This window comes from Haemorhous mexicanus, chromosome 14 (genome assembly GCF_027477595.1).
Source record: "Haemorhous mexicanus isolate bHaeMex1 chromosome 14, bHaeMex1.pri, whole genome shotgun sequence".
Classification (NCBI taxonomy): domain Eukaryota; kingdom Metazoa; phylum Chordata; class Aves; order Passeriformes; family Fringillidae; genus Haemorhous; species Haemorhous mexicanus.
Genome location: NC_082354.1, coordinates 14490994 through 14611105, shown reverse-complemented (window position 1 = coordinate 14611105; position 120112 = coordinate 14490994). Strand labels below are relative to the sequence as shown.

General features: G+C 47.6%; 5 protein-coding genes and 1 long non-coding RNA gene across 13 annotated transcripts; 3 read left to right on the top strand and 3 right to left on the bottom strand.

Moving 5' to 3' along the window:
- Positions 1 to 23433: 23433 nt before the first annotated feature.
- LOC132333915 (G-protein coupled receptor 83-like) lies at positions 23434 to 31456 on the bottom strand. Its single transcript, XM_059859472.1, has 4 exons — positions 30491 to 31456; positions 28784 to 28909; positions 27048 to 27181; positions 23434 to 26540 (listed from the first exon to the last, which is right to left on the bottom strand). Exons 1-4 carry the CDS (start codon positions 30866 to 30868, stop codon positions 25916 to 25918), a joined length of 1263 nt encoding a protein of 420 aa, XP_059715455.1. The 5' UTR covers positions 30869 to 31456; the 3' UTR covers positions 23434 to 25915.
- A 13150-nt stretch (positions 31457 to 44606) lies between these two features.
- HEPH (hephaestin) lies at positions 44607 to 69322 on the bottom strand. 3 transcript variants are annotated; one of them, XM_059859570.1, is made up of 21 exons: positions 69211 to 69322; positions 66046 to 66242; positions 63707 to 63951; positions 63014 to 63226; positions 62255 to 62434; positions 61663 to 61917; positions 60910 to 61078; positions 59616 to 59755; positions 58689 to 58820; positions 58316 to 58527; positions 56518 to 56668; positions 55997 to 56209; positions 55466 to 55670; positions 55076 to 55215; positions 54035 to 54166; positions 53041 to 53147; positions 52065 to 52290; positions 50633 to 50772; positions 50115 to 50277; positions 49377 to 49409; positions 44607 to 47863 (listed from the first exon to the last, which is right to left on the bottom strand). In XM_059859570.1, exons 2-21 carry the CDS (start codon positions 66204 to 66206, stop codon positions 47619 to 47621), a joined length of 3462 nt encoding a protein of 1153 aa, XP_059715553.1. In that variant the 5' UTR covers positions 66207 to 66242; positions 69211 to 69322; the 3' UTR covers positions 44607 to 47618. The 3 variants fall into 3 exon arrangements, with proteins under 3 accessions (XP_059715553.1, XP_059715552.1, XP_059715554.1); XM_059859569.1 differs by lacking the exon at positions 69211 to 69322 and adding an exon at positions 68874 to 69025; XM_059859571.1 differs by lacking the exons at positions 66046 to 66242; positions 69211 to 69322 and having other exon boundaries at positions 63014 to 63197; positions 63707 to 63888.
- Positions 69323 to 69467: 145 nt separating this feature from the next.
- LOC132333961 (heat shock factor protein 3-like) lies at positions 69468 to 85026 on the top strand. Its single transcript, XM_059859572.1, has 13 exons — positions 69468 to 69627; positions 70723 to 70831; positions 72372 to 72499; positions 75356 to 75480; positions 76334 to 76409; positions 77076 to 77137; positions 77568 to 77649; positions 77933 to 78066; positions 78850 to 79095; positions 80303 to 80408; positions 80962 to 81027; positions 81863 to 81929; positions 82505 to 85026. Exons 1-13 carry the CDS (start codon positions 69490 to 69492, stop codon positions 82834 to 82836), a joined length of 1671 nt encoding a protein of 556 aa, XP_059715555.1. The 5' UTR covers positions 69468 to 69489; the 3' UTR covers positions 82837 to 85026.
- Positions 85027 to 88395: 3369 nt separating this feature from the next.
- On the top strand, positions 88396 to 96366 carry LOC132333887 (V-set and immunoglobulin domain-containing protein 4-like). Of its 3 annotated transcripts, XM_059859432.1 has the most exons (9): positions 88396 to 88563; positions 89236 to 89592; positions 90150 to 90431; positions 91292 to 91366; positions 92021 to 92098; positions 92391 to 92459; positions 93171 to 93284; positions 94462 to 94483; positions 95553 to 96366. In XM_059859432.1, the coding sequence occupies exons 1-9, from the start codon at positions 88404 to 88406 to the stop codon at positions 95734 to 95736; spliced, it is 1341 nt and encodes a 446-aa protein (XP_059715415.1). In that variant the 5' UTR covers positions 88396 to 88403; the 3' UTR covers positions 95737 to 96366. The 3 variants fall into 3 exon arrangements, with proteins under 3 accessions (XP_059715415.1, XP_059715417.1, XP_059715416.1); XM_059859434.1 differs by lacking the exons at positions 94462 to 94483; positions 95553 to 96366 and adding an exon at positions 93871 to 94439; XM_059859433.1 differs by lacking the exon at positions 91292 to 91366 and having other exon boundaries at positions 88397 to 88563.
- Positions 96367 to 99396: 3030 nt separating this feature from the next.
- On the top strand, positions 99397 to 107863 carry LOC132333724 (V-set and immunoglobulin domain-containing protein 4-like). 4 transcript variants are annotated; one of them, XR_009488241.1, is made up of 8 exons: positions 99397 to 99549; positions 100881 to 101237; positions 101847 to 102128; positions 102989 to 103096; positions 103726 to 103791; positions 104309 to 104431; positions 104699 to 104892; positions 105522 to 105658. XR_009488241.1 is itself a non-coding variant. In XM_059859106.1 (8 exons), the coding sequence occupies exons 1-8, from the start codon at positions 99495 to 99497 to the stop codon at positions 105697 to 105699; spliced, it is 1191 nt and encodes a 396-aa protein (XP_059715089.1). In that variant the 5' UTR covers positions 99397 to 99494; the 3' UTR covers positions 105700 to 107863. The 4 variants fall into 4 exon arrangements, 3 of the variants coding, with proteins under 3 accessions (XP_059715089.1, XP_059715090.1, XP_059715091.1); XM_059859106.1 differs by having other exon boundaries at positions 104699 to 104720; positions 105522 to 107863; XM_059859107.1 differs by lacking the exon at positions 104309 to 104431 and having other exon boundaries at positions 104699 to 104720; positions 105522 to 107863.
- Positions 107864 to 108778: 915 nt separating this feature from the next.
- On the bottom strand, positions 108779 to 113210 carry LOC132333725 (uncharacterized). The gene is made up of 2 exons (XR_009488242.1): positions 113112 to 113210; positions 108779 to 109824 (listed from the first exon to the last, which is right to left on the bottom strand). It is a non-coding gene; the product is annotated as an uncharacterized LOC132333725 (long non-coding RNA).
- Between the last annotated feature and the right edge of the window lie 6902 nt (positions 113211 to 120112).

Here is a 120112-nt window from a genome sequence, read left to right as displayed (position 1 = left end):
GCTTGCAGGGTCCCCGGCGCTGCCTTAACGGGAAAAGGGAAAAACCATCCTCACAAACCTCTCCCGGCCCGAATCTTTGCGGAAAGGCTCCTGATGGAGTTTCAAAGCTTGTTTTTTGATAAGTGTTGTTCTCACGGCTAGGTCACTCTTGACAGGTGCTGACATAAAAGACAATTTAGGTTTCAAAGACTTTAGGCAACATATTTTGAAACGAGATAGTATCATATTTTTCATTTTGCATTCCATATGTGTCATTTATTCCTTATATAAATTTATCTAAAGGGGTTTTTTTCCCTGTCCATTTCCAGTCACCTGCATGGTCTCCTTCCTCTGTCCATGTCCATGCTGTGGCCAGGCCATGCAAGGACTAAGGCAGGGGAGTAGCTACAGGATGGGGAACACATGGGAGGGACATGGGACACGGGACATAGAGAATGTGCCTCTTGCCAGACTCCAAATTCTGCTTCTGAGTAAAAAGGTCCCATGCTGGCATGAGGAGCCAAGAATTCACTTTCATTGTCAGTCTGGGGTTTAACAGCCCAGTGCAGTTCAATAAACAGCTATGGTCATCTGTGTTCCAATAATAAGAACACTTATATTTTCCAAATTATCTAATTTTTCCTAGTTCTAATTATTAATGCATTTTAAAATGTTGTTCACAAGCCTGATGTCTGTCCTGGTACCTGGCATTTGTAACTATCAGGGCATATAAACCATGATGACAGGTATAATGTTAGATTTTTCCTAGATTTGGGGGCTATTTGCCATGGAGCAAACTGGGCATCCCAGCTTGCACTGTGTCAGCCAAATGCTCTTGGAGAGACTAATGAAGAACTTCCTGGCAAATAGCAGAAAAAGAGTCCAGATGAAGAGAGGAAGAAAGATTTGTATGTTTGGTGTGTATTTCCAAGGAACTGGTTCTTTGCTCAGAATTTTGTATTTATGGATTCACAGGTGTGAGAGATGCACCAGTTCCTGGCTGTGTCAGAGCTCCAGCTGCTTTCAGCAGAAGCAGAATGAGCTTCGCAGTTGCTCTCTGGAGTTTCTTGCCTGAGGGCTACAGAAAAGACACACTGGATGTTTATTACCACTATAGCATGATGATCTGAGAGGTTTCTGTTTTTTTTTTAGCGCGCTTGAAGCCATTCTCACTGTGGCTGTGAGATTCTTGTGCATCCAAAGAGCTGTTTCATTATCCTCCCATGCTGTTCTTGCTGGCACACATTGTCACTGGCTTTAGAGCTGCCAGCTCAGTAGAGGAGAGCTATGAGTTTAGTCTAATCATATTTCCAGCAAAATCCCAGGCATGTTAGATTTTTCCAGGTGCAAATTATCAAACTACAGTATGTGCTAGAACCTCCTGAAACACTCAGGCCCTCACTGGCTAAGGAGTTATGACTTGATCCCTTACAGAGCAATAATCACAACCAACCTCTCCTGCCTTGGACCCCTGATGGAGCTGCCAGCCCCATGTGTTCCATGTCATTAGACAAGTCTCTGGTTGATGCTCCTCTGGTTCTTATCTGTCAGAAAACACTTCAGGAGCAGGAATGGTTGTGTTGTGGAATAAAATTGTTAGAGTTTTCTCCCTGTCCTTCTTGAGCAAAATTCCAGTTACCTGCCTGTCTCTGAGGAGACTGAATGCAGGAGGTATTAAAGGCATTCAGTGCCTTTTGTTCTTGTGTATTACTCTTAAATGTCAGAAGGTTCTTTTGTTTTGTGGAGGGCTGGCTTCCCTCTGGACAGAAGAATTAATAAAAGTGCAGATACACAGGCACCAGAGGCTTTGGAACTGAGGAGCTGCAGAACTCCTCATTTTGCCCTCAGACATTGACGTCTGTTAGATTTTAGGGCACAGAAAGTGTAGCTGAGCCCCTGAAATATTAAATACCAAGCTTTACATTGCATGTGCTACTAATCTGCACAGCCCAGACACGTGTTAGAACCCAGCTTGGGCTTGCCTGAGGTGGCAGCAGGATGAGAGCTTTGGGACCAGGCACTTCCACCTGAGCCTGGCTCTCTGAGAGCTTCTGGAACCTTCCTCCTACCTGAGCTTTCAGCAGCCCGACAGAGGCTTTCAGACTTCTCTCACCTGGCATGAACACACCAAACTTCTAAACAATGGACATTGCACATCTAAAACAGAAATTTTAAACTCATATTCCAACTTAAATCAAATTAAAATTCAGGAGGCAGGAACTGGGAAGTGCAAATAGTCGTCCATGATAACCAAAGCTCAGTTTCCCCAGGGTCAGAGTATGATCTGGCATCAGTTGCCACTGACATGGGAACACTGATTCCATGTGCATTAGGTCAGGCCAGAGCCTGCCTTTATCATGTGCTCTGACTGGCTCTGAGATTCAGCACAAGTGAGTGGGTGGAGGGGCACCTTCTACAAAATGGGTTTCAAAAGGAGAAATAAGAAAAGAGCAACAATGCCATAGCAATGGAAGTTGATGTCCTCTGAACAGTTACAATTTAGAATTCATTATTCAAAATACAAATGGCAATTACATAATAGCTACTAATAATGCAGCTTCAGGGTAGTTGGAAAAGAAAAGCTTTATAATGGATTTGATAGTCCTTGAGGTTCAGCTGTAAGGTTTGGGTGACAGAACAAAGAGAACTACCATTGTATCTATCTATTACAATCTACCATTGTAACTGTGCCCCCTCCCCACTCTGATGGCCTTTGTCTAGTGGCCCACTGGGGCTGGATCTTCAGACTTCTTTTTTTTTTCTTCTCCTTGGAAAAAAGTCATACTGAATGACTGACAGCACACCCAATTCCTGTCTGATTGCTGGCCCCCTGATTTTCAATGGGATGGGAAACCCTATCAGCAGCAGTAACAGCCAGTTCCTACCCGTGCTGTTCTACCAGTTCTGAGTGCTCCAGCCTGGCCATGGCTTGGGCCATCAAAGTCTGCCCTTTGGTTTGCTGCAGGCCATCTGTGTGGGAGTTCAACCCATCAATTTCATTGTCCTTTGCTGGGGTCAACTCTCAGCTTCAGAAGCCTCTGAGTCTTGAACACTCCTTATGGTGTTTTCTTTTCTTCTCCCCCCTCTGTGTGGTAGACAAGACAGAAAAACAAACAAACACACCCCCAAAAAATCCTGTTTTCTTTAACAGAAAACTCTTTGCTTATGAAAGCAAGTTGGAAGGGCAAAGAGTGGAAGGGGTAAGTCACTTCCTGTGTGTGGTGTGCATGGGGGCTGTTATCAGGGACATTAATTCCCTCATCCCTGCCTGCAGCTCGCTCTGCAGGGGCACCAGCCAGAGCTTCTTTGAGTCCTCCTGCACAGGCACAGGAACAGTGAGCAGAGACACCCCAACATCCAGGTAGGACCATGTGCCACCCACACTCACACCCCCACTGCACTGGGCTCACAAGGAGCCTTCTCACTTTGTTGAGCAGTTCACAACTCACACACCTCTCCCAGGGTCTGAGCCCAGCCCCTGTGCGAGCACATCGCTGGTTTGAGGCCAGAGAGCTGCAGCTCTGCAAGCAGGGCTTCAGAGCAGCTTCCCTTCAGAGGTGTCTGGAGTGGAGGCCAGCAGCTGCCAGACACTGCACAGACCCTGTCACAAGCGCAGGAAAGAGGTGGATATGTTTGACAAGGTGAGGAAGACTCAGGCAGCACTCTCCTTTGTGCTGTACATTCCCTGGCTTTTAAGAAATGCCATCCTGGAATGGCTCATTATCTCTGTCCTCTTCCAAGACCCAATTAATTTAAAGCATGATAGGTTTGCTGGGATGACTCACACACCAAAGGAAGGGAGGAATGAAGACAGGACTTTGAAAGTATTGGTACAATATACATTTACTTCAAAACTCTGTCCTTTGTACAGCTCTGACCAATGGAAGAGATGTGACCAAGGCTGAAGTTTCCTGAGCCAGCAAGGGACAGTCATGCAGAGGCTGATGGCAGCTGTACCATCCTGCTGAGCTCTGTCTGGGGACAAGTCACCCCCAGGGCCCTTATTCAGGGACCTCACTGTGTGGCAAATATCTGTGTGTAGCTGTTGAGGGATGTGTCAGCTCAGAAAGCCCCTGAGCTGTGGAGCTCTGGTGAAAGCTCTCTCCCTCAGCTGGAAGGATCCCTCATGGATCCCAGGAAGGATCCCCCAGGATCCATGTGTTTGCCCACTTTCTGGGTTTGGGAGGAATGGTTCAGCCACCAGCAGCATTGGTGACACTTCCTGTGTCACCCCTGGCAGTGACCCCTGGGCCTGGGTGCCCCAGCCAGGGGTGCAGCTCTGCCACACAGCCCAGGGCAGCCAGGGCTCGGGAGCAGCTCGGCCAGAGGATGGAGGGTGCTGAGGCTCTGCCAGATTCCTGAGCAGGAGAACAACCACAGGCACCAGCAGCTGAGGGTGAGGGGCACTGGGGGCAGGAGCCTCTGCAAAGCTGAGCTGCAGCAGGGGATGCAGGGTCCCAGCAGGCTGCCAAAGTCCATCATTCTGGGTTTGCAAATGCATGGAAGCAGGAGCACAAACAGCCAGGAAAGGAGGGGCAGTTCTGACAGACACTTGTGCTGAAGCATTTAAAACTTAATTTTCAGCTCATTCAGTTCAAAGAGGTTGTGAAATTACAGCAATAAAATCTGAAGAGCATAATCCAATTGGCAATTTCCAGGGAGGTCTAAAGGGCTCAGACACAAAAGTAGTGATTATCTTGCTCTTAAATTATAACTTAAACTACTTTACCACCAAGGGAACAAAAGATGGCCAGTAGGGCATCCTTCTTGAAAGGGGCTCCAGGAGCAGTCCTGGTTATTTTACATCCAAATTCCCTTCCAAGCAGCCTGGAAAAAAAAGGATGAATACATACTGGAGAAATCTGATTTATTGGAGCATGCAGACACATAAATGTCAGAGAAATGACCCCCTTGCTGGAAGGAGGCACCATGGATAAAGAGGACCTCTCCTTTTGGATCCCTAGGAGGATTTCCACTGATTTCCCCTGCAAAAGCTCTTGAAGAGGCTGATGTGGATGAGATGGTGGGCACAGGGCAGCCTTGAGGATGGACAGACCTGGCAGAGAGTGATTGGCTGCCTCTCTGCCTGTACAGGACACAGGGACGGCCACAGGACAACTTCAGGGAACTGCAACAAAGAGGAATGGCTGAACAGGTTTAGAATGAAAGGGGCATTTCTCACTGCTGTGCAAAACTGGAGAGTGCTGGGATTGCTCAGGCAGCTCCCCATGCAGCCCCAGGCTGCCCCTCTGCCCCTGGAGCAGCCAGGCAGCACTGGGGTGACTCACCAAAGTGCACTACTGGAGATAATTGGAGCCTCCAAAGCTCAGTGTCGGGTACTAAACAAGAGCACTGAGGAGTGAGCTCTGGCCCTAGGATCAAGCAGCACAAACATTTCCAGGGCCACTTGGAGACTTAGATTTCTGTAACAACTGTAGACAAGGCAGTAATTTTCCATTTCTTTACTTACTGGTGCAGAATTCTAAACAACCCAGGCAAGAAATCAACACACAAACCACCCAGCCAGCATATGGCTGCAGAACATTGCCAGCCAGCATCTCTGCTCCCAGCTGCAATTATCCAGCAAAACACGTTACCTGTGCCAGCTCTGGCTGGTTTATCTGCAGAATTTTGATCAACTTAAATGGAAACAGGCCCACAAGGTGAAGTCAAGGCCCATCAATGTACATTTCACTGCTGGGTAAAGTCGAGCCAGGTTTTTTCCACTTCACAACAGTAATACACTATTTCTATCAAAAACTTTTGTATTAAATCCTCTGGAACTGTGACTGCAGAACAAGTTCAGGAATCAGCAGAACCAGAAAATACATACCTGAAGGTATGTGTCTTCTTCTTACCAGTTCCTTTGGTTTCCAGCCACCAGCATCACTTGGCCCTCAGCCACTGAAACCTCTCCTGCAGCAGAGACCAGGCAAGCAGTGATGGGTGGGCATCTGCAGGGAGCCAGCCCAGCTCAGGGAAAAAACATGTTAGTTATTAAACCAGAGGATTAAGTTTTCACAAAAACAAACAACAAACAAACAAACAAACAAACAAACACAAAAATAACTAATTTACTATCAGAAAACTCAGTTAATAAAGCCTCCCAGGCTGTGACCCTGAGAGTGAGGTCACATCCTGGCCCCTCAGCTGGTGCTGGGCAGGAGCTGCTTACTGCAGCCCAGTTACTGCCCCTTGGATTTGGATTCTGCAGGGGCTGGGCCCCTCCCCCGCCATGGCAGGAAATATTTTCTTTGCCAAAACAAAGCTTAGAAATTCCTGGGCTTCTCCTGGATTCAGGGAGCTCTGCTCAGGGTTCAACACCTGTCAGAACAGAGGAGGGATTGTTCCTCTGCTCCAGAGCTAAGGTACCTCAGGTATCAGGAGAGGTTTCAGAAATGCTGATTTCTTGCTTCTGCTCAGCTTTCTTGCTCCAGGGACTGATCTAAATCACAGTCTTGTGGGGTTCCTCCCTTTCCAGGTGTAAGAGGAATAATTACAAAACCTCTCCTTGCTTTTGAGAAGTTCAGCAAGGATAGGAGGCCCAAACCCCTCTGGGCTGCTGCTGGGGCAGGGAGCACTGCGCCAGGGCTGGAAGGAGCAGGGATGGGGAGAGAATGCTGGCAGGGGCTGCCCATCCTTCCTGCCTGCCCTCCCCAGCACCTGCACAGTGCCCAGCAAATCTCCAAATCCTTGAAACCCTGACCACGAGGCTGCAGAGCCTTTGGTGGCAAAAAGAGACCCACACATGGCAGGGGGCTCCTGCTGGGCAAAAGTGGGAGACCACGGGAAATGTTGTTGCTGCTGCTGCTGCTGCTGCTGCTGCTGCTGCTGCTGCTGCTGCTGCGGCAGAGACTTTTCCCAGGAGGAAACACAGAGAAGGAGCTCAAAGCCTTTGCTTGGTTCAATGCCATGCCCCTTGGTGCTGGGACCTCCAGCAAACCTGCCTGGATCCTCCCTGGATTTCTCCGGTTCACAAAGCTTAATTACACTGGGTGATTGATTAATTTCTGTATTTGGGGCTTATGAAATCTGGGATTCAGGTCCTCTCATTTTTGCTTCCAGTTTCTTCCTGCCCTAGATGATAACTCATTCAGGAAGCTTCACCTCAAAGAAGCCCCTTCTGTTAGATTTTCCCAGCCGAGGCCCTCGAGGCCATGGGCATCAGGTGGATGTATCTGCCAAATATTTTTTCTATTTTCTTAAGAATTTAGAGTGCCTGGGATTTAAATGCACTAATGTTCTGGGTTTTCTGTTTCCTTGACTAGTCTGGCAAGCACAGAAGCTAAACCTTTCCCAGAGGCACATGAATGGCTGCAAAGAAGGAGAACCAGGAGCCTGTCTTTGTTCACTTAAGAATTTGTGAACAAAAAACTGAAAGGAAACTCAGGAGACAGGCATTTCCTTTTTGTATAGAGAATTCAATGCCAAATGCTGGGCTCAAAGAGGCATTTTCCACTTTCTATTCAGCTCATTTGTGCTAATCAACAGGGGTATAATCTAAGTGAAACTAGTAAGTGCAGGTCAGCGGCCCTGATGTGGCTTGCTGGGATGGAGGGACAGCTGGCTTAGACCAGCCTAAACTGATTTGTGGGCTTGAACCCTAAAATATTCCTGTGAAGAAAACAACCTGTTGTCAGCACTGAAGACTTCATTTGAGAGCAGAGGTACCACATGTCTTGGGCTGTCTCCTTATTTTGGCAGTCTAAGTCCTCCCATTCTGATTCAGGAGAAAATCCTGAATTCCCTGGGAAGAGGGAAAGAACAGAACTCAGTGTTGCAGTTGTGTGGCAGCTGTAAACAAAGATGAGCTGATGTGATTCTGCTTTGCTTGTAGCTCAGGTGACAATAAAATGACAGATTCCCCAGAAGCTCATTGATGTGGTAAAACTCAGTGTGGCTTTGGAGACAGCTACAATGCCACATCCCTGACCACCAGCCTGTGTTTTGTACTCCAGTCAATCAGCACTGACACAGAGCACTGGAAGGCCCCAGCCTTTGTTGCTGTGACAAGGAGGGACCTTCAACAGTGAGGTTCTTTGCCAGGCTGCTCAGTGGGCAATCTTCTCTCTTCCTCCTTAGGATGTGATTGGGCTCAAACACACCAACAGCTTAAAGAAAGGCTTAAAACAGAAAACTCTGTTGTGTGTATGTGTGGGGAAATAGGAACAGCAAAATAATAGTACCCTGTAACATAAACCATGCCCTAGGTCCAGAGGGTTCCAGCTGTAGTTGTTGCAGGAGCAGGGGCAGCTCAGGCTCCTGCAGCACAGCAAACAGGTACCACAGGCTCAGAGCATCCTCTCCCAGCTCAGGATTGTTCCAGACTCACCTGCAATTGCAGCCATGGGCAGGTGCCTCAGCAGAGCCCTCACTAAGGCTCAGAGCCAGAGCAGCACTAATGGATACAACCAGAGTGAAGATCCCTTGAGCAACATGAACCCTGATTGACCACATGTCTATTTGATGAAAGTCTGCTTTTGCAGTTCTCCTTCAGGACTTCCGTTTCTTCTCCAGGACTGAATAATTCTTATTCAATGAGCACTTCATCAATATGCAGCTACATTCTGAAGATGAGCTGCCAGGACATGACAGACACTTTCTGCTGGATGATATTCAAATTTCTTGCACAGGAGTTTTGATACAAATGAATCCAATTCTCTAAAAAAAGCTTTGAATCAACCTGTAGCTCTCATACTTGAAACACTGGAGTGGTCTGGAGATGAACAATGAATATTCAGAACTCCATATCTAGATACAACAATGGTTTTTTCTCCACATTTGCTCCCACCTCTTTTCTAGGGGTCAGTGCATTAAAGGAAAAGGTGTGAAGTGTAATTGTCCTCCTAGTGCCTCTCTCTGTGCTGTCCATCACCTGTTGGGGCTGCTGGGGTCACCAGTCAAGCAGGTTCATGTTCTCCAGTAACATGATGGCCTTCAGCAGTCTGCTCCCTCTCTCAAAAGCTGCCTGCTACACCAGGAGAGCCAAACACGGGCTTTGATGCTGTTATCTGCCTTTGCTCCCCTGTTTATCAAACACTTTGAAATATGTGACACTCCTTCTGCAGGCACTCCAAACCATCCAAGCACTCCCTTTCCACAGGGTTCAGCAATTAACAATAATCTCTGGCAATAACACCATAAGAGGAACCAGAAGACAAGGGGTAGTTCTTCACAGACTGGGAACGTGCCTTTAGAGTTTCCTCAAGAAAACTCTTCCTGGGTACTCAGGCAGTTTATCCCTGGGAAAGGACAGAGATTTCCTAGAACATCTTTAGATAGTTTGTAGGATTTGCTTCATTAAGATGCCAGGAAACAGCATCCCCACTCCTATGCCCTTTTGCACTGGGTTTCTTCCCCAACCAGGAAAGACAGAGAAAACTTTTCTTGATAAATTTATTAAGATGCAAAAGTTTGCAAGGATGGTCAGGGGGGACAGCTCCTGGTGCCGAGCTCCTGAGCAGAGTGACTCAGAGAGGGAGGAGGCAGCTCTCTGGGGATGGTTGTGCTGCTCCTTCCATCCCCTCTGCCCAGCACAGCCTCATTCTCTTTGTGATCTTTAACACCCTCTGGCCTCCATGGGTTTGTTTTTCCATATCTGAGCACATGTCTGGCTTAATGCTCCCTTAGCATGAAAAACTGCACACAGACAGGGAAGACCATGATCTCAGAAACAAAAAGTGAAGGTAACTGCAGCTGGGCTAATCCTTCATCAAGATGCTGTTCAAAGTGCAAAAGGACTGGGGGGCAAACTCTCAGGAGTTCTGAATTTTCAGGAGTTCTGAACTGGCATTTCCAAGCTTCACAAAATTGTGTCTTTCCTGCATCTTTCCTGCAGATCATTTGGACTATGAGAAGCAAAATGGGCAGAATAATCAGATGCCATTGAACCCTCACAGGAGTGCAGTGACACTCAGGGCAAGGAGTGCTGTGGAACAGCCTGACCAGCAGCACAGGAGAGAGAGAGAGAGATATAGAAGGATTTCCTGGAGGGAAAAATCACTTCACAACTCTGAAAAGCAGACAAGAATAGGCAATTATACTGCTATGGCAGCAAATCAGGCTTTTAGGTGCAAAGTGAAGCCTAAACTTCTCCTGAAATCCCTAAGTACTTCAAAATCAGGCAACTGGAACTTCAACCACATCCCTGTGAGGAGCAGAGCCCCTGCCCAGTGTGGGAACCAAGCTGGAGGAGGCCAGATACAATCAGAGCAGATACAATCAGACCCTGATGGGCCCCCCAGCTCCCCACAGCCCAGAGAAATCAGCTCTGGACACAGACCCACCAGACCCCTGCACTCACCAAGCCAGGACCTTCACAAACCTCCTGGGCCTCAGCCCTTCACAAACCTGCTGGGCTTGGGTGCCAAACCAAGGGCAATTCTGCAGGTTTATTAAATACCCAACAGCTCATGCACAAACCCCAGCACAGACAGTGCAGCCAGAAGCACAAAAGGATTCGCTGCCTCTCAGACATTATTTTCCAGTGGTACAAATAAGATCCACTGAGCTCCAGGCTTCTTCATTTATGCTTCTCCTGAAGCTGGAGCTTACTGAAGATGTGGATGAATCTCTAGTCTACACCATATTATGCAGCACAAACCTGCTCACAGATTCTAAGGCAGTGAAGAATTATCTGACCCTCAGAAAATGCTGTACAGTCTGTCCTATCCTGATTTTCTTGCTCCTCTAGCAAATCACTCTGCAATTTCCTGCTGTACAGTGCTAAAATAGAAGGGAAATTGTTTCCTTATGAATCAGCACAAACCAGCATTTTTTGCTTGTTTTATCTGGCTGAGCAATTTTGTCTTAGGAGAGAGAAAATAGTGCCCATGATCCTGTGAAACACCCATGGTCAAACACCTGTATATCCAAGGGAAAGCGAGTGACTCTGGACATGGGAGCCAAATATTGAGAGGCTATATTTATTTTTCCATCTGCCATTGAGGGGACCCTGTGGGCTGTGCTGGGGTGCACAGGCAGCATCTCCCTGGTCCCAGGGGAGTGAAGCAGAGAGCATCACTGAGGCAGCCCCGTGCCAGATTGCCACCCAGGCTGTTCTGCGTGCTCCCACTCTGGGAAGGGGGGCAGTGGGTGACACAGCCAGGACAGCCCAAGAGTTCATGCATTGCAGACACACCATCACTGCTCTGCTCTGTGTTTGGGAAGTTTGGAGTTGCTGTGGAGACACAGAACAGGATGTGACATGACAACTCCTATGCCTACGACCTTAAAAAAGACTTATTTTTATTAACAAGGAATGCACACAGACAAATATTCCTCTGCTGCTGGCAGCCATCTGTGTGGCTTGGCAGGAGTCACATCCCAGGGAGTGGGAGGGCAGGGGGATGGGGGACAGAGCTCAGCTGGGTCACAGCTCCCCCCCGATACAGGGCACAGACACTCTTGCCCCTGTGCCAGCGGGAGGTCGGTGGAGCTGCCTTGGGAGGGAGCCCCAAGGGGACCCTCCTCTGTGGGGCTGGGTGCCCTCCTGGTGTCAGAGCCAGGTTCTCCCCCTGCAGCAACTTCCCCAAAAGAGTCCTCAGGGTGTGATGGAGGATCCCACGGATCCCTGCTCAGGACAAAGCTTTTCCTCTTGTTCTCTGCACAGCAGCTCAGTGTTATAAAGCCTGAGATGGAGCATCCTCAGCCCTGATGAGGACCCACCTGCACCTGTCCCTTCAGAGCCAGGTTTGGAGTTCTGTGCCAGTCTCACACCGGGCACTTTGCCTCTGAAATTGAGTCTCTTGCAGTTGCAGCAATCCACAAGGAATTGTGAGTTCCACAGGAGTGATTGATAACTCCTCTTTCTGAGCAAACACAACTTGACACAAGCTTAAAGGGCTTTTAAAACGCTGATCAAGAAGAAGCTGTAATTCATTACTGGAAGCTGGAATTAATTACTGCTGATAATCACATTAACCACAGAATGCACATTCTTTGCAGGGAGTGATGAGGAGTGCTGACAGGTAAAACAGTTAAGCCCAAGAGAGTGGAATTACCCTTTTCTTCAGGAAGGCCAGAGACAGAGAAGGAGAAACAGATTCATCTGAAGCTGCTCATGCCCTTTAGTTTTCTGTCCCCCCACCCAGGACATCCCCAGTTTCTTTCCTCTCTCCAAAGCTGGCCATGCTGAACCATGCTGTCACTCTCACCTGGATCCCTGGGATCCCATCCAAATGAGCTCAGGCTCTCTGCAGTGCTATTTGAAAGGTCAGGATCTGAGTCATGACTCCAGTATGGTGATATTTTTGGCACTGCTTTAATCATTTTCTCCTGTATGTCTCATGCACCGCCTGCCAAAACCCCTTGTCCTCCCAATTATGGTGAAAATAGATAATTAGTACTAGCCTAATTCAGGAACTACTTGGAATTACTGAGGAACAGACTCTAGTCCAACAATATGAATTCTTCATTTATCTTTTCCACTTCAGTGCTGGCATAGGGATAAATGCTGGACCAGGCTTTCCAAGGGAGACGCTTGTCAGCTGCTGGGAATGTTTATGTTAGAATCCTGACGTGTAATGCTAACATGCTGGTGCAAAAAGGGAGATGAAGCCCGTCACTAGGATCCCTGTTGTTCCCTTGAAGTCTCCTCTGGACTCCCAGTGACAGAACTCTTTTCTGTGCTCTGCAGAAAACCAGTACCCTGCTCCCCAAATCTTGTGCTCTCACCACACCAGCCACAGGCATTCCAGATCACATGAACTCACAAATATTTCTGACATTAATTTGTGTTCCTCAGTCTAGACTCATCATGTCCAGCTATTTCATTCCTGAGATCCCAAAAATTTCAAAACTGCATTTCCTCTGCTGAACTTTCATTCCACATAAATATTGTTTTTAATGTCTCAAATTATTTGACAAATATTAATTCATACCAGCCCTCCTGTGAAGCAGAGAAATTGGTATCATTAACCTCACTTTATGGAAAGGAAAGAGAAGATAATTTATTTGCTGATGGCAAAGAGGGAAAACTGGTATTAATGTGGGAGTGAGAGCTCAAAGGCTCCATCTCCGAGCCACCCTTCTCCTCAGCAGAGCAGTGCCAGGCATCCTTTTTTGGGTGGCCATCAGAGACGTGCATGGCTTCTTCATTTATGCTTCATTCACATCTGCTCTTCTGTTTCATTCCACACAACCTGCTCAATAAACACCAGGGTTGCCCAGGCACTAGATCAACAAGTGAAGCTACCCTGCCTTCCCTCCCCTGCCTGCCCTGCAGCAGCATCCCTTCAGAGTCCCTGCACTCAGTGCCCCTTTTCCTCAGCCTGAAGATGACACCAAGGCCCTGCAGAGGGAGAAGACCCCTGGCCCTCACCTGGGGCTGGTCACTGGGCTTTGTCCTCACACTGGCTGCCACTGCAGGGGTAGCTGGGGCAGATTTGACAGCCTGGGCACCAACACATTTACCACAGGCACCATGAGCACTGGCACACACCATGGACACACTGCTGTGTGCCGTGGGCACTCCTGCACACCCCCTGGGCATCACAGGGGCTCTGCCACGTCTCTGGGAACACACTGGCACAAACCCTGCACATCTCACCAGGGTGAAACTCTAACACTGCCCCTGACAGCATCCTGGCTGTGACAGGGGAGCAGACCTGGCTGAGCCCTGAAGGCAGGGCTTTCTCAGCTGGTTTTATTTTTACCAAGGGACACATCTGACCCACAAAGGGGTGATCTAGTCCCAGCTGTTGCATGTCTGAGCCACAGCAAACATGCCAACAGCACTTGACACTGGCACAAAACAACCTTCCCCCTTTTAAATGGTACATGTACTGGAAACTCCTATCTCAGCTAGCAGAATCCCAGACTGCCCAACACTCCATCTCAGCATGGGGAGGTGTTAGGAAAGATATTTTTGAAGTTCTGGACAAGCTCAGTCAGTGAAGTACAATTACTACGAAAAGCTCTTTGTGTAGAAGATAAATTTTGCTGTGCACACAGGATCCTGCACTCCCCAGACAGAACCAAGTGATAAATCAGACCACACATTCAGGAGACACGCTTTCCTGATACTAGTGCCTCAGATATTTACTGAGGCTGGGAGAAGGGACAGTTATCTGACTGAGACTATATTTTCCTTTTCTCTTTCTCTTCCTTGCAAAATGCATGCGTTTTATGGAAAAACAGGAAAGTGGCATTATTTGAAGTCGCCACAGAGGCACCTTTGATGGCTGGAGATTTTTATTTTGGAGGAGATTATTTCTCTACTGCAGTTTTCCTGGTCTTCTGAATATGTGTTGAATTTTCCAATAAATGTGTCCATTAAAATAATTATTTTGTCTGTAGCACAAAGTATGACTTTATCACCAAAAATTCCTCTGCCAAAAGCCCTTGTCAGCTGCCTGACTGATTGCTGAAGGCTAAGCACAATTCATGAGACTGCCAATATTCAGGATTCCTGCATGACCAGGGCAAGAGGAAGTATTCAAGACATAAAATGCTTTTTCCACTCAAGAGGTGAAAGTTAAAATAGCATTAATAATAATAGCAGAATGGGGTTGCAGCAGTCTTCCATTCCTGGGCTACCGAGAAACCCAAACATATAATTCATAGCAGTTTTGGGATCATTTTAAAACACTTTAATTTGTGTCAAGCAATTTGCAGAAAATTGGGTAAGACTCCAAGAAAGACAGGCTTTCCTGACTGTTCTTTGACTGTTTTAAGATATTTCCATGTTTGAACAACAGCACACAGAAGCACTCAGGCTGTTGGTGGTCCTGGGAACACTTGGCTGGAGCACAGCGAGGGGACACAGGGCAGGGTGCCAGCACAGGCTGAAGAGCATTGCCCTGCATGGGAACCCTGCTCCTCCACCTGTTTTCCCTGCAGGTGGCTCTGCCTGGAGACAGCAAAGGCTGAACACGGGATGCAGGGCAGAGTCCAGGCTCCCATTTTACCAAACATAAACTGTGTCGCTTCCAAACCTGCCAGATGTCCCTCTCCCTGGATAAGTGCCCGTGAAGCTGGGACAAGCAGGAGAGGAACTCTGGAGCTGGGCTTAGAAAAGCAAGTGTTGATCCTTGCCAAGGTCTCAGACATGTGGTACCATGTGAAAGACTGCATTTCTCAGTGTTTCCTGTGTCCCTCAGTGCCTCCTGTGGGGTTGTGAGTGCCTGCTCAGCCCCACTTGCAGCTGATGCATCTCCCCCTACTTTGGTGATGGTGGTGAAGAGAGCTGAGCCGTTCCCTGCTGAACTGCAGAGGAACTAATTATTGTTTTAGATGATTTTTAACTTACACACACCACTGAAGTAGAACAGCTTTTGCAGGAAGGCCTGTGCTTCAAACAGTCTTTCCATGTGGGTGACTGCTGGAGGCAAGGGTGTTCTTGGAGAATGGAGGTACACTGGCCAAAGTCCCCAGCTCAGGAGGAGTCTTTCCCATCAAGGAGTAAGCCTTCCACTTGCTGGGCAAGGATTTAATTGCATGGTTTGAAGACATGCATAGCTGTGAGGATCATTCCAGTTCTGTGTCTGGCATTATGTCTGAGAGTCTGCCTGACCAAGTCCCTCAAACCCACTGGTGGGAGAATCTGTTTTCTGTGTCCTATCAAGTTACTGGCTTCCCAAGCACACTGCCTCTTTCCAAAGCACATGGCTACTTATGTGAAAACAGAGGGGGTTATTGGGAGCAATTGGAGAGGCAGCTTTTTGTGGCTGGAGCTTTTAAAGATTGCTCCTGTGGTTGTAATGTTCCCTCAAACTGGATGGTGACACATACCTAAGGGTATCAGCCAGCCCTGCTCCTGGCCCTTTAAGCCCTGGTCTGAAATGCAACACTTTAGAAATATGATGGTTTAGACAACTTTAGTCAGTGAGTCAGTTCTGGATTATCAGCCCACAGAGGGAGGATACTGACTATCCCTCAAAAATTAGCAACCAGCAGGCTCTTTCCTTTGATGAATGTTATTTTAAAGAGTCAGCTCACTTCTTTGCTCCAAGAACACTTCCCATTAATCACTGCACAGGAACATTGTGACCTCCTCTCTCAATGGCTTTATGCCCAGGATGACTAGTTCAGCATCATCAGAAAAGAAGAAAGGGCAGAGGAGCTGGAGAAAATTTGGTCCCACCAAAGATGTGGGGAAGTAGATGCCTCTATGGGAAAGTCACTTCAAGGGATGGAATAGATGGGAAGCAAGTGCTCACAAGACTTCCAGATGTAAAAGTATTAGAAAACAACTAAACCTTTGCCTGCCTCAGGGAAAAAAAAAAAAATAGAGAGTGGGAAAGGACTGCCAAGACATGAGCAGTTCAGAGCCTGGGCTGAGCAGGCTCCTGTTGCCTCATCTGACAGATCTCCCTGGCTGCCACACACCCTCCCAATTTCCAATGAGCTGTGCTTACTGCTATGACCACTGCTGTCTCACCAGTACCCAACCCCTGCAGTGCTGCAGCGAGTGCCTCAGTTCAGTGCCTCTGCTGTTCTCCACCAGCTGGGATTTACCCAGGATGAGTTAAACAGATCACAACAGCAGATAAAGCTGCTGAGGAACAAGTTCCTTCATATGGCTTGGACTTCACATCTTAGTTTCTAGAAACTGAGAGAATCTGTGATTACTCTTAACATAAAGCTCGTGATACCAGAGAAGAGCCTCTGGGTATGACTGAGCAGGGAAAAATGCCCAGAAGCATCATTTCAGTGAATATTTACTCTAATTTGCAAGGCCCCATGAAAGGGTGGTACCTACAAGCCCTGATCAGCCCAGAGCTGATTGCAATTTGCTCCAATAGTCTTTAAAACCACAGAACACAGAATCAAGTACTAAAAGGCTGTGGGGACCCTCCCATTGAACTTCCAGGCCTGGCAGAAGCCCACGACTAGTTTTAGAATTCTTTCTTCCCATTGTATTTATGGGAAGAAAGAATTGATGAAAGAAAGAAAATATGAAAATATATTTCACATTCCAGACCTTTCTGTGGCTTACACTGTATTACCAAGTGCTTCCTGAGCAATTAAGAGGAGACTCACTCACACTCTTACACGTTATCAGGATCATTAGTGAAGGCATTAAAACCAAGCTTGAATGTCTTAAAACTACCAAAGTTGTGATACATCCAACACCTTTAACACTGTCCAGGCTATGGGGAGAGGATGGGGAAAGCTCATCTCCTCCTCTGTGGAGCAGGAACACGGACTGGTCATTACCAGGCACAGGGAAGGGTCTTTCTCCAGGGACTCATCAAAGGTTTCCTCATCAATGAGGAAACCTTTGAACCAAAGTCAGTGGGGTTGGTGATGTGAGCCTGCAGAGGGGTCCAAACCACAGGGCCCTGGGCAGCAGCCTGAGCACACACAGTTGGAATGGAAACAAAGAAAATACTGGCTCATTTTTGTTCCCCTGCTTTGATGTCCATGTCCCAGTGACAGAAATGAACCAGCCAGCCCTGTGCCAGCAACAGGAGGAGATTTCTATACAAAAACATGCAAACACAAAATTGTCTGCAATAGGAAAATATTGCAAAAAGTATACTTCTTAATTTGCTACCGGAAATATATTTTTCACCCAAGATTCTTACAATTTCAGATTGATAGTGCTAGCTTGTATTTTAAGCTAAAACATTTTGATATTCCAATGGCAAATCCAATTGGCAAATCCTTTTGCTGGCTGGATCTCCTGTGAAATTGGCCTTTTCCATAAAACACTTTGGAAGCCTTGCATGACTGACAGCTGTCATACTGGCATCACAGACTCTCTTCTTTTATCCTTGTCATCTCCTTTCTTGTGTCTGAATTATCTCAGGGATTTTGAGAAACTGGTTAAAAGGCCCCAGCAGAGGAACAGCAGAACCCCTGGGATCCCTTCCTTCACCCCACAGAGTGGTTTTAGACCATGATCATCTCCAGCAGACAGTGCTGAAATAACAGCCTGCTGAAAGGAACAGGTTCTCCTTTTCAACCAGGGCCTCTGGGGGCTCTTCTCTGTGATGTGTTTGCTTGGGTTTCAGGAAGGTAAAGAATTCACAAAAAATTTACAGTTGGAATCTTTCTTTATCCAGAGGCAGAAGTTTATGTTTTCCATTTAATGTTTCTAGAAATACCAGGAACAGCTGCTAAAGAAAACTGTTTTCAGAAAATGAGAGGAACCCTTAATTTCAGATTTGAAGTGATTTTTGCTTTGTTTAAACACACCTGCCAAGTTCTAGCTTTTCTTTCTTTTCTACTTCATTTAAAAAATTGTCATACAGGGAACGAAAAACAGAGCTCTTTCCATTTTGAATGCCAGACTTTTGAAGTCTCCAGCAGTTCAGGGTGAAAATTGCCAAGGAAAAGAGGGCAAAAAATGTTTTAACAGGCAGATAGACATTTGCTATCACAGGAAAGAATGAGGTAATTTAGCTGATCTAAAACACCTAGATTGCCCAGAAAATTGAGCTGACATTTATTCACACACACTAATTACTGAGACATAGCACATCAGAGGAGTTCCTGAGGCTGAAGATGTCACAAACTGCCTGTCCTGGGTATCTGACTTTGGGCACTGCTGCCCAAGAGATCTATTAAAGAAAAGCTGTGTTTCAGCATAAGGGTGACTGAGGGCACAGCCAGGACTTCAACAGCAAAAGCTAAAACAGACTGAAAATAACTCCCAGGAAATAAATATTCTGGGGCAAGACTGAAGGGGGATTCTGCTCAAAAGAAGCATGACAATTTGACAATTGAAGCAAAATTATCAGGTTACCTTCCAGCCTCAGCAGCAGGCCCTGGGATGGCAGCCAGCTTTCCTCAGCTGGAAGCAAAACACCAAAACACATCCGTAATCCCATGAAGAGGCTCCCAGAACACGGCCAAGCCCAGATCTAGAGGACATGGGGAAAAGCAAATGGTCCTTGAACTTCACTTAGCCAGTTGTACCTGGATTCACACTTTGTAGTGTCTGGGTAACATACAGTTACTAAAGGTTATTTATTGGCAGTAACACAGCCAATAAATAACCTTTAGTTCACAGCCAGGGCTACTCAGTGCACGATGCTCTACAGGATTAGGTTAAAACTGTCTCAGACTGAGTGACACTTGCTGCTCTGTCTGGGTCCACAGGTGTCTGATCCCTGCAGGCTGACCTGCTGTGCGAGGCTCTGAGGCATCTCCAGAAAACGTGTGCTTGGCTGCAGTACCACTGGCTCAGTTACACAGCCAAGGAAAGGGTTTTATTGCTTCCCTGAAAGCCATGGAAACAAGTAATGATTTATAGTGGTTTATTGATGGGCTAATTCTGCTACCTCAGGAGAAGAGTGAGCAAAAGACAGGATGCTGACTCATGAGCAGAAATGGAGAAAAAAGATGACATATTGTTCAAACCAGCCTTCAGAGCAGTGATGATATTCTGGAAGATGTCAATGACTGGGACAAGTATCTGTGGGACTCATCTGTTTGTTTTAATTTTCCCAGGGCAAGTGGTTTTTAGCTGTGGGCTTTCATGTATATTAGGTGCAATATTATTATTCACAAATCATCAGCTGGAAAGGAGAGACATTATGTCAGAGGACAAAAAGTGACACCCCCAACATCTGGTTCAGCTTCACCGGAAATCTGTCACCTCTCTGGTCTTGTTTGGAAGAGTCTGAAGATTTAAGTTCAATGTATCAGAGGTATTTGGCTACTCTGCTCTGGCTGACCACTGCAAGGCGTCAAGACCTATTTTTAGACACACGAATAACGAAGGATTTTGGAGTGGATCCTGAAATGTCCTGAGCCTCAATAGGAATGTGGCAGTGGCACTCAAAGGGGCTTGTTTGCAAGTGTTTTATTTGTTCATTAGCTCTGAGCTCTCCATCCCAGTGTGTGCTGTGAGTCACATCTCCTCTGCCCACAGCCTCTCTGTGGAAGTGGTTCCAACTGGGGGGGGGTCTGGGCTTACTTGGGGCTCAGCCAGGGTCGGGCAGTTCCACCTTCTACTGATGTGGCTGAGAGTCACAGCCCTGGCACAGTCCCTCTGCATCCCCCCAGCCCCCTGCTAGGCTGGCAGCTCGGGTCTGTCAGGGAGGTGTTGGGGACACAACTGCTGCCCTTCCTTGGCCGGTCTGTGCTGCCATTCTCGACAGCCCAGCCTCAGGGCAGGGACTGGAGCTTCAGCTCAGGCTGCCTTGTCTCATTTGTTTGACTGTGTCCTGTCAGCTTAGACATCAAACTCCTCAGCCATGGCTGTGTCCGAGGCTCGAGGGGTCCCTGCCAAGGCAGCAGCACAGCTTCTGACCACCGGCATCAGTATGAGCAGTGTCTCTGTGCCACATCGCAAATGAGCAGGGTGCACTGTCACTGTGCCACATCCCAAACAAGCAGGGTGCACTGTCACTGCGCCACATCCTGCAGTGTCCCTGCGGCACATCCCAAACGAGCAGGGTGCACTGTCCCTGTGGCACATCCCAAACGAGCAGGGTGCACTGTCCCTGTGGCACATCCCAAACGAGCAGGGTGCCTGGTTTATGGCACCTGGGGCCTCTGGAATAGCAGGTGAACCCCCAGGGACAGGTGGGCACATGCACACACTTTTTATCACATATCACATTCTTCTCTCCTGCAGCAGATGACTGGGAAGCTCAGACGGGTGCCCAAATCTGTACGATGTTTCTCAAACCCTGAATTACATTTTGATTTGATTTTTCAAATTCTCAGAGAAACCCCCGTTCACTCGGAGCACGCCAGCACTGCCGAGCTCGGCAGTCAGTGAGGCCTGGGTGCTCACTGGGTGAGCGGCTGAGGACGAACTTGGAGGCCCACCCCGGGTCACGGACACCCCTCGCGGGCCCTCCCCCGGTCACGGGCACCCCTCGCGGGCCCTCCCCCGGTCACGGGCACCCCTCGCGGGCCCTCCCCCGGTCACGGGCACCCCTCGCGCGGGCCCTCCCCCAACGGTCTCGGGGCCTTTTCCCCCTCGCGGCACCGCGGCCGTGCAGAGTGGGAACCGCGGGCCGCCAGGGGGCGCTGCGGGACCGTGTGGCCGCCCTGACGGCGGGGCGGTGACACAGCGCCCCCTGCTGGCTCCCGCCGCCGTTCCCGAGCTCCCGGTGCTCTCTCCCAGCTCCCGCCGTTCCCGAGCTCCCGGTGCCCTCTCTCGGCTTCAGCCGCCGTTCCCGATCTCCCGGTGCCCTCTCCCGGGTCATTTTCCCCGTTTAACGTCGCTGCTGTGGCCCTTCCCGCTGGCTCTCGGCCGGCGCCGGTCATTAGGTAGCGGCACCTCAGCCCTGGGCTTCCCGGACCCCTGTGGCCATGAGACCCGTGCGGATTTTCCTGCTCATTGAACTCAAACCTTCCTTTGGCACAGGAGCAGCCGAGCGAGCTGGGATCTGCAGGGGAAAAGCCACACGATATGTCCCGGTTACGGTGTTTGAGTGGACAGAGGTGGGGGCACTTTCTCCTGGGAAAAGTCGGCTCCACACCTCACATTCTGGAACACAGCAAAGCAAACCTCCAGGAATAAAATAAAAATAAAAATTGGTGTCACTGGTGTCACTTCAGCAATGACAGGAGCTCAGTGTGAGATTCTAGCTGAGAAATACTCTGCTCTTCCTGGCCTTTGGATTTACAGTGGGTGAGAGATGGGACGGGACAGAGCCTGTGTCATGTGCCACCCCCTGGGTCCTCAGCCTTCCCAAAAGCTGCCAGCAGCTCGGTCACTCCAGGCTCCATCCTGCTCCTGCAGTGTCCCTGTGCTTGAAGGCTCTCTCCCATCCTTGTGGCAGTCACCCATGCCCAGCCCCGTGCCCACACACATCCTGGGAGACACTTTACACCAGGTTTCTGTGAGGTGAATGTCAAGACAAACCCCACTTACTCTTGTCTGCACAGTGACAGAGAAATATTAAAAATTAATTCAGGATCATTTAAGGGTCAGTGCAGATGCCACAGAAGAGGATTTTACTCTTAAGAAAGCTGAATTTTGTCCTCCTGTGAAAAAAAAAAAAGAGTGGCTTCTCATTTTGATGTGTATGAGACCAGGCCCATTCTTCTTCACCCGAGGTAGCAGTCTCTGTGCAATGCACTGTGTGAGTTAACACTTCTCTTGTATAGAAAAATCATCAAGAAGAAGCAATTCCTGTACCTGAGTCAGGCATAAAAATTTTTTTTAAATGACCAAAGTCCACTGTAGCAGTAAAGTGTCAGACCAAGTAACTTGGTTTTACCAGCTTAATAGTTATTCAGTTAGCTAATAATTACTTCACTGGTAAGCTTAACTTCTGTGCAATGAGCACTGGGCTCTTTGACAATAGCAACAACCCCAAATTGAGTATCAGCTCAGGTGACCCCTCTGGTGCATTCAGCACTTCATTTTGGGGGGCAGAGCACCCAATGAGAAGACTCCCAGGTGTCTTCTTACCACAGTTAAAGCCAAAGAGAGAGGAACCCTCCATGGAGGGATGTCTTTCCCATTCCTCTGACTTACCCATTCCTATTCCTGCATCTCCCTGTTTTCCAAGCTAAAGCCATTTGGTCTGGATTTGGAGGGTGGTGCAGTGCTTTGGGCGATGTTGAAGTGAGCTCAGTTAACAGCTTCCATTTTAATCACTCAGAAGTAACTCAAAAATCCTGTGAGCCCTCTGTGGCGCTGCACAAAGCTCATCAGGGCTGGTTAAATGATTCACAGCTGCAGGTTCATTATTCTGCTTGGAAAGTTTCTTCAAAAGGAGAGATAAGAAACAGCTCTTCAGAGAGGGCAATAAAATATTCTCTTTTGGTGAAGTCACCTGATTTTAACACTTTGAATGCTGAAGGGTTATTTTAATGTAGCTGCAGGGCTCTGTATTTGGCATATTGCTGGTTTTCAGTAGATGTGTAGTTGGAAATTGATGTATTGTCTTTGGTGACCAGTTACCTGCCTGAGCTCTTGCTGCCCTACTTGTAGCTTTCCCAGCGAGCCTGGGTCTGGCAGAATCATAGTCCACATGTTGTTACTGAGCAGACTTGCTGTGCAGGGTTCCTGCCCTGTTTGCTTGCAGTCATGTGAGGGAGAGCACAAGCTCCTCAGCAAGGGGAGGGGAGCCAGGGGATGGCTGAGCATCCCAGCAGTAGCACTGGGGAGAAATGCACAAGGTATTGATCAGGCTGTGCTTCTCTTCATGAAGGTGTTTATTGGAGAATAACAATTAAATTCAAGGAGATCTCAAAGTATCCCATGCTCCTGCCTGGACCAACATGCCAGGCAAAAAGTGCTGGTGGGAGCAACCACTGAGTGCGTGAGCTGCAGGGAAGCCCATGGCAATGAAACAGCATTTGCAGTCAGGGCACATCCATGGCTGACTCCTCACCTGGGTAACCACAGCACGTCTTTGTGCAAAGGGCTTTTCATGCTAAAAGAAGTCAAGACACATGGAGACAAAAGTTTTGGTCATGGGTTTGTCTGCCACAAGCAGCAGTCTGTGCTTTTTTGCTAATCCTCTTGTAAGAGGGAATATCATCTCCATTTCATAACTCGAAAGTTGCACAAAACCCAGGGGAGAGAGAGGGTGCTGAACCAGTATTTTATTTGACTGTTAGCCCCCAAAGAACATTGGTGGATCAAATCTTACTGTATTACAACCACACAGATATTTTAACAGAGCGCATATTAAAGCAAGAGCATCCGGTGGGAGGTTGTGTGTAATCAGAAGGAAGTTTGCCAGACTTTTACAGAAACAATCACCTCAAAGAAATGATGTTTTTTAGGGCAGCTCAACACTGCCAGACTGCACACTCCTTCTGAGGAAAGCACAGCTGTGCAAGGACCAGCATGGGATGTGCTCTAAGGAAACAATGTCAGCTTTTGGTCTGGGAGCAAACCATCCCTTGGAGAGCTGTTGCCAGGTGAGGGATGATGTCTGCCTGCTGCCATGGTCAGATGGGCAGCCTGTGGCTTTGACCTTGGCCTGCACCATCCTTCCATTCACACAAGGCTAAGGGATGCTGAGCCAGCATGCTGTCCTGCTGAAGGATGAGGGGCAAAAACAGACTGATTTATTTAGCCCAGAGTAAGGAGTTTGACAGTTCTCTAGGATTGGGTTGGGATATACATGCAAACTGTATTATTTATTCTCATTGATTTTTTCCTATGTAAAGAGAAGAGCATTTGAATAAGTTTTACTAAGTTACAGTAACAATGTTTATTTGCATTTGAGATTGGTTTGTTTTTTTAAGAAGAGACATCTTGTTTCTAGAAACCTCCAGATAGTAATAGTAGAGAAATGCCATTTGCAGTGTCATGGAGTCCCAGTTTTCCAGACAGTAAAACACCCAGTTAGGAGTGATGTCTGGTTAATGCTGTAATTTACTTGTAACACAGAATTAAAGGTTTTGGTACAACCTCTGTGGTGCCAGCTCCAGGCAGGACTCCACTCCAGTGCAACCAAATCAAAGGTTCACCTGGTCAGAGCCAATACCTGAGCCCTGGGTATTTGCTCTCTGAGGACGTGTTTCTAATTCCATTTCCTCCCCATAGCATATCCTCTGCAAAGTAATTCCTGCAGATGTGAAGGAAAAGAGATCACTGTGCCTCAGATGGGAGCACAGACCTGAAGCCTTAGTACTGTCGATGCCACGGAGATTTGCAGCGTCCCAAGCCATGCCAAGTCCCTGTCCCAGCTGTAGCTGTCCTCCTCCTTCCCACAATAACTTAGGAAAAGGCAAGATTAGTGTTACTCTTACTCTTTTCTCCCCTTCACAGTTTCTTTTTGAAATACAAATACATTCTCAGGTCACATATTTTTGTACCCATCAAAGCATCTTGATTTCCAAATTGAAGCGGCCTTTCACGCAGGCCTGCAGCTGTGACATGCTGCCAGTCTGGGTGGAAATGCTCAGCTATAGAGGTGTAATTTAGAGTATTTTGCATGGGAAGACTGAAGCTCATTTCCTTTTCACTGTCTTTAGAAGCTCAACCCTTTACCAGCACAAGGGCTACACCAGAGCAGAATGGACACAAAGAAACTGGTTATTCTTTCTGAGAAAGAGGAAAACACAACTTTGGTGGCTTTTCATTGCCATAGGCTGAAGTTGGCCATGTGCTCCCATCTCTCTCTAGTGACCCAAACCCAGCTCTGAAACGTGGTGGCTGGCTCCACTGAGCCCCCAGAGCAGCAGCTGCTGGTGCCAGCTGTCAGGCACACACATCCCCAGGAATCTCAGCTATCTCTTGAATTTCAGAGGCACTGTTTGGACCAGGACCAGCACTGCTGGTGTGCCCTGCCACCGGCAATGTAGCTGGAACACAAGGATCTGTGCTTGAGGTGAATGTTGTGGCACAGTCAGATGCTGAGTTTAACTGAGCAGGGAATACATGACTCTTTACATGTAACAGGTTAAACTTCTTCCATCTCTCTGCCTTTTGGGTTGAAAACCTGCAGGTCTGGTTTGCTGGTTCCATCTCAGACAAAGGCAGAACCCTCAATTCCACAGCTGCTTAAAGGTTGCTGCTGCTGCTGCCCACAGGATAACTACAGGACAGGGAGACAGGCTGACCCAGTGGGAAAGGGCTGCCAGGCTGGCAGGGAAGCTACAAAGAACACAGTTCTTGAGGACTGGTAAAAAATAAAATATTATTGAAAGTGAAAATAATTTAGATTTTGTGCCAAAGAAATGTCAGTTCTTGAAGTTAAAGCCCTGACAGCTTTACATCAAACCACAGTGGGCAGCTGGTGTGTGTTTAACCAGTGTAGCTTCCCCATGTTTGCTTTGACCATGAAAGGCTTTGTGTGCTGTTAAATAATTCTTTTCATTTTTGCTGACTGTTCCAATGAAAAATTCACTCAACACCCCTCATTCTGGAGCCCACAAGTGGGCAACTCATCCCTAGAGAATTTTGATTCCTGAGAGAACAAGGTCCTGAATGACCCAGTCAAAGGCTGAAGTTTGCATACTGTTGGTTGACTTGATGGTCTCCAGAGCCCTTTCCAAACCCATTTTCCCATGATTTTGCAATCCCTGTGTGATGCTGCCCAGCTGTCAGATGAAAGGTTCAGCTTTCTGCCACGATCGGCTGCACGCTGGATATGTCCGTCCTTGCAGAGTTCCTCTGGGAGGGTGTCTGTGCCTTCTGGCACGTGCTGCTTCTTTTGCAGGGGCAGTTCTCAGCCTTGGCCCGGTGGAACAGGGGGGAGATGGGCTGCAGAGCGTGGCCCTGAGCCGTGCTCCTGCGGCGGCACACGCACAGCAGGCACCGCAGCTCCGCGCGGAAGCTCTCGTTCAGCCAGCAGTAGATGAAGGGGTTGTAGCAGGTGCTGCTCATGGCAAACCAGTGGAAAGCAAAGTACAGAGCGTTGCTGCTGTGGATGGCCCTGCAGGAGATCAGCACCAGGTAGCAGTTCAGGGGGAACCAGCACACGGCAAACACAACCACCACCACCATCAGCATCTTTAGCGTCATCTTCTTCTTCCTCTGATGAGCGTAGTATTGCTCCATGGTGAGGTCCCCGATGGCGTTCCTCAACCAGAGCTTTTTGGCCACTATGGTGTATGTGATGGAGATCACAAGCAAGGGCAGAACGTACAAGAGAACAAACGTAGTCAGGTCCAAGTACTTCCAGAAAAGATCAGCAGGAGGAGGGAAGCTGGGGAGGCAGACCATTCGGATGGTTCTGTCTCTGAAGATCAAAGAGAAAGAGCTCTCAATTCCACTACCAGCTGCACACATCTGAGGACAAACAACTCAGACATTCAGACAAGTTTCAGTACAGGTACAGGTAGCAGAACTCATTTGGTGTCATAGGAAGGTGTCACTTTCAATGGAAAATTTTACTCTAGGTTTGACCTTTGGCTCTAATGATGGTTATCTTAAACAAATCCCCAGGAAAAGAAAGAAATCATTCATATTGGCATCTGTGTCCTGTGCTGATGAGGAGGCCCTCTCCCTTGTGCCCGCCCCAAATTACATGAAACCTCTGAGCCCAAAATAGCTATGAACCAGCCTGGAAGCAATTCCATCAATTGTCATTGTCCCTTTGTGACCGACACAGCATCCATGTGAGGGGAACGAAAACTTCTCTGTTTCACCACTCTTTCTGCTCTGATAACGTGGATGGAGGTGTGTGGCCTTGGCTTCTCTGGGGCTTTGCAAATATCATACAACAAAAAATATGTAAATGTCTTACCCAATATAAAACCTTGTCAGAGTCTGATAAATGGCGTGGGGCAGTGAGAAGCAGCTGGCCATAACCCAGATGATGATGATGCAAATTCCTCCTTTCACCATGGACATGCGTGGCTTGAGAGGGTGCATGATCACCTGCAGAGAACAAAAACTCCTGAGGATTTACAGCATCTTGGTCACTCTTAAAGCCCTTTGTTGCATGTGACATGCAGCAGCAGCTCCACATCTCTTCAATACTAAAAGGCAGATAGATTCACTTTACAGGACTTCAGGGAGCACAAGGGCTGGGAAATGCATGGAGTTGTGCATGTATTGGATGTTACTTCTGGCTCAGAGCCTGAGCAGAGAAACACATTCTGTGTGACCCATCAGCAGGACGCCAGAGACCATGGAAGTGAGATCTCTGAGCTATATGCACTGTGAAGGATTACCTTAGGCAATGAAACAATAAATAAAAATAGACCTATCATGCCATCCAGATGATCTCTTGGCTGATGAGGTCTTCGGTATTTTATGCATGTCGTTTCTAGTCCCATTATAAATACCTACTTAATCAAGTTGTACAGCTCCCCCGGAGTATCTGTCTGCTGTGGTATTTCTCAGCATTAGCAATATTTATAGAGGCAAGTGTTGGTTTCTCTTTAGTCTAGGACATCTCCTCGGGCCATACTAGTTCATTCCAGCCCTGAGGAAGCCCCTCCACTGAATTTAAGGGCATGTATTCTTTGCCCTTAATTAAACACTTCTTGATACCTAGCCATGCCTTGCAATCAACCCAGAATCTACTGATTAAAATGAATCACTGTCAAAGTGCTTTGATTTCAGGAGCTGTAATATTGCACATGAAATGGGCAGACTGTCAAACTCTTTGCGGTAAAAGGACAGAAGAGGCTAATTTATGCTTCGGCAGTCCCCGCGAATCTCTGACACCAGGTGGAGCCAGTTCCTGGTTTGAAGTTCATCCAGCCACGGCATTTATCACCTGAAGTTGCTTTTCTGTAGCGACTGTTTCAGTCACTCCAGCACTGCAAGAAATCCAGCCTGCCTGAGAGCTCACCTGCTGGATCTGGCCTCCCAGCACTCAGCATTCATCAGCTAAAGAACAAATTACAAACTCTGTATCACTTTAGGAAACCCTTCAATCTGTACTGATTGCTTGACTTGAAAGGTTTTCCTGGCTGGTAAGTATCAGGGCTGGAGGAGGAGAGAATTTCTTAGCTTGAACTGGATAAGTTAACATAATTTCTTAGCTTGAACTGGATAAGTTAACATAGTTCTTACTGTTTCCAGCCTAAGGCAAGGAATGGGCAAGTGTCAGAACAGACAGACTCTCATAAATCTTTGTGGAGAGGTCGTGTGGGCTGGCTGATGTTTGAATTCAGCACTCATCCCCACCCTGCTTGTGGGGCTGTGCTCTAAGGCAGGGCTGAGGAGGGCAGGGAGCCCACGAGCCCAATGGCCCAGGCAGAGCAGGGCTGGACCAGGCTGTCTGGCACTGATCTCCTGAGGTTTTCAGTATCTCCAAGGACAGAGACTCCCACTAACCACAACTTCTCTGGACAACTCACTGCAGAATTTCATCACCCTCACTGTAAAAAACAGGGGTGTTTTGTCCACTGCCACAAAAGCTGGAGTTCTCCCCTCTGTTCCCTGAGTCTCAAAACAGTGCAGGTTTCAGGTACTGGGATTTGAGGACATTATATTCTAGCAAACACAAGAGTGGTGTCTTCAACATACCTGGTGCCGGTCCAGTGCAATGGCAGCGAGGGTGAGCACAGACACGTGGACAGAGCAGTACTGAACAAACCGGCTGATGTGACACATCAGCTTTCCAAAAACCCAGGTGCTGCTCACAAACCTCACCTGAAGAAGAGACAATGTCAGATTAAGAGGAGCAGTACCTGAAGAGAAGCAAACTGGCTTCCCAGGTACTTTATAACAGCTTCCTGAGGCTTTGGAGGTGCTTTATCCTCATTTCTTCCTAGAGAAACAGTGACTGTGCAAGAGGGTCTCAAAGTGAGGTGAGACTTACTGCACTGTGGGAGCCAATGCTTGAGCAGTGATGTGTGTATGTTGTGTACACTTGTAAATTTACCATGGCCCTTCTGGAACACATAAAGAAATCTCAGCTCTGCTCCTCAACAAGGCTCTGCAGGGCACACTAGGTGCTTCCCAGAAAACATTAAATCTTTGGACATGTGGATGCTGAAAGCTGCATGGTCTCCAAACTTAGTGAGAGAAATCCATGGAATCCATCTCACCTGTTCCCAGAGAGGTCTTACTGATGATGGCTTTTCTGCAGAGGAGAATGTGCCAAATTGCCTCATTCCCTTGTTATTCCTGACTGTGTAATATTAATTACAAATTAATGTCACTCATTTTGCTGCAGATTAAGCTAATTTGAAGTAAAGTATATTTACTATAAAGCATCTGTCCACAGAAAATTAGACTAGCTAATCTGTTTTCAATTAGTCTAATTAATTTCCCTGTCGGGGTGACTCTTGCAGCACTGACTGTCACTGAACTAGAGCAGTGTGCTGGATCTCTGGAGCTGGTGTAAAGCTCGTTCCTAAGAGAGCTGATAGAAATTTAATTACACGTGCCCAGTGTGTGGCTGTTTGTGTGCGAACACACAAGAGGGCACCAGGCTCTCCCTGAACAAATTACAGAATGCAAATCCCATCAGAGCAAGGCAGGGAAGTCCCACCAAATGAACAGCATCAGTTTAAGAAAGGGTGAATTCCAATAACTAATTCAAAACCTGCTTTTGGAAGGCTGAAGAGTGCTCTGGGCAGGGATGAAGCAGGAGGATTTTGAACAGGAGATCTGGGTTAAATCCAGGAGCAGAGTCCTGTGTACATGGCATGTATAGTCTGTGACAGTGCGGCAAGAAATTAATCTTTAATTTTTCCCACCTAATTCATTTAATAGTCTTTTATATATTTTTAGTCACTGAAAATTTAAAAAGGATTGTTAGCCCCAGAAAGCACCATCTGTAGTGGCTGAAGGAGAGACATGCCATCGAAACTGTTCAGTGCAGCCTGAGCACTTCCCTGAGATGTTGCACAGGGACTGACCTGGTTCATGTTGTTTCCATAGGAAACCAGCCATTAGTTGAATTTTCTTATGTCAAACTTGTCCCCACTTCCTTCCCCATCTAAAGGCAAAAAGGGCTCCCAGATCTGTGCCTTGCCCAGGCAGAGAGGGAAAGCTGCAGCAGAGTGACCCCTGCAATGGACTGCGAGGAGGGGGTGTGAGCCCTCAGCTCCACTTGCTCAGAGGGTGTTTGGGACGGGGGCCATGACTGCAGCCTCTCCAGAAGGCAGAAGGGGAAGGGGGACAAAAGTAAGTCTGGATCCCAGCCTGGTCCCAGCCCTTCAATCCCAGTGCACACAGCTGACAGGCACACACAGACACCGGCAGGCACGGCTGGACGGGGCTCACCAGTGTGAAGGGGGTGTTCAGGGTGGTGATCATCACATCAGCAACAGCCAGATTTACGATGAAGAGGTTGGTGGCAGAGTGCATCCTCTTGTTCTTGATGACCACGTGGCACACCAGGATGTTGCCAAAGAGAGAGATGCAGATGATCACAGAGTAGGCAACAATCAGCAGCGCCTTCACTGTCCGGCTCTGGGACTCGCCCTCATACTTGGCTCCGCTATCAAAGTCCCCCAGGTCCTCCAGGTTCAGGTCACTGTGGAACAAGGACCGGTTAGGGAAGCCGTACAGTGCAGAGAAGAAGCTGGTCGTGTTGTGGTTCTCTGCTCTCCAGAAGGGCTTGGGCATGTACTGCAAGGGGAACCAGGTGTGCTGTCTCATGGCTGGGGCAGCAGAGCCCTGGTCCAGCCACACTTGTCAGCGCCTTCTGCCAGCTCAGCTGCTAAAGCCAGTGGTTGCAGGAGGGAACACAAACACTTGCCTTTTAAAAATCTGCCCCATGGTTGTAAACTAGAGAAAAGGGTTGATAAATGGGTCCTTCTGCTTGTGCTGGGGACACATCAGCTTCACCTCAGAGGCTCCCTGTCAGCTGTTCTTAAGTCCCATATGTCCCCCTCAGAGATGCTGGTTCAGAAGCTGAAATATCAGAGATCCCCAAACACTTTCTCTCTCCACCAAGGAAGAAATCTTAATGAATAATTCCTTTTGGGCACTGTTCTTCTTCAATCTGCAACTTATCCTTGTAAATCTGCTTTACTGGTTCTCCACACAGTCCTTAATCCATCACGTTTCTGTTTCCCAAGAGTTTTCAGAGCTTGGCAGAAAGAAAAAATCAAGGGCTGTCTTTCGCTTTGCTTTTCCCTCTCCAAGTATCTCTGACTATTCAGTGAAGCAGCTTTGCTCAGCAGCAGAATGGTCCCTGTGTTCCCTGTGATATACACAGCTGCCAGATGACACACTGCACAGGAAGGAGCCAATGGCAGATCTCTTCCCAGTTTTTCCTGAGGTGTATCACAACCCACACGTGGGCAACAGCACAGCCTGACATGTGCAGATCCAGAGAGCAGCAAAACACAGATCTAGGGTGGATGTGCTATGATCTCCCCTGTCTGCTCTCTGCTCCTCTCTGGACACCCAGGACAACTGCTATGGGGATCTTCATACTTTGCATATGCATCTTCACTACTTTGTGGCACCTCTCTTTCTCTTCATCCCAGAGTTTTAGCAGAGAACATTTGAGGGCCTTGTGCTTGGCCCCAGCCCCTTCCTGCTCTCATGTGGTGCATGGGATAGAGTGAAAAGTGAAATGTAATGTGACAATAGGAGCATTAGCCCAGCATGCATGGGGGGCACCCAGGTTGGCCAGCTGCACTTTCTGCATCCTGGCTGGGCTGGGGTCTGTGCTGAACCCTGGGGCACTCAGGCACCTACTGGCATCTCTGCAGCAGCCTGGCAGAGACTGCAGGAACACACAGAGCTCCATCCCCTGGCTCCTTTGCTGTACAGCCCCGAGAGACCCCTTTGCCTGTTCCCTGCCATTTCCCTGCTGTGCATCAGGAAGGTGAGGGGGGACAGCAGCACTTGTGTTTTGTCCACTGCCACAAAAGCTGGAGTTCTCCCCTCTGTTCCCTGAGTCTCAAAATAGTGCAGGTTTCAGGTACTGGGATTTGAGGAGGAAACATGTACATGCATGAACCCAACAGCAGTGAGATGTCCCGGGTGCCAGAGGGAGTGACTCTCATCCCATATTCCTGCAGAACAGATTTATTCTCTTGCAGGTACAGACGCTTCAGCAATCACATGCTGGTTTGCTGTAGTTATTATTCACTTGCAAACATTCTGAGCTGCTCAAAGCAGGATTTGGGGTTCATCATGCATTGGTGCTGGCTCCTCTCAGTCAGACAGACAAAGCAAGGAAGAAATGTAGTTTTGCCAAGCCATCCAGGTGATTGTGCCACCCTTTGTTTCTGTAGAAGATTTTTTGCATTCACATGTTGACACTACTTGAGACACAAATTATTGGAAATTTTCATTTTTGTGATATTATTTAGCATTCTCCTTGTTAGTGCTCTTTTGAAAAGAAATGTCAGATTGCTGAAATGTCAGTTGAGATGCATATCCACCTTCTGAACAGATCTAATGTGATCTAATGTAATCTCATCAGCAGATCAATGTTGATGGGGACCAGAGAAATCAGAGCTGCACTATAAAAATTCACACCCTTGGGAACATCAAAACACCAGATTTCAAACATTTTCACAGGACATTGCCATGGCTCATTGCCCTTGCTCATGGAGGCCAAGGGGCCTGTTGGGAACAAGTCCCTGAGCTCAGTGGGTTCATGGAATCTTTCCTGTACTTCCCTCCAGGGACTTTTTCCTGCCTGACAATGAGAAGTGAGATAATTCAGCAGGCACACTCATTGTACAGCATGTAAAAACATCCAGGGTTGAGGCTGCTTGCACTTGCACCTGAATTTAAGCTAATTTTAAGAAAATGAATTCTAAAGACGTGATTCATCTCCACTACTGGACAAAATTTAATGATGAGGCAAATCGTAATAGCAATGGAGATTTTCTCTGCAGGCTGTTACTATAGGCTCAGTGGGTACACGCACTCAAATTCTTGTCCCTGTCTGCTCCCACGAAGATGTACAGAAAATGCTTTCATGACTGGAGTATTGAGCTCAAAAACTGAATAAAATTGTCCCCACAGGTCCCTGCAGATTGTTATGTTTCATATTTATGAGGTATGTAAAGACTTCACAAGAAGGCAAATGAGAAATCCTGTGAACCTGAGAGCACTGTGTTAAAACTTTTCCTAATGCAGATATTCCCATCATGTTCCAGCTGTGGATTTTTTTGGTTTTTTTGCCTTGGTCTTCTCCATCCAGCCTTCCCTGTGCTCCACTCCTGATGCTGAGTGTGGGCTTCCCATGTCATCAGGAAAGGAGGTGAGAGCTGCTGGAGATAAAGTGCTACTCTGCTTTGGGTCTGCACTCAGGACTCCCAGAGCTGATGCCCAGAGCACCCACCAGGAGTGTCCAGCCTCCAAGAGAATCCCCTTCCTGCCAGCTGGGAGCTGGGCTACAGGAGGTAGGGAGCAGGGATCCTGGCAAAACCTAAACCAAGGTCTGCTGGTGCAATAATCAGATTTCTGGATTGAAAAAGAAAGTGTCTCTGCTCTGCCATTCCGAGCTGAAAGCAGCTGGAAGCAGACAGGAAGTTTCAGTGCCTGAGCCTCGTCCAAAGGGAGAAAATTCAACAGATGAAATTGTCAAATCCAAATGAGGAAAGTTCAATTCAATGTGTTTGTTGCACCATGCAGCTTCTTGCAAGATTTCTCTGCCATAGAGAGTTTCATAGTTTACTCTTTTCTACATGAAATAAAAGTTTGATAAATAACAGAAACAACAAAAGCTATAGAACAACCCCTGAAGTTTTATTTCACTCAAAAGGTGTGTTAGAAATAAGAGTCTGGACATTTCTCATATACCATGAATCTGCAACCTTTTCTTTTTTCATATGTGCTTTATTGCACTTGGGACACTGTATTCTTCTTCATTTGCAATGATTAGTCCTGCTTTTGTGACTCAGAACATGTGGGACGAGCAGGCACAGGAATTTTCCAGGACATTTCATGGACTTGATCCTAATAAATAACCCACATTTGGTGATGACAGAGTGAATGGCCCAGTAATACATTAAAAAAAGCAGCTCTGTAATTCAGACAGGTGCTAACCATTCAAAACCACACTACACATGATGCCTTTTTGTGCAGGTGAGCCAAGATTTGGCTCCTGGGGGGAAAGATCTGCTCAGCTCACACCAACACAAGGATCACCTGTGTGTTCCTCCATCCCATTCACATCATTCACTGTGTGCTCCCTCTTGATGAGAGCCATTGCAGCTATAATCCAGCTTTTACAAAACATTTTCACTTACTGAGGGCAGACTATTGGGCGAAATCATAACATTTACCACTCTTAATGAGGTAAATTTACAAGTCTCAATGGCTTTTGTTTTTTCCCAGAGAAAAATCCCACTGTGGGAAAAATGTGGAAGGAAGGCAGTGGGCACAAACTGTCTCTACCAGATACTGAATTACATCCCCTTGAAAGAGCATTTGAGCTTTTATTCTCAGAGCTTTCTCGGAGGCAATGTAATTGGATTCTCATGCTGCAGACAGACAGAGGGAACAAAAAATGGAGGACATGTGTGGGTTACCAGGGTGCTGATGCTTGACTTTGGAGCTGGAAATGACTTCTTCAAATACACTAGACCAGCCTTTCTGCAGTGAAGCCTGACATCTGAATTATTCACAGTGAACTGGAACATTGGGGAGGAGCTGCATGGCCTTGGAGCCAACTGCTGCACTGTAAGGGACCATGTCCTTTCCTAGAGAGCAGCCTGGGTTAACTGAGTATCCCTCAGCTGGCGAGGAAGAACTACCCAGAGCCAGAGGAAGAGTCAGCCCTAGCTCCATACAATGTACCTGACAGGTTTACCATGACTTCTCTGCTGTAGCTGCAATTATTTCTAATTCCATGTGCCAGACACCCAGAGAGGAGCAGCACACACAGCAAAGCACTTGAGGAGGGCAGAGGCACATTGTTCTCAGCTGAAAGGACAGAGTTCTATTCTAAAACTTCAAGTTATTCCCTCTGACTATCAAATGGCTGTGAAGTAGAGCCAAGGGATCCTCTGTTGGCTCAGGACATGGAATTTGACCTGCACTAATGCAGAAGATTGGCTCTTGGCAAAGAAGGCTCAGCAGATACAGAGGAGACAGGATGTACAGGGGAGTTGACATGGCAACTGTCACTCATGGTCCCTCAGGAGACAGAAGTGAGCACTGCCAGGTTCAGGCAATGTTGGAGGTTTTTCACTTTCTAGAGGATTCAATACCAGGAGGAAAAGCCAGGTGGGTTGTTCCAGAGCCAGCTGACACTGGCAAAGGGTGGGGAGTTGCTCCTGAAACTTCTGTCAAGCCTTTTTTCTCTAGTTTGAAGGGAACTCCACTGGAAGCAAAACTACTTTGAAATTTTTGAAAAATAACAACCAAAAGAAAAGAAAAAAACCCAGTCTGACTATACTGGCAGCTACAAATGTTCAGACAGAAATCAAGAGCTGGGGTCCTTGAATAAGTGATGCAGAAGATAAAGTATGATTTGAAAGGAAACATTTCTGAAGACAGGCATGCCATGAGCCCAGAACATGCAGTCCCAAAACCCACCCGTGAGCAGCAGCTTTCTTTTTCAGAGAGTGACTGGAGAATAGGTGGCGTTCTGCAGGTTGTATTCTGAAAATGCTGGTTTTTCACTGAAAATCTGAATAAAAGCCAGGACAAATGCCACCACCAACAGTCTGAAGTTTAGCTATGAACAATACATTTTACCTCATTCAATTAAAAGAAAATTAAAAATACCTTGCTGTACTTCAGAAGCAAGAGTTTGGGGTCTTGGTAGAGAGCTGGAGGAGGCAAATGCCTCCAGGGGACGTGGCCCTTTGCAAGGGGTCCTCAGGGAGGGCAGTGGTGGTTGATGACAGTGAGAAGCAGAAAATGCCCTTGTCTCAGGTGTGGGGAGGTTGGCTCTGGAAGCAGCTCAACCAAGAGATCACCCCTCACTCCCACCAGCACTCATCTACTCCACAGTGCCCTTCACATCCTTGACAGTCTGGACATCTCCCACTGGGATTCTTTTGCCCTTAAAGCATTCACAGCCTTTTTCAGGGTCTCTTATTCCTTTTTGGATTTCGTTTTTTCTTTTTTATTTCTTCAGATATTTCAGGGGCTAAGTTTTGGAAACACTGATGACGACTCCAGCTTGGGTTAGTTTGCATTCCTAGTATGAAAAACATTTCTTGCATTCATTCCCTTCTCTCTTTTCAACTGCCCTTTATCTGACTGCTCCAGGAAAAGCAGAATTATCCACTGCTGTTTTCTCTCCTTACAGCCCCAGCTGCACTCAGTACAATTCCTGGCTTGCAGGGGGAAAAAAAATTAACATGTAATTTTTCCTTTAGATGCCAGATGCCACATTCCCAGATGATCAGTGAATGCCCAAATCTCTTTTCAACATGCAAAACTTCAGGGACAGAGGCACCACAGAACCCAAAGACAAACCTCTCTCTGGCACACCGACACATCGGCGCCCCTCCTGAGAGCCCTCCTGACTCCCTGGGCTCCCAAAGGCTCCTTGGCAAGCTGCAGGAGTGATGTCAGTGCTCACAAGTGAGCTCCAAACAAGGGCTGAGCAGGAGGAAAGCTTGGCAGGATCCTGCTAAGTGCTGCTTGGCGTGCAGCAGGGGCACAGCTGGTGTTAAAGGGGCTTTGACCATTTCCCAGCTAGACCCTGCCACCCCGTGCCTCAGCACCTCTTCACAGAGATGGAAACCAAGGGCAGGACTCAGAGTGAAATGCAGAGCTCCACTGGTGCCCTGAAGGAAAGGTGAGGGCCCTCACAGCTCGTTCCTCTCACTGACCCATTTCTGAGCACAGACCAACTGCAGCTCCCTCAGGTGCACAAAACCAGCTGCTATTATGATACAATCAGCTGAAACCTCCCAAAAATTGTACTGTTATGTAAAATTACACAGCTGCTACCCTTTCTCCACAACATCCCAGCCTTTCTTCTCTTTGCCTGTTTCCTGGTGCTGAGGAAAGCCAGGTGGGTGGTATTAGCATTCAGCTCAGGTTAAACAGAGAGCCTTGGGAGGAGCACAAATCAGAGCCCAAACTGCAGTGCCTTGGGTTTGGCTTTGGGTAATGTAGCAGGAGGTGGTCTCAGAGCAGTTCTTCCCAGCTGAGAGCAGAAGTTGGGGACAGGTGCCAGAAACCACCCACCAGTCCTGCTGTGGCACCAGGTGGTCCCATAGCTCCCACCTGGCAGCTCCATCCTGAAGTGAGGGGGCTGATCTGGAGCTGCTGCTCCAGCACAGTGCAGGTGGCAGCAGCTTGGTCTTGAGGGACTCCATGTAACACTTGGATTTGAAGGAAAGCTGGAAAGAAAAGAAGCTGAATGTGTATCTAGGAAGAGATGTTTGTTCTAGCTGGTCCTAAAGAGATATTAGAAAAACCACAAAATCCTTTGGAAGTGTCCTTTTTCCTGTTCAGTCTCAGGCTTCTGGTCTCAGTGTGTCTCCTGCTGTAGAGGTCTGATGCTGGCACCAGGATACAGGGCTGGGACACCACCCCCTGCCCAGGCACAGCCCCCTGTATGGGGGGACTGCACTTTTTTCAAAGTACCACCAGTAATTTGATGAGGTGACTCGGCAAAGGTATGGGGGATTACAGGGGGTGTTTATAAAAATTACTGTGTAGAAGGATTTTTAAGACAGAAGAGTGAACATCCAGGTTGAACCCTGCTCTCTTGCCCACCACTTGTCCAGGGCAGCCAGGGGAGCTTGGGGCACCATAGCCTGAACTGCCCACTCCTCACCTGAGCATCTGGGAGATGTGGGCACCATGATACTTCCAAGGAATAGGGTGCACTGACCACTCCTACAGCTCAGCCTGAGCACATGGCCAGCACCTGTCCTCCCTGCTGCTGCCCCCAGCATGGACCCCAGCACTGCTCTGCTGACCCTCAGGCCAGTGACAGCACCAGGCACCTCTGCAGTCCCAACACCATCACCCATCACTCTCAAACTCTTCTCCAGTAAATCACTTTTGCCTTTAAAACCTTTCCTGAAACTTTTTTAATTTCCAAGTTACGGTATTTTAAAGTTCTTGTCCATGCTGTAAATTGGCAGTGATCAGCAGAGTAGAAATTATTTGGTCTTGTTTTCTCCCCAGCACACAACATTCTATGTTACAGAAACACAAACACATTCCAGATGAATTACTTGGCAGTGAAAGTGTAATGAGACAGCCTTTATAGTTCTTTATTTCTCTGCAACATGAGTGACAGGAGTGGGAAAAAAAAAAAGAAAAAAGAAGGAAAAGAAAAAAGGAAAAAAGTCAACCTCACCCAGCTAAAATAAGCAAGAGACAAGAACATCTTTGTGTGTTCCCTGTTAAGCAGAAGGAACACAGCTCAGCCAGACCCACTGGCAAGTGCTGAACCTTTCACTGTCCTGGAAGTAACAATAAAGGAAAAAAATGTTCTGAAGGAGAGATAAAGCCATTCCAAAGGACTGAATCACTGAGAATGGGAGTTCCTTGGTGCAGGGAAGTATGTGCCAGGGAAAGAAAAAAGTGTCTGAGTCAAACTACCCTAAAGGCTTTGCTTGATGAATCAGCCTGATGAGACCTCACCTTCTTTCAGAATGTTTTTTTTTACGGTAATGTCATTCATTTCTTTCATACTGGCGAAGGTCAAGGAGGAACAATGTCACCGGGGCTGTAGTCATCATCATAACTATTTTCCTTCAGAAACTACCGTTGTATCTGGGCTCTCAGCTTAGAAGAAATGCCTGAAAGGAGGTAACTGAAAAAGAGAAAGAAAAGAAGTTTGAGACTCTATTACCTCTTTCCTAACAGTCAGAATTTGAAAAGAAATACAGAAGTCGATGAGAGATTTCCTGTGTGAGAGGTTTTCAACACAGACTACAAATTCCTACTTTTTTTTAATTTTCTTCTGCTGTTTACTTAAGTTAAGGACCTTCTCCTTAGGCTGGACAGACTTGGGCATCAATCAAACACAGGCAGCTTCTCTGAGGACTTCCATCTCCTCTGGTCATCAATAGATCATGGCTGCAATTGCATCTGTCCCGAAAGCAGTTGTGGGGGAAGAGGGGGAAGATGCAATTTGGGAGCCAAATAGTCTAATTTAGAAATGTTTTTCTCCAATCACTTCTTAGTGATTTGGTTAGGGTGATTACACATCACTCTGGAATGGGTACACTGCGTAACAAGGGAGAAATACAGGAGGAAAAAAAAGAAACAAGGGAGAAAAAAAACCCTTACATCCCAGCAGCTCCAAAGATGCTGAGGACTGACCCAAAACACAAAGAAATGCACTTAATTTTATGAAAGTAGCTTAGAAGTTTACACAGCTATTCCTGTGTTTAGCTCTAATCCTGATCCCTTTGAAATGAATTCTTATTGTTTGTGTTTTCCTAAAATTTCCCAGAACTTAGCCCCATGAATGTTCAAAAATAATAAGCTCTTTGGGAACAGGCTGTCTCCTTTCAGCACCTCTAACATTGGCCAAAAAGGTTTTATGAACCTGTGTACCTGATTTGCACATAAATCTGACCTCCAGAAGGTATTATGAAATTTTAATTATAGTCCATCTGAAGCAAAGTGGCCCTGAATTACATCCAAACTTCTCCCATGCTGAGCAGAGGATTTTGTGCCTGGCAGTCTTACAAACCTCTTCTGCTGCCAACTTAACAGGATAACACTCAAAAACGTTGAGAGCCCTGAGTGGAAGTGGTTATTAATTACAAAGGTTCAATTATCAACAACAGCACCTGAATTGCTGAAGCTCAGACCCAGCACAGCAGGTCTCCATAACCAAATATTGTCTCTTTCTGAATCACTGGAACATTTGCATGAGTCAACCTGAAGCAAAACAAGCAGCCCTGCACACAAAGGATGCCTTTCTGTGCTCTGATCCATAGTGCTGCTTTGACCCATGCTGGGCAGGGACTTCTGGAGCCACTGCTGAGCAGCTGGAGCTGCTGGAGGGTGAAGCAGTTGTAAGCATAAGCAGCCAGCCAAATTTGCAAGAACACTGAAAACATCCCCGTGTGTGTGAAACAAAAATCAAAGTAACTACTTCTGCACAAGCATTTGGTTTAGGATGTTTTGTTTGTTGTAGTGCCTTTTTTGCCACAGAAAAGCAGGCAAAAGCAGCCCTGAACCTCTGGCCACCACCTTGCTCCATCTGTTACTAATCAGGATCTAGGACAATATGACTTTTTTCCTGTTTTCTGTGCAGCCAAATTCCAAGAGCTTACACGCAGGACATGGGAGGTGTGCTAATGTCTGTGATAAATGCTCTGACAGCAATGAAAACATCTCAGGCTTTTGTGAGGAGCATCAGCACAAACACAGATGTTTTGAGAGTGCATTGGCAAGGGCTGGGGATGGTGACCCAGGCCTGGAATCCACAGTCCTGGGCTGGGGCCACTGGCCACAAACCCCAGATGAACAGAGGAGGTTGATGCTGCCGGAGCAGCGGCCACGCACACAAACTGCAATTCACATTTCTGACTGAGGCTCCTTTGGGACCCTCCTTCCTTGCAAAGCTCTGATTTCCCTCAATCAATTCTCACATTCCTTCTCTGTGCTGTGCTCCGCAGTCTGGGCTGATCACGTTTGCCACAGCCAATATCACTGTGACACACACCCAGGAGCCAGCGAGGGGCTCACTCAGCAGGAACAGAACAAATTACTTCTGTCTTCACAGAGGTTTGGCATCAAAATTTCTAATGGAACAGGTAGACAACCTGCTGAAAAGATTCTTTCTTATCACACCAAACAAACCAGAATGTCAGAGAAGCCCAGCTGAGTTCCCTCGTGTGGGATTGTGCCCTGCAGTCAGGAATTTGTTGTGCTAGGTATGAATCCAGTTAAGGTTTGTTGCCCTTCCAGTCCACACTGTGACATTTATTTGCCATCACCTTAAGACAAGATATCCAGGGGTTCATTGAATCTCCTCCATTTGGTTTAGTAATTTATGTATCTTTAGCCTACAGAAAGCTGGGTTATGACTGTCAGCTGGCAGGACAAGGAGAGACCCAGAAAGGTGCAGGACATGTTCAGAATGAGCTTTACAACTTGCTGCCATTCCATCAAAAATCCTCATCTGCTCCCTGATCCCAGACTCTCAGTTACAGGGTGTACCTGTACAGACCAGGTACAAACAGGAACAAGATCCAGATGTGGCATTGCCATGGCAACACACTTGTAAAATGAATTTGCTTTTCTTCTGAGACTCACCATCCAGGGGGAAGCAGCAGTAAAGCTGGATGCTGCAGGAGACCCAAAAACTGCTCAATGGAGTGTGCAGAGCAGCACCAGGAAACCCTGGGAGAGGTGGTCAGCGGGACAAATCCTGGTGAGTAGGCAGGGATGGAACCCATAAAGCAGCTGCTGTCATGAAGCACTACTGAGGAGTGAGGTTATGGAAGGACAGATAAATAAAGCAGCACAAAGCAGCCTAGGGAAAAGGATCCACAGGAAAGCCCTAACAGGGCATGACTGGGTAGCTAAAGAGCTGTCAGATGTCACAGATAAGTGCAGGAGCCACATGGCTCAGGACTCAAGAATTGGATGATATTGATTAAATATGGGCAAAGTCTGAGGAGGTGTTTGGTTTGACTGGGCAATATTTGGGCAAACCGAAATGAGAGGAATTTTAAATCTTGGTTCCATTTTACTTGACTATTAAAACCCCACAAATTAGAATGTAGTTTGTGTTTCAGCAATACAGATATCCCCCTGGGTAAAGAATGAAATTGCTGTCTGAAACATGGGGTGAAATACCAACATCACCTACTGCTATTCAAATTCTTAGAAAATTAAGGAGCAGCAGCAATTTACTCCCAAAGCCTTTTGAGATGCCAGTTGCTTCCTAACAGACCCTGAGGTCACAGCATGTAGGCATCAACCATTATGCTAAGTGATGCCCCTGGGCATTTCAAGCACTGTGTTAGTGTGGCTCAGCTTGATTCCAGATCCTTCCCCACAGCCTCCCCACTTGTAACCTGTCTTCAGGCTCCCAACTTGACTGAAGATGATAACTTACCCTGACAGTGATTTATCTGAGTTTCTCAAAGCATTAAAAGCTGTGGCCTAGTCTCCCATCCTCTCTCACTGCAGACTGTAATTTGATGCTCTGCTGGATGATCAGCCTTTTGGGAATTTGCTGGCTAATGAAACACTGCTACCAGTTTTATCAAATCTTTGTAGAGCTTCACCCAAGGGAAATCACATAACTCACCCACAGCACCAGCAATCAATTTCCCAGGAGGGTCCTCATAAAGCAACTGTGAAACCTGGTATTTTTACACCTAAAATGTGCAGTTCTGCCTTAAGTCTACGGGTTTCACTCACTGAGGATCAGAACAGGACCCAAGAGGATCCATTTCTGAGCTGTGCGTCTGGAATATAAACAAATGCATAAAAGCCATGGTTCTTCACCCACTGGGCTTCTCAGACTGGCAATTAGCAATGCCAAGGCATCCTGGTCAGTTCTTCCAGGCTAACCTGCAAAACACCCCCAAGCTAAAAATCTCTAAAGGCTGCAGAGAGAGAACCATGAGGCACAATCCCTTCTGCCACAAGACTTGCAGCCAGACCTTCAGAGGGAGCAAAGATGGGCAGGGAGGTGCAGGGAGGAGCTCAGAAGGAAAAGGCAGCTTGGACTTGGGTGGCAGCTTCACTTAAGGACCATCTTTGGCCCTTCCCAGGCAGCTGCCTTGTGTCTGTGCCAATGACTGAAGAAAAGGAAGAACTCAAACTTCAGTTACTATAGGCTCTAGTCCCAGCCTAAAAGGATGATTATTTTTTTTTAATACTTTCAGTCATACCTTGTGAAAATCAAATAAATCATTCTGGTCACATCAACACAGCTTTGTGAACTGAAAGGATAATTTCCATTTTCCATTGTGAAGACTTTTTGAAAGAAAGGGGGGTATAAATCTCCCTCAGATATTCAGAAAGTAGAGCTGGAATGCCTGTTGAAGCTTTATTGAAGCAAAATCTTTCAGTCAGGAAATGTGCATTGACTTTTTTGTGAAACAAGAGATTACAATTTAAAGGCATGACATGCCTTCAGCAGTGGGAAATGGTTTTAAATGCTCAGCTTTGCAAAGAGCTACATGTTTAAGAGTGTGGCCAGGCCCTGGTACAAGACAGGAGGCAGCCACTGGCTCCAGGGCTGGCAGTGGGCAACAGGGCCCTCCTGTGCAGCTGTACAACCTATGAGGCACCTCCCTTGTGGCTGTACAGCCCTTGGAATAAGGTATTGCACACTGGGCTGGTGCAAAAATCCAGGTGCATGTATCCAGGAACATCTGTAGGCAGGTTTATAGCAGCATGATCTCAAACATCTGGGCCATTGAGCAGATAAACAGCAGCTCTTCCCAAGAAAAATTATTTCTTTTGCATTGAGAAAATGAAGCAGAAGGGAAGTTTGCTGGGGTCACATGCCAGCTGTAACCTACTGAGTTGTATATTCACAGGGCATTGATAAAAGGAGGTTGAGGATTGTTTCAGCACTAACAAGCTCTTCTGGCTCTGCTGGAGCACTGCAGCACTCACCAGCTGCACAGCCACCTCCTCATAGCCATGCTGCTCTCCTCCTTGGGTTCTTTTGATGTTTAACAAACTGAGTCTGCAAATTGGACTAGTCACAATTCTCGTGTTCAGCCTTGTACCAGAGGCTCAGTTTTGATAAACCCATCCAAATCTGGCTGTACATCCCTCACCCCACTGGCTCCAAAGCACAACAACCTGGAAGTTTTCAAAAGGACAGGAGGAAACACCAAACCCGGAGGCACTGACATTACAGAAGCACCCACACCAGTGGCCTCTCCCACATGTCATGTTTTGCTGAAGACCTTCCTGCATTTGGCAGTGACATAGGGAATAGAAATGTCTCACTGCCAACCCCATTCCCTCACACAGCCACTGCTGTCCCAGCACAGGCTCCAGCAGCAGGAGCCCACGGGCAGGCAGGGACTCCCAGTGCTCACTACCATCCTCAGCTTTGCTTTGGGCTTGTTTGCTTCTCACAAAGCAGGTCAGCCTGACCCAAAGAAGATGGCTGCTCTTTACTTGCCTCTAAAAATGAAACATTTCCTTGGAAGAAAAAAAAACCCTAAATATGAAAAATAAGGATCCAGTAAGAAGGTCCTACAGGCTGAATTTCTGTCAGCTCCTTCCAGTGACAGACTGCAAAGCTTCCCATTTTGATATACACAAAGTAAGGCAACTTCTTTGTTATACTTGATGACACTGAATAAGAATTTCTCTCTCCTCTGTCTACCAGACATGCAGAGCATGCATTGAACTGTCTCTTGCACAGCAAGTTCCCTGCCCACATCTTCTCCCAACTGCCTGAACTCCTCCTTTACTGTTTCCTTGTGTCTCCTCAGGGATAGGGGACTGTTTCATCTCACCCATCCTTCCCACAGTTAAAGAATGCACAATGAAGCCTGTCTCCCAATAACACCAAAGGTTAGGTTTATAAAGCACCTGGTGAGCAACATATTTACTGCCACAAAATAAGAGCAAATTAACAAACAAATTGATTTCCAAGACAGGCTTTGATTTTTAACACCATAAATGCTAATTTCAGCAACAGCTGTTTGATCAATCACATGCCCAGTCCTGCTGTTCTCACATCCCAGAACAGTCTGTGACTGAATTTATTGATTGTTTCCAAGACAAGTGCTGCAGCAGGTCTGGTACCTCGTGTGAGCTCATGGCCTTATTCCTACATCCCATATCCCAGACTCCAAACATAAATACACCAGATGCAGCTTTCTCTTCTGCTCAGATCCATCCTCTGATTTTACCTTGCAGATGCCCTTGTTTTGGCAGCTGTTGTGCCAAAATTCCTCTCCCCAGGCAGTCTGTGAGCACACCACTCCAGACTTGCCATCACTCCTATAATTTGCTATGCCAACAAAATTGCAGACAGGCTGCATGGCCAGTCTGGATCACCAAGCAATTTAGTTCAGAAATAGAAGCTGCACAACAGCTGAGAGCCCAGCAAATCCTTTTGCTGACAATTACCAGTCTCAGTTGTTTCATGGAGTGACACGGGTTAATTCCACATTAACTTTTGTGTTTCAAGAAAAAAGTAAAAGACAGAACTTTGTATTTCCATGTGCACAGCCAAAAGGTTTTTGACTCACACATCTCCCATGCACAGTCAGAGGGGGGGTCATCAGGAGGATGAGCCACATTGAGGCCATGGCTGAGGGCATGGCTGCCTGCCCATCACTGAGCAGGGTGACAGCACAGGGATCCCAGCCCAGCCCTGCTGCAAACAGCCAGCTGCTGTAGTGCAACAAGGAACTCTACTTTGCACTTACCTGAGATAGCCTGGAAGGCTTCAAAGAGGTGGGTGAGCATCTGGGTCAACTTTGGAAAATATCATTGCAGCTAAGGGGGTCTAGGAAGGACAAGGTTAAAACTGCAGACAGAAAGCACTACCTAAAGCAACTACAACAGGCAGTAGGAACTGCTCCTTACATTTATCCTATACAAAAGCTGAAACACCCCCTTTTCCAGGCAGTGACCTGCTCTGAACTCATCCTGGAAGTATGGCTTAAACTGAAGTGGGTTTATGGTGGTTCATTGGACCAGCTCAGATGGTTAAAGCATGGTGGTAATAATGCCAGGGTTGAGGGGTCAGTCCCTGTATGGGCCATTCACCTAAGGACCAGACTCTATGATCCATGTACTTGCTGATAAACTGTGCTTTGTCAGTTTGCTGCAACAGAAGATTCTAGAAAAATGATCTCTGTTTTGTCCAAAGCTTTCCCTTGAGTTTTCTCAGTTTGAGGAGGAATTGGTGCTCACAGGACACAGCCCTCACATCACAGGCTTCTCCAGAGCCTGCCCCCAGTGTTCCTCACAACCCCTGCTGGAGAGGAGACCTCTGCCTCTGATGCTCCACTTGGCCCAAAAAAAATTACATTGGAAGAATTTTGGCAGCCTGCTGTTTATGGAATGTGCAAAATCCAGCTCCTAACCCTCTGCTGCCCAGTCTGAGACCAGGCTGCAGAGCTGCAGGAAGGGCAAGTTCCCTGTTCTGCTGCCCTAAAGCAAGGGAATACATTTAAACTCACTCCTTTACCTCAGTGCAGGACCAAAACAGTTTTGATCTATTTTTTAACAAGTCAAGGGGGAAAAAAGAAAATAAAGACTTCTTTCTTCATTTTTATTTCTCATGTCTTAGCTTCTAAAATTCCCTGCAACTGATGGGTTTGGAAATCTCTGGTTTGCAGTAGGAACTGAACCAGCCTTGAATCTGAGCAAAGTTCATCCATATTCAGAGTATTCAACAGCCCTCCAGCCCCTCACCAGACTTAATGAAGTGTAATGAAAGAAAAAGAATGAGCTTTGTCCTCACTGCCAAAGGAAAAGGCAGCTGGAAATATGCAGGGGCTTGATATGAATTGAACATGATTATGTATGTGATAACCACTGTTCTGAAGAAAATGGTGCTGTTATACCTAAGGAGCCCGCAGCAGGCCCTCGTAATTAGAGCCACTTAGCTGCTTTAATTGCCTCTGAAAGCCACCCAGAACAGATTGCTTTTATGCTCTTTCCATTTTAAAACCAGGCACAGAAATATGGAGGCACTAACCTGCATCCATTTGGGTAATGGAGATTCAGGGGAAGGAGCTGGGTAATTCAGGGCATTTCAGGAAATTCAGGGTATTTCACAGGGAAGGACTCAGTACTGGAGCCACAGGGAGATGGGACTGTGGATGTGTGGGCACACACAGGAGGATGTTATGGTGATGTGTGGGCACACTGATGCTGGAAGGTGGCTACCACAGCCCACAGGTGAGCTACAGAACTCTGGTCCCACCACCCACCCCCAGCAAAGAACAAAAGGATGTGTCACAGCAAGGCAGTGAGGCACAGCTCATCATGGTCCTTGTGGGGTTCTCACAGCAGTATGCAGGCCCTGAGTCTGTGTCTGCCCACTTACTCATCAAAAACAGCAATCCAACTCTAAATTAACAATCTTTTTTCTGTATTCTTCATTGATTCACAAAACTGGAAAGATTATCTTTCTCTCCTTTAAAATAATTACATTAATGGTTCACAGTTTCTTGGGAGACAATTCCCAACTCGGTTCTGGCAATGGAGCAAGACTGGAATCTGGCCTAAGCTATTCTGCTAAGAAAGACCAATTGGAGCTGTTTTGGAGAGAAGAAAATGTCCCCTCTCTTCCGTGGGGAAGGAGAGTATTCCAGAAGAACCTTTTTAAACATTATTTGTCTTCAGTCAGTTCACAGAGTCCTTGGATCTCTCCTGGATTTTCCTTACAGAGAGCTGAGGAGAATATATGAAGAGGTCAGGGCTCCAGCTTTCCCTCCTCAGCTCCTAGAAGTACAGTGCACAATTGAAATGATGCCCCAAAATCTTTGCTGTGGACAAGGATCCAGCCCCTGCTCCAAGCACACAGCCCAGTGTTTGTACATGGCTTTCAGAGACCAGAATTCTTTTGAGACATGAGTTTGAATCCATCATCCAGGATGGATCTCCGATTGCGCCGTAACCTCCTCTGCCTCTCGAGATGGATGACTGCTCCCAGGAGCACACCAGCAGCCAGGAGCAGCAGCACTCCTACAACAGCCAGAGAGATGACTGTGGCCTCTATCTGCTCTTGGGTCACCTTAGATCCAAACAGCATCACCTTCTGGTAATCGTCCTCATCCTCAAGCAGCAACCCTGAGAGACAAACAGAAAGGTATTTGCAACAACAGCCAGCAATACCTGAACTGAAGGGTTGCAAGAAATGCAACAAATTAGGAAAAACGTGATGCAAAGGAGTGGAATCACCAGCCCTGGAAATGTTCTAAAGATGTGTAGATATGGAGCTTATAGATGTTTCAGTGGTAGAGATGACAGTGCTGAGTTCATGGCTGTACTCAATGATTTTGGAGGTCTTGTCCAATCTTAATGATTCAATGATTCAAAGGAGCCCCCAGTGCCATCCATCTGTCAGACCCTCATCCCTGAGGGGATGGATGGCTCCTTCCCTAACCTGCTCCACCCCAGAACCTGACAGTGTCTCAGAGGTGTCCAGGCCCAGTCAGCCACTGCTGTGCCCAGCCCAGAGATGAGAGCATGTGTCCAGGCTGGGGCTGCTGCAAGCTGCCCCAGTGCACACTCCCTGTGCCCATGGCTGCTGTCCTACACACCACTGAGGGCACTCACTCAGCCATGCCCATGGTGAGTCATCTGAGCTTGCTTGTGCCTCCACACAGAGGCAGCAGCCACCTCCTGAGAAATGGGCTGTCTGCTCAGGCAGCAACTGTTGGCAAAGGTTTCTGCCTGGTGAGCACACACAAGCTGATATCTGCATATGGTATGAAACCAAATTATTTAATATTGACACTACTGCTCTCATGTATTTCCTACTCCTCTTTTGGTTTTCCATTTTGAGTAAGAAAAATGTTGGGGAGAAAATGACTGAAATAACAGTGGAGAAAGTCTGCTGAGTTGTAGGTAGGTGGCCACATTTGCAGCTGGCCTGAACTGGCTCTCAAATCAGCTCAACTGAATTTCCTCACAGCAGTTGAAAAATGGAGTTGTGAAGAAAGATGAAAAAGCAGGAAAATAAACTACCAGTGAAGATTGCTCAGACTTCTACCAGAAAGTTTCAAGGGGATCATATCTACTACTCCCCTTCTCCCTGTGCTGCTCAACCAAATGCCTTTCACATATGTTCTTTACAACACCCAGAAAACTCCAGGCACATGCTTGGGCTCTTTTCTCAGGGGAACATCAGAGAAGAAGGCAGATGTGCTTGTTTGCATGCTGACTCCATCCCTTCAGCTTGTAGAGATGATTGTGAAACTTCCCTAAACCACAGGGTTATTGAGAGTCCAAAGAGGGAAGACAACCCAAATCTCTGCCAGTACCTAAGCTCAGACTCTGAATCTGAATCCATACATAGCAGGCACAACAGGGTGTGAGGTCACCAATCTTTTCCACCTAACACAGGCAAACAAACCTAACCAGCCCAACTTCCTTATTTCTATCACCAGAGGACAGACTGGTGCCCACCCTGTTCTGTACTGAAGCAAGACCTCACACCAAGGAACTGCCAGGCTGGCAGAGGCTGTGGGTGCTGTGTGTTCCTCCCTCCCCTTACACAGATCCAAACCTCTGTGTTGCTCAGGGATCTGCCCTCTCCCCTTCCCACATACAGGGTTTGGCAGTGCTGTACACACCATACCTGGGGTGGCAGTCAAGTCTTCCAGCTCTGACTCTGAAAGGAAACAAAAGGAGGGTGAGAAGGTGTTGGGCTGAGCAGGCAAAGCCCAGAACAAGGCACATCTGGCAAGGGTCAGATCCAGAGGCAGCATGGTATTCCAGTACTAGCAGGCTGTCCTTCATCCTGTCCATGTTTTCTCTCTCTACATGACATGTGAATTTTTGTATCACCTGCTTCAGAGGCAGCCCCAGTTCCAGTGCACAACCCTTTCCGTCCTTCAGAAGAAAAAGTGCTAAGGGAGAAACAGAGATGGCCCTGACACTGGGCAAGCACTGGTCACCCACAGCTGAAACACTGGGGCATTCACTCTTTTGGTAATTCATCTAAAACCACATCTCCATGTGGGCTCCATTGCAGCCAAACCCAGTACTGAGAGTCACTCACCTCTGAGCACCTTCCAGTTCTCAGTAAGAGCAGTTACTGGCTGAGAGCTGAACACAGCAATTCAGACACAAGCTAAAAATCAAACTCAGAATAACAACACAGGTAATGCAAACTCCAGAAAACAATTTGTTTTTAACTCCAGCTCCAGGTATTACCATATTTAAAGGGAACATCATAATTTAATAACACTTAAGTAATTATCTGCTTCATTAACTGGCTTTTTATAGTATGTGAGCGAGCTGAGATCCAAACACTCAGAATTTCACAGCAGTAGCAGGAAGTGCTGCTGGATGTTTTACAGTGACAGCTCCCTACCTCCTCTAGGCAGGACAGTGAAGAGGATCTCCATGCCAGCATGGATATGGTCAGACACATGACAGTGAAGCAGCCACGTCCCAGGGTTCCCAACCAGCATCTCCACCATTTCAAAGGTCCCAGGGAACAGATCCACAACATCTGCTCTGTAGCTTTTGCCATTCTGTCAGAAAAGGGAGGCCATTAGCTGCAGTGCTCAATGCATCTTCTCAGGAAGAAAATTCTGCCAGTGTTGCTGGGGACTTCAGCTTTTTAATGCTCAAAAAACCCCAAAGCTTCCAAAAAGCAGCTCCAGGCCTGCAGCAAACAGTCTGGTAATGCCTAACAAAGATTAAACTGGACATCTCAGCACAACACAGGCTCAAGGAGTCAGACTGGGATATGTAAAACACATTCTTTTCCTAGCTGGGTGAAGCTTCTGCAGAGTCATTAAAAACAGAGTCATTCAAACACAGAGTCAAGTAGAAGTGCTGGTATCAGTGGTCAGTATCTGCTTTACCATCAGCAGACATTCTTACCTTGTATAGGAAGGTCTCAGCATGAAAATGGACTGTGTGGACATCAACCTCGTGACCCATTCCCAGCAGGTACCAGTTCACCCTCTCTCCCTCATACATGGTCAGCCCAGGCAAGGTGGCATAGAGCCTGCCATTGATTGCTGTGAGGGGATGACACAGAGGGGAAAAGCTGTCAGCTGTCAGAAATTGTATGGGTGCTGCACCTCCACAGAGGAAGGCAGAAAATTAGAGGCTACAAAGCTCATAGAGCACCCAGTGTGTATCAGCAGTTAGTGTCCCCCAGCTCAGCTACTTATCCTCTCTGCTCACAGACAAGTCACTTGCACTCAAGGCCATGCTATAGCTCAGCTCAAATAAATCTCAAGAACTACCTTTGCTGAAAACCTGTAGTCAGCCAGTAGAAGTGGTTGCTTATAGAAGTCAAAATGCATAAAAATGCCATTTCCAGCCCACTGATGGAGAAACATGTATATACCTACATGTACAATGTCTGAGCAATTTCCTTGATGAGCATTGAAAAGGGTAAATCCTGCCAGTGGGTAGGATTTACCTACTTTCTTCGGTAGCACATCTGGAAGGAATCCTGCTGTGACTGTACACACAGGAAAGGGATCAAAACAGTGAGTGAGCTGACTGCTATGGCACACACATGGAGACTTTTGTGCTCAGATGACAACAGAGGGAATAAGATGGAAAGAGGCAGGATCTGAGGGCAGAGCACCAGGTTTTTACTCCCAGGTCTGCCTTGGGCAATTTGTGTAGCCTAAAACAATATCTAACTTCAGCATGGTGGTTCTGCAGATGTAATACAGGGTTAACAATTAGACCTTAATGGATGTGTATTTGGAGAGTCTTTAGCTCCCATACAAAACCAGCAGTAATGACAGTACACAAAATGCAACTCCTCAGTACTCCTACCTCCACAACTGTCAAGGGATCTGTTTTGCTGAGACTATCTTAGATATAATATGGAGAGAAACTAACATAAACAACATACTAATTTAAACACAAATATGTTCATCCTTCTATGGTAGGAAAAACCTAAGACAGCTAAAACAACTGAGCCACATCTTGCAGCCACACAGCTCAGAAAATTAATTTGAAGCCTAACATACTCTGATGGTCCCTGAGACAAATAGAATTAAATTTGTCTGACAAGTTAATTTCATGTTTGATTTTATTTCCTATTCTGAGTCACTCAGACACATCAGAGATTAACCTCTCTGGCTTGGATGTTGCTATTCTCCTTACAGGGACAGCCACAATGATCAGCCTTCACTGCAGATCAAAGATTAGGGCTGTAGGTGTGCTGCAATATTGAGAACAGACAGTTTAGTTCTGTCTGTGCCACTGATAATGGGAAAGGATGAGGACATTCACCACAAGTCAGGCTCCCTACTTAGAGAGGTTGCAGAATCAACACCAACATTACCGTGCATTTTGTTGCTTTCCACAAATTTCTCATCCAGCAGGTTGATCTCCTTGTGATTTCCCTTACTGAAACGTTCCACATTCTCCTCCAAGTACCAGGACTGATTTTCATCAAAAACCAGGAAGAGCAGAGCAAACTCCCTCTTTACATCCTTCCTGCTCCCACTGGACCGCAGGGCCCCTCTCCGGCAGACCTTCAGGGGCCCGATCAGCCCACTGTACATATCCTGATCAGAAGGAAGGAGAGCTCTGAGGCAGGGACCTTCTCACCCTCTTTTATGCAGTTCTTTGCCTTTCAGCAATTGTTTTCTACTCCCCCATCACCCCACTTAAAAAAAAACAGTGCTGCTGTACAAGTATTCTTGTTGGAGAGCATCAGCCACTGAAGCACAGGAACAGGAACTGTATGTGCTCTTATAAATGCAAATCCAAAAGTCATAAATATGGATGGTATCCAAGTATTTTCCACTTAGTGACTGCAAAAACATCTGCAACTTGAGATAAAAAGGCCATTATTTCCAGGTTGAATGTGACAGTTTACTGCAGGATCATCCAGGTTGTTGCCCTGTGAAATTAGTGCTATGACACTTCTAGCAATGGTCAAATCTGCCTGCTTTATTAATGAGGTTTATTTTGGACAATTTCTGCCTTTTATAGATTAGCTCTATGGCTCTCACCAGTACAAACCATGATCAACTGGAAGATGTTCTAAAAGCCTACAAATAACTGGAGGAAGGTTAGTAGCAAAGAGAGATGGTAGGATTGTTTTATGAAGGCTTGTTAGGAAAAAATAAGGACAGACATCAGGACAAACTCATATGATTTCCCCTCCATGGAGAAGGCTGGACATATTACCAGGTGATTCTTCCACCTCTTAGCTGGGCCAATCTCCAAATAGTACCCAACTCACATTGTTTTCTGAACGGGGTAAAACATTAGGTCTAATTAGACCTTTCTGGTCATAAGTTTTATTTTACCTTTACTGGGTCCACTGCAGAGTAGTAGATCCAAGGAACACAGGCTGAGTCATTTGGCCCCGGACCAGCTCTCTCAGGAACTTCCCACCGGTATGTCACAATGTCACCTGAGGGACAGAGCAGCACCACACACCACGTGACACACTAAGCAGCAGCAAAACCAAACGGAAAAAGAAAATCCTGTCTCCAAAGCCCAAATTCAATTCTGTATTTGCCAGATATTGCATCTGCCTCACCCAAACACAAAGCAGGGTGGAAGCTCCCCTCTCAGAGCAAGACTGAGGGGTCACAGGATGTAAATACACTGGCACCAGCATAATGCAGCTTTATCTGCTGCTTTTGAGACTGGACCTGACCATGGAAATGAACATGAAAGCTCATTCAGATAGAGTTTAAGATAATCTTTCTTCTCTTTGACGATGCTGATTCAAATTGGGGTTTAAAACCAGCCTTTTTTCATATTAGCAGCCCATTTCACAAAGATGGGATCTGGCTGACAGCCTGACTGTGGCTTGGACAGTCTAGGCAAGCTGGAGGGGAACAAAAATTAAATACACTGCTATCTGAAGCATGAGACAAAGTGGCCATTTCAGTCAAATCCCAGCAAGCAATTGTGCATTTCTCCCATTTCATACCATTTTCATACTTTTGCGCTCACGCATTCTAAAGAAGAGACTCCCCCATCCCAGGACTGGTTGAGCTGTCACCTGCCATCACCCTCCCCTTCCCACAGACAGACCATACTCAGTGTGGGGGGGATAAGGCTGCACACAGAAGAATGTCCTACACATGTCCCAGAGGGTTGCCATCCCCACACAAATGGTACCACTGAAACTGTGCTGGACCTGAAAAACCAGTTACTGTCCAGTCCCAGCACTCTACTGTAACAAAACCAGGACATCTGAGGCTGCTTAGGGAAACCAGCCTGGCTCTGGGATAAAATCAGCTGTGTGAGTGAATCCAGCCAGGAATGCAGCTAGAGACAGGGACGTACCAGGGTTTGCCACCTGGGGCTGTCCAGCCTGCTGCTCCAGCACCCCGTGGGCATGGACGGAGTAGGGTCGTGAGGCGTTGTTCTTGAACACGACGTTGAGAATATCACCCACCTCCGCCCACAGAAAAGGGCCTTGAGACAGGAAGAGTGAGCTCTGAGACCAGCAAAATCCATCAGCACATCTCCTGGGATATTCCCACCCCTCTCTCAACACCTTCTCCCCAGAAATATTACCTTACAATATTTAGGATGTTCCCCTTCCTCTTCGCTACCTCCCACAAAGAAAACTGGATGTCAGTCCCAATCCAAGTCTTAGGAAACCAGAATGATTTTCACAATGAGGACAATGAAGGTGGTTACACATCTTAGCTGGGCCCAGCACAGCTAAGGCTTGATTTCTGAATACTACTATGCTAAATGTCACATGTTGATCACCCCTTGCAATCAGTTTCAAAAAATGTGGTAATATTTAACTAAGCCTGACAGTGTCACAAATCAGAGCTGCCTATTTTGAGAGCAGCCTATTTTGAGTGGCAGATGCTGCCTCAGCCTGGCTGCCCTGACACCACTTACAGCCCTGGGTTCATAACACAGAGTTCTGTCTCCACAGAGCTCCACTAGTCAGTGCAAAATGCCCCTCCACGTCCCAAGGCTGCCTGCTCTTGCCCCAGAAGCATTTCTCACAGCTACAGATTTCCCCCTCTATTTCTCAGACCCCTCTCCAGAAGTTAGAGGTTGTTTCTGTCCCATAGTCAGAGAAATACAGCTCTGAAACATGCTTTGCCCAAGCCATGACAAAACAGTGGTGCAAAGGCAGGAAAAGCCCAGGCTCTCCTAACAAGCTGTGCACAGGACTCTTCCAACTGCTGTCTCCAACATGGCAAATGTGAGTAGGAGACAGTCCCAATTTCTCTGCACTGACACAGGAGATGCCTAAATATCCAGTGAGCCTTCAGATTACAGCTGTGAGCCACTGCAGCTTTAGAGCCTCAGACCCATTTCTGTGTGAGAGGAAGGTGAACCCTGTGCACACATCCTTACCCAGTATCCCTAGGTGCTCGTCACCACTTATCCTGGCCTTGGGGGTTTGGAAAGTGCCATCTGTGTACTCCCTGTAAACTGCTTTCTTGTACCTGGAGCCGAGCAGTCCATTCTCGTTGCTCAGAAACACATCAGCATAGCTGGGAAATGCAGAATGAGTGCTGAGATAAACCAAAACCTCATGGGGAACAAACAACTAACTTGTGTCAGGGGGTTCACAAGCTGAAGGGGCTTCCCAGAGCCAGCCCGGGCTGCAAAGGAGAATAGAACAACGCGGAGGGCTGCGCTCCCACCAGCAGCACCACGTCACAGGGTGGCCAAGACACCCAACAGGCTCCACCAGGGTCTGCTGGGCCACTGGCAGAGGCTTCCCCAGAGGGTGGGCTCTACCTCTGTGCAGAGTGGTTGTGGCGCTCCCTCTCCCAGCTGCGGTCGGGCGCGTAGTCCCAGAGCAGCTCCTCCGCCGCGATGTAGAACGTCCGCACGCCCCTGTAGTGATGGGCAGAGCCCGTCCTGCCACACCTGGAAACGCTGTACTGCTGCCTCATCCCAGACTGGTAGTGATTGCTCGTCTGGCAGTAGATCTCAAAAGTCCCTGAGGGAGGCAGGATGAACAAGGAAATCAGTTGCTTTTGAAGATTCCAGGAGACCGGTGTCAGTATGTGCTTGGAGTATCTCTGTGCTGCTTAGGGAGCTTGGTTGCCACAGGCCAAGGTTAAAAGGAGTCATTGGAGAAATCAAGCAGGAATGGCACAACAAAGTCCTACACATAAATAATCTCAGGAAGCTTTCTTACACAAGAAGCACCTGTAGCAGAGCTCACCCTGTAAGAGTTCATACCAGACTAGAGAATCTGTCACAGGAGCAAATACCACAATGGGAGACTCCTCCATCCACCCAGTCAGCTGTGCAGGCACTCACCACTGTTATCAGGCTGCATGAAAGCAGTGGCAAATGTGTGGGGGAACAGATTGGCTGAATCTCTCCGCATGCCGTTGATCTGCATGGTGTTTCCCTGAAACACAGCTCCGTGGACATCTGCTTCGCTGCCCAAGCCCAGGAGGTGCCAGGACACTCTGTCTCCTTCACACACGTCCAGCCCAGGCAAGTTACCAAACATAAGTCCATTGATGGCTGGAAAGGAGAAAGCAATTAACTCTCTGCAGGCAGGTGTCAGCCAGGAGATTTTGAGCATACACCTTGTAGGACAGGCGTGCCAGTCAGAAGGGTAACTTGTTTGTAATTCACCCCTGGGTACACTGAGAGCACACTTCTCCAGACAGCTGTGCTGCTTGTCCATGTCTCTCCTGGTGCCTCCAGCCTGGCTTGATTCCAGGCCAATACCACACAGCCCTTCCAGCCCCCAGCTCAGCCTTTAGGTGAACATCAGCCCATGCTTTGCAGGTTCATCCCTGCTGTCAGAGAGCAGCATCCAACCATACCATGCATCCTGTTGGATTCCTCAAAGTCATCATCCTTTTCCACAGATGTCTCTTCCATCCTCAGGTAGTACTTTATGTTGGCATTTAAATACCAGCTGAGGTTCTCGTCAAACACGTTGAAGAGAAGATAAAATTCTTTGTCGATCCCTTTCTAAAATTACAATGATGATTGTTAACTTTTAAAATGCAACAATTAAGTATATTTAGAGTTCAATCTCTTTTACTTGGGTCTTGTATTCCCCTTTATTTTAAAACATGGCTTATTAAGGGACAGGACTCTGTCCCTTTACTCATGTTGAACATTCCTCTTTTATTTCATAAAAGGTACCACTTGTGCATTTTCCATTATATTTCACATGAATAAAGCAAACAAAACTCAGCCAAGGCCATGAAGTCAGTGCCCCCTTCCTCCCCTACACCTAAGGTGTCTGAACAAACCAGACCCAAGACCAGAGCCCAGACAATGCAGGGTGACCTGCACCACACCACACCCCTCCTGCCTCCTATCACAGGTCTGGATTGGGGATTTTTTAATTGCCCTAAATACTTCAAAGTGTTAATTCTCCAAAGAAATGCACTCCAAATCATGGTGTTTCCCCACTAAAAGAACACTGTGATGGTGTCCAGACTCTCCTGCTGGTGTCATTGCCCTCAGCAGCACAAGGACAGCCTGCTGAGAAGGTGAGCCATTCCCTGGCTGCAGCACATGGGTACACCAGAATGGCCATGCACCTTCCACAATTAAGCATTCATTAAAGGTTTGCACGAGACTGTGGAGCCAGAATTGCCACTCCAGGTGATTTCTCCTGGCTTTACACTCACAAAGGTCTGTCTCTTCTGCTTACACACTTGCAATACCTGCCCATGTTTATCATTATCACAGCTCCTTCACATCAAGGATTTATGTATTCCCAATGCTCTTTGCTCAGCAGATCCACATTTCCACCCTGGGTGGCACACTGATTTCTTCTGCACTCCTGATTTAGTCACATAGTGCCCCCACTGACTGTGAGCTCCCCCAGGAAGGCTCTGAGGACAGCAGTCCCCAGATCTGTCACCATTCCCTGAGCCACACTGCAGGACAGCAGTTGGGGTTTGATTTGCCATCTGCTGTCTTTTACAACAAGGCTCTACTCCTCTGTCTGGTACCTCCCCAGGGATATCAATTTACTGTCTTCCCTAGATTTACTGCCAGGAATAGACTACTTCTGAGTGAAATTCCAAGAAGAAGTTCTGGCTACCCTTCAAGGTTTCACGTCTCCATCGAAAGTGTAAGACAGACATGGATTTTCACATGCTTTTTTGTAGCCATCTCTGCTTGAAAATTAACTTCTCTGGCAGAATAAATGAGGCTCACCCAAACCTCAAAGCATTGTATCACCCAAGCAGAACACCTGTAAGCAAAAATGTCTTTTCAGTATCTCTGGGACTACAAGGACTATTCCATGTGCCTCTCTGAAAGCAGCCTGCTACACAAGCCTCAGGACAAGAGTTACCTATAAGGTGACTGTTCAGAGACACAGTTGTTTAGCCAAGTTTATCTGTGAATTAAAAGCAGAGCTCAAGAACTGTTTTGAGGGTAGCTCTTGAGAGCCCAGAACACTACTGGCCTCTCCCAGGAGAGACCTGGGCACCAGCTGTACCAGCATTAACTTGGCCAACAACAAGGCTTTGATTTGACTCTCTTGGACTCACACTACTGCACATTTGTTTTTAATATGCTAATGTTTTCCTGATGCTTTCATGTAGAGAAAGGAAGCAAAGACCTGGTCAAAACAGGGCAGGAAAACCCTTTTACCTGCTTGTTGTTGTCATCCAGAGTGCCTGCCTTGCAGATGAGCAGAGGCCCCACTAAGCCTGAGCTGGAGTCTTTGACAGGATTTGCAGCTGAGCTGTACAGCCAGGTGAGGCAGGGAGGGTCACTGGACGTGGGCCCCACGTGCTTTGGCACGGTCCAGCGGTAGGTGAAGTTGTGCAGTGGTGCCACAGAAACCCCACTCTGAGACAGGCCTTTAAAACAGGGATTACAGGGTTATTCCTGAGGCCCTGCAAAAATTCAGTTACACCTTCTCACCAGCTACTTTCAGAGCAGGCTCTGCTTTATTCCTGTCAACCAAACATCCAGCACCTGAAGGGTGAAGGGGGGTACTCAAGAAAAGGGATCCACCAACCATCGTGGTACCGCATCCCTTCTGATGCCTTCCCATAGGAAACTCCATGTGGCTGGATGCTGAAGGGCCACGAGGCTTTGTTAAAAAATGTCACCAGGATGGTGTCTCCAACTTCAGCTTTGATCACTGGACCTAGAATATAGCAGGGAGAGCACATCAGCAACATAGCAGTTCCCCAGGCTGTCAGGCAAACCAAAGCAGACAGGGCACCTTCCTCCAAGCTGCAGGGCCAAAAATGTGAGGTAGCAGATAGTCTGGCTTTGTTGCTGTTGAAGGGAGCTCAGTGGGAGCAGGGGCTGGCAAGGATTGCCTGAAAGCAGTTTGGGTGCACAGGAGAACTCAGAGAGGCATCACACCTCCATACAGGGAAGTAACAGAACAGGAAGATGTGCTGGAATGCCCTCAGGATAGGCCCATGTCTCTCCCCCACCTATATAAAGCACCCTCAGCCATCCATAACATGTACCTCAGAGGTGTGAGATGCTCCAAGCCCACCAGAGTCTGTAAGCCCACAACCCAGCCAGCCAGAAAGGAGCTCATAGCTCCCATTTACCATATTTACCATGCCTGTCCCCGAGCACCCATTCAGGAGAGAAAGCTCTCTGTGAGAACATGGGGTTTGCAGCATGCCTTGAAGGGGGCTCAGTCAAAAACATAACCAGGAGCTATTCCTGTGACCTGTTTAGCTCTAGTCACACCTATTGCAGTGTATCCCTCACTCTCACCTCGAGAATGACCCCTGAAGTGATTCTGTCCATTGTACCACCCTGCACCTTGGCCTGTTCAGATGTGACTGCTGTGAAGCAGCTCTTGCGCCCTTCCCTGCCACTCAAAATGAGCACGCAGGTACAGCCACCTGGCACTCCCAGCATCAGCACCCTTCTCACAGACACTGACAGAGGATTTGTGTTCCTGGATGATCCTCACCAAGTATTCCAAGGTGTTTCTCTTCTTCTGACTGCTGCTTTTCCTCACGAAAGCTCTCATCAGTGTATTCCACATACTTTGCCTTCCAATAGACACCCCCAATGCGGTAGAGGCTACGCTTGAAATACTGCTCAGCAGGACTAAATGCAGAAACAAATGTCAGGTCATGTCACAGAAAAATGAGCCCTGTTCTCCTGTTCCCACAGGCAAGGCCATCAGCATCTCCAAATCAAGCAGTATTTCAGACAAGGACAGCATCTCTAGTTGGGAACAAGCACAGCTTTGACTCTGCAAAGCTTTCTTGCCCTTACAGACTCACCACCTGTGTGTGTGCTCAGGGAGCACCTGTAGCACACGGCCCCCTCCCAGGTGAGCCTGGCAGGTGTGATCAGCATCCCTACACAAGATGTGTGAAGGAATGAACAAAACTGCAGTGTAGTCAGTGGGAAGGTAGTGCTAGAACTCCAACCTCTTCAGAAGCTGGGGACAGCCCCGTTCCCAACTAAAATAAACAGCTGTAAAGGTATTTATTTCCTCCACTACCACCCTCACCAAATATGAGTAACAAGCCTTGCAGGAGAGGCAGTGCATTACAAGGCCAGCTCACAGGTCTAAGGTCTGCAAGGTTTGCTGCATGGCATTGGGTAAATAATTAACTATATTTCCTCTTCTCCAGCTGAATAAGGTACATCCTCTCCGACAGATTACTAGGGAAGGGATGTAATCTCTATGGAAGGAGAAGAACCTCTTTCAGTTAGCCAAAGACTGAACAGGAAGTCTCTCAACTGTTATCCCTGACCATGGGATGGAGGGCTGCCACCCAAGTGCTGGCATCTGATTTCCTAGAAATTGCATCCTGCAGCAACACCAGCCTGAGGCCCATCTGCAGGCCAGCAATGCCACCCTGTGTCTGCTGCACCAGGGGTTTTTTGAATCATTTCTCAAATAGATCAAATCTGTTCCTAGGTTAGACACAGCCAGCAGAAATGAAGCCCAGAGACAAATGTGGCAGCTACGCTGTACATCTGCTGGGACTTCTGCTGCTTGTGGGTACAGCTGTGCCACACAGCCCTCTCATGGGAAGGCTCCAAGGTACCTGCACTGCTCACAGTGCAGTCCAGCTACAGCAGCCTCCTTTTCTAAATGGACTGATTGGCCCTCCCAGGAAATGCACCCCATGCGAGCAGCAGGCATGTATTTTAAAAAGACAGAAATTCCACATTTTCCTGAGCAGCGTTCCTGATACAGGCCAAACTCCCCAAACCCTGCCCAAGCCCAGCAGCCTCTCACTCACCTGTCAGGGTCAGTGAGCTGCTTCCCAGTGAGCTGGTCAATGGCTGAGGGGCCATAGTCCCACTGCACCTCCTTGGCAGCTATGAAGTATCTCCGAACTCTCCCTCCCAGGCTGGGGGCTGCAGCTTGCCGAGAGCAGGGCCGGACCTCATAGAGTGCCCCCATCCCAGCTGCCCAAAACACGAAGGTGGACACTCACTTAGCCCCTCCAGCCAGCCTGATGGGCAGTCCCACCTCCCCTCTGCTGTCCCAAAAGGCACATGGATGGGAGAATGTGAGTAACTCCACAGCAAGGAGGGCTGTGAGCAGAACTTCCATCCTTAGATATTGGATGCTATGGAAGTATGGACCAAGAGTGACTGGAGTCTTCTGCTGTGCTCAGATCTCTCATGCAAGTTCCTCTTACAGGGACCAGAGCTTTTAAGGCACTGCCTCATCTCAGCTTTCAGCTGTACCCAACATCAAACATCACACCATGGTACAAGTCACCCTCACCAAAGCTGCCCTGCACATTAGTAACCAACCCACTCCAATTTTACAGGACAGAATCACAGAATCACACAGAATAATGAGGTTGGAAGAGACCTCTAAGATCATCAAGCCCAAGGCATCACTCACTCATTTGTGGGTGATAGGGAAAAATCTCATAGGGACATTTTTCCACACCCAAGAACCGTTCCCTACCACACTGTACATCACGTACATCAAAACCAGAGGACACAGAGTCCACAACATATTCCACCCCCTGCCTTACCTTTTATGTGATCATTGACCTGGCAGCTCAGCAGCCATCTCCCAGGGTTCCTGGGGATCATATCTGCTGTAACAAAAGTGGCTGGGAAGAGGCTGGCCACGTCTGTCCTGTGGCCCCGGATTTTGAGTGTCTCTCCATGGAAGTAGGCTGTGTGAACATCAATTTCATTGCCCATCCCAAAGAGGTACCATGAAACAGAATCCCCAGCACACATCTTCAGCTCAGGGAGGTTGCCAAACACATAACCATTAATAGCTGCAAAAACAAGCAAGGCAAAATTAGAGAGCAGAAAAGGGGCCTTCAGATCTCCTGACAGTGGGTGACAGCACAGACACAATAAGAGGATGGACCTAAGCAGAACTCCTCCTCCTCTCCTGCTTTGGAGAGCCCAGCTCCACAGCTCATTCCTAAAACAAAGGGTATAAAAGCTCACTCAAGCCAAAGATAAAACCAAAACAATACTTCCATTTTCTGGAGTCATTGCCCTGTCCCTGAGATACTTGCTAAGCACACGGTCTCAGAGCAGATCCTGGAGCTCTGACACTCCTGAGTGTCTCAGCAGACACAGTGGCCTCACAGAGGTGACACTGACCGTGCATTTTGTTGCTTTCCTGAAATTCTTCATCTTCTTTGTCCACAGAGCCAGGATCTGTGCAGAATGATGCAATGTTCTCATCCAGGTACCAGCTTAGGTTCTCATCCACCACACTGAACATCAGAAAAAAATCAACATCCACATCCCAACGTCTTTGAGAGCTGCCAGTCAGCGTTCCTGAGGTGAGAGGAGAGAGGAATGAATGCAGAAAATCACTCATGCAGAAAATCACACATCAGGCAAGAGATGAGAACCACAGCAGCAGAGAAAGTCTTGTCACATGAGTTGGGAGACAGATGCTTTCCCACCATCCTCACAGCTCGCCACAGAGCAGTAAGCTCACCCTTTTCCAATATATCCCTGCCAATACAGCTCTGTCTCCCAAGCAGCTCTGCCACTGCACACATCAACTACAGCACCTTCAGTCTTCTCACTCCTGCTGGAACCAACCAGTCACCATGATTTTCATACACAAACTAGATCTTGGAAAAGAGCCTTGCTTTTAACGTGAATTCAAGCAGCTCTCTTGGATCAGGAGTCCTGCAAGCTCACCTGCCCAACCACTATGGGATAAGGAGAATGCAATGACCAGAATCCAGCTAGAGCCCAGGTACTGTCCTCTAATCAAGCTGCATTTCCCCCTGAAGCTGGGAGCTGCACACCAGAGTATCTTCACATCCCATCCTTATTCCTGTCACCACAGACCTTTATATTATGGAACTGCAGGCCTCAGCTGCTTTTTCTTGGTGCTTTTACCTGTTTTACATGTAAGTAAAGGCCCAATTAATCCAGATGCAATGTCCCTTGGTGCATCAATATGAGAGTGGTAGATCCAGGTCAAGCAGTTTGGGTCATCATCAGTTGGACTGTGATCTTCAGGGACAGTCCAAGTATAGGTGTAATTCCTTCCTGGGAAAACAGCATCATCCTTCTTCTGATCCTGGGGGGACATATCAGGATACAGGGATCCTAGAACAATTAAGCAATCACAACATCCATTCAAGAAGAGCCAAGATGCCCACACATGTAACCTTATACTGAGCTGAGACTCACCATCCCAAGGCTGAAATAGTGTTTAATCATCACTTCCTCAAAGAGGCACTGAGGCACAGAGCCACTGTAGGGCAACTTGCCCAGTAAACAGGTCAGCAGGATTATTTCCATTCTGCCTAGTGCTGCTTTGCCTTCAATTCTGCACTGTGCCCCCACAGTCAGTCTCTCTACAATCTCTAGAGCTGATCAATATTTTAGAGGTTCTAAAATTAGAAAACCTGGGCCCAGATCAGGACTCCAGCCCCATGACCCTGCTAACCCAACACCTGGTGTCTTCACCAAACACCCAAATGCAGTTGCCTTCCAGCTGGAGCTTTATGAACAGTTCTCTTCCATGCATACTCCTAAATTCCCAGTGAGAAAAATCTGTCTCCATGATGGCAATAGCTCATTTACCTTCAGAGTCCTTTTTGTAGAAAACACCATGAGGATGGATTGTATATGGCCGAGTAGCAAAATTTTTTAGGTGTACTTGAATGGTATCCCCCACTTCTGCTCGGATGACAGGCCCAAGGAACCCCAGCCAGACAGGCTTGGGGATCTCAGTGGTGTACGTGGAGTCTGTGTACTGCTTATAGACAGCTTTCTTGTAGGTGCTTCCCACCCTGTCTTTGCCAGACTGCAGGAATGCTGAGGCCTGGCTGTTGAATTCAAAGGGAAAGGCACAATGAGTCATCATTATACACAACAGCTGGTCAATACTGCAGCAGAGTGATGGTGACACTCCACTCTCTGGGGTACACCTGAAAGCTTTGGCATTAGAGGACCCTGGGACACTCTAAGCCACCCATGCATGGCCACAACCTCAATGCCAGCTCTTCACCAACAGACACAAAGTGCTCCCTGAACTGTGCCCTGCAAACAAGACATGGGAAGGACAGGGCTTCCCAGACAATCCCATGTGGGTGTCACTTGGAGAACCCCTCTCATGCCTCCTTCAGCCTTCACTGGGCTCTTCAAAACTCACTTTGATTCCTTTGTGGCACTTCCAGCTAAATCACAAGGCAGGTAGAGTCCAGAGCTCTCTGGCCAAAATTTGAAGTCTAAAAGATGATTTTCTACTTAACAGTTTCCAAATTCCTTCCAGAGTGGCAGAAGAGTCAGGCATGTACATACCCAGCACGTAACCAGCTTCCAGAGTTAAAACCTCAAACAGGTACTAAAGTTTAACTCACAAGCATATTTGCTCATTATGGGTAATTCTTAATAGATAAGAGATGAATCACACTCCAGGCATTACTGGAACCAGCCTAAATGAGAGACAAGGTCACTCCCCTCACTTCCCCCATTGGATTGATCACCCCCAGCACCAGAGCAGCCCTGGAAGGGAGGTAAACCCTAATGCACATCTCAGAGAATGAACAGTGGGGACCCAAATACTAAACACTGGCCTCATCATTCAGAAACAGGCAGGGCTTTGCTCTGGCTATGCAAGCCAGAGTTCAGCCCTTTCAGCCCTTTGCCAAGTCATCCCTGCAGTCATTATCCACAAAGAGTTTAAGATGTTTTACAGATGTGCCTCTTTCTCCACACAGTCCATTTATTCCCAACATAAAAAACCTCCTTGAAATAATTTGCTACTTCTATCAATCATATCAACATCTCATCCCTTTCTAAATGCCAGTTTCATTTCTGCAATCATTGTACAAATAGGTCCCATTAACTAATTGTTTGCAGTGACAAGAGTTTTTAAATTGCTTTTAAGTTCAATGACCCTGAATTTCATTTCCTTCTCTTCATGTATTATGAGAAACCAAATAAAATCCATTGCATTCACTACCACTTTAGGAGTCAACAGTAACATCTTTATTAACCCTGAATTTTGGGGTATTTCCTGTGAACTTATTTACATCTACACGGCATCTCCATAGAACAGACTTTTCCATGCTAAACTGACAGACCTCGATGTTTCTGCTCATCTTTCCTGTTCTTACTGTGCTGTTTGTGAAGAAGGTGTCTGAACCTGAGCATTAGTTATTTTGGAGGGATAAAGGACTGAGAGTAGGTCAAAAAATACCAGCTATTTGCCATAGAAAATGAGAGCAAGGAAAAAAAGTACAAATGCCTTTAAAATACTATGGAAACCTTCAAAAAACAAAACAAACCATGCACACAAAAAAACACCAACCAAAGAAAAAGGCTTGATGTTTTGAAAGCTAAACCCAAAGCACTGTTTGTGTAGTAACTGGAACCAATTATTGCAGTTTCCAGATTTACTCTTGCAAGAGAAACAAAAATGTTTTTCAAACAGCCCCTAAAATCCCATGCAGGAAGTCCCATTAAGTCTAAGGCTCGAAATTCCACTGAAACAAAACAAGCTGGCTCTGTGAAGTCATTTATATAAAGATGAAAAGTCATCATGCTTCAGGATAAACAAACTGACCACCAGCTGGAACTAAGCAAAATGAAACTTCAGGGTAGAGCATTGCAAAATCTGGGTGATTTTAGAACAATCTGTTCTGCATCTGCTCCATTTTCTGTTCCATGTTTGTTTTCCATACACTTCTCTCTAGTGTATGGGCTCTGGACTCTCCAGACTAACCATCCCTTTTCCCACTGACACAGGTTTTACCACAGGAGCATAAAACAAGTTAAACATTAAGCTCATAAAGATCAGAATCTACGGGAGTGTGTCTCTTGCTTGCTCAGATGCCCCATAATACTTGCATTAAATTACACATCAAAAGACAGCTCAAAGCCAGCCCCAGACTAAATTCTGCTCGAAGAGAACATACCTGTTACGTGCAATACTCTGGTTAGCAAGCACATTCCTCCCTGTTGGAGCATAGTTCCAGTCCACCTCGTGGATCCCCAGGTAATAAACTCGGATCACACCCCCAGCAGATGTGGGTGACAGCATGGGGATGCAGAACAGCAGCCACCAGACTGATCCCATCTCAGCCTGAAGGGAAGATGTTTTTGGAAGCTACACCTGTTTGGGAAAGACAAAAAGAATGAAACAGGATATGACCATTTGGTTTGAAGGCTCTGGACATTTTGAGAGGGTATGAAGAAATCAGGTGTAAGTATTATTGGGATCATTACTCAAATATTGAAGAAGGAAATCACTCTGTAACAAAATTGACACACAAGGTGGATGGAGATCATGCCTTTGTAATGAGTCCCCAATACCAAATGTGCTGCTCTCATAATAGTTTAATTAACCCTTTTTTCACTACTGCTCACATTCCAAATCATCTTACAGGTCCACCTTCAAAGCTCAACAAAATAGTCCTGATATATGTATATTTTAAATGGTCACCAAGATCTCTCTATTTTAAATCACCTGAGGAAGTATAGTTTAGTCACTATGAAGTAATTTTAAATTTTAACTTCTTTAAACATGAGTCTTAGGGAGCAGCTATCTGTAATCCAGGAGTATATCTCAAATAGGCTGCACAAAGTTTTTCCTTTCTGTTCCATTCTTTTCCCCATGATTTTGACCAGCAAACAGCTTACTCATAAAACTTCCAATTGCTTGTTGGCACTAAGCATCAGAAATACTCTAAACAGAGTTGGGAAAAGTGTCTGAAATCATCAAAATACAGTTGAATAAAGGCTCAAAGAACCGCCTGTATGAAAGGAGAACCTGATGCAATATGGGCAGTAGAATTACACCAGAAGATAAGGAAGGATTAAACTGCATTTAAAAATCACATGAAAATTACTACAAAAATTCTCACATGATACCCTTAACAAAGCTGGAGGTAGCCAGCAAACAAACCCCACCTAAATGAGCTGTTGAGACACAGCTCCTGAGACATGCAACAGCAACTCAGAATAGCAGAGAGAAACAGAAAGCAAGAGAATGAGGAACATGACCTAGCAAGAAAACTCAGAAGAATCAGTTTTCCTTTTCATACAGAAATGGACGGTGACACAGCACTGTGGCAAAGGTTTTTTCATAAAGAGACTGTCATTACTTATTCTTACTGTCTTTGTAACAGCAACATGAACGTAAAAGATTTGTCTGCAGCAAAGCTGGATATTCTGTAAGCTTTCAATCAGCACAGCATCACACAGAGCTGCTTTGAAACCTCTTCTAACATCTGATACCTAACAGACACGATTCAACCCCAGCACATGGCAATGGACTAAACACCTTCAAGGCTTCACTTCTTGATTTTCAGACATGCTGTGCTATTCTCAGAAGCTAATGATAATCAAGTATTGCTGTTTCCAAATAGCCAATAAATTGGACAAAGTTCAGAGACATCTTCTTTCCCTCCTTTCTCAGAAGGGAGCTGTAGGGATCTCTAAATTTGAGATGCTTTGGGTCCATCAACACAATATAGCTCTGCTCCAGTGGCTCCACCAGCCAGTGCCCTTCAGAAGCTCCTGGTCATACACCTGATAAAACTCAGACACAGAACAGCCCCTTCAGAGCAGCTTCAGCAGTGTGGGAACAGCAGCAGCACAGCGGCTCATGCCCACCCTACACACCACTCAGCCAGACTTATTCCCTGCTGCTGTTCACAGGGAGGTAAAACACCTTTTTTTACTCACTCTTTGCCAACATGGACTCAAAGGAAGGAGTCTGGAAAACTATACATGTGCTGTTTCACACCGCAGACCACCAAAAGGCAATGGTGACAACAATACGGAAAGAAACAGCAGCACCAGCCCTCAGCCTGCCACCCTGCCAACACCCAGCCCGAGGGAAGGGCAGCGGGATGCTCCTGACTCAGCCCAAGCTGCGGCCTTCGTGTCAACTCAGGGCAAAGTTCGCGGGAGCTCCCGGCGCCCAGGGCGGCCTCCTCAAGGCCTGCGGAGCCCGGGCAGCCGGGGCAGGCTGGTGGCCCGGGCAGGCAGCACCACGGCACGGCAGAGCAGCGGCTCTCCAGGCTGGCTGGGAAAACTGCCCACGGAGACAAACCCGCCGTGCCAGAGCCCTGCTCACCGCCCCGAACCGGCGTCACACACAGCCACCAGTCTGTCCCGAGCGCTCCGTGCTGTGCCCTGCCATGGATGAGCCAAGGACGGGTCTTTGGCACAGCCTTCCCGAGGCTTTACAAGAGTCCCACCTGGGCTCTGTTGTGGCGTTTGACCACAACATCGCACACACTTCTGGGGTAATTCCAGGGAACAGCAAAAAATATCCCTGAAGGGAGATGCAGCAGATGTCACAAAGTCGGTGCTCACATACCCTTCACAGTAACTAATCATCATTTATTTACTTGAGTAGTGCAATGTCAAAGTAACTAAATTAGTTTTAAAAGTTTTTGCATTCAATTTTTCATTTATATTAATCTTTGCCTTGATTAAGGAAAGAAAAAGAAAGAAAACCAAAACCAACTTAAGTTTTATATTCCATCCATCCCTGAATCTAATACTTTACAGCAGAATCCTCCCCCAGGACTGCCCTTTACCGGGGCCCCGACAGCACAGGAATCACGAATGCAAGGAAATCAGATTTCAGGCGGGTTGGTGGAATCCAACTCCTATCTGACCGAGGCGGACGATGCAGGGATACTCCCCGACACCTGATTGCGGGGAAACCACAGCCCGAGAGAGAGAGGAAAGCACAGAAGGAAGGCAGGAGGACGGACGGCTCGTCCCTTACGTGCGGAGCAGGAGGCGGCGCGGCGGGGCTGCGGAGCGGGACGCGGGAGCGCCGGCGGGGACCAGCCCGGGAGGGACAAAGGGGCTCTGCCTCCGCGGGCTGACCGAGCCCGGCAGCCCCGCAGCGCCGACCGCGCCCGCTCCCGCCCACAGGGCGGACCGGGCTGCTCCGCCCCGCACCTGCGGGAGCGCCTCCGCCCAGCCGCGCCTTGGCCGTGTACGCGGAGCCCGGTCCGCGGCATGCACCTGCCCGCCCCGCCCAGGGCTCGGCCCCCGGTGCGGGGAACCCCGGGAAGGCGGGCGGGGGCGCAGGCGGAGCTGAGGCCGGCAGCACCCACCTGCTGGGCAGGACCGGCGGCGACACCGGGCGAGCGCTCCCCGGGGACCTCCCGGGGCGGCGGCGCCTGCGGCCCCTTTAAATGCCTGCGGTGACGTCACGCGGCCGCGCGCTCCCCCGGGAGCACAACAAGAGTCACGCTCGCGGCCGCCGGGGCGAGGGGCGGTGCGTGGTGCATTCCGCCAATCAGCGGCTGCTCCGCGCGCCGGCCCCGCCCCTCGCTGCGTCGCGCGGCGCCGCGCGGCCCGTCCCCGCTCGCGCGGCCCGTCGCGGTCCGAGGATGCGGGAGGCGCCCGCGCTGCCCCGCGGCCCCGCCGCCCCCGGCGCGCCCGGCCCCGGGACCGTGCCCGGCTTCCTGGCCAAGCTCTGGGCCTTGCTGGAGGATCCGGACAGCGACGACGTCATCTGCTGGAGCAGGGTGAGGTGGCCGCTCGGGCCCGGCCCGGGGAGGCCCGCGCGAAGGACTCGAGGGTGATGGGGGCGCCGGGCCGGGGTTGTGGAGCCTGGCGGGCGGACGGCGGCGGAGCGTCCCCGGCTGCCCGGAGCGTGCCCAGCCCGCCTTCCCGCCCCGCTTGCGGGGGTGCGGGCGGACCGGCATGCCTGGGGCCGTGCCCGGGCCCTCCCCCGTTGCCCGGCCCCCCCCGCGGGCGGCCCGCGGCGGGGCTGGCGCAGCGGGACATCCCCGGGGACAGTCCCAAATCCCCGCTCAGCGGCTCCGAGCGGTGCAAGGACGCTCTCAGGAGTCATTAACTGTCCGTTTTCCTTCCGGAGCGGGAACGGATGTGCCCCGCGGGCATTGGGCACGGACACACTGACTAGACACGCACTGTGTTTGGTTTTGTTCCCTGTCTTTTTTTAATCCGTAGGATTTTTCTCCACTTTTTTCCCAGCCGCTTGCCCTTTAAAAAACAAAGATGAAAAGAAAGGCAGTATTTTTGTCCTCTTCATGAACAATATAAAAGTGATGCAAAAAGCTCTTCCTGTTTCCAGGAAGTTTGGTCTTGGTCTTGGGTGTCTGGTAAATCTGGCACTGCTGGTGTCACACTTACCCCTGGTCACCGCTGGGTTGTGTTGTCTGAACTTTCGGTAACTGAGCAACGTTACGTAGTTATTTTTAGTGATGACATAGCACATACAATGGAAGAATCTTGTCAGGAGCTGGGCAGGCTGATGAAAGGAGATGCAATCTCTTTAGTGGCATGAATTCCTTTGGGCTTGTGCAATGCTTATGTTTACTGGGGACAAAGGGAGGAGGTTTTTAGAAAAATTTTGCTTTGGAATAAGATCAGTGTGTCAGGACTTTAAGAAAATTCCTAGTTCAGTAGAAGTGTTCTATGTAATTGTGTCTTTGAACTCACTTTTTAGTGCAGTCGCAAGTGTTCCCACAGACAGTTCACTTGGTGAAGTCTTTTGCCTTTCTCTGCTGTCTTGCTGATTTATGATCTTCACTTAAGAGCAACACCTTAGAAAAGCTGTGCTTATTCACTGACTGTTACTTCTGCTTGTTTCCTAGAATGGCGAGAATTTCTGCATTCTGGATGAGCAGAGGTTTGCCAAGGAGCTGCTCCCCAAGTACTTCAAACACAACAATATCTCCAGCTTCATACGGCAGCTCAACATGTGTAAGCATCAGTGTTTCCTGTGCACTCTCTCTGCCAAGTTCATGGCTACTGGGCTTTTTTTTTGCATTTCTTTAAACGGACTTGGCAAATTTTTCATCCCTACAAACCTGAGCCCTGGCCTTAAGTTTGCTTTGCAAAAGAAAAGACTGATGGTAGAGCGTGGTTTAGTGTTTGGTTTTTGTGTTTTAGCTCCAAGTGCTTTTGAGTAACAGCTGTAAGAATATGTGCTGGTGCCTAGAGGTAGCGTGAGGTTCCCTGAGCTCCAGCATTGCTCTTGCAGCAAACAGGTGTATACCCAGGGGAGAAGAGGCTGTGTGTGCACCCTTACACCTAGAATGTGAAAAGAAATTGCCTGGATTTTGGGGCTACTACTGCTCTTGCCTACTTTGCTGTGTTGGAACCAGATCAGTCCTGCTGATGGGCCAAGCTGCACTACATTTCTCATTATGTTTTCTCTGCTCATTTTGAGAGCATCATGTGGCAGCATTGTATAGCACATGTGCAGTGTGGCCAGGCAGAGGGGTGCAGTGGGGGTGGCTTAAGGGCACAGTGCAGCATGCAGGGCTGCAGCAACCAACAGGAATAACTGCAGAAGCTTCTGGAACCAGTGGAGGGACAAACAACACAAGAGGTGCTGCCTTAGTTAGAATTTCAGACTGAGAGGGAGGAGCTCTCTGTCCTTGCCCAGTAGGTTTGCTTGATCTCTCTAGCTGATGCCTGTATAGGTTTTGTAACCTGTAGCCCATCTGTTTAGTCTCTGGGCGGAGGGTGGATGCTTCTGTTCGTGTTGTGTGCTTGTGTTTGTGAGATCCATCACTTTATTCTTACGTAGCTGTACAATGCAGTGGCAGTCTCCTTTTCCTGCTGGATCTATCCTGGCTTTCTAATAATAGTTGGAGTGCATTAATTGTGTTAAAACCTTGACTGAGGAGAGACGTGGATTGGCCTGTCAGCTGAATCATGCATCTGCCCTGTGGTGTTTGAGCAGTGATGGAAATAGAACTAGCAATATCTTAACTTTGTGCAGGCAGTCTAGTATGTAGAAGCTGCTCTGCTGCAGGTGTTTGCATAGGCAGGCAAGGAATTAACTTCTCTGCCTTGCTTTATTCTGTAGAGCATGGTGGTACATGACAGCATTTGTTTTGATGTGTATTTGTCAGGGATTAAAGGGAAAGTGTACCATTCCTCTGCATTCACTGGGACATGATTCTATTCAAGATGTTGTAATAAATCTTATTTCTTACTAACTTTTTTACGTGGCTGTGATGGCTTGGTCATGGCTGGCCTCTGCTGTGCAGCTGCATGTGCAGCCTGCCAAGGGCAGGCAGTGGTACCATGGACATATCCTCTAGCTGTGAAGATCAGAGCAATGAAATCACTGAGCACCAAGAAAGGCTACCTTGGCTATTTTCCATCGTTTCTGCCCCCAGTAACTGTAGTGCAGTGGGTGTTTTGGTAGCAGTGGACTTTTCTTAAGCTGTATGTACTCCGAGTCAGCTTTCAACTGGAAGAAATGGCTTTGTTGATTTCCTCTCCACAGATGGTTTCAGGAAGGTGATTGCTCTGGAGAATGGTATCATTACAGCAGAGAAAAGCTCAGTCATTGAGTTCCAGCACCCTTTCTTCAAGCAAGGGAAGGCACATTTACTGGAGAACATCAAGCGCAAGGTATAGCACATGTTTACTTCACTTAGTTACAAAAAGTGGCTTATCAGGAGTTCATTTGGGTGTTCCAAGCACAGCCAGCAAATACCATGGGAACTAAGGTATGTCCCTCACAATGCCAGGCCAGTGCTTGGCTGGGCCTTCTTGTGCCAGTGCTTAGACAAAACCTGCTCTGCTCTTGGTTGTGAACTGGGGTAGGACCATGTTCTGCATCATGATCAAACCACAGCCCTTCTCCACAGAGTTCATATCCCTGATTGCAGCTTAGCATGGTCTGCAGTTCTGTCAACATCTACAACTCCGAGAAATGCACAAAGTAAAAGAAGCAAAAGAAAATACATTCCCATTTGGCACTCATTAAAAATTAGCAAAGACATCAGTAACCAGTTCATTTTGTTGAGTTTGCTTAAATTACATTGTTCCTCTAAAGCTGTGTTGCCACTAAGCATCAACCTTATGAGCACTTTCTGCTTTTCTTTTGTACGTTCAGGCCTTGTCTGACCTGTTGTTGCACAGATATTTATCCTCTATTGGCACATTACAGCCCATAATATCCTGAGGAAGAGAGTATCATGATACATCACGTTGACATTTGAACAGCAGAATCTTTTCTTTAGGCTGTTGTCAGGTGTGGCTGCATTGCCCAGGGTAATAAAAGCCCAGCGTAGGCTGGAGAGCCGCAATGATGTTTGGATTGATTCCTCGCTGAGCTGCCCCTGCTGGGAGCCAGGATCGATGGAGTGGCACTGCCTGGGGCCTGTCCCCCCCTGCTGCTGTGACCAGCGTGTCCCAGCCTGCACGCCTGGCAGGGCCAGGTGCACCCTGACGTCAGGTGTGGCACCATGTGTCCCAGGGGTGGTGCACTGGGTGGAGTGTTCTAGATGGAAAGACAAAAGCTCTGCTCAGTGCCAAGGATATTCGTGTGAAGTGTTGAATAGGTTGGTGAGAGATATTCTTTTGTTGCGCAGGAAATGTTAGTGATTTTTTATGTCAAGCAGTCATTAATTTCCTTGCTCTTCTACTGCCTGGAATGGGGCCATATTCCAATATTGGCTATAAACTCTGTTTCAAGCCTCTGTCTGGAATGCAGGTTTGAATGCAGGACTTGCTTTACTTCCTCTCTTTCACTTTTAGCTCTGCTGGTGTGCAGATACCCTGTGTGTCTTCATAGAATACCAGAATGGTTTGAGTTGGCGCCTCAGAGCTCCTCTCATTCCACCCAGTGCCATGGGCAGGGACACCTCTCACTAGACCAGGTTGCTCCAAGCCCCATCCCACCAGGGATGGGAATGGGACTGCCAAGTTTCCCTGGGCAGCCTGTGCCAGTGCCTCAGCACCCAAGGACTAGACACCCTGATTAGCCATTTGGGGACTCTGAAGAGCAATTTCTTGTGCTTTGGCAGAATTTATACTGACCCTTGTTTTTTTGGAGGCCAGCTGGCTGCATTTGGAATCCACCCATTTCTACAAGTTTTGGTCGTCTTCCCACAGAGGGGTTATGTGCTGAAGAGAAATCAGACGGTGTTGAATTCCATTTGGGATGCACCCTGTGTACATTAGCATAATTTATTAACTGCTGCAAACAGCAGAGCATCTAGACTGTAGACAGGGAGGAGAACTGTCAGACCCTTCAGTCCATCCTTTGCACCATGGGATTGTGTCAAGAAAGTAATTAGTCATGTCTGAGAAGTGATTGCACAACAGCTGTGTTCTGTTCCAGCACAAAGGAATGGGATGTTGGTTTATAACACCATCAGTTCATTTCTGACCATTCCACTCCCCTTGGGAAGACAAGATGCGTGAGCCAACCTGCACAGGAGTTACCTCACACCTCAGCAGGCCAATACCCCATTGGTGCTTTCTTGTCCCCCATGGAATCCACATGAGATGCTTTCACATCCGCCTTTTAATTGAGCAGAGTAATAAGAAAGCAGGCTGTAGCTTGGGAGGGACAACTGGTACGACTCCATGTGGCTCAGTTATAGTCAGTATTTGGCAAAATGATGTTCAAAATCATGTCCACAAAACCTGGATGTGTCATTCAGACATGTGCATGTGATGCACTATAGACCTGTCTTTTCCAAAGTCCTGAATTGTGTTGCAGCCAGCAATCCTTCTGCTGCAGAGAGAGTTGCTGAAGGAACTGGAAAATGTTTAATATAGAAGTGCAGGAAGGAGATGGTGAACTGTTTGCTCTCTGATGGCTTTTCCACCATTGTTTGAAGCAGCAGCATTTACAGATTGTGCTGTGAGCAGAAGAATGGTTTGGACTCTTCCTTCTGCAGATAAGTCTCCATAACTTTAGAATGTCACTGAGCAGAGAGGAGGCAGAGGGAATGCCAAAAGGGGACTCTGCAATTCAACTGGTGTGGGATAAATTTTCAGATTGAGTAGGATTCATCTAACTAGACACCTTTCATCTCCCAGTAACTTACTGGAAATTTGTTACTCTGCTGGCAGATTTACCCACACCTAGATGGAATATGATCATGTTGTTCTTCCACTCTCAGCTGTGGGGTTTTTTGGCTGGTGTTCACTCTGTGACACTAGAGGGCAAACTGTCTCCAGGCCTGGCAGGGAGCCCCCGGGGAATGCCCTTTGCAGTGAGTGTTTTTTATTGTGAATTACAGTCATGAATTTACTGTCCAGGTACAACGTACTAATCTCGTGTTTTCATATTGACAGTGCAGCCTGTCCTAAGGATTGTCACCTGCAGCAGTTGTGGTGTTTTGTGCCATGTAAGAATTGCAGTCTTACCTGGTCTTGTATGGGGCTTGGTCCTGCCCTGCAGACTGGCTGCACTCTCCCTGCACCAAGGAGCATGCACTGTTTGTAGTAAAGCGTGTGTACCTATTCCAGGTGTCTGCAGTGAGAACTGAGGATCTCAAGGTCTGCACAGAGGATTTGCACAAAGTCCTGTCTGAGGTGCAGGAGATGAGAGAGCAGCAGAACAACATGGATGTCAGGCTGGCTAACATGAAGAGGTAGACTCGGCTGTTTCGGGGTGCTTATGTATTGAATGTTGCTTATATCTGATGGAGATTGGCTAAATATGGGTTTCATTTGAACTGGAAACAGGTGAAGCTATATTTTTTCCTAAGAATGCCCATTCTACCCCACACAACATTCTGAATCTTGTTTGGTTTTGTAATTCAGTTACAGACTGGAGATTTAGACTGGGTGTTTGTTGGCTGCCTTGAGATTTCACTCTGGTTGCCAGCTCCTGTAGTAGTTTTTAGGTCAATAAAAGCATTTCATTTTTTGAATACAAACAGGGTTGGATGCAGTGAGGGACAGTTGATGTTTTGTTTTCTAACTGGAAGAGGACTTCGCACATCCTCATCTCTGTTCTCTCAGATCCCCTTCATATAGGCACTGATAATTCATTCAGGTCATTGGTGTGCCAGCAGATACCAACCAGAGTCCAGGAGAAACCTTTCTCTCTCTCTGTTCCTTAAAAAAAAAAAAATAGCCAAGCCCCTTCAACACCACCTTTAGATCTGCCCCAAGGCTATCAGTGTTTGGAAACAGGCAGTGTAACACAAAGTCCTTATTCAACAGCTTTGAGGCTTTGAAGGAATACCTCAGATCAAGATTATTGGTGGAGCAGCAGAGGATGAGGGTGTCCTTTTTAAGTGAGTGTTTCATGCTGCTGATGGAAAATGGAGTTAACCCAGAGTTTGTTAGTGGATCATATTATCTGAGGGGTAGTTATCCACAGAGGGAATGTTGCCATTGGTTCTGCAAGGTACTCTAAAAAGTTTGAAAGCTGTAAAACTAGAGCATATAAAGTAAACTCTGTTCATCCTCTGTCTTCTGATTTATTCTGCATTGCAGAGAAAATAAGGCCCTGTGGAAAGAAGTGGCAGTTCTAAGGCAGAAGCACAGTCAACAACAGAAGCTGCTGTCTAAGGTACCATTGCAGCATCTTCAGTGCTACCATCCTTATTCCTGCCTCTGTGATACTTCATGGCATTCTTTGCTTATGTAGAATGACAAATGACACAGAGCTGAACAGGCTGTATTAATACAGCATAAAGAAAATGGTCACAGTTCCTGAGTGTCCCAGAAGTAGCACAGTAAAGAACCACAAGCAAAGCACTAAGGAAAAGTCATAGTAGGATGTCAGTGTGTGGAGACAGTGCATGGTAACAGGAGCCCAGAACTTGAGAGATTGCAGGCACATGGAATGGAGTCTGTGAAAGATCTTGGACCAGGATACACTTAGACCACTTGAGAAGTGAACTTGGAACGGAGAAACTGTAGGAGTTTGCACGCTGGAAAAAATTTTATCTGGTTTATTCCTCAGCTGTTTCTGGTCTGGAATCCTCTAGTGACTTGTGCTGCTATATTGCATTTCAAAAAAAAAGCCAACTGTGCAAGTGGGCTAATTTTTCTATGCAGTTTGTAACTCTTGCTTTGTTCTTTAAAAATACAATTGCAAATGTTTTTTTATTAATATCTGTTAATTTATGTTATGTAACTATATCATTTTATAGTAAAATCTGAATTTAGAATTTAATATTAGGATTGCTATGCTGACCATTTGGTTTTGGTTTTCTTTTGTCTTTCCTTTTAGATTCTTCAATTTATACTAAGTTTGATGCGAGGAAATTATATTGTTGGGGTCAAAAGAAAAAGGTAATTACTTGACAGGTCCCAGACCACTGTCAGATGTGAATTGCAGGGATAAATCAGTTTCTATTGTGTGACAGGTATTTTTATCACTTGTATATTCAATCTTGAGAAAGCTGATGGAAGTTCAGTCAAGCACAAAATAGGTTTTTCCTCCTTATCACTAAAATGGGTGGGAAGGGAATATTCTATACATTTTCAATTCCGAAGGGCACAGTTATCAGAAATGGTACATCTCAAAACATGCATGTGTGACTGACTTCTTCCAAACCACAGTGTGTGTGTGTAGGACAGGCTGCCTGCAGTGCCCTTCCCAACACATTCCCAAAAGCCAGGCTTCTTGGGAGGGCAAGAGTAACAACCATTACTGTCTTTGGCAGTGCTGCAGCTCTTCCCCCTGGCAGGCAGGATGAACTAAAGCTGTGCTCTGTCCCAGGTCTCTCACGGATGCTGCAGGTGCTTCACCCTCCAAGTACAGTCGTCAGTATGTCCGCATCCCTGTGGAGAGTGGCCAAGCTGTAAGTCTCCCCAGGGACACAGGCAGTGGGTTGGACAGGATGATACACAGTGATATCAGTCTTGCTTATAGCTGCAAGTACCCTAACTTGGTAATCAAATGCTCTCCCTTTTGTAATGGGCAGCTTTAGAGCAACACACTGGCTGTAAAATCATGTAAATCAGTGCAACTGGTCACAGATGAAATGTGAACAGGAAAGAGATGCTGCAAGGAGAATGGGGCTTCAGTATGAGAAGAGGAAGGGTTAGAGCCTATGGTTTACTCATTCTGTGCTGTATCTGCAGATGGCTTTTTCTGAACACAGTGCAGCTGAAGAGGATGGAAATGGTACAGGTCTGATAATCCGAGATATCACTGACAGCCTGGAAAATGCCACCAACGGCCTCCTTGCTGTGGCACACACAAGTGGCAGAGCCAGGTATGTCCAAAGTATATGAAGTATTTATGCCTGGGTTGATAACTGGGTAGTTCTATTAATGTTGATGATCCATCTGGATTCTGGGGAACAGAATGTCTTTGTCCATTTGTGCATGACAGGCCTGTTGTAGGCTTTCCTTCTGCAGCATGTAGCATTGGCCATTTTCAGAGCTCATGTCTCTTCAGGAGTCCCTGGAAGCCTGTCAGGCTGATAGGCATTGCAGGTTTAATTTGATGAGGTTTTTCTGTCTGTTCAACAAATGAACACATGACTTTTCAACTGAGCAGGGACCTGAATGCATATATAGGTTTCTAATAATCCAAAATGTATATAGATTGCTAACAAATCAAGATGTATAGTTTTAACTCCAGTTTCAATACTGCACTCACTAAGCATAGCCTAGGGAGGGCATTCTCTGCATGGCAAGAGATTTTACTGAAAACTATTTAGTTGTTAATTCCCAGAGTAAAATATGGACAGATTTGGAGTCTTTTTCTTTTCAGAGTCTGTCTGTTAGGAGATTCCCTCCTGCCTAATTCCTGTATGCTATATTGGTGCTTTTTGCCTGGGAAAAAGAGGTGTTTTGCTCTGATACATGGTTTCTGTATAAGCTGTAGTAAGAGATTCTTCATCTGCCACTTTGCTGCTTTTTCTAAAGATCAGTTTGTTACTTGAATTCTTGACTGGCCTAATCTTATTAAGATTTGAGATACTAAACCTGAAATGAATAATAACACAGTTGATAAATTCTCCTATGTTGTTTCTGTTTGGGTCACATTTTAGAGAGCCACAGGCAGCTCTAGATCCTGGCTTACCTCTTTGTCAAGTATCACAGCCAAATGAGTTAAGTTGTGCTGAACCTGTCCCATCAGTTCCTGTAAACGATGTCAGCAAATCCGGCGAAATAGGCACGGCTGCTGTGGAGCTCCACACTGCACAGCCAAATGCTCCAGAGGACCCTGTGTCAGTAATTGACTCCATCTTGAATGAGAGCAGTTCTGGAAACCAAAATGATCCTTTGCTGGACAGGTATGAACTTGTTTCTGAAAAGTGTTATGCTGTCGTCACCTCGTGGGATGCTGTCAGAGTCCTGGAGGGTGTGTTGTTTGGCAGAACATAGGGAAATAGCTTTTGAATTGTCACTGACAAAGTGAATTCTCTACACCTTTGTTACCAGGGCTTGAAAAAGCCAAGTGTTGGCATCACACATTGAGAAAGTGCAAGTGTTCCTGTCACCTTTATGGTAACGTGTATGCCTGACTGCTGGTGCATGAGTCAGTGTGTCCCATCAGCCCACTGCTGTCACTGCCAGGTGCTGCCAAGCAGCAGGTGCAGGGCACTGATCTTGGGCTGGCATTGTGGGCACTTTCTTCCTGGGATCTGGATGTGGATTGTTCTGGTGGTCATCTCACTGTTCCTTTCCTCCTCTGCCCCTCATTTGTACAACGCTGTTTCCCACGTGCCCTGTCAGATCACACAGCCCTGGATCAGGGGTGCAGGCTATGGGTTCCTGTCCCACTGTGGCTGCAGGAGAGCTGTATCAAGGACAAAGCTTTAACCCTTGCTCCTACAGCTCTTCTGCTGTGCTCAGCAGCAGGTTGGAGGGTCTGGGGTGATGTCCCAGCACTCATGTTTGAAGGCCCTGCTGTACCTTTCCTCCTGGGCACTGCAGGATGTGGGGCAGTGCCTTGGCATGGCCCGTTCCTCAGTGCAGGGAATTCAGTACAGGAGCCCCTCATGGCATGGCAAGACATGCAAGTATGGGCACTGTGCCTGCAGCTGCCTTCTCAGGTTCTTCACTGTCCCTCATGTCCTTCCCACTGTCCCTGGAAGCATGTCCAGTTTGGCAACAAGTAGGTGGAGTTCCTTCAGGCCCAGATTATTTCCAGCCCTTTGCTTATCATTTATTGTCCCAGGACAAACCGTCAGACCTTTGTTTAAACAAAGATGCTGGTCTACAGGCTGGGATCTGAGAACATTCACCAGACACTCAAATGAGGGAGGAAGTAGGTATGGAAGGAGGAACTGCTTTTTCACCTGGTAGCTGTAGTTGTGCTTGCTGTTCAGGAAGTCTTCCCTTGTACCTGTGCCTCAAAGAACTGGAGTGAAAGGTGATGTGGGAATGTGATTTCATCCATTTGGCTGCTCTGGATTGTAGGCAGCCTGCCCTGTGGGGCAAGAGAAGGTCCTGCCTGCCAGCTGTGCCTTACAGTGCTATGTAATTCTGTCTTTCTAGAGAGGAGATTCAGGATTTTCTGAACTGCATCGATGCCAGCCTCGAAGAGCTCCAAGCAATGCTGTCAGGGAAGCAGTACAACTTCGGTGCCGAGGCGTTCAGCGACGTGAGTGTCTTCTCACTGTTCTGAGAAATACTGCTCAGGCTGTGTCATGAAATGCTGCTAGTTTAGTTCATGTTGTAATGGGTAAGAGTTAGAAACATCTTGAAAAACAAATAGTTACAAGTAGAATTATTTGTAGGTATTCACAGTGTACAGGGTAGTACTGGGAGTCTTTCCAGGTCATACAGGATTCCTGTTCTACAGACTGAAGGGGGGGGGAAGGAAAAAAAATTGCCTCACTTCTCCTTCTCAAACCTAATCATATACTGTGTCACATCCTGACATACATCCTTGTATTTGATCCATTTGGATGATATGGAGTGAAACTTAGCTGTATTCCTGGAATCACTGGGAAATAGGGTAACCTTTTCTCCTCCTGTGAGCTCAGTTTACTGCCACAGCTTGAAGTTCCCAGCTGAAGGCCCATGGAGGTGCCACTGTCCCTGTGCTTCAGTGGAAGGAGCAGCTCACTGGGTCCTGCAGTCCTTTCAGGAGCTCTCTGCAGTTTTATTTCAAGAACTTTATCGGTTGACATATGATCTGGTTTTATTTTCAGACATTTAATCCGGAGCTGCCAGCCCTGGATATGAACTTGATGGAAACTCCCCCTGGTATTGAAAATGTAAGAATAAGATTGACTTCTGTGGTGGGGAGGACAAATGTGATACTGGGAGTTGAATCTTGCTTGATGCAGCTCAAGGGTGGGAACAGGGTTGTTGGCACAGGGTGACACTGCTGGTTCATCTCATCCAGCTGACTCCAGGGCATGTCAGAATTTAGGAGGGATCTCAAGATAATTTCCAGTCCTACATTCCTAGTGCAGTCACACACTTGGAATGCCTGTCTAAAGGAAGACTAAAGGAAAAGTACTAAATTAAAATTGTTGTGCAATATACTGTAGTTGTTCTGAACATAGCTCTGTGGGGTTTCCTCAGAAGATACACAGAAGTTCAGCACAAACTTACTTCTCTTACTCCAGTTCCTAAAATTGATTCATACTATTAAAAAAAATACCCTTGCAAGTGTTATTTTTGTTGTAGTCCTGAAATAATATTTAAACTAGGATTTCCCAGTAAGAAGAGCTTTGACTACAACTGATGTAAAATGCAGCTGTGTTTCAGCAGTGCCTGCACAATTCAATTACATGATGAAATCATGTTTAACTGTTATCCCAACAAGACCCATTATAATAAAGCTTTTGGTTTGGAAGGTAGAACAAATATTTGCTAGCCAGAAGCTTTTTTTGTTTAGTAAGTTAAGTTTGTCTGTATTTCACTGTGCCTCCTCCTGAGAGCTGCTGTGTGCAGGCTTTTGTGTGCAATGACAGGATCACTGCTCAGTTGCTCCATCTCTCTTTCCTCCTCCTTTCACATCTAATTCTGTTAACCAGTCAGTAAAGATTTCCATTTTGTTGTTGTTAAACATTCTGTCTTAGCTTTCTGTCTGCTTTGTTTCAGATGGCAAACTTGGCAGAGAGCACTGAAGGTCTGGGAGCGAGTGAGAGGGAAACAGCAGGAAGCAAAGGTGGGCAGCATGGAACACTGAGCTCTGTGGCAGCTCCACCCTCTTTGGAAACTGTATATTGAAATGGAATTGGTGTAGCCTATAATATCTCCTTCTTTGGTCTGGGCTAAGCTGCTTGTGAAGACTGTGATGTTTCACTGATCTTGAAGTTGTGCCTCAGTATTTAAAGGCCTGTCCTGTGCCCTGAGGTTTTTCACACAGAAAATATGGGTCCCATCCTGTGTCCCTTTTCACAGGGAAACGTGACACAAGTGCCACAGTGGGTAGCAGGTCTGGAAGTGTCCTTGTGGCAGTATCTCCTACACAGGCTGTGATCCCCCAGAGGCAGAGCTGCTCAGGTTTTCACTGCAGTGCTGCCATTGCATGCTGTGAGAGTCAGGGGTTTGGAGTGGGCTTCAGGCACTGATGTTTCCAGGCATTGGCTTCACTCTGACAGCCATGGGGTTGTGGGGTTTGTCCAGCCCAGTTTGGGCTTTCCTGTAGGGCACCAAGTTTGAAGCAACCTCTCCAGGTTTCCTTGCCTTGAATAAGAGCCTTCAGTTGGTGAAACACTTTGAACTGTTTGTTTTTCCCAGATATGCAGCTGATCCAGTACAGGGCCAACCCTCTGCTCTCCTTATTTGAAGAGCTGCCTTCAGGTGAAGCTGCAGGGAAGGCAGAGGATCCGAAAGACTTTCTGCTGCCTCCCCTGGAGGAGAAACCTGCTCTCCAGCCTCCATCAGCCAGTGGAACTGTGGTGCCACTTGCAGCTCCAGCAAGCCAGGCCGAGCCTCTGGACACTCTGGGAATGGGTGATCCACCTCTTCTCCCAGAAGATGGGAATGGAGAGTATAAACTATTTCCACTCCTGCTTCTCAGTCCTGTTGCTAACTTCATAGATGAGGCCTCTGAAATAGAAATTTCTTGAACTCATAGAACATCTGTAACCAGCTTAGTGCTATGGAATAACCACCAAAGGAGTGGAGCAGCAAAAAGTGTGAGCTGGGTCCTCACCTGCTTCCTGGGGACCCTGCTCTGCACAGACAAATGGAAGTTCTCTTGCTGCAAGCAGGGAGCACTTCTGGGAGAACTGAACACAAGCTCAACAACAACAAGAGCTGGTGGAGTGAAGGCACCAGACAGAGGGGAAGAACAACAGCCCTGTAAACATACCACAGTGTATTCCATAACTTTTTATCCAATATTCTTATTGCAAGAGGAAATCTGTTTGTATCCTGTTTGTAAAGTTTGGCTGGGTTTTTTTGTTGGGGGGTGGTGTTTGTTTTTATTAGCTGGATAGTAATGTGGTGTGTAACATTTTAAACCTGGGTTTTACTCTTTGGAGAGCCTGCTTCAATAGGTGGCTTGCCTACTGTTTGAAATTAAGTTGTTTTTAAATTTTGTTTTTAATTTGAGATTTCTTTTTTTGATAGTTACTGGCTACGATTGTTTGCATCTGCTTAGATTACTTTCATACTCCTAGATTTGCTCCTAGGTTTAGGGAACATTTTTCCTATGGAAAATGACATTTAACTGTGGAGTATTATTTTTTAACATGCTAGCACACATCCATTGCCCTGGATTGTAGGAGTTGTGGTAGGAAGTGCTTGCCCTCTTGTGTAGTGCTGATTTCTCATGCACATTGCATGGCAGTTCCGGGGTAACCTGCCCCCAGTTCACAGGTTGTGTGTCCTTGGAGATAGTCAGTAGGACTGATTCATGTTTAGCAAAGGCCAGCAGCTGTCCCTGAAATGAGAAGGGGAGCCCTGGGGTGCCTTGCACTGACTCACATTAAGGTGTCTCTGCTGGTAGCAGTTTTTGTTCCCTGCCCCTGTATGGACTCCAGGTTCCACACTGCAGTTTCTGCCCGTGGAATCTTAAAGCCAAATCAACCAGATGCATCTGAGTCTTTTGACAATGATTTACATAAACTAGTGTCCACCAGAAAGTCGTTCCCCAAAGTTTCTTTTGGCACTGTTTCCCAAGTTCTCTGAGCAGCTGCACTGTGGAGCCCAGCCCCAGTGTCAGTGGAGCAGCAAGCTATGTGCTGGTACCAAGCATGTCACAGCTTCACCAGCCCACACAAACCTGCTTTGTGCTGAAGTGACAGCAAACTGCTGGGGCTGCAAGAGGCCTGGATGCAGGTAGAAACCCCCTTGGATAATACCACCTGGTATTTCCTGCCAGCACAGTTACTTTAAATTTTTTCCAGTTTTAGGAATTCAGGCTACCTGCAGGCTTTGTTCTCTCTAATGTTCCTGATCTAATAAGTGCTGAGCTCTTTTATATTCAAGAATCCAAGGTAGATATTCTGAAGCCTGCTAGATAATGCATGTTACCTGTGCTGGCCCAACTTCATTGGATTTGTGCTTCACAGTCAAATCTGAGTTGCAGAGGAAGGTCCTGCTCTTGAGTGTGTCAACACCTTCAGTGTCATTTTATTTCTGTGCTTCTGTACCTGTTCTTACCTTGTGACCCTTCTCGTTTCCATCTTTTGAATTGCCTTTTGTCAAGTTTGTCTTATTCAAGCCTTCGAGTCTTTCTTTCACTGGCTTGTTGAGGTCAAGGGCTGAGTAGTCTCAAGTTTTCATGAGCTGAAGGGAGAGGGGGAGGTGAGCGTGTTCCATCTGTCCCAGGTCAGGTTTGGTTTGTTAATTCCTTCCCAAAGGCCACAGTTTTGCCAAGAGTGAATCAAAGAAAACCAGGCTTTTTTGGTGTGCTGTCTGACAGCACCATGCAGACACCAGAGTTCTTTGGGAGGTTGATCTTTGCCTCTGACTCCCTGCACTGATTGGACTGTAACTTCTGTCATGGATTAGTGTCCTGTTCCTCTGTCTCAGAGTCATCTCCCCTCAGCACAGCTCACTGTCAGGTATTGGGTCTGAGTGCATCATGGGTTTTTAATACACTTTCTCTCTTAAGAAGCTAAGAAACCAAGGCTTACAAAAATTGCAAAAAGAAAAAAAAAAGTTTGTAAATCTATGTGTCTGGTTTATGTACAGGTCCGGGAAAAGTATTTGTGCAACTTTCTTAAGAAAGATTGCAATGGAAAGGGGAAGACTGAATAACAAAAAAGCCCCACATGCTGAAGTAATTAAACTCAAGAATTGCAAAAAGATTACTGTGTTTCTTGTACATTCTTTGTGTTTGTTCCTGTCTGTGCCAATGTTTCCCAAACCTGTTTACTGATTTCTCCAGAATTAAGACCTTTCATGCTCCTGGGGCGTGGTCTCATGATGCAGCTGCTGCTGGTTCAGGGCTAGGGTGATGAGGAAAGCCTGGGGTCTGTTTCCAGAGCGTGGGAGAACAGCACCTGGGACTGGTTTTTCAAAAGGGTTGATGTGAAAGCTCAAAAGACCATGTGTGCTGAAAAAGACACCACATGTAGGGCACACCTGCACATGTTCTCCACAGACCCAGTAGGAAAGGCCCTTACCCCATAAGGTATGGATTAAAATATTCACTGGAGATAATAGGAGGAAATGGAACAGCCCTGATCATCAGGCAGACCCCATATCTGGCACCCCTGTGCAGACTGCCCAGGGTAACTGGCACCACAGGCATTACAGTTTTTGTGGGATTTTCCTTGCAGTAAGGAACTGTTGATCATTTCCACTGTCAAGAAAAAGGATCTTTATGCAGAACGTGCTGTTCTTCAGGATAAGGACAAGGACACGGCAGTGGAGTTGGTATGTGGAGCTGTGGACAGACTCCTCTGTTGTGACAAGCTGGCTGAATCTGCAGCCCAGTGCAGCTGCTGCCCAGCCTGTGCCCGAGGGCCAGTGGCCAGGCACTGAGTCAGCAGCCCCCTGTGCCAGCCTGGGTGGGGGCACTGCCCCACTGCAGCCTGAGGTGTCACCAGTTTGTCACCCATGACCGCAGGGGCCTCGCTGTAGCAGCAGCTTCCTTCCTTCTCCAGCATCAGTGCACATGGCTGCTGCCGGGCTCCTTGGCTTTATCTCTGTGTCTGGGGAGGAAAGATTGCTCTCCCTTATCATTCACGTGCTAGGAAAGCACAGAACACTCCCAGGCGTGGTGGGTGCAGACTGAGAAAGTGCCAAGTTCCTCTCGCATGCTCCTTTCAGATCTACTTTTGCACTGTTCTGACCCAGCCCTCCCCACACCGACCGTGGGAGCCTTGCCACCAGTTCATATCTCCTGTGTGCTTGCTAACAGCTTTCCAGAATACAAGAAAAACTGATTTTGCTCTGTCTCTTCTGGGCTGTGTGATGCCACCTCATCCATCCGTGCTCAGAATGTTTTGCTGTTTCCTAAAACAAGATTCTTGTTTTGAAAAGCAGCACCATGGTATCGAAGTTGCCCAAAGCAGAAGCCAGGGGTTGCTGCCACAGTCACCTTAGCTACAGGAGCCTGGTGCTGCATTTTATAAAGGATAAAACTTTTCCTGCCACTGTTCCCCCCCAACCAACAGGGCAAATGTAAATACATGAAAAAATACCTACACATCTTTTTTAGTCACCCAGTTTTGAGTTTCAGCTTCCTGGTTGGTCCAGATCCTGCTAGTGATACGTTCCTGTTGTGTTTTCACCCCAGCCAGCAGTCAAGCCCCACACTTGCTCACTCTCCCCCCAGTGGGATTGTGGAGAGAACTGGAAAGGCAGAAGCTGGAAAACTCTTGGTTTGAGATACAGACAGATTAATAGTGAAATCAAAGTCTGGCACACAAGGAAGAAAAACAAAGGATTTATTCACTGCTTCCCAGGGGCAAACACGTGCTCAGACACCTCCAGGAGAGCAGAGCCCCATCACGTGTAAGGGTGACTTGGGAAGACAAACACCATCACTCCATGTGTCCCCCCTCCTTCTTCCCCCCAGCTTTCTATACTGAGTGTGATGTCATGTGGCAGTTGGGGTCACCTGTCCTGGCTGTGTCCCCTCCCCATCTCCTCTGTACCCCCAGCCCCCTCACCAGCATGGCCATACAAAAAGCAGGAAAGGCCTTGGCTCTATGTAAACACTGATCAGTGTTTACAAACTCAATAACAAAAACATCTCTACATTGTCAGCCTTGTGCTCAGCACAAATGCAAAACATAACCCCATATTAGCCACTGTGAGACAATTAATTCTACCCCAGCCAAACCACTGTCTTTGACTTAGTTCAAGGCAATGTAGGCTTCTACCCTCCTCCAGCAAGCTCTGTTCCCTGCAAAGGAGCTGCAATGATTTGACCTTAACGTGGTATTTTCCTTCCTTAAACCAAGAAGTGCATGAACACTGCAGCCCATAGCAGCTTTTGCTGCTTCTCCCTGTCCCAGTGGCTGCAGGCTGGAGTGGCGTCTCATGGGAGATTTCTGATGGAGGAATACAGGACCACAAGGGAGGATCCCACTGTGCCACTGCAGACCCAAACCATGTCTCACTAGCACCACAGGAGAGCTGTGTACACTCCAGGGGCTGGGATTTGGTTGGCTGCATTGAATTAGTCTGATTACTTGTATTTGAGGACAGGATGTTGAATTTGGGTGTAACAACAGCAAAAGCTCATTTCAGTTCAGCTGAATGCAAGGAAGCAGAAGAGATTCTTTTACTAGAGCAGAAAAAAAATTGAGAGCTAGCTGTAGAAAACAGCAAAAGGCAGTGAAATCCCTTGAAAGGGATATTTCAGTAGAAAATAGATACTTCTCTTAGACAGGGCTAGTGCTCAATTACTGAATTATAGAGATTAACTATAACATTTGATGAATAGTAATATATCATTACAGTAAAGAAACCATGATTTCATTTCAAAGATTTTCTACTGTGACAAGTTCCTCTTTTTCTCTCTGGGCATCTCCATGTTCACCTGTTTCCCCAGTAGTCTGAAGGCACTGGAGGGATATATGACCCCAATCAGGGCCTGTAATTGAAAACAATTAACCAATTAAAGCAAACAGCTAAATTGCTCTGTGAGGAGGGAGTATCATTTGTGAGATGTAGTGGGATTGGTGGCTCAGATGTTTGCAGCTCTTGGGAAATTTTTGGCTTTAGATTTGTATACTTGAATTTGTCCTCTTAAATGTGGTAGAGTGATATAGAGTATTTCAGCTAGAAGAGGCCTACAACAATCATCTGTCTTGCACTGGTAATGTAAAGATTTAAGGAGTTTCATGAACTTAAAGCATAGTGGTGGGTGTCACAGAAGCTGGTGAGAAAGTGAATTGTGAGGACCTAGAAGGCTTAGCTCCCTATGACTTCTCTCTCAGACCTGTGTGTGTGTAATTCCACGTTAAAGCTTATTTGTCAGCAAGCAACACAAGGAGGAAAAGAGGAAGAAATGGTTGCCTAGGAATCAAAAGAAATAAAGGAAAAAAATTTAAAAACCAAAGGGGGGAAAAACATACTCAACAGAAAATACAAAATAGTGTAGAAGTAATTCTTAAACTTTTTTCTTCGCACCCTTCCTCAGGGTTTCCGCTCTGCCCACGCCTCTGGTGGTCACTGAGACACTTTCTTCTGATAAAGAGGAAGGAAAAACCAGCAGCCGTTGTCCCGGATGCTCGGTGAGAGAGTGAGCCCAGGCAGGGAAGTGTTCCTGATTTACCCCAGCCTGGGGAAAGCAGATCAGCCTGGCTGGAGAGGGAGCAGCCCTGCAGGAAGGATGGGAATGGTGCTGCGAGCAGCCGTGTTCCTGAGCTCCCTTCTCCACTGCAGCGGTGAGTGTGGGCTGGGCACAGGGCCCTGCCCTGGCTGTGCTTGGCAGGGGCAGCTCTGTCTTGGGAAGAGCTTAGATTCAGTCCTCAGAGTGAGGGAAATGTACCGGGACAAAGGCAATGGTCTGCTTTTTTACAAGAAAAAATGTTTTAGGTTTCTTTACCCAGTGGTTTAAGTTTCTCATGTTTGGCTCAGGCTGAGAGAATGGTGTGTTTCAGAAATACAAAAAGGCAGTGGAGGAGGGAAGTCTTTGCTGTTCCTCACAAGCCCCAAGGGTGATGTTGGGGGCAGACACTGGCTGGGACCAGGGAGCTGCAACTTGGACTTTAGACCAACGCCTTCCCTCAAGCCCAAGTTATTGGATAACTCTGAGTCTGTGCTCTACTCAGTGCTGGTGGTGGCAGGAAAGCACCGGGCAGAGCAGGAGAGCCAGGCTGCACCCATGGCAGGAGTCAGTGCCCTGGCCATCAGCTACCTCCCATCTGTCTCATGCCACACTGATTTTTGGTTAACCCACCCCTGAGCAGCCCAGCCCTCACACTCCCCACTGCCTGCTTGTGTTTCTCATCTGGTGGGTTCTCTTTGCCAATGCTCTTGCCATGGCTTCATCACCTGGGAGCTGCCTCCCCCTGGCTGCTCTGTGGCTTAATTTTCAACTTCCTTTCTTCCTGCAGCTTTTCTGGACCTGAGTGGTTCCAGTGAGATCAAAGGGGTCTGGAAGGACTCTGTCACTCTGCCTTGTGCCTTTGTGCCTGTGGAAGACCTCGTGCAGCAAACCATCACCTGGACTGTGGTGCATGACAAGGGTTCAGGTGCCATCATTCGGAGGGATGACTCTGGGGACCACGTTCTCCTGTCTGAGTACAGGGACAGAGTCAGCATCCCAAAGCATGCCCCAGGAAATGTGTCTCTTCTCATCCGGACCCTGGAGATCTCTGACAGAGGAACCTACACTTGCCAGGTCACCTGGAGAGACAGCAACAACAGCCTGATAGCAAAGGAGATCACCACCAGATTGGAGGTTGTTAAAGGTAAATCCAAGAAGGAGGCTGTTCAGGAGGGAAGGCTTGGCTCAGGACGGCGTTTGGGAATTAGAGCAGGTGGGCAGTGACTGTGTGTTTGCATGCAGAAGAATTTTGCTGATCAGTGTCAGCCTCAAGCAAGAAACAGCAAAGAGGTCAGAGAGAAATTGTGCCCAGGACACAGCACCCTGCAGCTAGGGGAGAACCTGTGGCTCCTCAAGGACCAGTTCAGCCCTGGCTCTATCTGTAGCCCGTGGCTCAATGTTTCCCAGTGGCAGGCAGCAGTGGGGAAGTCCCGGGGATGCTCTATTGCTGTACTTTGACTAAATTTCAACAGCATATGCTTGCCCTCCCTCTGCCCAGTGTGGGGGGTTTAGAGAGGCACAGAGACTGCAGACACCTGTGCGGCACAGCTGCGCTCATCCTGTGCAGGGAGGTGATGTGAGAGCCGAGCTGCTTCCTCCTGGGAAGGCACCGCCAGCAAGAGCGAGAGCTGCTGCGGCAGGGGGACCGTCCCCAGCACAGCCAGGGCTCCGTGACCCGGGCCCCTCTGCTTTGTGTTGCAGTGGCAGCCACCAAGCCCATCATCAGAGCTGCGGAGCCGGGGCTGACGCTGCCGGCCGGAGCCAGCACCAGCCTGAGCTGCGAGGCCGGCGGCTCCCCTCCCATCAGCTACCGCTGGTTCCGGAGCGGCCCGGCGGGCACAGCCGAGCTCCTGAGCAGCGGCGCTGAGCTGGCCTGGCCCAGCCTGCGGCCCTCGGACAGCGGCACGTACTTCTGCGAGGCACAAAACAGGGCTGGGGCCGGCGCCGTGCAGCGCAGCGATGCTGTGCACCTGACGGTCACAGGTGAGTGCCGCGGCACGGCCGGCAGCACGAATCCTCTGCAGGGCAAAGGAACCGCATCCTCCTGCCCTGCCCCGAGAGAAGGAAATGCCAAACGCCTTCAGCACTCTCACACAGCCCTGCGTCCTTCTGCATTTCCTGTATTCGGTTTCCTCCTCTTGGAGGAACTGCTCTTTTCTGATGCAAAAGAGGACTTCTACTTCAAACATTCATTTATTCATTCCTCTGTGGGTTTTTTGAAGTTCTCCCTGGCTCTGTAATGTTACCCACTGCACTTCAGCAAGTTTAGACAAGGAGTCGGGGCTTCATTTTGAGAACCAGGAACGAGTGAGTGGTAATTCAGTGGCAGAACAAACCAAGCTGGCCTTTGCTCTCCACCACCAGCTGCGTGTCTCAGGGAGACACACTGCACTTCATTCCAGGCTCTGACCCCTCCAGGCTCTGCAGGACAGTGTGGGACAGGTTGGACTCAATGGCCTCAGAGGAATTTTTCAATCTAAACGATTCTATGATGGGTGCCTGGTGGAAAACTTGCAGCTCTCCTTGGCTGGTCACTGGATCAGCACAACTGTGAAGCCCCTGATGGTAGAGCCAAGCACAGGCACCTCCCAGTGGCCTGGGAAAGAGGCAGAGCCTGCTGAGCTCCCAGGCACGGAGCTCTGGCTGAAGCCCTGTGGTGCTTTTCCCAGCAGTCCCACCCTGGAGGGAGCAGCACCGGACCAGGGCTCAGTGCTGCATCCCCCTCCTGTCAGCTGGGAGGGGGCTGCTTCCTCCTGCTCCCACCTGTGGGGAATTCTGTACCACAGCAGCATCACCATGGTGGTGAAACCCCTGTGTGAGCCTCTCCTCCCCTCACCTTGCAGCTCTGCCCACAACAACAGCAGCTGTGCAGAGGAGTGTGGGAACCACGGGGGGACACCACTCAACCACCAGTCAGGGTGAGAGCAGTGACAGCTGATGGCATGGATGGGGTGTTGGAGCAGTGTGCCACCAGTGCTTGGAAGTGGTTTTATTGCTGGGGAACAGAGTCTTGGCATTACTGAACTTCAGTCCACATGCCTCAGCTTTGAACTCGGATGTTTCTGAAAGTAGATCTCCCTTCCCTCAGTTTCCAATCCACGGAGAGCTAATGTGTTTTCTTTGTAGGAGGGGCTCTACGTGTCTTAGGACTGCTGAAAATGTCATTTCCTGAGTTGCTGAGCATATGGGATGGGATGTTCTGGGTTTGGTTCTTTTCTAAAGGGGTTTTTTGCTTGTTATCTGGTCCTGAATGGAAGCTGCTGAGGGGAGGCAGATCTGGTGTCTCCAGTGGCAGACACAAAGGATGCAAAAGCTTCCTCAGACCCAACTGAAACCATGTACTTGACCAGGGACAGCAGTTTGAGGGAGGGCTTGTGGTTTCCCATTTGTTTTTGTGGGATGTGGGAATTTTTGCCTGGAGTAGAGCAGATCTGCTTGTGGAAACTTTCAATGGCTGAATTATGTTTCATCTGAATTTATGGTGCCCCAGCAGCCACATGGGGATTGTGGAAGCTGGTGTTTGTCTCCGGAAGCTGAGGGAAGATGTTGACAGGTGTTGATTGTTCTTGCAGAAAAACCTCAAACAGAGCTGGTGTCTGGAGGTACCTCAGGAATCTCTTGGACTCCATGGGGCCCCACCACTACTGCAGGTGTGTGTGTACAGAGGTGCCAATGCACACAGGTACCTGGTGTGTGAATATGCAGTTTGGTTATACATAAATATGTATATATACCACATATAGTAGCCATCCAGTGACCATGTGGTACTGGTGGTACTCTCTCTATAGTATAGTGTATACATAGTGCTCATTGCTGCAGTTTGCCTTGTAAAGGGGCTGGAAGCATTCTCTTCTGATCCTACAGCTCAAATCCTAGATATCCTGGTGCTAGAATGAGGGTTGGAAGTGCACTGTCAGACTTTAACTCCTGCTTGTTTTCCAGATCTGCCCATAACAGCAACGACTTCTGAGAGTGGTGTGGGATATCCAGGGAAGAATGAAACAATTCATGGTAAGTAAGAGCAAAACCAAGCTGAGAAGAATATTAAAGACCCAAACCAGATGCTCTGTAGTCAAAATTACTATTCTGCCTTTTTAGCTGCAAATTGCATTAACTAAGCTGTTCTCAAAGGACCCAGATAATTCATGGTGACTCTTTAAAAGGCTCTGGATGTTTTTATGGAAGAACAAAAAAAAAAAAAAAAAAAAAAAAAAAAAAAGCTAAAAAAAAAGCTGACATATGGGGCACACAGAGTTGTTGCTGTGTTCCTGAGCAGTCAGTCCATTTTTTATCTTGGACTGTCAAAACTGAAACGGCAAAAAAGCCTCAATGTGTGCCTCAAGCAGATCTACACATCCTCCAGCTTTGCAGCATCGTGACAGGTTTAGACACTTTCCAAACAGAACTGAGCAGCATCCTTGAATGCAAAGCTTTATTTCATTACATGTAGTGCAATTACCCTGCCCAAGCTGACATCCCTGGTCACCTCAGCATGAGATGGACACTGTACAGCTGGGGTCCCTTGGTGAGGTGTACACAGTGCTGGCTCACACAGCACCCACTCAGAGCCACAGCACCAAGGCTCTGTGGGGACACAGCCCGCTCTGCTCAGGCAGGGCTGGCTGTTGCTGTCCTTGGGGACATGGTAAATGTCATGTCCCTGCTGCTGCTGTCACCCAGGAGGGCTCCCCTCTCTGAAATTCCTCTGTTGCATTGCTTTAGAATTCCAGAGGACTGGCTTGTCCCTGTACCTGGTCATCCTGATTGCTGTGGTCTGTGGTGCTGTGGTTTTCCTTATCATCTCTCTTATCACTTGCATTAGAAAGCCCAAAGATGGTGAGTAGAATGTTCTGGAAAACCTGAATGTTTTACTCATGCCCAGCATGGCTTTACCTTTTTTTGGGTTTTGGGGGCTGGAGCAGAGCTTGCAGCCACTGGCTGCAGCTCTGGCACCTGCATCTTGCAGGCAATAGATGACACAGATGGTGGGAGATCCAAAAAGGCAGAGAAGTCCTTGCAGCCAGGAGGGTCTTCCAAGCACCAGCTGTGGGGCTGGGGCAGCAGTGGCCCTGGTGCTCCTGAGCTGCACCCTCCATCCCTGCTCTGGCTCTGGGGCAGCTCAGTCCCTGCCCTGCAGCCCATCCCAAGGTGTGTGGCTTGCTCTGCCACAGAGCCTTGGGATGGTTGTCTCCCACTGCTCCTCACAGACATCCCAAGGCTCAGACTCACCTGCTTGGCCAGGCTTATAGTTCCAAATCTTTAAAGTCTCTGGCAGAGGGTCCATCCTGTCCTGCTGCTGGGAAGTGCCTTTGGCAGCAGGTGCTGCTCAGTAGTTCCTGTAGTTGGCACCCCGAGGGAAGAGGTCACTGTCAATTCTCCCTGTTCCATATGAATTTGTTTCCTCTCTGGTCTTTGGTCATAGGATCCATTCACTGAATGCTCTGTTCCCCCTGCACTGCCACCAGAAATCCCCTTGATCAAATGTTCCTTGGAGCCCCCTCCTCAGCAGCTGTGCAGGGAGAACACAGATGTGCTTTGGGGTTTGAGATCCCACAGACTTCATTTTCTCCTCTGTTTCACTAATGACCTTCCTATGACTCCATGCTACCAATTAATAATAAAATTGTCAGATATTCCTTTTGCCATTTTTCTTATTTTTATATTTTCTTTTTTTTTTTAAGGAATCCCAAATAGCCACTTTCAAAACTGTTCTTTATTGACTCCTAATGAATAGGGAAACTGGGGAAACTGTGGACTTCTAGTTTCTAACCTCAACTTTATCTTTGACATTGGATCAAAATAACCCAGTTGTGTGATAACTGGGTTGTTTTTGTTTTCTTGGACTGAATCCTGGGAAACTGAGTCATCACCCACCTGACATGATATCCAAGGCTGTTATTTTTGTTCTGTCTTGAGAGGTCATTTTCTTAAACCAATAAGAAAAACAAAGCAGTTCTTTTTTTAAGAACGTAAATGCAAATTATTGACACAAATTCTGATTTTTCTTTTCCAGCTCAAGTCTATGATGTAAAATTGTGAGTATAACCCTTTATCTGGCACATTGAGTCCTGGGGGGATGTATCAGAGCAGAAATAAAAAGCACTGCTATTAGCTGTCATAATGAAAACCCCCTTAAGCAGTCTGGCTGAAGAGGTTCAAAGTTAGCCCAACAGCACGTTGTAGGATGGCTTGTGGGCTTTCCACAGCAACACAGAAAGTGGGAAGAAAGATCCTTTTCATGGCAAGAACAGAATTGTAGAAGTGAGGAAGAGCTGCTTATTGACTCCTAAGCCCAGGGGGGGCTACTGAGGATGACTGCCAAGGCTAAATTCTCTGTGTTTTTCCAAATGCAGAGGAAAGGAACTCCCCTTCTAGAGATCATTGGTTATACTCTGATTTATCCTCAAAACATCCCTGGCTGAATTTGCTTCTTCTAACCATAGCTAGGAAGGAAGTTGTAGCTATTTCTAAACTCAGGTTTCACATCCTGATCTACTTGTAACCTGTGGAAGTTTTACTGAAAAGCCTGATAATACAAGGAGAACCACTTCTCTAGGTATGAAGTGCTGCTGACTTGAGTATTACAGTGGGATGTGCCAGCATCCCAGTGCTAGGCTTCCCCAGCAGTGTGTAAGGCAGCAGTTTAAGTAACATTTGAACCTGAGCAATGGAACAAATGCTGTGATTACATTTCTCCTCAGAGGATCTATCTTCATTTAAAAAATATTAGATACCATAAGCCAGACAGTGGATATGGGCTGTTTTCAGTTCTCAATTTACACTTCCTCCAATATTTTTTATAAATATTTATTTCTCTTCAGCAATTATCTGATTGTGCAAGAAATGGTGGTAATCCTTTCATTGCTTGCACGCCCTTTGCTGCCTCTCCCTGGAAACTTTCTCAGGGTTGGAAGTGATGCTGCTACAATGCCCAAAGTTTTTTGGCCACCAGAAAGCAAAGGACAAAATTCTCTCCTTCAGAGTATTGCCATAGTCCAGTGGCCCGAGTTTACACAGGTTTGGGTCAGACCATAATACTGCCAAAATCCTGATGGCTGGAGATGTCTGTTTACTCTGGTTGCTATTTTTGCTTTTTGATTTCAGCCACAACTCAAGAGCAGCAGCTTCTTCCAGCACAGGTCACTATGAGGAACCCATCTCTGCCTCTGAAAACCACTATGTGATGGAGCTCAGTGAAAACAAAGTCTCTGAAGAAGTAAATAAGAATGTGTCTGGCTCTGTTGCCAGCCCCCAAGAATCTGAGTATGAAGTAGGGGACACTTCGTAAGAGCCAACAATGCTCTGCAGATACCAGTCCTGAGGAGCACCTTCACCCAGACAAAATACATATTTATTTTCCCTTCTGCCCCTGACAAATAGGTTGGACAAGCAGTGGCTGCTCTCCCTTCACCGTCCCTGCAGTGAAAATGCAGGAACTTCAGTTACAGACTGCTGTATAGAATCTCTGATTTTGTTTTCCTTGATTCCATTTCACCACCTCTATCCACTAAAGCCCTTTGAATGCTGCAGCAGGCAGGTCCCAGGCTAGGAGCACTATACTGAACTTACTGCTTTATCTGGCCAAAATGACCAGTGTTTCCAGCCTTTGTGTGGTGGGAGGAGAGCCAGCACCAGGGGCTGCTCAGCCTCCCCCTCCCTGTGGGTGAGCAGGGCGGTCAGTCACACTGGGGTCTGAGCTCTCACTGCTGAAACCCCATGGGTAAGGGCTGCAAGGAATCCCACAGCTTGCCCCAAAATCACTCAATTCCAGCTGCACTGCAAAGGCACAGACAATGCAGCCCTCCAAAAGTGGTTAAACAGCAGTGTTATCCTGGCTGGACAGCCAGCACCAGGAGCTGATGATATTAAATACAGCTGTTGTAAGGCAAGCTCATTAAACTGAAAATAATTCCGTGAATTATGGTCTCCATGTGTTTTGTGTCTGCATGCACTGTGGGACAGCTGGACAAGGTCCAGGTCCTGACTTGGTCTGGAGTGTACCTGGGCAGAAGAGCAGCTGCTGTGCACCCTGGGCAGTGGCAGAGGATAAGCTGAAGTCACAGCAGCTCATCCCAGACCAGCAGATTTGTTTACCAAACCCAGAGCTCAGCCAGCCTCTGCAGAGCACTGGGAGGAGGAACTGGGCAGCCTGAAAAAGGCCAGCATCCGATGGTGCTGAGTGAGACTGCAGAGAGCACCAGCAGTGGTGTGTGGTGACTGCAGGTAAGGGACATCTGTGATGGCTGGGGGAGTGCAGCCCACCTGCAGCACCAGGAAAGAAACGAGAACTCAGAAGACACTGAACACATGGGGCGCTTTCTTGGAATCAGGAGCTGTTTACAAGGATTTGGGCAAGCTAATAGCAACCCAGAACTAATGTCATTGGCCTGGGAATTCCTGGGAAGGGAAGTGAATTTTTCAGAGAGAGCACTTGTACATCGTGTTTCTTCTGTCACACAAGCTTTAAGGGGAAATGCTAATTTACACAAATTTCTGTTTCTTGAAGGGAACAATGTTATGCTTTGACAAATGTATGATTATCTGATGTGACAGAACTGTGGTGTGAATGGCTGGAGGAAATCACACAATCAGCTTCTGAGGCACATCCAGAAAGTACTCAGTAAAATACACTCTGTTGAGTCAGATCTGTCAGTTAGCTATGGCTGGACCAAACAAGAAAGTCTCAAGTGAAAATTGCTTCTTTTTTGAGTGCATATGGTTGAAAAAGAGTACTTTAGGACCTTTCTTCTTAGGTTATCTACTTTTTGGTCAATTTCTCATAGTTGGGCACTGAATTTCATCTCCTTGAATGCTAAGGATCTCATTGATCACCAGAAAAAATGGTAACAAACTTCTCTGGCCACTGGCAAACTTTGTCAGAAGATGAATGTAAGATGTAGGCTCAGCAGAGCTGGTCCCTATGAGCAGGCTCTGAGTGACCATGGGGGGACACGGGGACTTTACTGTGTCACCTGTAGATAGCCCAAGATGAGTAGCAGAAATGGCAGAACAAAGAGTGCCTGAGCTGTGGTACTTGAAGAAATGACCCTTGAGAGAGTGTCCTGTCCTGTGTGTGGGAGGAAGGTGGGTACCTGGGGGGACAGGCTGCAGTGCCTCACCTGCAGCACTGCGTGGGAGAGAGCAGCAAGTTCAACCCAGAGCAGAGACACTGGAATAAAATACTGCATTTTAATAAACCAGGTAGCTAGCTAACATGTCTGAGACTTTGAAGGCTTTTTCTTTTTGTGTTCAGATACAAAACTATAAGGAGTCCTTTCAGTAAGGAAGAAATGGGCTGACTGTGTGACTCAGGGAGCTGTGTCTGTGTCCAGGGAGAGAAAGATGTCATGTACATCACATTTGGGGAACTACAGTTATTCATGTCTGCTTTAGTTAAATAGTCTTTTTTTTTAATCCTGCATAATTAGAGCCTCAGGAAGTCTTGCATGTCCGGTTCAAAAAATAATGCTATCAGCAGTTTTATCTTGGGTTTTCAACTTCTTTCAGGGCGTGTTCCCAAAAACGCAGCTTCTCTTAAACTGTTTTGTGTAGGAGACTGTTTGTCTGGGACAAGGCTCTACTGCCAGTCATGGATCAGGGTGTGGAAAGGGTTGGGTTTTAATCATCTCAGTGAAAGGTGACACATTTCCCTCTTTGAGTGACACAGCTAGCAACTTTAACAAGTGTTTTTCTGCTTGTTTGCTTGCTTTTAGGCAGGACACAAAGATTGCTGAAATCTTCTCAGGGGCAGCATGGGCAGATGGACCCAGGCCATGTGCACCAGTACCCCACTGGCAGCTGCAGCAAAGACGTAAAGAAGAAAAATCAGCAAAAATGGAGTTTCAATGTCTTACATAGACATTCTTTGCAAGAACAAGAAAAGAATGGATGTTGCTGCCTCCATCCTCTTCCTCAGCAGGATGGCAGCTGGTGGTGGCTCTCAGAGCCCTAGATGAATTTGTTACACCAGGTCTTGCAGCACAACATTTAGCTTTTTGCTCCAGACAAGTTCCACCACAGCAATCAGCAGGCTGGAACTCGGAATCACAGTCAACAAGGGCCCCACGGGTGGGCATGCCTCTGCCTGGGACTGAAATGAGATCCACCCAGCTCTCATTACCCTACTGACTCTGGGAAAATGAAGATAATCTCCAGCTCTCACTACCCTAGCAGAGAGGGAATAAGCTGTCACTGACATAGAGCAGCACTTCCAGAGATGGGTTCAGCTGCAAGGTGAATGTTTCATCCCCAGCAGACAGGTCTTTGTTGTGATGGGACGAGGCTGTGGCAAAACCATTCCATTTACCTTTCTCTCCCAGCTCCAGTAGAAAACAGCTCCCTGTCCCTCAGACACATCTGCATCCTGCTCAAAGATACTGTTTTCCTGGTGCAGCTGTTAGAACCATCTGCTAACGCATGGCTATTGAATAAATCCCAAAAAGCTGCTCTACTGACTATAAACACCTATAACAGAATTCACTAGGTCAGTAGATTGGCCTCTATATGTGTTTCTTATCTTTCTATAAGTCCTTCTCCTTCTGGTAATAATTAGTAAGCACAGATCAATTCTGTGCATCACACCTAGATAATTTCTGAAAGTACTTTTAAAGATACCCTACAGAGCACACTCAGAATGTCCCTTGGCTGCCAGACAGAAGTCACCTCCTTGGCAAACACCGTGTGTGCATTCAGAACATGACTTTTGCCCGTGAACTGGACTATTGCAAAAGAAATGTGAGCTGAGAGAGTCTGTGATGCTCAACATGACCTGGCAATGGGCACTTGCAGCTCAGAAAGGCAGCTGGGTCCTGGGTGCATCAAGAGAAGTGGATGGGGACAGGGAATGGGACTGGAAAGATCCATAGAGCCTTTCTCCTTCCTTCACCCTTCACCTAACTCAGCAGTGAAATGGACTCGTGATGTTTCAGAAAGAGGATCCTAGATGACAAAGAACAGAATAAAAGGAAGTGTTCTTCACTTGCAGTCTGGTCCCAGGAGGGTGGGAGTCTCTTGGGGAAAGGAGGACAGACCTGCACTTCTGGGAGAATGGGAGAAGTTGGGCGGATAGTGGTGTTTGTGATGACTTTCATCAGCTGCAACGGTGAGTAAATGCTTCCATGTATAAGAAAAAAATGTCAGAGTACTAAGAGAATAGCAAAAATCTTTTGAATTATAGCAATTTTTTAATTGACAAGTCAATTAGGAAGTCTTTAGCTTATTGTATTAATCACAGAGGCTGAGAATTCATGAGAGTCTCCTTTGGCATCAGATATAATGAGGAGCTTTCAAGAGTGCAGCAAATGGGGCAGTATTGGGAAAGTCAGCTTCCCTACCCCAAGGCAAGAGCAGAATACAGCTTTTTGGGACCTTTGGCAGGGACCCACTGTGGTGTCCAGCTCTCAAAACAGTCTTGGTGAAGCTGGAATATGCATTCTAAATTTAATAACTCATCCTCATTGTTCTGTTAGCATGACCCTGGGAAGAAGAAGAGCTGTGAGACCAGGTGCTGGCACATTTGATTCCCCTTGGTCTCTCCTGCCTAGTGACTCTCTGGTTGCATCAGGAAAGCTGGGACTGGGACCTTGGCTTCAGTTCCTATTCCCCTGACTGAATATACCCTTTCTCAGGGCATGTATGACACTGGCAGCAGCAGAGGATAGTTTTGGGAAATAGGAGAAAAGTGCTCTTACACGTTGTATACAAAAGCACGGGATTGCTCCTGACATTTAGAAAATTGGGTTGAAATATATTCCCCATTTCTTCATAAAAACCCCAGCTTTGCAGATTACTGGGATCTGCCTCTCAACCAACTTCTTCTGAGCTAAAGCTGCTGAATATAACCAATGTCTTTCCAGGGAGGAGAAAGGGGAGAAGAATAAGGGGTATTGGGAGAGATGAGCCAAGTCAAATGAAATTTACAGGTGATTTTCTACTTACAAGAGGCACGTTCCAGAGGAGATATGGGATCCATGGGCAGGCAGCTGGAGAAATTGGGAGAAAGTGTGGAGAAAATCTGCCCACTTTTCTCCTGTGCCTACCTGAATGCTTGGCAGGGTGCTGATCTGGGTCAGGTCTGAAGTTTTCCAAGGCTAAAGCAAAAGGATAGGTTTTGGTCCACCATTCCTATTCCAGGTTCAGTACTGCAGGGAATACCCCTAAATGGCCTTGCCCACAAGGAGACTGTCTGTACCGAGAAAGAATTAAGAATTGGCAAGTGCCCAGAGAGAAACACAATAAAAATAGCCATGAGGTCAAGGCAGATGTTCACTTCCCCATGTTTGATGACGCGGGCTGGCTTAGTGCTGTGGTGTGCAGCACATCTGAGACCTGGCCACGTGCTGGCACCTACTGCCTGGTGAGTCCCGTCTATCTGGAGGACATTTCCTCCCCTGCTGCATTCTCATTTCTTCCCTTCCACTGCTGTGTCTGCAGCCCTCCTGGATCTGTCCAGTGTCCACCAGGTCACAGGCACATGGATGGGAGCCACCACTGTACCATGTACTTATGTGCCTTCAGAAGACTTCACACAGCAAACGCTCAGCTGGAGCGTGGAGGGGGACTCCAGCACCTCCACCATCTTCCAGAGGGACGACTCTGGTGACCACATCCTGCTCTCTAAATTCCGAGGCCGAGTCAGTGTCCCAAAGCACAACCCAGGGGATGCCTCACTCCTCATTCAGAACCTTGAAATGCCTGACAGTGGACACTACACTTGTCAAATCATCTGGAGGTCTAGAGATAACAGCTTGATAACAAGAGAGGTGACCACTACAGTTAAAGTTGTCAAAGGTAAAACCAGCAGTACAGTTTTGCTCAAAAGAAGGGAGGGGGGACCAGTGTTGGTGTGAATAGTCTTTCACACCACACTAGGTTGGGGGTTGAAGCATCTGCCTGCCTTGCTGTGATGGTTAACCTTCAACACATGGAGGGGTAGGAATGAACTGGGGAAGGGAGCCAGTAAGTGTACAGCCCAAGATAAATCTCTTGATGGGACAGTTGAACCCATGATGTTTGAGACAATATCCAGGTCTGGTTCTGTGCAGGCAGCCAATATATCTGTGGTTCTTGTAGCAGATGGATGTTGTGTGAGCCAAGTCTGCCTTTTCCCCTTCCTGAGCATCCTCAATGTGTGCTAGAAAAACCTCCTTCTGCAAGGGGGTCACCCACCCCAGAGAGCAGGACTTTGTGAAAGGGCGGCAGCAATGGTGGCACAGCTGGTGTAACCTGGATTAACGCATAGGCTACCTGAGCTCATCCTGTGCAGGGAGGCGATGTGAGAGCCGAGCTGCTTCCTCCTGGAAAGGCACCGCCAGCAAGAGCGAGAGCTGCTGCGGTAGGGGGACCGTCCCCAGCACAGCCAGGGCTCCGTGACCCGGGCCCCTCTGCTTTGTGTTGCAGTGGCAGCCACCAAGCCCATCATCAGAGCTGCGGAGCCGGGGCTGACGCTGCCGGCCGGAGCCAGCACCAGCCTGAGCTGCGAGGCCGGCGGCTCCCCTCCCATCAGCTACCGCTGGTTCCGGAGCGGCCCGGCGGGCACAGCCGAGCTCCTGAGCAGCGGCGCTGAGCTGGCCTGGCCCAGCCTGCGGCCCTCGGACAGCGGCACGTACTTCTGCGAGGCACAAAACAGGGCTGGGGCCGGCGCCGTGCAGCGCAGCGATGCTGTGCACCTGACGGTCACAGGTGAGTGCCGCGGCACGGCCGGCAGCACGAATCCTCTGCAGGGCAAAGGAATCGCATCCTCCTGCCCTGCCCCGAGAGAAGGAAATGCCAAACGCCTTCAGCACTCTCACACAGCCCTGCGTCCTTCTGCATTTCCTGTATTCGGTTTCCTCCTCTTGGAGGAACTGCTCTTTTCTGATGCAAAAGAGGACTTCTACTTCAAACATTCATTTATTCATTCCTCTGTGGGTTTTTTGAAGTTCTCCCTGGCTCTGTAATGTTACCCACTGCACTTCAGCAAGTTTAGACAAGGAATCGGGGCTTCATTTTGAGAACCAGGAACGAGTGAGTGGTAATTCAGTGGCAGAACAAACCAAGCTGGCCTTTGCTCTCCACCACCAGCTGTGTGTCTCAGGGAGACACACTGCACTTCATTCCAGGCTCTGACCCCTCCAGGCTCTGCAGGACGGTGTGGGACAGGTTGGACTCAATGGCCTCAGAGGAATTTTTCAATCTAAACGATTCCATGATGGGTGCCTGGTAGAAAACTTGCAGCTCTCCTTGGCTGGTCACTGGATCAGCACAACTGTGAAGCCCCTGATGGTAGAGCCAAGCACAGGCACCTCCCAGTGGCCTGGGAAAGAGGCAGAGCCTGCTGAGCTCCCAGGCACGGAGCTCTGGCTGAAGCCCTGTGGTGCTTTTCCCAGCAGTCCCACCCTGGAGGGAGCAGCACCGGACCAGGGCTCAGTGCTGCATCCCCCTCCTGTCAGCTGGGAGGGGGCTGCTTCCTCCTGCTCCCACCTGTGGGGAATTCTGTACCACAGCAGCATCACCATGGTGGTCACACCCCTGTGTGAGCCTCTCCTCCCCTCACCTTGCAGCTCTGCCCACAACAACAGCAGCCGTGCGGAGGAGTGTGGGAACCACGGGGGGACACCACTCAACCACCAGTCAGGCAGGCAGTAGTGACATGGAGCACAGAGTGACAGGTGAGTGCCCAGACCAGGGTTATTCACCTCTAGGGCATGAGAAGACCGAGGCAGGGAGTTTGCTCTTCTACAGCCAGACCAGACACCTATACTGAGTATGAATTGTGTCTTGATCATTACCTAGAGAGGCAACACCAGAGGCTGGCACCCCTACTTGAGAATGTGCCCGGTGATGGGAGGGGACAAGAAAATGTTTTCTTTGTCCCTCTGGGACCAGAACTGTTGAGGCTTCAGAAGGAGGTTGCCTGGGGCAAGAGACCTGGCACGGGCCTCCCACCTCAGGTAGTTTATGGTGCAGCTGATGGCAAAGCCCCCCAGGCCAGCCAGGGAGTCACCATAGGAGAGAGAGAGTGAAGGTAGTGTCCTCTGGAAATCTAGACAAGTGCCAGCAGGGCAAAGCCAAGGCATTCCCAGGCCATGCTGTAGCCAGGCATGATGCATCATGTCAGCCAGGGCTGCCAGGAACCTGTGGGGCAAAGGTTGGGGAGGGGGATATGAGTGCCGAATGCTGCTCCAGGCCTGCTGGCAAGACACACACTGGATAACAGATGAGTCTAGACTGGCAGAGCAGACCCCATTTTCCTGATGCCCAGTGGGGCTGCAATGCATCCACCATTCTCCACTGACAGATCCAGTACCAACAACACGTGTCTCCAGGATGGATACTGCTCCTGTGGGGCCTTTCACCGGCACAGGTGAGTGGAGTCTCATGCTGGAAAACACCAGATTTGCACTGGCAAGGGCAGGGTGGCAAACATCATCCCAGACCAGCTCCAAATCTGGCTGCTGTGCTTGTGGCAGATACGGCTGCAGTGCCAAATACCAGGCATTATCCAGCCAGGAGCTGCGCTCCTGACTCCCGCCCACACGCCTGTTGGTGCGGGTGTTTGCAGCCTGAAGTTGGCTGTTTGTTTTCACTCAGGGGTGCCCCATCCCTGGAAGTGTCCAAGGCCAGGTTAGACGACGCTTGGTGCATCCTGGTTGGTGGAAGGTGTCCCTGCCCACGGCAGGGCGTGGAACGAGATGATCCCTTTAAGATCCCTTGCAAACTGAACCATCCCGGCATTCTTTGACTGCCGGCAAGTGGCTGAACCGCCAAGTGGCCTCGGCCCCTTCTCGATTAGGATTTAAAGGCCGTCCAAAGCAGCGGGGGACTGGCGGCTCCCGGCCCCCGTGTCCCCCGGCCGCGGTGACAGCGCTGTCCCCCCGCAGGTTCCCCGCCGCTCGCCCTGTCCCCGCTGCTGTACGGGCTGCCGGCCGCGCTGGGCGGCGCCGCGCTGGGCGCGCTGCTGGCGGCGGCGCTGGGTTGCTGGCGGCGGCGGCGGAGGAAGGACGGTGAGCAGCGACAAACCCAGCCGGGGCGGGCGGTGGGGGCAGCCCCGGGAGGATGGACGGGCGGGAGATGGAGGGGCCGGTCCGAGGTGACGGGCGGGAGGGACAGTCCCATCCCCATCACTCCCATCCCCTGCTGATCCCTTCCAGAGAGAAGCCTGTGGGAGGGTTATTCCCTAAATGTGGGAACACCTGGAAGGTGGGTTTTGTTCTGTGACGCATAAAACAAGTCGATGCATATCTTCGATTCTTTTTTTTTTTTTTTTTCAGAACCTCTTTATGAAGTTGCTTTGTGAGTGCAATTTTCTACTTGGGATATTAAGACTGAGGGCACTGTACTGGTATCTGCTCCTAAAAAGCCTCTTTGCTCAGTGAAAAGCAAAGATTTATTTGCCTTACAGGGAGAGGATCTGAACACTTTGGCAGTTTAGTTAGCAACATGAGGACTTAACACATGGTCACAGGTGATAGCCAGACTGTTCTTTAATATGGTAGAAAAACTGAAGGATACTCTGGGTGCTTTGCTGTGCCTGTCACATGCCATGGGAAACCTGTTTTCTGTGGGAAGTTCTTGCCATTATCTAGCAATGCAAAATACAGAAATTTTCAGCTCTTCCTTTAAGTTTCCTCTACACTTGCGTTTCTCTATAAGAAACATGTCTTAGTGCTTGGCCAAGTATTACTTTGCAGAGTTCCTATTAGCATATGGTTATACAAACACATCTTCTGCCCTATCCTCATCTCAATCTTCAACACCTTCCTACTGCTTTCCTACTCAGAGACCACAGCCATCTGTAGAAATTTTTCTCAATTATTCCTGGTATTTACTTTCCAAAGGCTGGACTGTCTGCTGGTAACTTTAGAGTATAACATGATAATGCCACGAATGTTTATAGTACCAGTATTAACCAGTGCTGCTTTTTGTGTAATTCTTTTAACATCACTTTCTAGTGCCTTTCAGAGCCCCCCAGGTCCTCACTAGAATAGTATGAATTTTGCTGTTCCACAGATTATATGGTAGATCTTGTCTCTAAGATGTAAATGAAGTGCCGTCTGCTTTAGTCATCCCTCTCACAGTGTTTCTCTGTCCCAGCCGCAGAACTGCAGATGTCGCCCTGCTGCACCCTGAGGTGGAAGCCCCTGTTAAGTGCCTACAGGAGGAAACATGCTCTGGCACTGAAAAGACCACCATGAAAGACAGGAAAAGCCCTGAGTATGAGAACCTTGTGACTGCAATGGAATCTCAATATGAATCAGAAGGAATTTTGTAAAGTACCAGCTTTTCCATATGAGCAGCCATGCAGGGCTGCAGGTACTGAATAGTGAGCTCAGCAGAAGGAAACTCTTCCTCCTGTTGTCCCTCTGTTTTGCTCTCACTGCTTGCTTTAACCCAGAGGAGCTGCATAACCTTTTGGTCTTTGGTAGACCAGGCCCTGCCTGCAGGAGCAGAAACCCTCAGCCAACTCTACCCACTTCTATAGAACAAATTGTTTCTGAGCAACCTGAAGGACCCAGGGCAGGAAGAAAGGATCTGAAGGAGCGAGAACATTAAATTCTTTAGCCTGTAAATCCAGGAGTAGTTGATGCCATGCTGCCAGTCACTAACACTAGCAAGGGATACTCTCCAATGTGTGTTCCTGTTAAGACATCCCAGGCTGCAAGGAGCCCGGATTGTGCTGGAAATGGATGTCCTCTGGATTTTGCAGCTCAGCAAATACTGGTTGTACATCCTGCCTGTGCTTGAGTCTTTTCTTTTTTTTTTTTTTTTTTTTTTGTCGTCGTCGTTGTTGTTGTTGTTGTTGTTGCAGCATGTTAAAGGGACCACAGAGGGGAGGTTGATGTCCCAGGAATGCCATTTTTGCTATCAGACTGGAGCTCAGTGCTCAGAGAGAGAGGGAATGAGTCCCTGAACTGTCACCCACTAGTTTTCTCCTGAAAAACAAGAATTGATGTTGAAGGAAATGCTGGCATTTAATTTTTACAGTATGGGGGCCAGAGGCATGATAAAACAGACAGAAATTTTAGGCATTTGGATAGTGATTAAGGGATCTTTCTGAATACAACAGGCTGACACCAATTTACTCTGGGGGATGTAAGTCAATATGTGTGATTACTAATGCTGGCCTGTTGTGCAACATGGACGCAATTCCTGCCTTCAGCTGCAGTGCATTCCCTACAGTACACTGTCACTCAGCAGCCTGATTTGCCTTGTCACTGTTAATTATTTGCATCTTGCCTGGACTGCAGTACTGCTGTCACTTCTGTTCTCTGTCTGTGCCTCCAGCCAGCATCCTTTTGTCCTCCAGGGACTTGGCAAGGAGGAGGAATGCCTCCTGGCTTTAGCAAATCAAATTTGTAATAATTGCTGGCTTTTTTAATATCAGTGGGTGCTGCAAGGAAAGCATGGGGGAGCAGCTGAGCTTAAGTCACACACACCTTCCTGCTTGGCCCTGACTTCACCCACAAGGCTCATCTCTGCTGCCATGAATCATCTCTGTTTGGGTCAGCAGCCCAACAGCAGGGTCACTTTGCTGTTTGTGGCCTGAGTGCTGTGTAGAGCCACACTTTTACCTTTACAACTCTGAACTGCAGGATGTGAGCTGGGAAAGATCAGATAAAAAAAAAAAATCTCCTGCCTATATTGTGAGGGCTTCTCAAGCACAGTGACAGCCATGCAGGGAGGGCTGTGCTGGCTGCCACGCTGCACTCCAGGGAGGCAGACAGGATCCAGTCTGTCCCTGTGGGACTCATGGCAGCCAGCCCTGAAGATCCCATGCTGCAGAAGCTGCTGGCATCAGCAGTTCCAGGGGTGGTGCAGAACAAAGGAGTTGAGGGGAATGGAGAGCTGCAGCTGTGCTCATGCAGGGCAGTACCATATGGTGCAAGGTCAATACTGGGTGAGAAGGGAACTGAAAATTTCTCAGCTTCCCCATCCTTACCTCAGCAAATCTAGATCCAAAACACATGACATGGCACTCTCCTTTCCCCCCCAAATATCATCCTCATTCATTTTCAATTAGCTTGGTATTTTGTGCAAGTTTTCCTGCTGTTAAAAGCTCTGAGCTTCAGGTTCACTCATTGACTATGTAACACCATGGTTTTTCCATCTTGTGATTCCTCCCAGCACTCATCTGCTCTGACAAGGTTTGGACACCTTCCTCAGACGACACAAAGCCTGGGAGAAGCTACAGAGAAAGAAGTCAACAGGAGTTAAGAAAGGGGGAGCAGATGGACCAGCCCCCATGTACTCCATGTTGTCACTCCTCTAGTTAGGGCAGCAACAGGACTTTGGTCACAAGTAGCAGAAGAGTGGGAACATTAGAAGCCTGTCTCCAGTCCTGAGGTGTTTCTCCCTGGGTAACAAGTGTGTGATTATTTCTTTATTTTACTTTAGCATGTTTTCCATGTTTCTAGTAAAACCTGTTGCCAACAGAACATTTCTCTTCTGAAAGCCACAGAGGGTTCTGCTGTGGTGCATCACTATCAAACCAGAAAACTTCTCCTTTCCTTGCACTGTGCTCATCTGCTGAGCTCTGCTGCAGAAGGGAGGGAAAAGCTCAGCTTCTGCCCTGAAAGGACACTGCCTCCCAAAAACACACTGTCTCAACTAACAAGCACAGTGTCATGAGGCTCACAGTTCCCCTTGTAGTGCCTGTCCCATGGAGGGGACCTTCTGGCTTTTACAACTGCTGGGTGTGTACCATACTTCTGCAGGTAGAAGTATGCAGAGCAGGGAGGTGGGAGATGAAGTCCCAGAGAAATTTGTACCACTGTAATTTGATGCTTGTTCTTGTAAGAGAGGAAGGGGTTTACTTTCTTCCCCTTCACCCCAGTCATCTGGAAGGATCTGGGAGCTGAAGGGAAGAGTTATCTAAAAAGCAGAGGGCAAACTACTGGAAGCAAATATTGAAAATGCATGAGAAAACAAGAATGAAGGGCATAAACAAACACTTGGCCAGGCTGGGTCTGTTGAAACCTCGAGGTTTGAGTGACAGCAGGGCTTGGGGTGATGTGGCTGTGTGCTTCATGGAGGATCCACTGGGGATAAAGCAAAGCCTGAAATCATAGACCTTGCTCTCTTTTGAAGCTAACCTCAGTGATAAGGATCAGAGTGGTGTCTGTGAGTCATGTGGAGGTGCTTGAGAGAGACCATGGGAGTGTGAATCACAAGGAGTAGGGCCATTTCTGACCACTTGTGGACCATGTTTGTCCAGAAGTGCACAAGCTATTCAAAAAGCAGAAAACAATTTGCTTAGGCAATGATATACATTCATGGGTTCCAGCTTAGTACAAACTCCAGCTTCTTCAAAATATTTACTAAGAAATAGTTGCAATAAAAAGCCCGAAAGCTTAGTATTCAAGTTTATTAATACTCTCAAATATTGCAAAATTTTCTGGTGGTACTGTCCTAAAACTAGTCAGTAGAGTCTGGAGATTTTTTTTTTATTCTTGAGTTTTCCATGTCAAATGCTTTCAGAGTTTGATTTGTAAAACTGGGCTGGATGCTGCCCCTGTCATTCCCCTATGCTGACATATCTGAAATGCTACAAGTCAGTTACTGAAAACACTTAGCAATCATTACATCTTCAAGTGGGATGATTAGAGGGAATTACTTTAATTAAATAGCAGAATAGGCAACCTTGCTGCAAGTGCTGACTGCCCTAACCATGCAAAAACAAGAAGTCTTCTCCAAATAGCAAGGCTCCCAGGAGGGGCAGTGGACTCCATGGCCTAATTTAAAACAGCTTGAACCAACATGCATTTTTCACAGGCTAATGGGCCAGAGGGAAGTTAATGAGCAGCCTCATTAGCTTGTACTCCATATAAAATGATTACTCCATGTGCAAAGGCAAGATTCTTTATTATGGATAATGCTGCCTTTAGCCATGATGTTGTAATTATAGTTGCCAGGATCCTTGTTAGCTGAGCTTAATTTACAGCTGGCTACTTAATGCTGTGCAAGAAAACAGCATGGTATTTGGATGCAAATAACAAGGACCTAGGGCACAATTCCCTATCTTCACAGTGCAGAGAAGTTGCACCAGCACCACTTCTGCTCTCATTTACTGTTGGGAGGGATACCCCAACAGATACTTCCAAAACCGGGGTGGAAGGGAAACCTGGCAGCACAGGATCCTTCAGGTGTTCTGGAACAATGGGATGGGCTGCTCAGTACCTCGATGGGTTTCTGAAGAAATGCCGAGCCTGGAGAAGAAGGCTCCTGCCAGAGCAGGAGGAAAGGGCTGCACCCTCGGCATCGCGTTGCTCGGCAGTGCCTCACTTGGGGTATTTGACAAACTGACACTCTGCACACTGAGTGTCGGACTCAGCTTGTCAAATACACGCAGTGCCACACTGCAGCTCCCGGGGTCACAGTGGCCTTGCCGGATGCCAGCCTGGGCACACAGAGGGAAAAGAAACTGTTGTTAACTTCACAGGCTTTTTCCAGTTAGCAAAAAGCATCATTTATCCTCCCATATTTCCCCCTCCTGCATTCTTTTTTGGATGAGAGAGAACCACACCAACAGACGCTGCCTTCTGCTGAGGAAAATATCCACTCTTAATTCAAAAGTCAGAAAAAGAAGTACAACTTTGCTCCTGGGCATCCATACAGGGGTTCATCACTGATTCTGTTGGAGGCTTCTCCATTTGGCAGAATACTGTAAATATTATGATGCTGAAAGAAAACCAAGCTCCACAAAGGGAAACAATGAACTTCTGAAGAAGTGAAGTGAAACTTTCTCTTCCGTTGACAAACGAACCCCCTTCTGCTTCATTTCTAGAGAACACAGAAAGCCTTTCCTGCAATAAGTGGAGCTTTCCACCTCCAAACACTGGCATAATCCAGCCTTTAAGGGTGAATATCACATTCACACAAACATACACACATACTTCTTGCACAAATATACTGTTATTCCTTTGTTCTTTTAACAGGAGTGTGCAGGAAATGCAGAAATGCACCTAAAGAAAACTAAATAATGAAACATACACAAGAGAATATGTTGCACAGTATTACTCTGTTCTGTGTCCTTCTCAGATGCTGACGGTTAGAAAATCAGTCTAGAAACAGATTTGAAATTCTGATACTGTACAACTCTCCCAGAAAAATCCATACTGGCTCCTAAGTCACACACCCGTTCGGCACAATACTGTTTATGTCATTCATACTTCTTGTGGACATGTCCAGATATAGCTGAGTTTTTAGCAAGGTGCTTTAGCTTCCTTACCACTCCACAGATTTTAATTTCACATGACCCACATCACCAGTTTGTGAGAGAGTAGTCATGCTACTTTTAGTATCAAAATAAAGACTGAAATGATTGTAATTATGTTTTTAAGGTAGACCATTAAAGACACTAAAGTAGAATTAGATTAAGTATATTAACAGTATCATACAGTGGACAATTCATCAACCATTTATACTTCCAACTTCTATGACTATTTTACACAGATGGTCATAGGATTCCATCTAATATCACATACAGAAACATACCTGGAAAGGAAAAGTTTTTTCAGGTGAAAGCATAGCAAATACATGTTCTCCAAAACCAGAAGAGAGTAGAGTAAGACTTAAGAGCAAGAAAACAGCAACAGCTTTAAAGGTAAAATCTGATTCTAGACTGAGTCACTACTCAGGCTTTGCAATTCTGGCATTCCCCTGTCTCCACCTTCACCTTGGGTGCTATGTAGATAGTGACCAGTTCTGTGCTCTGCCTCCTCATTCCAAATGCAGTTCAGCCATGGCAGATAAAACTATCTGGCAATGGATAAAATCAGCATATGCATTTCATGAAGATAAGAAAACTATGTTAATGAGCTGATTTAAGATCAGCCTACTGGAGTACATGTGAACCTGTGATCACCCAAAGGACTCTAAGCCATACCAAAATGTGGGAATACCACTAGAGAAAGACTAAGCAGGCTCTTCCACGGGTATCAGTGACCAGATTGCCTTCAGCTTCAGGGCTGATGTCTAACAGACAGATGTGGCCTTGGAGGGGGAAGAAGAAAACAAGGCAGCACTGCTTCTGCAATTGAAGCTTAAAATAATCCCCCCTTGTGGCTTTCTGAGGGGAAAAACAGCCACTTAAAATGTTGCTGTGAGGGACAGATAAGGGGTGGGGACACAATGGAGATAATTCTATCAGCAGATGGGAATGGAACTTGCAACTCCTACCAGTAGAGATCATATCTGATGTGAATGGATTTATCATTGTCAGAGCTTCTGGTTTCAAACTAAAATGGGTATTACCAAGTAAAAGCTCAGTGTTATAAAACTGGGCAATCTACTGAATACTCTGAAGGGCAAACAGAAAGAATTTTTCTTCCTGCATTCTTAAGTCAGTCCCTTACCAAATTCACAAAAAGTCCCCTCCAGACTGCACGTCATCGCTCAGGTATTTTTACAGGGCTGTCAGACTGTTCTGCAACTTGTAATGAAAATAAATGAAAAGTAAGATTATGGGATTGATTCAACTCTAAACTTAAAAACAGCATGCATAGAAGTGTGGCTGTGTGGTTTTCACATGCTGAGTAGCAGAGCCCTAGGATGCAGGCTGCAGCCATTTCAAGGCATGCATTTATTTTGCAGGATCTGAACTGGAATCAAGGTCATCTCTGTTCTCCCCTTGGTGAAACACAAATCACAGCCTAAATTGAAAGGAAGAGTCCCCACAGATCTGTGGCAACAGGGTCTGCTGAACCCCTGGCCAGCTGAAACCTTGGCTTGTGCTTCTCTTAGGAGCTGGAAGCCTTTGTTATAACAGAGACAAATAAGTCTTTTCTCATGGCAGGCTTCCACTGGATGCTGTCCTGCTCCATTATATGAATGACCTTCCTATCAAGGAGCTTTGCCAGACAAATGCTGGTTCACTTCAAAGCCCTCAGGAAGGGCCTGATAATCCCCCATAACCTTTAGGTCACCCTCACATGCTCCCACAGCCCCTGCACTCCCCGCAGCCCCCATCCCTGCACACTGGACTCTGTCCCCATCCCCAGACACCCAAAGAGGGGAAGATGGTAAATGCAGTAAATTTTCATCTGCTCTACTGAAACCATGGGGACAGTGAGAAATGGAGCTGAAGATAATACTCACACATGGCTGGGACAGGGTCTCTCCCTGGTTACACCGTCCTCCATCCCACACCTTCCCCTGCTCATTGTGAGCTGCCTCATCTATGACTAATTTAGATCAACATCTCCCACTGCCAGCAGCTCACAGGCAGTATGTGTCTGCGAGCTAAGGGAGCACACACACATGTACCCTGCTGCTGAGTAGGGCTATATATCACTCCTAATCACAATTCTTCTACATCAAGGAGCCAGGGCACAGTGCTCTCTGGCTGGGACCAGTGGCATTCCATCCCTGAGCCTGCCCTCCCCAAGCACACCCAGCCAAATGCTACCTCATCCCTGAAAGGAGCCACCAAAAAGCCCTTCTGGCTTAGGCAGACACAGCCCCAGCACCGAAGGGCAGCAGCCCAAACCAAAGCGGGATTAAGACCCCTCGAAGTTCGAGGTGTAACACGGGGTGGGGGAACAGCTTTCTTCACTGCCAGGAACATGGACACCCCACACCTTTTGGTGTCCCAACACCCACAGGCCTTTGGGATGAAGCCCAAAGGACACATGCTCCCCTGTCCCCAGCCCCCCTTCGTGGGCAGGACGGGGACCTGGCACCTACCATGGCAGGGCCGAGCCACGGCAGGCCGGGCTGGCAGCGCGGGGCTCAGCAGGGTCGTGCAGGAGCGCGGTGGGGGCTCAGCCCGGGCACACAGCTCGGTTTTGAAGGGGCTGCTCCTCCTTCAAGAGGAAGCTGCGAATGGGGAAGATAAGGCTGAGGTTAGATAACAGGAAATGTCTGGATGTGAGTGACAACACATCCAGGTTGTGAAAGCAGCTCTCCCGTCCTGCACGAGGCTCACGAGCGGGGTGAGGGCGAGTGCCGCGGCCTTCGCCCAGTGCAGCCACGACGCCTCAGGGGCCGGGCACGCAGGGCCTGCAGCACACAGCCACCGGCAGTGCAGGGATCAGCACTGGGGAAGCTGTGAGCAGCCACAGTGACTGTCCCCAGTCCGGCCACCTCCATCTCACAGTGGGCAGACTCCGCTGCCCTGGCTGCTGAGAAGCCACGCAGGGGGCTGTGAAGGCACAAACAGCCAGAAGGGCTCTGGTTCGGGACACAGGCTCATGCCCAGACGTGGATCTCTTACCCTGAGAGGAGTCTGAGTGAGGTGCAGGGAAGCCAAGTTCTGTCCACAGGGCTTCAGCCATTTCAGGAGGTTTTGTTCCAAAACTGCCCCACAAGGCTCACCTCGCTTTTGAACTCATGGCCATGCCTCAGCTCTTCTGTTCCCTCGCACTCACATGAGCAGACAGGATTTGCTTTCCCAATTCCAGCACCCGACCAAGGAGCTGGCCTTGCCTCTGTACCCCTGCTGGTCTCTCTACACACCCTCTGGTGTCTACTGAGGTCCCTGTCCTGGAGCATCCACAATGCCTGCACAGAAAAGTAAACACCAGTGGATAGTTCAGAGCTGTAACCAAAGCAAGTCCCAGAGTTTCTCCTCTCCTGTCCCCTCCCTGTACCACCCTCAGTATGAGGCAGTCTCAGGTGGCACCTAGAATCAGTGCTGTTTTCATCCAGCCTGGCCAGAACCTCAGCTGGCCAGCACAGCTGTGGGGACAGAGACCAGCAAGCTGCATTTGCCCAGGCCAGCAGCACAGGCTGGCCATGCAAGCAAACTCAGCAATTTTAGAGGCATTCCTCATCTTTCTAGGCCAGTATGATACACAGTATACTTTGTAAGGCCAGGATTCATTAAAAATATATTGCCGTGTCTGCACCATCCCAAGCATGTTTGCCATCAGCTACCCCTGATAGTGTGATGGACACTTGAGGGACACCTCTCTTGTAGGATTGGTTTTCCCACTCCCAGCATTCAGCTGCAGCCCTTCCTTTCCAGTTTTGCCTTTCCCACTGCTGTCTGGCTCTTCAACCAAACCCCACAGACACCCTCCAGTGCTGGTGGCTGGGGCCTGCCCTAGTCCAGCAGCTTTCAGTTACATTATCAGTGTGCCAGGACTGCAACCACAGACTTTATGTTTCTGCAGCTCTGACCAAACCCCTAATCTGGAAAGCACTTATTTATGCCTTCAAGTAACTGAGCCCCCTGGGAGCAGCCACGGGGTACTCCTGAGACTCTGTGCAGACACAGTAAGACCAGCCAGCCTGCCAACAGTCAAACCCATTCCCTGTGCCTGAGGAAAAGTCAGATAATGAGGAATACAGTTACTGTCCAGTTCCTCTTTCATTTGCCTGTGTTTTAAAATATACAGTAAAAGAGGAATGGACAGGTCTGGGTGGTTTTGTTCTGTTTTTACTTTGGTTTTAACTGGCTGCAAGGTGTAGGGCTGTTCATGTAGTCTCTGTAGTTTTTTATGCAACCCAGCATGAGCTTGAGTCCATGAAGGCTTTCTAGCCAACATGCCACCAGAAACCTGAGACTCATCAGCTGGGGCAGTGGGAGATCAAGCATCCTTCCACAGCCAGGACATTCTGCTTTGCCTGCACCTGACCCCAGCCCAGTCCTGTGGGCCCACGGTAACATCCAAGATGGAAGGCTCTAAGGGAAGCTGATTTCCTCTATACTTTGCAGATGTCATCACACTGCCCTACTCTGTGCAACTGCCTTGAAATCACACTCAGCATTTCCCAATGAAGGGACTGTTTTCAGTGCACTTGCAGTGCACACGCCTCTGTAGCTTGCTCTGGGAAAAGGAAAAAAGGAGGTAGAGAAGATGGGGGCATCACAGACTGCCAACAAATAATGTTTCAGAGACTTCTGCATACTGCTCCCCAAATTTTCTTGGAAAATCACTTGAAAAAAAGTGCATCCATTTGATTAGCGTGCAGCAAATTCTCTCACACTGCAGTCTCAAATTCTTGTACTTTTTACCTGCCATAAAGCAGGACAAGAAGGATTAGCAGGTTTGTACTGGACATGGAAAAACTGGGACTCATTTAATACCTACATTGCTCTGTGCAGATCAATCCATGCAGACATGAAACAAAAAAGGACATGGAATTCTTGGAGCAAGCGCAGAGCAGATCCACAAAGTTGATAAGAGGACTGGAGCACCCCCCTGACAAAGACAGGGAAAAAAGTTGAGGTTGCCCAGCCTGGAGAAGAAAAGAGTGTGTGGAGACCTTACAGCAACTTCAGTATTTGAAGGACCTACAGACACTGGAAGCTGGAGAGGGACTCTTCATCAGGAACTGTAGTGACAGGACAAGGCATAATAGGTGCAAATTGAAAGAGGAGAAATTTAGGCTGGGTATTAGGAAGAAATTATTTACTGTAAAGGTGGGGAGATACTGGAACAAATTCCCTGGGGAAGTTGTGAAAGGCCCTGTCACAGTTCAAGGCCAGGTTGGATAAGGTCTTGAGCGAGGTGGTCTAGTGCTCATGGCAGGGGTAGTTGGGACTAGATGATCTTTAAGGTTCCTTTCAACCCTTAACTTTCTATATTTCTGTGATTCAAACTAACTTAGCCAAGGCCAGGTGATTGCAGAATCTTGGTCAGCAAGCCTTCACAGCACACAGAAATAAGTCCATCAGTTTTGAAGCCATGATATGAAGGGATGGGAAAGACAAATTATTCATACATCAAATTCAAAAATACCAAACAACTCTTCTGAAGTTTCTCCGCCCAGGTGAAGAATTTACTATTATTTACTCATGCACTGGCTAACAGTTCAAATTGTTTTCCTTCATCCTTAGTTCTTGGAGAGCTTTCAGACAAAATCTCAGAGAGCCAGTTGCTAGCAGACTTTCTCCTGAGCTATCTATGAGAACAGCAGGCACTGCCTTGTGCTGCAGTGAGGTGTTAATGACCCAGGGTCTAACAAAGCCAGCAGTGACCCCTCCAGCAGTCAGCTCCACCAAAGCCAGCAGTGACCCTTCCACCAGTCAGCTATAACACCACCCTTTTCAATTTGTCCAGACATGGGTGAGCTTAGACACTTGTCAGCATTACAGGTGCTGCTTGGGAGAAGCTGTGAGGCCCAGTGACAGCCCAGCATGGATGCACATGGGGGAAAAGGTGAAAAGAAGGTGTTTATATGAGCAACCATAGTGACCATGTGAGTGAGGAGGAAAGGGGAGACCAGGAGCAGCCCTGAGCTGCCACTGCAGCACTTCCCTATGCCTCTGGAAGCACTCATGGTGCTGGATTCTCCAGAGAGCAAGATGGGTGACTGTTTCCACAGTTCCTTCCCTCCAGAAGATGGCTAATTATGACAGCTTAGTTCCAGGCACTAAACCAATTTGCAATGGTGCAGGAAAATATCACAACTATTCCTTGAAGGCCAAGCTGTGCATGATGAAGGAACTCCCTTGGGAGGTCTGTCATCCCTACATCTGGGCAGTGATCTCTTCAGCCAGCAAGGTTAGAGACATTTCATCCTCACCACCAGCCTGCCTCTAGAATATGACTTCTCAACTGCCATGTCTTGTCAGCAAAACTCACTTAGCTTAACCCCGCCTCACTGGCCAGCCTGAGCTTTGAGTTGTGTGAACATCTTGTTCCCATTTCCATTCTTCACCTCGTTCAGAAAGAAAAACAAATCAACACACCACGTGGACCTCCAAGTTTTGCTGTCAGTGCCATCCTCCCTTCCTGCCCTCTTTTCTAGCAGGTGCACAGCAACAAGAGTCAGAGGCTGGGCTCCGGCAAACAGCGGATATTTCTGTTCATGGCTGATTATGTGCTTGGCACACTTGTTTTAGACCTCTGGTTAAGGGGTGGGGGAAATGAGAAAGAGAGACAGAGGGAGACGAAAAAAAAAAAAGGCAGACACCAACCAAGAGGTTCAAAGCTGGTTTTCAGATGGACAGTGAGAGATAAGAAAACCCCACTAACTGTCACAGCTACTGAATGACCCAGAAGACATCCTGTACCTCATATACTGTTAAGAATAGCATTCAGGGAACAGTAGTAGTGGTGATATTTAATCCTAAAGAAGTAGCAAAATAGCACCAGAGGTCAAGTAAGTTCACGTAGCTTTGACTTACTCTTATTTAATTTTAATGAGTACACTTGGATTTTTATATGAGTGGAGGAAAACCAGAATTCCTTTTTTTCCCCAGGTCTGGCATACCTGTTCAGTTGAGACCAGTTCTCTGTTCATGGGTGCTAAGTAACCTTGTCTAGAGATTTTGCTTCAAAATAAAGTTGTATTGCAGCCACCTTAATTCCTTAATTTCCTTAATTCATATGCATAATTGAAAAATAAAGCTACATTTTCCATATTTGCTCCATCAAAGGACAATCTTTTTTCTTGCAGTTATCTTATTACATGGCTAGACAAAGGTAAAGTCTTACTCTAGGTCTTGAGAGATATTATCTCCTAAAGAAATCATGAGCTATGGAGCTGCTTTATTCACTGCTGGTATCCATACAGTTACTTCTGAGAACAGAATCCAACCCTAGAATTCTAAAAAGACAATTGTGGATTCATATATCTATTGGGTTTTTTCATTAAAAAAATTTAACAAGCATTAAAGTTGTCAAAGACAGGATTGTGCCAATTCTTTTTCACAGACAATGAAGGCAGAGAGCAACTGTGCTTCTGACAATCATCACTGAACATGCAGTAACTAAATTTTTTTTTTCCTCCACATATTATTTTCAGAAACCACACATCAGCCAAGTTTCTCTGCTCCCACTTTCTGGAGATCCTACCAAATGAATATCCTGGGTACAGAGCACTGGTGATGGCTACAAGGCAGGCAAAGGCCTGTGGTGAACCTGTACACTCCTGCTCTGCAGCTACAGTCTCTGTGCCACACCAGGCTCTCTCCTACATGGGAATATAACAGGAAAAGCAGCTCTGCAGTGATGCTCTCAGAGTGCCCTCCCATTGCTCAAGGGGCCAGTGCTGGTAAAAGCAATTGGCAATCAGGAAAGAAAACCACATCAGGCCTTTCATGTTTGCAGATACCACTTCTAAAGGCTCCTAAGTCACAGATAACTGGAAACCAGGACTGCAGCTAGAGAGATACCAGTTGCCCAGTCTTTCCATTCTTCCTTTAGCATCTCTTGCTGGTGAGCCCCAAGTGATAGAGTGCTGGGTCAGCCAGCCCCGAGTCTGACCCCAGGCAGATGTTCTGCTCTTCGGTTAAGCCTCAGAACTGACTGCAGGAACAGCATTGGACAAACACACCAGGAACACCTAAACGCCAAGTCGATGTGTTTATCAGTCCTGTACTCCACAGGCAACTGTTGCAGTGTCACAGAGATGTCCCTCAGCACTGACCACTGTCAGACCCTTCACTCTGGGCTTCTGGGAGAAGGCAGATGTGCAGTTATCTCTCACCCCCCTTTTAGAACACAGAGGGCATTTCGACACCGCTGCCTCTGCTTGCAGAGTCACTGTCAAAGGGAAGTACGTGACCACGGGGCTCTGGCTCGCAGCTCGCCTGCTGTGTTGCTCAACAGTGACAGTTGGGTTTACATCAGCCACCTTTCTCTGTGGCAATGAAGTGCTTCCCAAAGACCATCATAACAGAACAGAAGGGGGTTTCTGTACAACACACCTCTGTCTCTCAGTACATGAAGTATCATGCTGCTAGGCCATCTCGTAATTATTACATTAAACCTCCCCATTTGGGACATAGAAGATATTTACAGACATTGTGAAAAAACATCTGTCACAGCAGGATGACCTGCTACATCCGATCTCTTCAGAGTGGCACAAGAAAAGCCAAAACAGAATTGTGTGCGTTGGTACAACTGCCAACGAGTTTGCAAAAGTGGGAACCCTGATTTTCATAAGCATTGCCTTGGCTGCTGCAATCTTCTCACCCTTCCCAAGAGGAAAACTGTACTTTGAGAGAAGGCCACAGCCGTCATAACTTGGGCGGCCTTTTCTTTTCTTTTGGGCTCTTAAGAAATTATTCATTAAGTCATATGCCTTCACACTGTAGCTGGACTGGGATAGACACACCAAACAGACCAGAATCTCTCCAACACCCATTATCTACTTCCATCACATCTTCCTTCTTGTGCTGGAGCTTTTGAGACATTCCAGGGTGTTTTCCAGTCCAGTGAAATTCTATCAGCACACCTCTTCCCTCTACAGTGCCTCACATGACAGCCTAGAGCAGCAATGCAGGCTGAAAGTCCAGCCTGTAGCATTGGGGATTTCTCCCCCTCCCCAAAGCAGCTGAGTTGCTTCACATCCTTTACTCAGTCAGGTATGAATCAGAGATCCCTTCAGGCACGAGCATGGAAATACATGGAAGGAAAGAGGTTTTATTGACCCTGATGGCTTAATCTTATCCAAGGATGTGAATGAGCTTTAACAACACTCAGACTGAAAATTTCAAATGTAGACACAAATGTCTCTTTCCAAAGCAGCTTATGGAACATTGCACAAATCCAACAAGGCACATAAGGTCTATTTTAAGCAGCACTCCAGCCTTATCCAGACAGTGAACTTACACTTGGCACCAAGAAAGACAAGAAATTGCCTGTCAGAGCATATGGCCTAAGTGAGGTGCTAGAGTTAGAGCACTGATTATCCGCTGAAATGCCCACAGGCAAAGAGTCAGGCCATCCATCTGCCTGCAGGGCTGTGGCAGGGACACAACTCTTCTCGTGGCTTTCTGTCAAAGGCTG

Excerpts from the sequence above, each read along its gene's own strand:
- LOC132333915 (XM_059859472.1), bottom strand. The coding sequence starts at position 30,868 with ATGAGACAGCACACCTGGTTCCCCTTGCAGTACATGCCCAAGCCCTTC. Across the intron at positions 28,910-30,490 it reads TGAACACCCCCTTCACACTG|GTGAGGTTTGTGAGCAGCAC; the intron begins GTGAGCCCCGTC and ends TCTCTTCTTCAG. Across the intron at positions 27,182-28,783 it reads TTGCACTGGACCGGCACCAG|GTGATCATGCACCCTCTCAA; the intron begins GTATGTTGAAGA and ends TGTTCTCTGCAG.
- HEPH (XM_059859570.1), bottom strand. The coding sequence starts at position 66,206 with ATGGGATCAGTCTGGTGGCTGCTGTTCTGCATCCCCATGCTGTCACCC. Across the intron at positions 59,756-60,909 it reads CAGCTCACTGACCCTGACAG|TCCTGCTGAGCAGTATTTCA; the intron begins GTGAGTGAGAGG and ends TTCTGCATTTAG. Across the intron at positions 53,148-54,034 it reads GCCCCAGGTGGCAAACCCTG|GTGACATTGTGACATACCGG; the intron begins GTACGTCCCTGT and ends TCTGTCCCTCAG.
- LOC132333961 (XM_059859572.1), top strand. The coding sequence starts at position 69,490 with ATGCGGGAGGCGCCCGCGCTGCCCCGCGGCCCCGCCGCCCCCGGCGCG. Across the intron at positions 69,628-70,722 it reads ACGTCATCTGCTGGAGCAGG|AATGGCGAGAATTTCTGCAT; the intron begins GTGAGGTGGCCG and ends CTTGTTTCCTAG. Across the intron at positions 72,500-75,355 it reads TGGAGAACATCAAGCGCAAG|GTGTCTGCAGTGAGAACTGA; the intron begins GTATAGCACATG and ends TACCTATTCCAG.
- LOC132333887 (XM_059859432.1), top strand. The coding sequence starts at position 88,404 with ATGCTCGGTGAGAGAGTGAGCCCAGGCAGGGAAGTGTTCCTGATTTAC. Across the intron at positions 89,593-90,149 it reads CAGATTGGAGGTTGTTAAAG|TGGCAGCCACCAAGCCCATC; the intron begins GTAAATCCAAGA and ends TTTGTGTTGCAG. Across the intron at positions 90,432-91,291 it reads TGTGCACCTGACGGTCACAG|CTCTGCCCACAACAACAGCA; the intron begins GTGAGTGCCGCG and ends CTCACCTTGCAG.
- LOC132333724 (XM_059859106.1), top strand. The coding sequence starts at position 99,495 with ATGGGAGAAGTTGGGCGGATAGTGGTGTTTGTGATGACTTTCATCAGC. Across the intron at positions 99,550-100,880 it reads GACTTTCATCAGCTGCAACG|CCCTCCTGGATCTGTCCAGT; the intron begins GTGAGTAAATGC and ends CTGTGTCTGCAG. Across the intron at positions 102,129-102,988 it reads TGTGCACCTGACGGTCACAG|CTCTGCCCACAACAACAGCA; the intron begins GTGAGTGCCGCG and ends CTCACCTTGCAG.